The following is a 144,179-nucleotide window of genomic DNA, read 5'->3' on the forward strand; positions in this document are numbered from 1 at the left end:
CTAGGAATAGGATGGGGCTTTTGGGAGGATCGTTGTGTGGGAATTTGTTTGTTCTCTGAGGAGTTAAAGTGTTGGGAAGGTCACAATTTTAATTTTATTTAGAGGTCAACATTTGAGTATAGGGGTGCTTGGGTGGTTCAGTTGGTTAAGTGTTGGACTTCAGCTCAGGTCATGATCTTGCGGTTTGTGGGTTTGAGCCCCACGTCGGGCTCTGTGCCGACGGTTCAGAGCCTGGAGCCTGTTTCAGATTCTGTGTCTCCCTCTCTCTCTGCCCCTCCCCTCCTCGCACTCTGTCTCTAAAATAAACATTAAAAAAAATAAAAAAAAATTTTGAGTGTAAATTTGAAGAGGTAAGAGATGAAGCCACGTGAATATCAGAAAGAAGAGCATTCTAGGTACAGGGAATAACAGTGCAAAGGCCCTAAGGTAGGATTGTGTCTGGTGTATTGGAAGCACAACAAAGAAGCCATTGGGCTGGAGCTAAGTGAGTGGGGGTGGGAAGGGAGAGTAGAAGGACACAATATCAGAAGGGGAAGGAGGAAGGTGGAGTGAGAACTGCCTTGATAGCTTCTAAGGACTTTGTCTTTTATTCCAGATGAATTAGAGAGCCATTAGCAGTCTAAGAATCAAGTAGCAACAAGATCTGGTTGCATATAATAGGATAGTTTTGGCTGCTGCTTTAAGAACAGACTTAAAGGGGTAAAGGAGGAAGGGGAAAGAAAGCATGGAGGCCAGTGAGGCAGCAAGTACAACAGTCCAAAGGAGAGGTAGTAGAGCTGAGGTTTTCTTGACAGAATGGTCAGCATCACCTGGAGGGCCTGTGATGCTCTTTGGGGGACAGGGGCTCTAGAGCAAACAATGACATGTTTATACCACTTCTCTATGTGTTCCTTCCCTCCAAAGTTGATACTTATTAGTCTGGGGTAAGGCCAAAGAATTTACATTTCTACAAGTTGCTAGGTGAGATAGTACTGCTGGTCTGGGGAACCATACTTTGAGAACCACCAACTTTTTCTTCACAGCACTGATGAAAATGTGCAACGAACATGTGCTTATCATACGTCCTCAAGGAAGCACCTGCTTACCCCTGTGTCTCAAGGCCAAGCATGATGTCTGGCACAAGTGCACTGAACTCAGCTCTGGGCTAGGCATGGTGCTGCATTGAATGAAGTTTTTGAGGATCTCTGGTTTGAAGGGTTTGGAGGTAACTGGTGATTAAACTCTTCAGGAAATGGTCATTACAGGGAAGGGATTCATTATAACAAAAGTAATAATGGGTGTGACACTTACCCAGTCCAGTGTCGGTCTCAGTGTTTTACTCAACATCTCCAATTAAATCCTGTGAAAGCCCTGTGAATCTGGCATTATCACCCCTGTTTTATGAATGAGGAAACCAAAGCTTGGGGAGTTTAATGTTCCCGAGGTTACACCATTAACCAGAGCAGGGCCAGGCTTGACTGACAAGCCCTGCTCTGTTTACAGCACAGACTACTTCAAGAAGTCACTGATTAAGAGGAGAATGCCTTGAAGACAGGAGCTTCCTCACTTAGGGACTGTGAACTGTTTTTAAAAATGCAGGGCATATGCCATCTTTAAAAAAAAAAATGACTCCTTTCTGAATTGAGAGCCCTGTTCACACAGCACATCTCCAGCCTCAAGCTCTTCTTGACAGAGCCCTGATTCTCTAATAGGTAGCAGTGGCTGCTCCAACCTTAGGATTTTTGCTGACCTTTGTGTTTTTTATGCTTGTCTGGTGGAGCACGTTTCTTCAACTCTCACCCTCTTCTCTGCCTCGTCCTGTAGGATGACAGGCACAACTCAGGGGGCTGAAGCTTGACAAATCGAGGCTGGCTTATCTCTAAATGGAATCCACGGCTCTCCCTACAGAACGAGAGAAATGAAGTTCCAGGACTTCCCGCCTCATCAGACACCCCCCCCTCGCCCGCCCCCGCTTCCCTCAAGAGGATAAAAATAGCCGCCTCCCAGGGCCTCTCTGCAGGAGTAGCAACTGCGCTCAGAAACCCCGCCTGCCCCTCGAGCAGCTGGCGGGAGTCGGGGCTTGGACCTGCCCGCAGGGGCGAGGTGACCCGGCAGGGCTAGGACGCTTGGAACTCTCAGCCGAGAGAGGGGGCACTTGGAGCATGTTTGAGCACGATGGTAGGTGCTCACATAAATGCACCCCGAGACCTGGAGGTCCGAGCACGGGTTGCTTAGGCTGCCTTTCGAAAAGCAGAGGCGTATTCCCGATTCTTAACCTCTTTGGGCGACAGGGTCTCGCTAGAACAAACGATGAAACGTACAGAGCACTTCTCTGTGTGTGCTCAAGCACACGCAGAGAAAAACAGACACACACTACTGCGCACCACAGGTTAACAACCCCAGATAGGGTTGATAACGGGGGCGCACAACGATCATGAAAAATAAAACTTCGTAAGGTCTAAGAATAAGGTTACTAAAGTTTGCTGAGCAGGATCTTTTTGGAGAATAAAAGCATATAATATTTGTACATGGAAACTGACACAGAAATGTTGATGTTACCTCCGATGGTAGGATAAAAGGTGCTTTCCATTTTTCTCCATTTTCTCACTAAGAAAAAGCAGGTTTCTCTTAATGCAAACCTGAGCGACCGCATCAAGCGTTTCCCTGGATCTGGGACCCCACTCAGCCGCAGACGAGGCCGGGGCCTGCCTGCCTGCCTGTCTGGACTCTGTGTCGGGGCGGAGTGGGGAAGCGGGGGTGTTACAGACAACAGGCAAGGAAACCTCAGGCTGGTGACAACGTAAGGTGGGGATAGGCTCCTTTCAGAGGGTGCCCAGAATGCCCCGAGCCCGCGGCGGCACTTGAAAATCAAAGCGCTCCCAGCCCGGCCGCGGCCAGCACTGAGCGGAGTGTGCGTGCGTACGCGCTCTCGGGGGGCGGCGGCGGCGCGCACGGGCGCGCCTCCGCGGCCAGCCCTCCACAGTGGACGATGCTGCCGAGGAGGCGGCGGCGGCGGCGCGCTCCGGCGGTCTGAAGCGGCGTCCGGCTGCCACGGGCCGGCGGCGCGATGAGCTGGGCGACCGCCCCCGGCTCGGGGCTGTGAGGGGCTCGGAGCCGGGGGTGGGTGGTGGCGGCGCGGCGGGAAGCCAAAGCTCCTCCGCGGCGGCGGCGGCGGCGGCGGCCATGCGCGGGACGGCGCGATCGGGGCCGCGGGGCCGGGGCCGCCTCCCCGGGACCCGCGGCCTGAGGGCCCCGCCGCCGCCGCTGCTGCTCCTGTTCGCGCTGCTGCCGCTGCTACCCGCGCCCGGCGCCGCCGCCGCCCCGGCCCCGCGGCCTCCTGCGCTGTCGCCGGCGGCCGCGGGGCCCAGCGTGAGCCTCTACCTGAGCGAGGACGAGGTGCGCCGGCTCATTGGTGAGTAGGGGCCGCCTGCTCCGGGGTGGGCAGGTCGGGCCCGACCCCGGCTGCTTCCGGCTGCCTGCGGCCCAGTCCGCGGGCCGGGGACCGCGAGCAGGTCACGTCCCAGTACTCGGGGTCGTCCCCGGGCCTTGGCCTTTGCCTGCCTCGCTGGCCGGGAGGTGTGGTCCCTGCCCGGCCCCCGCCCCAGGTCAGCCTTCCGGCCTACCCTCTTCGCCCTCGCTGCCCTGCCGCGAAAGACCTGGGATCCACCCCGTTCCGTCCTCCTCACAGCCCCTTCAGCCTTTGGCCCTATTCCGCAGTCAAGCGCCCTAACTTTTCTTCCCTGCCGCACCAAGTTTCTTTGACCATTCCTGATGCGTGTCATTCTAGGGCCCTGGATTTTGGATACCTCGAGTCCACGTTTATTTAGACCAAACCTGCACATTCTTGCCTGTGGTTTTGACGACCACAATACTGTGCTCTTACTTTCTTGTTACCATACTTTTTTTTTTTTTTTTTTAAATGAGGCGGGAGGGGGGAAGGGAGAAAGGGCACTACACGTTAGTGGCAGTCTCCAAATCTTGTGACCGAAAAGCATAATTTTAAATGGTGAACGAATCTTCCGGTAGCAGACCTGCTAACTTATCCAGTATCTTTTTGGTTCTTGTCTTGGATGTGTTGGACTGTGGACTGTTTGTTCAGGGCCTCCTTTGAATACCTTGTAGGGAAAGGAGAACTTAGCTTTGGGTCAGTTGGTTGTTCTGTTGTACGTAATTAGCTTTGTCGTTTGGGGAATTGATTTGAAAAATAATGGTGTTCTTGTGCTGAGACTTTGTGGATTCTGGAAATGAGCCTTAGAGGAAGGTCTGAGAGAAATGGCCCCAAATGGGAAGTCTTTGGTAGTTGCAGATACCTAGACATTTCTTTGTGTGTTAGACTTTCTTTTGTGTGTTGCGGCACAGAATAACATTCCCCCCCTCTTCATTTAATCTCGAGTTTGTGGTGTGTCTGTGTGATGGGGGGGGGGGGAGAATTTTTTTTTTTTTATCATCCATTATCTGTCAGTTTTATTCTTTTTTTTTTAAGTTTATAAGACTTTCTTGAGGTCGACTCAAAGTTGAAATGGTATTGCTTGCAGCGGTCTGTTTACACGTTGTTACATATATGGGTTTGTAGTCTTTAATCAAAGAAGAATGCTGAGTTTCTGTAATGTCCTGCCCTTCTTAATCCTCTTTTTAGTCTAGTTGAACAAGCTAAATTTAGTTGAGATGAATTAAAACTGCAAATTAGGTTAGTACTTGGAACATAAAACTAAGATTTAGGAAAAATACTTATAAATCAACTCATATCACATAATTATTTTTAAAAATTAATGCATTATGCATGGGTTTTAAAGGTTTCTGTTTTTGTTTTTGGTAAAAGCATGTACTGCATATGATTTGTGGCTTTGTTTATATATAAGAATACGTGTTAGAAACCAGCCAGGTGGGGATGAGGGACAGGGAACAACCAGAGGCTAACATTGATTGAGTGCCTGCCATTTACCTGCCCCTTTATGTTTTATACACATCATTTCCTCTAATTTTCTTATGACCCAGTTAAGTAGACACCATTATTTCCATTTTAGAGTTGAGAAAAGTGAGGCTTTAAGTAACTTTCTCAAGGTCACACAATTTATAATCATTAAAAAAAATTAAACATAATGTTGACATAGGCCACAAAGTTTTATTAAGGGTAATGAAGATATTGTTTGTATAGAGGTTTTATTATGGCATGGTGGAAAAGAAATCATTGCTAATTAATACTTGAAATGATGTGTATGTATTTGTCACCCGACTGATGAGCATCCAGGTTCTGCCCAGGAATGGCCTGTGGGGAGGAGGGGAGGGAAGATTGCCTCACTGACCAACCTCTGGGGCAAGAGGGACCTCCAGTAGTATTTTCTTTAATGCAAATAGAGTGGACTTGTTACCGGGAGTCTGACTCTCCTTCTTGCCAGATCCCTGTCCATCTCCCTCATCCATTCTACCTTTAAAGTATTCCTTGGCTGCTCCTGGGGGGAGAAGAACAAGTGGGTAGGGTTCAGATCTGTACGAGGCATATTGAGTTCTCAGACTGCAGTTTCTCACAGAAACTCTTACAGTGTTTAAGACTACTTGAAATAATAGTTTGTACCATATTTTTGTATCATGATGGGTTAAATGCCTCTGAACGCTGACTTGGGAAACTAACCATCATTTTATAATATATCTAAGACAATGAGTTTGGAATTCCAAATAAAAAACTTGTAAGTGAAGTTGATAATGACAGCTTTATAAATTGAACTAATTGCCCTTGATATGAGAATAGGTTGTTGTTTTAATCCAATTAATATATGCACACAGTTAAAAAATCAAATAGTGCTAAAAGGCTTAACATAAAACAACAGCGTTCTACCCTTAGCCTCTTTATCCTCCACGTCCTATTTTACAGTGGAAGCCACCGTCTCGTACCAGTTATAGTTCTGTTCATTTATTTTCCTGGTTTTTACTTTCATATTTTGAAATTAATGTAGAATAGGGACTTGACTTTCTAGTATCATAATTGATCATTTGCCCTGTTCTCTCTCAGTCCCTCAATATAGCTACATAACAATTTTTAGTAAAACCAACCATCAGAAATTACATTATTGTATAAAAATTTATTGCTCACTTCTGAGTTAAATAGTGATGCCAGATTATGTGGGGGTTTTTCTCTGTTGTTTTTTTTTTTTTTTTTTTTCCCCTGGAGCAAATAATTGCCTTCAAGTTTTTGATTAGTTTTTCGTGTATCTATGGCTACATTCCTCAAACGCCAAGAAATATGTTCAGTGCCTTTTGATATTTTTTCCAGGTAGCACAAATCATCCCTCAGTCCCACTTGGTTTCCTCTTAGAGACTCCCTTGCTCAGGAGCCTTCCATTCTCTTGCTCCAGTCTGGACAGTAGTGTTATTTTTTTCTGTGATTTCTGTTCCCTTCTCTTCTGCCTTGGAGCCTGTTTCCTGGATCACTTGTTTTCTTTTTCTTGGTTTGCCTCATTTGCTAAAGGGTACCCTCAGTGGCTTCCATGGTAGGTAAATTATTTGAGGCCTTGCATGTCTGAAGGTGTCCACGCTAGATACTTTCTAGATGATTTATAGATGCTTTATAGATGATTAGGCTAAATTTAGAATAGTAGGCTGAAAATATTTTTTTCCATAATTTTGATGACATTTTCACAGTTTCTGGCTTTATAAAGGTTTTTTTTTTTTTAAGTTTATTATTTATTTTGAGGGAGCAAGAGCAAGAGCGAGCAGCAAAGGGGCAGAGAGAGAGGGAAAGAGAATCCCAAGCAGGCTGTCACTGTCAGTGTGGAGCCCGATGTGAGGCTTGAACTCATGACCTGAGCCGAAGTGGACCAGCTGAGCCACCCAGGTGCCCCTGGCTTTAACGGTTTCTGATGAAAAATCCAGAGCCATCTGATTCCTTTTATTTTTCTTTGTTTTCTTTTCTTTCCTTTTTTTTTTTTTTTTTTTAATTGAAGGTAAGCATCTTTTTCTCCAGCATTCTGAAATTTTGTAAGTTTTTGTGTGGGTCCTTCTTCTCACCTGTTGTCTATTTTATTTTATAGGCCCTTTGGCCTATAGACTCATATTTTTTCAGTTTTCGAGAATGTCTATTACTTTGATAATTTCCTACCCTTTATTTTTTGTTTTTTCTTTTTGAGACACGTGTTGGTTTGATTATTGAATATCCTGGAATTGATCTTCAGATACTCTTATGTTGTCTGTTACTTACATCTTTGTATTTGGATGTGGACAGTAGCAAGGGGATCTTCTCAATTTTATAGGCTTTTATTTAAAAAATTTTAATGGTGGTGTTTTTAAATTTCAGAAGGTTTTTGTTCTCTGGTTTCATTTCCATTTAATTTCATTTTCTGTTTCCATTTTATTCTTATTTTATGGATATTTTATCTTTGAGGTATGTGTCTATTTGATTTTCATTTTTTCTATATGTTTAATATGTTTTTAATATTTCTTCTGCTTCCTCCAGTGTGCTTATTCATTTCTTTTTATGTTTGTTTACATCACAAACATCTGGTGGTCCTTGGCTGTCTACAATTAAGAGTGAGATGCTGGAAAGTTGATCAGGAGAGAGAGTGTGTGTGCTGGTGGTCTCATGATTTCCCTTGGAGTACAGGTAGACTTTTTATGGGGCATCTACCTCACATAACAGTACCTTCACATCCTCCTTGGGACTAGTGTCTGCAGAGAAGGTATCTCCAATAGCCTGCCTCTGGTGTGTTTGGCAATACACTGATTGTCCGGGTTTGGGTTATCTGGTTAAGGAGGGATGGAAGGTACCACCATTCCCGGTATAGATTTGGACTTCTCTTTATTGTTCTTCTGCCTCTGTGGTTCAGTTTCTTCAGAAAAAACTTAAGGTCTCCTGCTAGATCTGGGAGCCCACCCCTTATAGAAGCTCCTCTTTGTCAAGCCTGAGCCTCAGGCTGGCCTTTGGTGCCTGAGGGGTCCTGAGGAGCAGTGACCACTTCTTCACCTGGCTCCCCTCCTGAAGAAGTTTGTTGAAATTTATGATGTGTTGTTGTCTTTTTCCCCTTTGTGTTTGTCTTTGTGGTTTAATGTCTTTGTGATTTCATTAGTTTCCTTTCAGGGAGTTGGGGAAGAAATGGGGATAAAGGTGAGTGGTCATTTCACAATATGTAAATGACAGGATTGGGCTTTTTTTTTTAATGTTTTTTTCTAACGTTTATTCATTTTTGAGACAGAGGGAGACAGAGCATGAATGGGGGAGGGTCAGAGAGAGAGGGAGACACAGAATCTGAAACAGGCTCCATGCTCTGAGCTGTCAGCACAGAGCCTGACGCGGGGCTTGAACTCATGGGCCGCGAGATCATGACCTGAGCCAAAGTCGACACTTAACCAACTGAGCTACCTAGGTGCCCCAGGATTGGGCTTTGACTATTTAAGAGCTGTTGATGTATAACAGGGTTTTGTTTTTTTTTTTCTTTCTTTCTTTTTCTTTTTTTTTTGGAATAATATTTAGAAGACTAGTAGTTGACACTTTTTAGATTGCTGCTGACATGTAGCAATCTTTTCCCTCTGTCAGGCACAAAGGTAATTCCTGTTTTAAATATAGTTATTTCCATTTTATAGATGAGGAAACAGGCTTGGCGGAAGTATGTAACTAACCCACTTCCTTGATTGTAAGGCATACAGTCCTGATGGAAGTCTACGTGTACAGAGACTCCAAAAGCCTCAGGAGGTTTTACTCTCCATGTGGTGGCATCCCTGTTTCCTCAGGCCTAGTTTCATCGCTCTCATTTACTCTTCTTAACAGGTTGCCATGTCCATTTCCCCATTTTTACTGTTGAGGACTTTGATTTGGGACCCTTTGGTAGAGGGTCAGGTCTTGACTTAGTCATGCCTGAATCCAGAATCCATCTTGCCTCCTTGTGAGCTCTGGAGGAGCAGTGATTAACCAAAAATACCCAAGAAGTAGAATCTGAAAGCCTGCTGCCACATGTTTGTGGTCTTGACTATTATCTGCATCCTCTCATGTTCTCTCTCTAATTGATAATTCTAATAGTACTCAATTCCCTGGAAATCCAGGACTTGTGAAACTGGCATGTGACTGGGGCAATGCTAAGGGTTTGGGAATAAAATGCTGAGGGGTAAGCAGTATGGTATAAACTGGTTATGGCAGCAGTCATGGTAGTGATAGGGATTTGTAAGGGTCAGGGGTCTTCTAAGAATAGATTCTGCCTTTCACCAATTAGAAATTCAGTTTGGGTAACTTGCTTTTCTTTTAAATAAATACCCTCTGAAAGAATTAAGCATTGTTCATATCTTATTTAAAATCAGTTTAATACAAGATGAGATCAGTGCTCTCCAAATCAGTCCAGTCAAAATTTTTGAAGCTCAACCAAGTACCATATATTGAGGGAGAAAATAGCAATTCAGAATTACTAAATTCCTTTTCTTGAAGAATTGGGAATTTTGTAGGGGAGACTTTTATATTGATAACTATAACACTGAGATAAGAGTTATACTACTGATTGGCATAAGTAAGAAGTGATTACTTTTATTGGAGGAGTGGGTACTTTTATATTGTAGGTGTGATTACTTTTGACTTTAGAAGGGGAAGAGGAGAGAGGCTTAGAGAGTTTAGGGAAAGTGTTCCAGGAACTGAGGCATTTGGAATTCATCTTCAGGATGGGTTTGATAGGCAGAAAAGAGGAGCAGTTCATGCCGGGTAGAGAAGATAGCTTGAAAAAGCTATAGATGTATAGAAGCAGATGGGTGTGAAATCAGGAAGTAGGAAAAATCTAATATGGCTAAAATGAGAAAAATTGGCAAAGCCAGGGAGAATATAAAGCTGGGAATTAGGTTAAGATTGGATTAGGAATTTGAATTTTATCTTGTAGGTAATGAGGAGCTGCTGAATTTAGGAAAGGAGAGTGTACAAACAGGACTGGGTTACAGAAAAGATGACTGGCTGCAGTGAAAAGGGGCTTGGAGACAGATAAGCTGGATCTGGGAAATGGGACAGAGTCAGCCTTGTGGTGATAAGAGGGATCAACTAGGGCAGTTGAAGGAGTGGGATAGATTGGTGAGGAATTTGCAGGGAGTTTGGAAAACCACGTAGTGGGGAGAGACCTGAGGGCTAAAGAAAAGAGAGGAGTCACAGAGGACGCTAAGGTTTCAGAATTGGGGTGCTGAACTGAGGGACTCTTCTCTTTTGGGAGGTGGTTGATGGAAAGAAAAATGAGATGAGCCATGTGTTCCACTCCTCCCAGCACCTCTCTTTCCTCTTAAACCTTAGGCCAAGTGCTTGGTCAGGGAGGGCAGTGAGGGTGTCCTCCCTACCGATGGGTCTGGCATGACCTGAGGAGGTGTGGGTGATTGTTATTGGAGTTGAGTTAGCACCCTGAAGCAAACTCTTAGACCTGGGTGTTTTGGGTGTGGTTGGTGGCATCGATGCAGCATTAATTTGAGTCCATGTGTTCTTCATTGGGAGAGTTAGGCTGAGACATTGTGCAATTGTGGGTTTTGAGTCCCCCCCCCCCCTTCTTCATGCTACACATGTGGGAGAACTCTATCCAATTATGGCTAAACCTGCCCCCTGTGAGTCACATCCTGAGTTGACTACTCAATTTTGGAGGTGCTGCCTAAAATACTGTTTGGATTTTAAGGGTCACTTTAGAAACAAATGAAACATGGGTATTTCTTTGAGCACCCTGAATTGAGAAATTCCATAGCATTACTTTTGTGGTTTTAATGCACTTATGCCAGTGTTGTGACAAAACTTGCCAGTTATACATACTAAAACAAAACAAAACAAAAACTTGGACATGAAATAGAGCCTTTGGCTACTCTGAAATTGAATTACACTTAAAAACGTATGCTTTTATTGTGTTACCCTTGTTGATGCAAATCAAGTACAATATTTTCTGATCAAAATGTTATTAAACAACTTTGATTTATTGTGGGACCCCTTAAAATCTGATGTGCCAAAACAAATGTGTGTGTATATTGCTGAGTTACATAATATATACTTAGTGAATGATTCTTTGTATTGTGCCCAGCAAGTGATACTGCTGAGTGGTAGAATATTTCTTCTTTTTTTTTTATTTTATTTTTTATTTTTTAAAATTTATATCCAAATTAGTTAGCATATAGTGAAACAATGATTTCAGGAGTAGGTTCCTTAATGCCCCTTACCATTTAGCCCATCCCCCCCCCCACAACCCCTCCAGTAACCCTCAGTTTGTTCTCCATATTTATGAGTCTCTTCTGTTTTGTCCCCTTCCCTGTTTTTATATTATTTTTGTTTCCCTTCCCTTATGTTCATCCCTTTTGTCGCTTAAAGTCCTCATATGAGTGAAGTCATATGATTTTTGTCTTTCTCCGACTGACTAATTTCACTTAGCTTAATACCCTCCAGTTCCATCCATGTAGTTGCAAATGGCAAGATTTCATTCTTTTTGATTGCCGAGTAATACTCCATGGTGTGTGTGTATATATATATATATATATATATATATATATATATATATATATGTGTGTGTGTGTGTGTGTATATATATATATATATATATATATATATATATATATACACACACACCACATTTTCTTTATCCATTCATCCATCAATGGATATTTAGGCTCTTTCCATACTTTGGCTATTGTTGATAGTGCTGCTATAAACATGGGGGTGCATGTGTCCCTTCGAAACAGCACACCTGTCTCTCATGGATGAATGCCTAGTAGTGCAATTGCTGGGTCATAGGGTAGTTCTATTTTTAGTTTTTTGAGGAACCTCCATACTGTTTTCCAGAGTGGCTGCACCAGCTTGCATTCCCAAGAATATTTCTTAAAAGTAGTTTCTAGGTCCCATGTTTGTTCATAAAATAAATGTTATGTCTTGTTTATAAATAAATATATTCTTCTATAAATATGTGTGTTTTAGTATACCTCTTGCTATACCTTTTGTTCACATGTGAACCAAGTACTTCACATGTGTTCTCCTTTAGTCAGTCATACAAAGTAGGTGGTGGCATTGACATTTTTTTTGAATAGATAAAGCTGAGGCTCTGGGAAATTACAGAATTTGCTGGAGGTCACAGAGATGTCTGGGGCTATGTGACTCCAGAGTGCATGCTTTCTTTCTGTGCTGCCTCTGAAGGCTAGCAGTTTACTTAGTGTTTATCTAACCAGAATCATCTGAGAAACTCAAACAAAATATGAATTCCTAGACCTATCCTGAGCAATTTGTTTAGGAGATCTGAGATGGGGCCCAACTCATGAACTTTTTGAATGCCATGTTTCATTCATTATATGATGTACAGTTTTCCCATGTTTGGACATCTCTGAAATTAGAATCATTTTATACTCAATGGTAAGTATTCAGTTAATTGACAGTTCTATTTCTTTCTTAGTGCCACAAAAAAATAATGGTACACTTTGCATGAAATGAAATATGGTATTGTAAAACGGTGACCACCTTTCCTTTTTTGGGGGGAGGAGGGATACCTGTCCCAACTTTCTTTCAGAGTTGTAAAATTTACTGGTGGTATTTATTATTTGCTTATGGTAATGGCTGCGTAGTAATCTCCTTGCAAGGAAAGCAAACGACAGTGAGATATTACCATTAAGTTTACAAGCAATAGTAATTCAGTTTTCACGTAGAAGTTGCTGGCAAAAGAAATATCAGGGATTCTCAGCCTTAATTTGTGAAAGTCTTCAGCCCTTTCCCTAGACAAAGGGATGGATACCCAACCATATTAAATTTTGCATACTCTGCTGACTTAGACCTTGGGGCTTTGTACTTTATAGATGAAAGCTTATGGATGCATTTGGGTCCCGCAAAAGCTGGTTCTGGAAAAGGTCATATTATATTCTGTATTTCACCCTGGTATTCCTTGACCTCCTACATGATTTTTTTTTTAATTTGCATGCGTTAAAGTTCACTTTATTGTAGTTATATGGGTTTTGACAAATGCATAGTATCATGTATCCACCAAAGTATTGTATATAATAGTTTTATCACCCTCAAAATTCCAATTTATTTTTAAATCAATTTGCTTTTAAAAATGTATTTATTATGGAAAAGTTCAGACATTCAGAAGTACACTAGTATAACAAACCTCTGTGTACTCATCATCCAGCTTCAACAGTTATCAACTCATGGCCAGTTTTTTTGGGTATATACCACTCCACTCCCCAGTCTACACCTTTGCTCTTATTTCCCTGATTCCCCACTTGGATTATTTGAAGGAAACTCAAACATTAATTTTTTTTAAGTTTATTTTTTTTATTTTGAGAGAGAGAGAGCAAGCAAGGGAGGAGTAGAGAGAGTGGGAGTGAGAGAGAATCCCAAGATATAAGGCTTGAACCCATGAACTGTGAGATCATGACCTGAGCTGAAACCAAGAGTCAGACACTTAACTGACCCAGGCACCCCTCAAACATAATTTTATAAAAAAAATTTTAATATGTATCTCTAAAAGATAGGGAATCTAAAAATTTATAATAACCATTATCACACCCAAGAAATTAACAATTCATAAATATCAAGCATCTAGGCTGTTCAGATCTTTCTGATTTATAGGTCAATGTTTATATTAAGACTCTTGCTTGCCACCTCTTTCCTCTCTTATCCCCCTCTCCCTCCATGTGTTTAGTTCTTAGTTCCTCTGGTGCTAAGTTCTTTCTCACCTTAGGGTCTGCCTTTTATGGTTGCTTTGCCTCACATACTTTCCCCAGATCTTCACAAGGCTGGAGACTTCCAGATCTCAACTTAAAATGTCACTGCCTATGGGGCACCTGGGTGGCTTATTCAGTTAAGCATCTGACTCTTGATTTAGGCTCAGGTCATGATCCCAGGGTTGTGGGATCATTGGGGCTCCACGCTAAGCTTCAGATTCTCTCTCTCCCTCTGTGCCTGTACCCTGCTTGTGAGCTGTGTCTCAAAAGAAAAAAAAAGTCACTGCCTCAGCCTTGCTTTCCTACGTTTGACCCCAAGTACCACTCTGTTCTTATCATCCTGTTCTGTTTTAAGCATCTAATACTCGTTTTTGTCTCCCTCTATAGAAAAGTTAATTCTGTTTGATTAAAGACCTTTTATATCATTCCACTCTATATCCCCAGCACCTAAAACAATAGCTGGCATGTAGTAGATGTTCAGTAAAAGTTCAATGAATGAATAAACCAGACTTCTTTTTAGAGGAGATTCACCATCTTATGCCTTATGGGGGTCATCATTCTCTTTATCATTTCCCATTGTCTGCTGAATTATTATCCAAAAAGGGAGTTGGACTGGACTTATGTTTATGGATGGGAGTTTAAATAAATTGGTTGCTAATACTTTTTCTTTGAGGTTGCCTAATTTTCTCAAGTTTCTGTTCCTTGTACCCTACTCTCTGGATTAAGTATATCCCATCTTGGCTTTCATAGCTCTACATTCTGTACAAACAAATCAGTATCATTGTACCCATCACATTCTGTCTTTCCCATATACTGCACTAAGGCCACCCCATGGCTTGACATGTGGCAGTCTCTCCGCAAACTGTTGGTCTCTACTACAGTTGAAGGATGTGAAGTATTTGAGAGAGATTCTGGCAGAAGCCTTTTCCAGTTGTTAAAAGCTGGGAAATACGATTTCTCATCTTTTCTTCTGAAATGCTTAAGCTTCTATTAATTCTGTCCAGTGTATTTTTTAATCACATGCATTGTAGTTTTTATTTCTAGAAATTTGATTTGGGTCTTTTTATGTCTTCCATATTTCTTAACTTTTGACCAATGAAGTACAGCTATAATAATTGTTTAAATGTTTTTTCTACTAATTCTAACATCTCTGCTGGTTCTGGGTTGGTTTCAGTTAGTTTGTCTAACATCTATCTATTTAATTATTTATTTTGCTTTTGTTTTGTTTTGTTTTTGCATGCCAAGTAGTTTTTGATTGGATGGGAGGCATTGGGAATTTTACTCTGGTGGGTGCTGAATATTTTTGTATTCCTATAAATATTCTTGGGTTTTGTTCTGGACTCAGTTAAGTACTTGGAAACAGTTTGATCCTCCAGATCTTGCTTTTAGGATTTGTTAGATAGGACAGGAGCAATGCTCAGTATAGGCTAATTATTCCCCACTACTGAGTTAAAGACTCTTTTGTGTACTTTCTCCAGTGACCTGTGTGAATCATGAGGTTTTCCAGTCTGGCTGGTGGGTGTAGGTGATATTCCAGTTACTATGTAAGTAAGATTGTACATTTTATCCTTTCTCTGTTCTCATGCAACTTCCTTATGCATCCTCTGATGAGTACTTAACTGAAGACTGGAGGGCAGCTCTCTGCAGATTTTGGAAGTTTCCTGTGTAACTTTCTCCTGTTATTTCATCCTGCATGCTCTAGCTGTCCTTGTCTTTGTGAACGCTCATATTTTGTATGGTTCTTGGCTATCTCAGACAAGAGAGTTAGTCTGGTCCTATTATTCTGTCTTGTCTAGAAGTGGAAATAGCCAAGGGTGATGATGATTATTTTTTAGTTTATTGGAGACAGAGCAGGGGAGAGGGAGAGAGAGAATCTCAAGCAGGCTCCACAGTCAGTGCAGAGTCTGACGCGGGGCTAGATCTCACAAACTGTGGAGATCGTGACCTGAGCCGAAATCAAGAATTGGTCGTTTAATCAACTGAGCCAACCAGGTGCCTCGCCAAGGATTATTATTTTTTGCATCTTTTCTAACTTAAACTATTTGTCAAAGGAGAGAATTTAGTCCAACTTAAAGGAAAATATTTTAAGGTTTGTATATGTGTGCATGTACATGTACACAAATTTGGGACTAAACAATATGGAGGTTCCTCAAAAAGTTAAAAACAGAACTACCCTACAGACCTAGCAATTGCACTACTAGGTATTTACCCAAAGGATGCAAAAATACAGATTTGAAGGGGTACATGGACCCTGATGTTTATAGCAGCATTATCAACAATAGCTAAACATTGGGAAGAGCTGAAGTGTCCATTGACTGATGAATGAATAAAGAAGATGTGGTATATATATACAATGGAATGTTACTCATCCATCGAAAAGAATGAAACCTTGCTATTTGCAACAACATGAATGGAACTAGAGTGTATTCTAAACGAAATAAGTCAGAGAAAGACAAATACCATATGATTTCACTCATATGGAATTTAATAAACAAAACAGGTGAACATATGGGAAGGAAAAAAAAGAGAGGGAAGTAAACCATGAGATTCTTAACAATAGAGAACAAACTGAGGGTTGATGGAGGGCTGGGGTGAGGGATGGGCTAAATGGGTGATGGGCATTAAGGAGGCCACTTGTTATGATGAGCACTGAGTGTTATATGTAAGTGATGAATCACTAAATTCTACTCTAGAAACCAATATTACACTATATGTTAACTAACTAGAATTTAAATAAAAATTTGAAAACAAAAACCCAAGCACATATGGGAATATAGTAGATAATGTGGTGTGGGACAATACTAAATTTGAAATCTTCATATTTAAGTTTAAATTCCATCTTAAGATACAGGTGTTTAATTCCTGTTTCTGAGTGTTGGTTTTCATATATAAGATGAGATACTTTTCAACTACAATAGGATGTCTGTTACCACAGTTACTATAATGTATATGAAAATGCTATGTAATCCTCAAAACTGTTTAGTTTAGTTGTTGGTGAGGGATTTGCATGTTTTGGAAGGAAAACCAAAATGATAGAATGTTTGGAAAAGAGGTCACTTAGATATCATCTGGTTGATTGATTGCCTTTAGTAGCAACACTTTCAACTCTCCAAACAGTTATTTATTCATTGTTTACTAGGCCTTATTTTAGGGGCTTAATATGTTTTGGTGAGTAAAACATAAATATCCCTGCCTTCATGGGACTTTTAGCAGAGAGCTGAATGACTTGGCTAAGAAGAGAATTCACATAGTTTTGGAACTGGATTTCAAGTTAGCACTTTGCAATGCAAGTTGCTGGCAGGGAAAGGGATATTTGTGAGTTCTCCATTGTGCTTTGAGCCACTGGACATAACAGCCAGCTCTAAGTTACTAATGGCCTCCATGGCTGACTGAGATCAGAGATCATACTCCTATTGGGAGTTGGCTATGAAAGAAGTTAAATGGTGACCAAATCAAACAGTAACTTACTCCATCTCTATTACAGAGATGTACCTGCAATCCATGTTTGAACTGGTCAGATTGTTTTCTTATTTAAATAGGGCAGGTACCAATGACAAGTTATTTTCCAGAGTATCTTTTGCCAGATACTGGAACATTCTAGCACAATGGCAGGGCATGCTTCATATGTTACGTTATAATGCTGGAGATTATGGGCTGTTTTTGTTACTTACTAATACTTGGATAGGATTTGTGAAGTACCTTTATTGTCTCTGCAGATGTGGCATAAGTCACATCTTTGGGAGAATTCTTTTATGGATTTTTTTTATTTTTCGCTTTTTAGTTTTTAAAAGTTTACTTATTTTGAGAGAGAGAGAGAGCATGTGTGAGTGTGAGCAGAGAAGGAGCAGAGAAGGAGAGAGAGAATCCCAAGCAGACTCCTCTCTGCTTGACTTGGGGCTTGAATTCTCAAACCATGAGATCTTGACCTGAGCCAAGAGCAAGAGTCAGACACTTAACTGACTGAACTACCAGGTGCCCCAAGTGGATTGTTTTTAAGTGAACTATTGATTTTGACCATATTATCCTGTTTTCTTCCTAAAGTGGCAAAGTGGGGAAAGGTGCTTTGTGATTGCAGATGCCTGGCTTTTCCTCGGGGGGGATCAGGAGATTCCCTTCCTTGAAGTTGACTCCCTAGCCACCTCTGAGGTGGGCCTGCTTGCCTTTCCTTGGAAGAGGCCAGTCTTGGGCAGGAGATGAGACGGCCTGGCCAGGAAGGGGGTGGAGGGAGAGGGGCATATTTATATTGTCTTCTGTTGTCCATTAGGCATATCGTTTTTCTCTTAAAAGCTCACTTTTATTCTTCTTATACTCTCTGTGCATACATTTATATGCTCTCAGCTAAGTTCTGTGGAGACGCTTAAAGTTATAGGAGAAAGATTGGAGGAAAATGGTGAATTGGTAGAGGATTATATGAAAAATCTTACTCTGTAAGATTATTGTTTGAACAGTTATAGGAATTGAAGATTTATGTGCTTTTTCTTTTTTAATCATGAGGAAAGAATGCCTCTTTCCTACAGTCTAATATTTGTAAATTCTTTGTCTTACAATGCAGTTAAACAGGTTAGTTAAACAGTTAAACAGGTTAAACAGCTAATTTTCTAGTTGTAATTTGACTACAGCTAGATTTATTAGATTCTGATGGACTTATTATTATTATTTTAATATTTTACTTTTAAACAATCTCTGTACGCATTGTGGGGCTCAAAGTCACAACCCTGAAATTAAGAGTTGCACACACTACCAACTAAGCCAGCCAGGACCCCTGCTGGACAAATTATTTTATTGTATCTATTTCAGCTTATTAGTTTCCATAAACTTGGATATTTGAAATAAGATCTTATTTATTTAATTTATTTATTTTCAGTGTGAATTAAAATATGGAGTATTTAGTGGTTTTATACATAATAAGTGATGTTGGCTTTTTTTTTCTCCTGGCTCATGTACTACACTGTACTAAGAAACTGGAAGATTATCTTGACTAAATAAATTTTTTACTTAAGTTTTGACTAGCATTTAGAAACTCTGGATGATATCATAGAATATAATAGAGGTTTGGCTGACATTTGGAAATCATAGATGATATCATAGAATAGTAGAAATTTGTGGCTGGGGAAGGACATTAACATCATCTGGTTTAACTCTCTTGTTTTATTAGTTGAGAAAATTGATGCCTTGAGAAAATAGTTAAAAAATTGATTGCCAAAGTTCACTCAGTTACTTATTAGCAAAAACTCTGCTTTAGTTCTGTTTCCACAACATCACTTTTGTTTTTCTGCCTTAACTGATTCCTGACAGTTTCTTTAAAATACCATTTCCCTTTAGATTCATCTTTGATGTAGTTGATTTTTCCAACAGGCTGCCATTCATGCATCTAACATTTGAATAGCTACAAATATTCTAAGACCCTAGCCCTGCTGTGAGGTGTACATTGTAGTGGGAAAGACAGACATGTGAACAGCTTCCTGGAATGTGTTTTAAGTGCTATAAAGGTGACTCTTTTTATAAAGGGAGATGGTTTGCTCATTGGCACTGTTCAACCATTGTTGTGGCCTTGGGAAACCAATAGTTAACTTTTAAAGTCATCTGGAAAAATTTTTGAACTATTGAATTATTTGAACTTGAGCTAAACAGGCCAAAACATGTAGGACATGGACCTTGAATTAAAGTTTGAACTTAAGATTGTATAGCGAAAAATGAAATTTTCTTGATGGGAGTTGAGAGTTTTGGGGGACAACTTTGGTTTTTCAGCTTTGAATTTGGGTTGTTTAAAAATAAAATTATGAGCAAATGTCATATTTTCTAATAAGAACAACATTCCTACTTTGCTGGAATTGGCAGTGAAGAATTTAAGTCTGGTTTTTGTAGTCGAACAACTGAAATGTTTTTCATCCTTTGTTAGAATAGGAAAATTATACTCATTTGAATAACAAAATACTGCCTTTTTTCACTCTGTGGTTGTCCACTCTTGGTCCTGTCCACCTTCCAGCAGAACCCCTCCACCCACTCTGCTTTGCCTGCTCTGTTCTCTTTTCTGCTGACCTTTTCACATTATCTTGCAGGATTCCAGTTCCAGTTCGGTCTTGAGGTCTCTTGATTGTTTTCATAATCTCTTTATCTCTTTAGCTTAATTGAGACTTGATTTCTCTTGTAAGTGATAATTTCCTCATAATTCTTTCTAGTCACTGAAAGCCAATTTTATTACAGTCCTTTCCCATTTACAGGGCAGAGGCCAGCTTTTTCTTTTTTTTTTTTTTTAATGTTTAATGTTTATGTTATTTTTGAGAGCGGGGGAGGGGGAGCACAGAGAGAGGGAGACACAGAATCTGAAGCAGGCTCCAGGCTCTGAGCTGTCCACACAGAGCCTGATGCACCATGAGATCATGACCTGAGCCAAGGTCTGCGCTTAACCAGCTGAGCCACCCAGGCACTCCTCTTTCTTAAAAATAATTTGTTGAGGTGAAATTCATGTAATATAAAACTATTTAAAGTGAGCAATTCAGCAACATTTAGTTGTGTATGATGTGCAGCCACCACTTCTTATTCCAAAAACATTTCTGTTACTCCAAAGTAAAACTCCTTACCCATTAAACACTCTTCTCCCCCTCCCTCAGTCTCTGGCAGCCACTAATTTGCATTCCATCTCTATGGGTTTATTTATTCTGGATATTTCATATAAATGGAATCATATAATATGAGACTTTTGTGTCTGGCTTCTTTTATTTAGCATAATGTTTTGGAGGTTCATCCACATTATAGCATGTATCAGTACTTCATTCCTTTCTATGGCTGAATAATATTCTATTCTATGTATATATCAGGTTTTTTAAATCCATTTATCTGTTGATGGACATCTGGACTGTTTTCACGTTTTTACTACTGTGAATAATGATGCTGTGAACACGGGTAAATGTGCTTGACTGAGTGTCTTCAATTTTGGATGTATACCTAGAAATGGTATTGTGGGTAATTTTGTAGTTAACTTTTTTTTTTTTTCAAGTAAGCTCTGTGCCTAATGTGGGGCTTGAACCCACAACTCTGAGATCAAGAGTTGCATACTTTACTGACTGAGCCAACCATGAGCTCCAATGTTTAACTTTTTGAGGAACCACCAAACTGTTTTTCACAGTGGCCGAACCATTTTGCATTTTGCACCAGTAATGTATAAAAATTCCATTTCTCCACATCTTTGCTAACATTTCCTATTTCTGTTTTTTTTTTTTTTTTTTGCTTAGAGCTATCCTAGTGAGTGTGAAGTGATACCTCATAGTGGTTTTGATTTGTATCTCATGACTAATGATGTTGAGTATCTTTTTATGTTTCTTGGCCATTTGTGTATCTTCTTTGAAGAAATGTCTACTCAACGCCCATTTTTTAACGGATTTGTCTTTTCGTTGTTGAGTTGTAAGAGTCCTTAATATATTATGGATACAAGACCTTTATCAGACACGTAATTTGTGATATTTTCCTCCATTCTGTAGGTTATCTTCAGCTTCTTGATAATGTCTTTTGATGCACAGAAGTTTTAAATTTTTATGAAGTTTGGTTTATCTACTTCCATTACTCATGCTTTTAGTTAAATATCTAAGAATCCATTGATAAATCCAGGGTCATAATGATTTATTCTTGTTTTTTTTTTTTAAGAGTTTTATAGTTTTGGGTCTTATATTTAGGTTGCTGATCTATTTTGAATTGTTTTTATATGGTATGAGCTAGGGGTCTAATTTCAATCTTTTGTTTGTGGTTATCTAGTTGTCCCAGCATAATTTGTTGAAGAGGCTGTTCTTACCTCATTAAATGGTCTTGGCATCCTTGTCAGAAATCAGTTGGCTAGAAATATATCGGTTTGTTTCTGGATTCTCAGTTCTAGTCCATGGGTTTACATGTCTGTTGTTATATTGGTACCACACTGTTTTGGTTCCTGTGGTGAGTTTTGTGGTGAGTTTTGAAATTAGGAATTGTGAATTCTTCAACTGTGTTCTTTTTCAAGATTGTTTTGGCTATTGGGGACTCTTTGTAATTCCATACTAATTTGAGAATCTGCTTTTCCATTTATCTAAAAAAAAAAAGTAGTTAGAATTTTGATAGAGTTTTTACTGGTAGATCCCTCTGGGTAGTAATGCCACCTCAACAATAGTAAGTCTTCCAATCCATGAAGATAGGATAACTTAACGCTTATTTAAGTCTAATTTACTTTCTTTCAGCAATGTTTTATAGTTTTCACTGTTAAGTCTTTAATCTCCTTGTTTAAATTTATTGTAAGGTACTTTATTCTTTTGGATGCTATCATAAATGGAATTGTTTTCTTAATTTCCTTTTAAAATTTTTTTTTTTTTAACGTTTATTTATTTTTGAGACAGAGAGAGACAGAGCATGAACGGGGGAGGGTCAGAGAGAGGGAGACACAGAATCTGAAACAGGCTCCAGGCTCTGAGCTGTCAGCATAGAGCCCGACACGGGGCTTGAACTCACGGACCGCGAGATCATGCCCTGAGCCGAAGTCGGTGGCTTAACTGACTGAGCCACCCAGGCGCCCCTTAATTTCCTTTTTGGATTGTTATTAAGGGACCAGTTTTTATCATGCATGACATCCTTCCTTTCCTATTTTGATTGTTTTTCCCCAAGACAGTGACTTAGCATCTTCTTCTCTTTTGACATCTGTGATACTTACTTACATTATCTTTGACTTATTGGGGTTGTTGTAATCACCTGACTTTTATAAGATGATCCTCCACAACTTCATACCCTGAGTTGCTTTTATTATTTCCCTCCCTTTATCCCTCCTTTGACCATGCTGGTATTCTAGTTCCCAGGTCTCTTTTCCAAATAAGGCACTTATTGAAATGGCCACTGAGACTTGGTCTTCTTCTTAGCCCTTGGAACTTCCTTTTTCTCCCCAGGGCACCCCAATCTTCTTTCTCAGTCACTGTCCTCTACCAAAACCAGTCTCTGTTTCCTGGTCTCCTAAAGAGTTACCTATTTCCTGGCTTGCTGCAGAGTGGCTCAGTAAAGCATTACTGAATAGATTGTCTCCCTTATTGCCTAACCATTCCTCATTGCCCACTTCACCTCTTTGGAGCCTACTTGATTTGGAGTGGTAACACTCCTTCCATCTACTACCCTTGGTTTGAGGCTGCATTTAATTGCTATGGTCATATTTGAAACACTAATAATTAGTAGCAATTAGAAAAGAATAAATTATTTAGATCCCATCTTCATTTGTCTTTTACTTTTTCTTTCAATCTTTGTTTTGTGAGCATATGTTGGGGAAGGGAAGAAAAAGATTATATTCAAAACTAAAGTATGATATTTCCACAGATTTCATCTTTTTCAAAATATCAGCTTGTTGAAAATTCTTTTTATTTTATTTTCTGATTATCAAGGTAAAAACATGCTTATTTTAGGCTATTTGGAAAGTGTATAAGATCATAAAGAAGAAAAAATACATTATTTAATCATGCATTTATAATTTTTGGCAAATATCTTTCCAATATTTTTTCCATGTTCTCACTTTTTTTTTTCATGTAGTTGCACTCTTATGAATAGGTAACTTTTTGAGGTAGATCATACTTCAAAATCTGTAGTGTTAAGTTTTCCCTCCCTCCCCACCTCCTTCCCACTGCCCTGTGGTGAAATTGTGGCCTGTACATTTTCTACTTTAAGAAACTGATTATGCTTTTCTAATGGCTGATCACTTTTTGATAAATCTCTTATAGATGCTTTCAAAGAGTTAACTTTCTTATAGAGTGCTATCTTGTTGTGTGATTATCTACCATATTAATTATGGCTATGTATATATATAAATTATATTCTCTACATGCTAGCCTTAATCATAGACTGATAGTTTTGTATCATGATTATATAACTTACATTGGGTTCTCTCCATATTTCTAATATTTGGGGAAAATTGTATTTCCATGGGGTTCTCTTTGTATTTCTAATATTTGGGGGTTTTTGGACTTTTTACATTTTGATTTAGAGCTGTCAGGATTGAAGATTATTATACTTCCATCATGAAGTATACTTCTTTTCAGTATAAAATGCTTTCTTCTGTTAAAAATAAAAGTGTTATTGATGTCGCAGAGTGTTTTGAAGTAACTTTTTGGGGGAAGAATGCATAATTGGTATATTTTCTGAGACCTGAGAATCTATTGTTTTTACATATGATGAGTTTGGGAATACAATTCCTGGCCTGCTTGCTATTCCCCTGAAAAATACCACTTTATTGCATTCCCTGTCATCTTCAGGGTTTCCTGTGTTATTGTCATTCAGATGGTGAGCATGGATAGTCCAAGAATTTTCTTCTCATTTAGCCCCAGTGTCAGTGTGGCATGTGGCATGTGGAAATTCTTTTATGTTGTCTTTTCAGTTCTTAGTGTTTTGCCAGATTTTACCTTTTTTGGTATACCTGGGTATTTTAAGGGAAGGTTAGAGGAAGGTGTTTTAGTCACTAATAAGTTATCATTACTGGTGGTAATATCGGTATATCAAAGATACTATCTTTACCAATGTGATTTTTATTGAATTTCATTACTTGAGGGCATTCTTTCTAGCTCTTACAGGCCTTCGTGGATTACTTTCGTCAGTAACTGGATTTTTATTTAGTGAATTGCTGAAGCTTTTATGCATATTTTTTTAAACATGTTTTTGAAAATGAATTTTTTCCAGTTAATTTTTGTAGGAAATTTAAGAGAAGAAAAAGAATAAAAGCATGCAATACAAAATAATCCAGGGGTGCCTGGGTGGCGCAGTCGGTTAAGCGTCCGACTTCAGCCAGGTCACGATCTCGCGGTCCGTGAGTTCGAGCCCCGCGTCAGGCTCTGTGCTGATGGCTCAGAGCCTGGAGCCTGTTTCCGATTCTGTGTCTCCCTCTCTCTCTGCCCCTCCCTCGTTCATGCTCTGTCTCTCTCTGTCCCCAAAATAAAATAAACGTTGAAAAAAAAATAATCCATAATCCACCATTTATAAACAGCCACTATTAATATTTAATATTTCCCTTCTTTTCTGAGAAATGGAGAACACATCATGCATATACATACACATTTAACTTTAGTCCACTGGACATTTATTGAACACCTGTTATATTCATGATGTATTCAGGTGTCAGACATTGTTAAAATTTACTGTATATGGTTTCTATCTTGTCTGCTTTTATGTTATAGTCTAAGCAAAACCCAATTTATTAAATTTATTTGTAATAGTCCTTCCTGTTCATGATTTCATAGTCTTTTTAAGTTCATTTTGATCATTAAAACCTGTCCTCAAAGGTGAACCTCAATCTATCACATAGATGAACAGGGAGAGATTTGATTGAAGGGGTATAATGGCTTGGGGTACCACCTCTGTCCTCTAAAGAAAGAGAAACTCTTGAAACCTATTGTTCTCTGTTATGAATGTACAGTATTATAGTTTATTGATTACTGCTTTGTTGCTGGCCATTTATCTTTTTTCTTGTCTTCAATTTTAAATAATTTTGATTAAAATCCCTATACACATAAATTTGAATCTATATTTGGTTTCCTTAGGGTGGATTTTTAGAAGTGGAATGAAGGGGGTCAAAGAGTATAAATATTTGTAAAACTTTGATATATATTCACAAGTTGTTTGCTTGCTATACTCTAACATTCAGTATTATATTTAAAGAATATAAACGTTTCTGTTACAACTTCAAATGCATTCCTAAAAAAAAAACATTCCAAGATTGCCTGTTCCCTAAAAATAATAGGACTTATGGGAAAAATAAGGTTAAGGGCAAACCACTCAAGACCTCTGCAATTTTCAAACCAAGTACTAACAAAAGCATAATTGGTACCTTATGAGATAACTTGGACAGCCCAGTCAAACCACTTAGCACAGCTGAGGCTGCCTCAGAGGATAGTTAAAGATATTAAAATGTAATAAGATGGAAATCGCTGGCCTGCATGATCTTGAGATAGCACAGACGTAAGTAGATTTCTAAGTCAGTGGAGCTGCCATAGAGGAGGGCATATGAGGAAGTACAGCTTGCTGTGTTCCAGGAACCGTGTGTAGGCTGGCGGTGCTCCTCTGAGCAGGAAGCCCTGGTTGCAGGTGCTCATTTTTAGTTTTCTTAAAATAGGGCAGAGAGGGGGGTGACTGGGTGGCTCAGTCAGTTAAGCATTGGACTCTTTATTTCAGCTCAGGTTACGATCTCACGGTTTGTGGGTTCCAGCCCCATGTTGGGCTCCATGCTGACTGACAGTGTGGAGCCTGCTTGGGATTTTCTCTCCCTCCCTGCCCCTCCCTCACTCATTCTTTCTGTCCTTCTCTCTTTCTCTCCCTCCCTCCCTCCCTCCTTCTCTCTCTCTCTCTCTCTTTCTGTATCTATCTCAAGAATAAATAAATTAATTAAAAAAAAACAGGGCAGAGAGAGGGTTCCTGCCTGACAGTAGCTGAGCCTGAGTGAGGGTCTTTCCTTTCCCACAGAAAGTTACAATTCTTTACCTCCTATTTCAGTTCCCCTTGGCTGGGAAAATTCAAATGTAAGTCATAATTTCTGTGTTATACTGGCATTGTTATTTTATTTACTAACCACTTATAAATTAATTGGTGTTATGGGAAACTGTCTTGTGACAAAACAGACTGTTTTTGCTTATCTGATAGGTGAAAATTTGAATCTCATTTTTTAAAAAGTGTATTTATTTTGAGAGAGAGAAAGCATGAGTGGAGGAGGGGCAGAGAGGGAGAAAGAGAAAATCCCAGACAGGTTCCTCACTGTTAGTGTAGAACCCCATGCAGGACTCGAACTCACGAACCATGAGATCATGAACTGAGCCGAAGTCAGATGCTTAACCAGCTGAGCCACCTAGGTGCCCCAATTTGAATCTCATTTTAATGGTTTCTTCAGAAAATTTGAAACCCTTTCAAACTAGGTATAATTACCTTAGTTCATAAAGAATGTCTATTTCAAAACAAATATTTTCAAAATCTGTAGTCAGAAAACATCAACTCTGTTTAATAATTGTATTAGAATTTAAACACCTTAATCTAGAGTAGTAAATTTCAAATTTCCAATTTATTTTGGTGGCCATTGTTTATAGATATGGATCACAGGGATCCAAACTATCAGCAGCTTATAAATATTAATTTATTTGTTGAGAATAGAAGTCATGGTTTTGTAGTGACTCTCATTTTGGGGAATGGCTTCATCCAAGAATATGCAGCATTAAGTTCTGATTGGTATAATAAAATGGAAGAAACAAGGATTTTGGACACTAGAGATTGAATGAGCCCGGAAAACAGCTATTGTAACAATAATGGGGACAGAGCTGGAGAGCTACTAGCTATTGAGATATTACAGTTCAAGATTTTGGAAGTAGAGCAATTTATATATTGCTGCTGCCTATAGAAATGGGTTGCTTTGGTATATGTGAAGGTTATTGTTGGAGTTGAGGAACAAAAGGAACATTGAAGGACAGATTGAGAGAACAGTGGTCTCAAGGACATTGGGAACCTGCCATAACAGTTACAGAATAAGGATGTATAGAAATTATATAAATTGGTTTCAGAGTCCTCAATGAATGAGGTAATTATGATACTGGGAAAATTATGATGTGATGGTATATATCTAAAAGGAAACAGGACTTTTGATAAGGATACTTCAAGTAATCATCTGAAGTGGTTATAGAGATTCAGGGCAGTGCCCACTGAGGGTGGGCGAATGGTTCCTTCAAGGTCTACAGGGCCAGCTATGTATGCTTCAAGGGGAGTGGGTTGGTGGAAGTCACAGTGGTATTAGGGTATAGAGAAGAGTCCTTGAAGAGAGGGGGTCATGGATGGATGAACAGGGTAATAAGCATGCTAGCATAAATTGAGGTCCAAATGGGTTTTAGAACCTTGATAAAGTTAGCAGAGGCCAATCTTGGCTCAACCTTTGTTGGAATGTTGTAGAGAAATTGCTCTCGTGTTTTCAAAGAGGGCGTTTTCTAGTTAGGAACCTTGGTTTCTGTCTAGAGTTTGAATTGGTAGAACTGGAGAGACCTTGAGCAATTTGGAGAGAGGACAGATGCCCCTAGGATATTAGAAAGGGAATTGGCTATATCCCTCAGTCTCATCTTATGAGAGGTAAGAACTCAGAGAATTTTTAGTAGGACTAAAACCACAAATTATTAAAAACTGCATGCATGGCTCAGATGTGTTTGCTTTTTTGTTCTTTCTTTTCTTCTTTTATAGCCCTTTTTCATCTGGTTTTATAGGGAGTTGAATTTACGGAACCCCTAGATGTTTTTGATACTTTGAACTATACCTAGAATACGTAAGCATTTATACATTATTGTTATTATTACCAGTAATAGCATTATAGCTGTTATTTATTAGGAACAGAGTTCTTTATTTCCCTATAAAGGATTTCTTTTTAAATTTTTAATGTTATTTATCTTATTAAATTTATTTTTTTAATTTACATCCAAGTCAGTTAGCATATAGTGTAACAATGATTTCAGGAATAGATTCCTTAATGCTCATTTAGCCCATACCCCCACCCACAACCCCTCCAATAACCCTGTTCTTTATATTTAAGAGTCTCTTATGTTTTGTCCCCCTCCCTGTTTTTATATTATTTTTGCTTCCCTTCCTTTATGTTTATCTGTTTTGTATCTTAAAGTCCTCGAATGAGTGAAGTCATATGATATTTGTCTTTCTCTAATTTCACTTAGCATAATACCCTCTAGTTCCAACCACGTAGTTGCAAGTTGCAAGATTTCATTCTTTTTGATTGCTAATATTCCATCACATATATATATATATATATATATATATATACATATATATATATACACACACACACACACATATATACCACATCTTTTTAAAATAATTTTTTTAATGTTTTATTTATTTTTGAGACCGAGAGACAGAGCATGAGCAGGGGAGGGGCAGAGTGAGAGTGAGACACAGAATCTGAAGCAGGCTCCAGGCTCCGTGCTGTCAGCACAGAGCCAGACTCAGGGCTCGAACTCACAAACTGTGAGATCATGACCTGAGCTGAAGTCGGACGCTTAACTGACTGAGCCACCCAGGCGCTTCTACCACATCTTTATCCATTCATCCATCGATGGACATTTGGACTCTTTACTTTGGCTATTGTTGATAGTGCTGCTATAAACATTGGGGTGCATGTGTCCCTTCGAAACAGCACACGTGTATCCCTTGGATAAATACCTAGTAGTGTAGTTGCTGGGTTGTAGGGTAGTTCTATTTTTAATTTTTTGAGGAACCTCCATACTGTTTTCCAGAGTGGCTGCACCAGTTTGCATTCCCACCAGGAGTGCAAAAGAGATCCTCTTTCTCTGCATCCTCGCCAACATCTCTTGTTGCCTGAGTTAATGTTAGCCATTCTGACAGATGTGAGGGTTTTCTCTTTGTGGTTTTGATTTGTATTTCCCTGATGATGAGTGATGTTGGCCATTTGGATAGTCTTTGGAGAAGTGTCTGTTTTGGAGAAGTGTCTACTCATGTCTTTTGCTCATTTCCTCACTGGATTTTTTGTTTTTTGGGTGTTGAGTTTGATAAGTAAGTTCTTTATAGATTTTGGATACTAACCCTTTATCTGATATGTTGTTTGCAGATATCTTCTCCCATTCCCTTGGTTGCCTTTTAGTTTTGCTGTTTCCTTCACTGTGCAGAAGCTTTTTATTTTGATGAGGTCCCAATAGTTCATTTTTGCTTTTGTTTTCCTTGCCTCTAGGGATGTGTTGAGTAAGATGCTGCTGTGGCCAAGGTTAAAGAGGTTTTTGCCTGCTTTCTCCACGAGGATTTTGATGGCTTCCTGTCTTACATTTAGGTCTTTCATCCATTTTGAGTTTATTTTTGTGTATGGTATAAGAAAGTGGTTCAGGTTTTTCTGCATGTCGCTGTCCAGTTTTCCCAGTGCCACTTGCTAAAGAGACTATCTTTATGCCATCGGATATTCTTTCCTGCTCTGTCAAAGATTAGTTGGCCATATGTTTGTGGGTCCATTTCTGGATTCTCTGTTCTGTTCCACTGATCTGAGTGTCTGTTTTTGTGCCAAATGTTTATTTATCTTTGAGAGAGAGAGTGTGAGAACCTGCTCACGCACATGAGCAGGGGAGGCTCAGAGGATCCAAAGCCGGCTGTACGCAGCAGAGAGCCTGACACGGGGCTTGAACCCAAAACCACCAGACCATGACTTGAGCTGAAGTCGGTTGCTCGACCAACTGAGCCACCCAGATGCCCCTCCCTATGAAAGATGTTTTAAGTTTAAATTCGGAAGTTGTTGATCACTTAAGATTCATTATTTTTTTCTACAACTCGTATGTTAGTGCTAGTGACATTCTATGGTATGCAAGCTTTCTGAGATTAGAAAAGAGAGGTAAATAAAACCTATTGACTTTTTTCTTCCTCTTTTGAAAATTTTAGGGAAATGTTTCATATAATGAATGTGCAAATTTTAAATGTACAGTTGATTGAGTTTTGAAAAATGCATATAGCTGTATAAACACTACTCCAATTAGATATAGAATATTTTTATTACCCTAGGAAGTTCCCTGGTGCCCCATTGCAATCAGTTCACCAATTTCTCTCCCACCCCCTTTCCCAGGCAACCACACTGATCTGATTTCTATCACCATAAATGAGTTCTGCCTGTTCTAGAATTTTCTATAAATGAAATTATATAGTATGTAGTCTGTGTAGCTTCTTCTGTGTAGTTTGTGAGATTCATCCCTTTTGTTACAAAGTCTCAACAGTTTATTTTCATTGCTGAGTAGTATTCTATCCTATGAATATACCACAGTTGGTTATTCATCATGTTGGTGTACATTTGTGTTATTTCCAGTTTGGGTTCTTCTGAATAAAAGTGCTATCCACATTCACGTACAAATTTTTTTGTGGACATATGTTTTCATTTCTTTCGGGTAATTACCTAGGAGTAGAATTACTGGGTCATAGAGGATGTATATTAACTTTATACAAAACTGCCAGTTTTCTGAAGTAATTTAACATTTTTATACTCCCAGCGATGTAGGAGAGATGCAGTTGCTCCAACATGCTTGCCAACATTTCATAATTCTTATAGCTAGAAATGGCATCTCATTGTTTTAATTTGTAGTTCTCTGATGACTGATGATGTGTAGCACCTTTTCATGTACTTATTGTCCATTTTCATATATTTTCTTAAAAGATATATGTTCACATCTTTTATCCAATTTATTTAATGGGACTATATTTTTGGTTTGTAGGAGATCTTTGTATATCCTAGAAGCAAGTCTTTTACTTATTTACTTATTTAAAATGTTTTTATTTATTTTCTGAGAGAGAGAACATGAGCAGGGGAGGGGCAGAGAAAGAGAGGGACAGAGGATCTGATGTGGGCTCCACGCTAACAGGCTGACAACAGCAAGCCCAACATGGGGGCTCGAACTAATGAACCACGAACGAGATCATGACCTGAGCTGAATTCCGACATTCAACCATCTGAGTCACTCAGGTGCCCCAAGTTTTTGTTTGTTTTTTTTTTTTTTTTTAGAAAGATGTGTTGTGAATATTTTCTCCCAGTTTGTGACTTGAATTTCATTTTCTTAACAATGTTTTTCGAGGAGAAGTTTTTAATTTTGATGATGACCAGTTCATATGTTTTTTTCTCTTTTGATTCGTGTTTTGGGTGACCATTCCAAGAAATCTTTATTTACCCTAGGTTGTGAAGATACTCACCTATATTTTCTTTGAGAAGCTTTATAGTTTTAGCTTTTACATTTAGGTCTATAATTGATCCCAAATCAGTTTTTGTCTGATATGTAAGATAGGGGTCAAGACTTTTCTCCCTATACTTTTATCCAGTTGCATTAGCATCACCTTAACTCAGTTGCCTTGGTGCCTTTGTTGAAATTCCATTGGCCCTGTATTTGAAAGTTTATTTTTGGATTCTGTTCTGTTCCATTAGTATGCCTGTCTTTATGTCAATACCACACTGTCTTGATTACTATAATTCTTAATCATGTTGTAAAATCAGATGAAGTCTTGCAGCATTATTTCTTTTTCAAGATTGTTTTGGCATTTAACTTTCATTTTAGAATTAATTTGTTTCTTAAAAAAGTCTGTTGGGATTTTGACTAGGATTACTTTATATCTGTAGATCAGTTTGAGAAACTTGACATCTGGGGCACCTGGGTGGCTCATTTGGTTAAGCATCTTACTTTGGCTCAGGTCATGATCTCACAGTTGGTGAGTTGAGCCCCATGTCGGGTTCCGTGCTGACATTGAGGAGCCTGCTTCGGATTCTGTGTCTCCCTCTTTCTCTACCGCTACCCTGCTTGTGCACATGCTCTCTCTCTCTCTCTCTCACTCTCTCTCTCTCTCTCTGTCTCTCTCAAAAATAAATAAATATTTAAAAAAAGAAACTTGGCATCTTAAGAATATTGAGGCTTATCTAAGAGAATGGTGTCTCTCCATTTATTTAGGTCATCTTTAATTTTTCTTAAAAACAACTTTTTTTTAATGTTTATTTTTGAGACATAGGGAGACACAGCGTGAGTGGGGGAGGGGCAGAGAGAGAGGGAGACAGAATCTGAAGCAGGCTCCAGGCTCTGAGCTGTCAGCACAGAGCCTGATGCGGGGCTTGAACCCATGAACCATGAGATCATGACCTGAGCCGAAGTTGGACGCTCAACCAACTGAGCCACCCAGGCACCCCAAGTCATCTTTAATTTTTCTTAGTTGTATTTTTCTTAGTTAATATTTTCAATAATTCACTATTGAGAATGATGTTAGTGTAGAGGTCTTGCATATCTTTACTTAGATTTATTTCTACTTATTGGTATTTTTTTAATGTTACAGTATTGATTTTTAAATTTTGTTTTACAGTTGTTGCAAATATATAGAAATACAAATGATTAAAATTTTTTTTTCCTTTTTTTAATATTTATTTATTTAAAAAAATTTTTTTTTCTCTTAACCTTTATTTATTTTTGAGACAGAGAGAGACAGAACATGAACTGGGGAGGGTCAGAGAGAGAGGGAGACACAGAATCTGAAACAGGCTCCAGGCTCTGAGCTGTCAGCACAGAGCCCGACGCGGGGCTCGAACTCACAGACCGTGAGATCATGACCTGAGCTGAAGTCGGACGCTCAACCGACTGAGCCACCCAGGCGCCCCTTTAATGTTTATTTTTGAGAGAGTGTGCGTGCACGAGTGGGGAAGGGGCAGAGAGAAAGGGAGACACAGAATCCTGAGAGAGAGAGAGAGAGAGAGAGAGAGAGAGAGAGAGAGAGAGAGAGAGAGAGAGAGAAGGACCAGAGGGAAGGGGAGACACAAAATCCCAAGCAGGTTCCAGGCTCTGAGCTGTCAGCACAGAGTCTGACATGGGGCTTGAATTCACAAACCATGAGATCCTGACATGAGCCAAAGTTGGATGTTAAACTGATTGAACCTCCCAGGCGTCCCTACAATTGATTATTTTATATTGGAGTTTTATGTTCTGAGACTTTGCTAAATTCATGAATTGGTTTGAGTAGTATTTTAGTAGATCTCATAGTCCTTTTTACACACATAATCCTATCATCTGGGAATTTTAGTTCATCCTCTCCAACCTTTTTTTCTTGTCTTCACATATTGGTTCGGACCTCCAGTTCAAGGTTGAAAAGAAGTGGTGGGAGTAGACCATGTGTTGTGGTCTTGTCCTTGCCTTTTTTCTGATCTTAGAAATAAGAATTTAATAATTCACTATTGAGAATGATGTTAGCCCTAGGGTTTTTAATAGATGCTCTTTACCAGACTGAGAAAGTTTATGTCTATTCCTACTTTGTAGACAGTTTTTATCATTAAAAATAGGCTTTGAATTTTGCTAAGTGCTTCTTCTGCATCTATTGAGATGATCTGTGTTATTATCTTCTATTTCATTAATGTAGTGAGTTAGTAATTTTTAAAACATGTTTGGTAATTTTGAGAGAGAGAGAGCACATGAGCAGGGGAGGGGCAGAGAGAGAAAGGAGAGAGAGAATCCCAAGCAGGTTCCATGCTGGTGACACAGGGCTCAGTCTCACAAACCATGAGATCATGACCTGAGCTGAAATCAAGAGTTAGACATTTAACTGACTGAGCCACCCAGGCACCTCATGAATTAGTAATTTTTAAAGGTTAGCTTCTCATATACACTTAATCATGATGTAATTATTCTTTTTGTATATTGCTGAATTCCATTTGCTAATGTTTTAGGGAGAACTTTATGTCTCTATTCAAGAGGTACATCAGTCTGTATTTTTCCTCTCATATTTTTGTCAGGTTTTAATATCAGTGTGATGCTGGCTTTATACAGTGAGTTACGAACCTTTTTTTTTTTTTAACTATTTCCTGAAAGTTTATGCAAGATTGATATTATATCATCCTTATGTATTTGATAGAATTCATCTGGATCCAGAGCTTTGGGGGAAATTTTTATTATTTGGATTTTTAACTTACTCTTGTCAGTTTTGGTAAATTGTGTTTTTCAAGGGTTTTTCTATTTTATCTGTTATTGAATTTATTGTCATAAAGTTGTTCATACTAACATTCTTTTTAATATTTGTAGGATTTGTAGCAATGTTCCCTCTTCATTCTTTTTTTTTTTTTTAATGTTTATTTATTTTGCAAGAGAGCTTGAACAAATGGGCGAGCGGGGGGGGGGGGGGGGGGGGGCGGAGAGAGAATCCCAAGCAGGCTCCCTGCTGTCAGCACAGAGCCTGTCACGGAGCTTGATCTCTAGAACCTTGAGATCATGTCCCGAGCTGAAACCGAGAGTCAGATACTCAACCAACTGAGCCACTCAGTCACCCCCCCCTTCATTCTTAATATTCATAATTAGTGTTTTCTCTTTTTTTTCTTAATCTTGCAAAGAGTTTAACTTTCATTAATCTGGTCAAATAATCATCTTTTGACTTTATCTTTATCTTATAGTTAATTTCTTTTTTTTTTTAATGTTTATTTATTTTTGAGACAGAGAGAGACACAGCATGAGCAGGGAAGGGGCAGAGAGAGAGGGAGACACAGAATGTGAAGCAGGCTCCAGGCTCTGAGCTGCCAGCACAGAGCCCGACGCAGGGCTCGAACTCACGAACTGTGAGATCATGACCTGAGCCGAAGTCGGACGCTTAACCCACTGAGCCACCCAGGCGCCCCTCTTTTTTTTTTTTTTTTTTTTTTTAATATGTTTATTTTTGAGAGAGAGCGAGAGAGAGGGAGAGGGAGAGAGAGAGAGACAGCATGAGTGGGGGAAGGGGCAAAGAGAGAGGGAGACACCAAATCCGAAGCAGTCTTTGGGCTCTGAGCTGTCGGCACAAAGCCTGACGCAGGACTCACACAGTGTGAGATCGTGACTGGAGCCGAAGTTGGATGCTCAACTGACTGAGCCACTCAGGCACCCCCGTTAATTTCTTTATTACGGCATTTGATCGAGAAGGTAGCCTGTATTATTTCTAGTTAGAATCCATTTTTAAAAATGTGTATGGTCTAACTCATGATTAACACCCCTTTGGGGTACTCCAGTTGAATGGGGGAACTACCAACTGTGGGGGGTCCCACTTGGATGGAGGCTGGCAGCACAGGCAGTGAAAGAATTCATTCAAGGCAGAACAGAAGAGATATGATTTATTGGATCTACTGTAATAGAATGGTGGGCAGGACAGCAAAAGAGACACTGTCTGCAACAAGGCAGTCGGTGGTGAGGGGCCACAGTTACAGGGCAGAGTGAGGGAGTATGGGACATATGGAATTTTATCTTTTTTGGCAATCGTAGGAACTGTGCCTATTTGTAATTGATCAGTTAGAACCTATGGCTGTTTTGAAGTGGGTTGCTTAATGAGTCTGGTTGCATTCAGCCCTGTGGTCCCTATGGGCCCTTTTGCCTTACTCAAGTTTCCATTGCTCAAGCCTGTTGCCTAAAAGCAGCATCTACAACTCCCTTGTTTCTTGTCCCATAAATACATTGTTTAAATAATGAACATGGAGTTCGCACCTTGGTGAATTACAGGTAGAGACTACTCCAGATGGAGTTGTCACACAAAGGAAACTATTTGCAGCAAATAAGGTCATGCAAGGGTGAATGGGTTGCTATTATTTAGGGTTAGGATGAATATTCAGAAAGGGGGCTTTGTCATTGTATGTAGTGGTAGGCATAACGTTATGCATGCACCTTGAGGAAACATGTCTGTACATACATTGTATGTTAATGAGGCTTATGCTCTTCCTGGGGCAAAGATTTTAGTGTTATAATCAAGTAAAAGTAACTGTCACTCCATGGGGCATCTATGCAGTTGTGAGTTGGGATTTGAGCTCAAATTGGGTGGTCTGGAGCCACCAGAGGTTTGTGTGGGCAGTGATTTTTGTTTGAGGGGTAGTTTTGGTTTCCATTATGGGATGCTGTCTGTGCCCATGGGGTTCTTTGCCTGAGTTGAAAGGTAAGCTGGGAAGAAGAGCTTAAAAAGGGTGGAACAAAGGTTGGTGGGTACATGCAGGTGGGCAGTAAAAGGTTAGTTGTTGAAGTCCAGCTGGTTAACAGAATATTCACATTAAATTTTTATGTTTTGATCTTTTGTTTTCTGAAATAATATTAGTCTCCAACTGTGATTGTAGATTTGTCTTTTTATTATTAATGTTTTTCTATCTGTTTTTGCTTTACAGAAAGCTCTTTGAAGCTTTTATTAGTTACACTATCATAGCTCCTATGTCTTTTATTAGTATGAAATTTTTCTTACTAATATAAAATCTTTTTACCTTGTTCTAGTTTATCTCATGTCAATATTGCTCATCTACTTTGTTTTTCTTTCAATTTTTTAAAATATTTTTGAGAGAGAGAGCGTGCGTGTGGGCAGAGCGGGGCAGGGGCAGAGAGAGAGAGAGGGAGATACAGAATCCAAAGCAGACTCCAGGCTTTGGGCTGGCAGCACAGAGCCCAACGCAGGACTCGAACCCATGAACTGCGAGATCATGACTTGAGCCAAAGACAGTTAACTGACTGAGCCACCCAGGCATCCCTACATTTTTTTTAATGCTTATTTATTTTTGAGAGAGAGGGAGAGACAGAGTGTGAGTGGGGAAGGGGCAGAGAGAGAGGGAGACACAGATTCCAAAGCAGGCTCCATCCAGGCTCTGAGCTGTCAGCACAGAGCCAGACGTGGGTCTCAAACTCACAGACCCTGAGATCATGACCTGAGCTGAAGTTGGATGGTTAACCGACTGAGCCACCCAGGTGCCCTGTTTTTCTAATTTTTAAAAGTTTTGTTCCAGGTGTGCCTCTTGTAAACAGCATCAGTCTAGACTAGAATAAGACATAGACTTTAAAAAAAAAATTTTTTTTTAATCTTTATTTATTTTTGAGAGAGAGACAGAGTGTGAACAGGGGAGGAGCAGAGAGGGAGTGAGACACAGAATCCGAAGCAGGCTCCAGGCCCTGAGCTGTTAGCACAGAAACCGACACGGGGCTCGAACTCACGAACTGTGAGATCATGACCTGAGCCGAAGTCGGACGCTCAACTGACTGAGCCACCCAGGCACCCCCCCCCTTTTAAAACAAACAAACAAACAACAACAACAAGCACATTTAAGCTGTTTACAATTATTGTGATTGCTGATGTTTTCTTTGTACCCAGCTTTCTTGTTGCATTTTCCCCTTACCTTTCTCTCACCTTCTTACCTTCCTTTTTCCCCTTCTCTAATACCACCAGTTCCTCCTCCCAGTGTTTGCTGGCAGTTCCTGCCCTGCTAGCAGTGAGGGTCTTTTGCAGAAAACCTCTAATTTTGTCCCATTGCATTTGGTATCTCTACAGAATAACTGAATAAAGCAGTGTTACCCAGACAGTGCTCCTTTCCCCTATGTAAGCTTCAAATCTCATTTCTGGATTAATGATTGTTTTAGATTCAGTTCAGAAATGAGAAAACTAATTTTACAGGAGACATACCTGTAGCAGAGTTATTGGTTTCTGTATCTATATCATAGAAGGTGTGGAGATCTCCATATTGACCTCTGCATCAAGGTTTTAGGCCCACAGTATAGACTTAGTAAAAATGAGATTTACATTTTGATTGGTCTCTCCTGTACCCTTTCCCTCTAGCATATGGAATATATATGTCATGCAGTACTAGAGAGACACCTTGATGCAATTTAAATAACAATAAATCAATTGAGTTATCCTGCTTTTATTCATTCAGTTCTTTTGGGTTATCATGAGAGAAAGCATCTGTTTGATTCTTTACTTTTGTCAAACACTTGCTGATAACCTCCCTCCTTACTTTTTTGTAAATAGTGAACTGGGCTTAAGCTCACTCACTGCCTCGTTAGGCACCAGTATTTAGCTAGAATTTAGTAATACCGTTTTGTTTTCCTTTTAAGTGATTTCTTTTTGTTACCTTGTATTTTTTCACAATAATTACTAATTTCCCATTCAAGATAGTAATTAAATTTTCCTTTAAAATTTTTGTTTTAAAAAATTGAATCAATTTCAAAGAAAAATGCTAATTTGAGAATGTGGTATATGTTGGGAGGTTAGATGTGGCCCTGATGGAAAAGGTAATATGGGAGTGAGTGAGATTTGGGAGTTGCTTCTCCAGCATTTCTCAGGCATCTTGGTTATTTCTGCTTTATCTGCAGAACTAACTTGTTTAACAATTATTTACTGAGCATCTGCTTTGTTCAGAGAACTGTTCTGAGAATAGGAGGAGAAATACGGTGTTCACCTTGTAGTCTAGGTATGGGAGAGGACATGTGTTGATGAGGCAGCTAATGTGAGTGTATGATGGTAAATGCTGTCAGAGCGGCCAGGACGTTGTGCGGATGAGGAAGTGGAGGCCATCTCTGGCTGGGGTCTTGAGGCTTTGGCTTAAACTAATGTTTTCACCTATGTACCTTTCTCTTTTCCATTTTGAATCTCTCTTCCTAAATCCACATCAGTTTTGCGGAGAGAAGAGGCTCTTGTGTGTAGGCATTACTCTGAGAAGGATCGGGTCCAAAAGGAGGAGTGTCACATTGGTCCTCGGGAGACAGAATGGCTTCCAGAGTTCTGGATCTAACACACCTGTGTTTAGCTGGATAGCTACCTAATTGTTTTTAGTCCCATCTTCTTCATCTTTATTGATGATGATGAAACTCATTGTCCTACCTGCTTCATTAGACAGCATATGTGAGAGACATTCATGATATACACTTGTATATCCATATTATTTTCATTCTTATTAGTATTTGAAATCCTAATGGTTAATGAGTTTGACTGTAATTTTAGGTGTTTAATTCTTTTCTCTCTATTTTTTTTTCTAGGTCTTGATGCAGAACTTTATTATGTGAGAAATGACCTTATTAGTCACTACGCCTTATCCTTTAACCTGTTAGTACCCAGTGAGACAAATTTCCTGCACTTCACTTGGCATGCAAAGTCCAAGGTAAGAGAGTAGTCAACCAAAGATGTCAAGACAGGACCACTCAGGCCCAGATGCCAATGCAAGGCCTATATCTGAGGGATGGACTGCCATCTATACAAAAGGGCTAGTAGGTGGTGGGCTGTAGCAGTACTGAGTCTTTTCAGATTTATATTTTAAGTCTTTAGCCTATTCCTTTAGACTTTCTCAAGTCCTATAAAATGAAGGTAGCCACCATTTATGTCAGGTTTATGACAGAACATTTATATCCTTTCAGGCTTTTCAAGCAGGGATGCAGATCTAATGTGAAGAGGGAACAGTTGAACTTGCTGATGTTCTGTTATTTTTTAATTTTTTTAAATGTTTATTTGTTTTTGAGAGACAGAGACAGAGAACAAGCAGGGGAGGAACAGAGAGAGAGGGAGACACAGAATCTGAAGCAGGCTCAGGCCCTGAGCTGTCAGCACAGAGACTGATGTGGGGCTCAAACCCACGAACTGTGAGATCATGACCTGAGCCAAAGTCAGTTGCTTAACCGACTGAGCCACTCAGGTTCCCCTTGACTGCTGTTATTGTGAAGCAATAGGAATGGAGGATGGGGAAGTTGTTTTAGGCATGTTTGATGTAATGGATATAGTTCTGCCATTTATGGAGAAATGGTAAAAGTAGGGTACAGCAGATGCAGGCACCCACGTGTGCTGTGGCCAAGCTCCTTTAACTGTAATGAACCTCTTGCCTGGCTTACTTGTAGCTGAATTCTTCACATTTTCTCTGACTGAGCTCCACGAACATGAAAAGTTTTTTCATACGTCAAAAGTGGGAAGCTGAGGGAAGAGTCCACCTCCTCCAATCAACTTTAATTTCTTTTATTAGCATTATATACGAACTGAGTAGGATTTTATTTGGGAAATAAAAATAGTTTTGCTACTAAAATCTCTAGCAGAGTTTTTTTTTTTTTAAGTATTACAAAGTGATATTTGTCCTGATATTTGTTGCAAGTCATTTAAAATTGGTGACTTTAATATAGATCTTTTTATCTACTTAGAAACAATAATGAGTACTAGGAAAACCAAGTATTAATAGAATTATTTAAAAAACTACCAAGACTTTGTAGATCTATACCCAGAAATTATTGTTGTTTATAGTTTAGTATACTTCAAACTCATTTTTAAAAAATGTTTATTTATTTTTGAGAGAGAGAATGAGAAAGAGAGAGAGAAAGAGAACGTGAGCAGGTGAAGGGCAGAGAGAGAGGGAGACAAAGAATCCTAAGCAGGCTCATGCTGTCAGTGCAGAACCCAATGTAGTGTTCGAATCCATGAACCGTGAGATCATGACCTGAGCCCAATCAAGAGTCAGATGCTTAACCCACTGAGCCACCCCCACACTGCCAAACTCACTTTTTTTTTTACCTTTTTAACCAAAAAGGGGATTTATGACACCTGTGTTGTACAGTATTTTCCCCCTTACCTAATACTGTCTTTTGGCATCTTTCCATTTCACTACTTTCAGATTTAACTCATTCTGTATAATGGCTTATTATAGTATGATATTGTATGGATGCATGATTATTTCTTTTTAGTTTATTTTTATTTTTGAGTGAGAATATTTTTAAATTTAAAAAATTTTTCATCTCCTTTTCCTTATTTATTTCTGGTGACAATGCTGTTAACACTAAAATGGAAAACAACGTACAAAAAAGGAAAAGGTAAAAGACAACTTTGACAATTATCTATACACTGGATATAGTGGCAGAGAATATAATGTGGTCAGATTCTAGTTACTTTTAACAGCTTTACTGAGGTGTGATTTACATACAATAAAATTCACTCATTTTGAGTACATAGTCCGATGATTTTTTTGAGTTTGTGCAGAGTTTTCCAGAGTTGTGCAGCCATCACCACAATCCAATTTTTGAACATTTCCGTCACTCCAATAGGGTCCCTTGTGCCTGTTAGCAGTCACTCTTCAGTCCTACCCCCAACCACAGGCAACTACTCATCTACCTCTGTCCTTATGCATTTGCCTGTTCTGGACATTTCATATAACTGGAGTCATAGAAAGTATGGTCTTTTGTGACTGTTTTCTTTCACTTAGCAAATGTTTCTAAAATTTGTCCACGTTGTAGCATGATATCAATACTTCATTCCTTTTTATTACTGAGTAGTATTTCTTTAAAAAAAATTTTTTTTAATGCTTATTTTTGACAGAGACAGAGCATGAGCGGGGGAGGGGCAGAGAGAGAGAGGGAGACACAGAATCCAAAGCAGGCTCCAGGCCCTGAGCTGTCAGCACAGAGCCTGATGTGGGGCTCGAACCCACAGATCACGAGATCATTCCCTGAGCCGAAGTCAGACGCTCAACTGACTGAGCCACCCAGGTGCCCCGAGTAGTATTTCTTTTTAGTGGATAGACCATAATTTGTTTATCCATTCACCAGTTGAGGAACATCTGGGTTGTTCTACTGTTTTTTTTTGGGGGGGGGGGGTTCTACTTTTTGACTAGTTATGAATGATGCTGCTGTGATCATTTGTATACAAGTCTTTGTGTAGGCTTATGTTTTCATTTCTCTTGGGTATTTACCAAGGTTGGAAGTTGCTGGGTTGTGTAGTAAAATTGTGTTTAATTTCTTAAGAAACTGCCATTTCTTCCAAAATGGCCGCACTATTTTGCATTCCCATCATCAAAGTAGAAGGGTTCCAATTTCTCTACATCTTCACCAACACTTGTTATTTTCTGGGTTTTTGATTATATCTACCATAGTGGGCATGAAGTAGTATCTCATGGTGGTCCTGAGACAGTGAGAATCTTAAGCAGGCTCCACACTCAGCACAGAGCCTGATGTGGGACAAAATGACTGTGAGATCATGACCTGAGCTGAAATCAAAAGTCAGACGTTTAACCAACTGAGCCACCCAGGCACCCGAATGTATGATTATTTCTTAAGTGCCTCATTGATACATGTATTTTTAATAGCATTTCACTATTTCAAACAATACTTCCTTTCTGTGTTAGAGATAGTTTCCTTCCCTTCATCTGTCAGGCAAAATCCATAGTACAGAGATAGTGAAAACAATTGGTAGTTCATCTTTTGTTACTGTTTCTACCTTTGTTATTGTTGAATATAGAAACACAGAAAAAATATGTGTGTGAATGTGTACTTGGGTGTATATATATATATGTGTGTGTGTGTGCATGCATACATTGAGAACATCTTTGTTCAAAAAATTTTGTGCACTTGTGGCATAATTTTTGAATAGTAAATTATCACCAAGTAGTGAAATGGCAGGGTCAGAGTGTTTAAAGTTTTGATTAACATTGCCAAATTATTTCTCCTTCCCTCTCCCAAGATGGTACCAATGAACCAATGTTCCTTACCAAATGAATAGGGGTGTTTATTTATTTCTTCAATTCACTCCTTAACACTAAATATTTTAAGTATAGTTGTTTGCTAATCAGTGAGTAAAAATGATTATATAACTATCCATATATTCCTATTATTATTACAGTTGACCCTTGAATAATGTGGGGGTTACAGGGTACTGATGTGCTTCCCCTGCAGTTGAAAATCCACATAGAACTTTTGATTGCTTCAAAACTTAACTACTAATGGTCACATATTTTGTATGTTATAGATATTTAAAAATTTTTTTTTAAATGTTAATTTTTGAGAGAGACAGAGCATGAGTGGGGGAGGGGCAGAGAGAGAGAGAGAGAGAGAGAGAGAGAGAATATGAAACAGGCTCCAGGCTCTGAGCTGCCAGCATAGAGCCTGATGTGGGGCTTGAACCCACAGACCACAAGATTATGACCTGAGCCGAAATTGGTTGCTTAACTGACTGAGCCATCCCAGGTGCCCCATATGTTATAGATATTATATACTGTAATTCTTACAAAAAGTAAGCTAGAGAAAGAAAATGTTAAAAATAATCATAAGGAAGAGAAAATCCATTTATAGTACTGTACTATAAAAAAAAAAATCTGTGTGGGACGCCTGGGTGGCTCATTCAGTTGAATATCCCACTCTTGATTTTGTCTCAGGTCATGATCCCCGAGTCATGGGATTAAGCCCTACATTGGGCTCCATGCTGAGTGTGGAGCCTGCTTGAGGATTCTGTCTCTCTCTGCCCCTCTCCCCTACTTGTGCTCTCCTAAAAAAAAAAAAATCCACATAAGTGGGCTTATGCAGTTCAAACACATATTGTTCAAGGATCAGCTGTATATATACTCAAGCATATGTTACAGAAACATTATATACACATATACATACAGGCATTAAAATATAAACTGCAGTAATGTGATTAAAGTTGACTTAGCTTGGATTCTGGGTAAAACATATGTGCCTTGTTGGAGCACCTCAACTGTCCAACACTGTTGCCTTGGGGTATCCAAACATGGGCTGCTTTTTTAGCAGTAGATGGGTCTCTTTAGGGTGAAAACTGCAAAAACAGAGGTCAAGAGAGAGAAGTCATGCGAAACAATTAAGAACATGTAGTAAATGGTAACCTGGATATGCTGAACTGCCAAAATAAATGGTACAGATAATTCAGAAAAGGTTCACCCGAGACATTAAAATTTTTTTAATGTTTATTTATTTTTGAAAGAGAGAGAGAGAGAGAGAGACAGAGCACAAGTGGGGAAGGGGCAGAGAAAGAGGGAGACACGGAATCCAAAGCAGGGAGACACAGAATCCAAAGCAGGCTTCTGTCAGCACAGAACCCGACACAGGGCTCAAACTCATGGACTGTGGGATCATGACCTGAGCTGAAGTTGGACACCTAACCAGCTGAGCCACCCAGGTGCCCCAACCTGAGATATTTTAATATGAGCTGTGTCATTTTCAATGAATAAGCATCTGGACTCTTCAAGGAAACTGGACTAACACATTTTCTAGTATTCTTACATAACATTATGTGACCTTATTATTTAGAGGTGGGGGTAACTTTTAATTATGATATGATTTCAAACATAAAGGAAAATTATAAGAACAGTACAAATAATTCTCATATATCCTTTACCCACATTCACTGATTATTACTGGTTTGTTTCATTTGCTTACTTTATCATTCATTGTTTCTTTCCCTCCCCTCTCATGCACACGCCCTTTCTTCTTGAACTATATGAAAGTGAATTGCAAGCATCCTGCCCATTTAGCCTTGAATACATCAATGTGTATTTTCTTTTTTTTTTTTTTCAACATTTTTATTTTTATTTTTGGGACAGAGAGAGACAGAGCATGAACGGGGGAGGGGCAGAGAGAGAGGGAGACACAGAATCGGAAACAGGCTCCAGGCTCTGAGCCATCAGCCCAGAGCCCGACGCGGGGCTCGAACTCACGGACCACGAGATCGTGACCTGGCTGAAGTCGGACGCTTAACCGACTGCGCCACCCAGGCGCCCCTTCAATGTATATTTTCTAAGAATAAGGGCATTCTTTTTTTTTTTTTAAAGAGTGGGTAAGGTGCAGAGAGAGAGAGAGGGGGACAGAGGAACTGAAGCAGGTTCTGCACTGACAGCAGAGAGACTGATGCGGGGCTTGAACTCATAATCCGTGAGAGCACGACCTGAGCTGAAGTTGGACACTCAACCAACTTAGCCACCCAAGAGCCTGAGAATAAAGGCATTCTTTATAAAGCCTAAGTACAATGATCAAAATCAGGAAACTAAACGTGGATATAATACTGTTATCTAGTATCTAATCTGTAGTACTCACATTTCACCAATTAACATGATGATGTTCTTTATAGCTCTTTTTTTCACCTGATTCAGGATCATGCATGCAGTTGATTAAGGTACCTTTAATCCTCTATTAACCTGGAACATTTCTTTGGCCTTTCTTTGTGTGCTTTGACCTTGATGATTTTGAAATAAATAGGCCAAGTATTTTGTAGAATGTCCTTCAATTTGAGTTGTCTGAGGTTTCCTCATGATTAGATTCAGGAACATGTCTTTGCTAGTAACACCACAAAAATGCTGTCCTTCACAGGACACATGATGTCATCTTGTCCTATTACTGGTGATCTCTGATCACTCAGTTCACTAGGTTTCTCTACCAAAGTGTTCTCCTTTAGGATGAGTAAGTAATTGTGGGGAGATTTTGTGAAATTATATTTAAAAAATTCCATTCCTCATCACCCTTTAAACTACTAGTATTTGCATCTGTGTTTAGAACTAGGTTTCACTTTTTAGCCAGTGCTATTGTTGAGTAGTAAGTTTCTTCTCGCTGGAAGAGGTTAGATCTATACTGGGTAACTATTTCGTGGGAGTGTTGTAGAGGGAATTCAAGGATTTGTGGAGCAGTGGGTGTTGAATTTTAAGTTCCCTTGCAACTCTGAGATCCAGTGTTTCTGTGAACATCTTTTAGGCAGAGAATCTTTTTATATTCTCCAAAAAATTGATAATAAATCCTTTGTTACTTTTCCTACCTTTAATGTTGGTAAATATAAAAGCAAATAATACATATATTTTAAAGTAGTGAAAAATCGAATGAAATAGTAGAGAATCTGTTCTAGTACTCCACTGCCGTTGAATAGGGTGTGATTATTCCTGGGCCTACTTAGGAAAAAATTATGATCTAACCTGGGCAAGTATATGGTTAGTGACTTGTGAATAAAAATTGGCAGTGTGCCATGTGGCAGTTAGAAGTGAAGAGAATTAAACTCTCTTAATCATTCTTTTTAAAAAATACACATACATAAGATGTTTTTTATGTGGAGCGAGTTTCAGGGATCTGACATTGCTAATAGTGGATGTCTGAGGACTTTTAAAGCCTGTCGCAGAAGGAAGTTGGAGTGGAAAAGAGTAGATAGAGGTAAGGGTTCAGATGAATATATATATTTGAAACAATACTTGGCCTGGACACATGTTGGGTCAGGAGGAGCCTTGGCATAGCTCTTATGGTACTTCCATATTCTTCACTCATAAATTCTAAACTACTTCTGTGGCAGGTTTTAAATACCATCATTAGTGCACATTTGGGCTACTGTTGCTGATATGATATTCCTGGGAGGGCAGAAGTTCCCTGACTTGTTGGAGGGCATTGCCACCTATTTACACATCTAGGACAGAAGCCTAGAAGGGGTCCAGTACTTCTTCTCCTGCACCTGCCAGGTCCAGTTGATTGTCTTTCATAATTATACCTTGAATTCATCTCCTACCTCTCTCTGGACTTAATGCCTCATCTGTAGTTTGGGCCTTTTTTGTTTCTTAACTAGATGGGAAATAGTTTTCTAACTAGTTTCCTTGCCTCTGGACTGACTTGTTGCTGCACTCCTGCCCCACCCTCACCCCCTACTCCCACCCTCAGAAGCAACTCTAGGGCTCCCAGTTGCCACCAGAATAAAGTTCTGATTTTTTAGGAAGCCTTTATGATCTTGTCCCTGCCTTTCTTTTCTCCTTCCTCTCCAGCTAGTTATTCAGTGCCATTTTGTTTGGCAATTTTTTGAATGGCCTGGACTCTGTTACATTGCTGCTGTTTATATTGCAAGAAATTCCCTTTCTCCATTCTTTATTTACCTCACTAACTCCTGTTCGTCTCATAAATCTCAGAACTGGTGTCACCTTTCCTTCAACTGTGTCAGGTGCTTTCTGTACCCACGGCACCTTTCTCTTTCCTCCCTCATAACCCTTAGCATAATCTAACAGTATTGTGGTGGTTGATTTTCTTTTCTGTCTCCCTCCTAGATGCAAAACACTTCAAAGTGAGGAACTCCTTTTCGTCTTTCTCTGTGTTCCCTGTATAGCACTTGGTACTTACGCTTGGTTACAGGTGCTCTTTTACTGACTACAGAAGAGATGCATAGATAGAAGCCACAGGGCACAGCTCAACAAATAGGGATCTTCTGAGCACTTAGAGCTTTTTAAAGTTGGAATGTACTGCTTTCGGAGTGGTGAATTTCCTGTTTCTAGAAGTGTGAAACATAGCTGGGTATACTTGACACTAGTTGTCCATCTGGGACTTTTCACGTATTTCACTGTGAATAAAGTTGTAAATTTGGAGGAATAGATGAAATTCATAGATTGAATATATAGCAAAACTAATTTCACAAGTTCATGTGTAACAGGGTTTAGAATTTAGGGGAAAGTAATCATCTTCTATCTTATAACATTTTATAGTAAAAAACTAAGGAATATGTTTGTATTCAGTTTCAGGCTTTGGCCACCAGTGCAACTCCTAATTCCAGTTTTAGGTTATAATCTCTTTGGTAATTAATTTAACTTTGCTTATTTTAAAATTTAGTCTTTTGAGTATTCAATTTATGTATATGGTACAGAATTCAAAAGGCATAAGGGAAGGGGTAAACAGTGAAAATTAAGTCCTCTACACCTTCCTAGTACCATCCCCAAATAATCCAGCCACCGAGTTTCCCTTCCATTGGCAACCACTGTTACCTGATTCCTGTCTTCTATTCTAAGGATAGTCTGTGCATGGATAAGCACATGTGTGTATATGTATGTGTGTGTGTGTGAATATATATATATATATATATATATATTTTTTTTTTAACAAGTTATATACTGCGTACTTTCTGCAGTTTGCAGAGCACTGAACAACATATTCTGATAAAGGTTCTCTGTCCCTGCATATAGACTTGAACTTTTTTTCCTTCAAATCACTAAAAAATACATTAAATGGTTGCACTTTGGTTTATTGATCACTTACTATGAAAAAAAAATAAGACCTAGATTTGGAAGGAGACTTGCTTAAGGTAGTATTGGAAGCAGAAGACACAGGAAGTAGAGATGACTTCAAGTGGGAAAGTCATACAAGGGAGCAAGAGAGACATGACTTCTTCACCTGGGGAGATACAGAGGGTTCTTCACCTAATCTTGTTGGCTCTGAGATGCGATCGTGAACTTTCTGGAGGAAGGCTGTGGCTCCTACACTCCAACCCTTTATCAGAATTTCTCAGTTCTTGCTTTTTAAGATGAGCCAGGAGGTAAAATATTCACTTCCAAAAATCTCAAGGTTCTCCTTGATATGTCCGTTCACACCATAGATACTTTAACGTTAGTTTTCACACATCAGAGCTTTTGCTAATAGTGTTGTTCTTCAGTGTTTACTTGGCTTTTGTCTTGCGAAACAGACTATGGTCTTCTCAGAGGCTGAAGCTGTATCTTATTCTTGACATCTGTGTCAGATTGCTTTAGTGAGTGGTTGTTAAATACCATTGGTTAATTGCATTTCCAGGTGGGATAAAAACACTGGTAATTTCTTCTCTTTCACAAGGCCACGTGGTCATCAAAAAAAAAGCAAAGATTACTAGGTGGTTTTAACAAATAATTAGGTTCTTCTGTATTCTGGAACATTCTCTGATATCTAGGGGAAAAAAGCATTCCATTGCATCTATTAAGTGTCTGTAGGTATTTTAGAGAGTTGGAAGGCAAAAATATACCAAAATGTAGCAGAATATTCCTCCAACTCACATCCACTCTGTATCTCTTCTCAGGTTTCAGGAATTCTTCATCATTGTCAGGAGGTTTTGTAGGGAACTTGTCCAGAGTTCCTGCAGCAGCCCAAGGGAGAGCCAGCAGTATCCCCTGCAGAGTGGGATTTCTATGAAAAAGGAGCACTTCTGGTCAATTCAGAGAAATTAAAAGGCTATCCAGCTGTAGGCAAATGCATTCGCTTTAAATCTGTACTGTGTTCCAGAAGGAAATGGCTTTACTCATCAGCTGCCTATTGGCAATTGCCGTTTGTTTCCAAGTAAGGGAAGATTACCAAAAATGTTTATTTTTTAGCTTATTCAAATATTTATATTTTCTCTAGCTTCTTTTCTGAAATATTTTGGCTCCCTCTTTTTTCTGATAAACAACTGCTGTTCACATTTTCTTTGTTCCACTAGTTTATGAATGTTAGCTTTAGAATGGATCTGTTTCTTCAAGGATCACTGGAAAGTGAGATTCCACGTAGATTGATACATGGCAAAGTAGAGAAAATTTACAGTTCTCTGACCCCAGAAACTGCAGTTTAAAAATTAATATCCTAAGGATTTCAGAGGGAGAAGAGAACCGCCCTGTGAATGCCTCACATGTGTAGATAGTCCCTCAGAAAGGGAGCCAGCAAACAGCAGGCTTCTGTGCTCTCATACTCCTTGTTCCTCCAGGCTGCTGTTCTGGCCAGAGGTCAGCCTTCTCAAACTTGCTACCCAGTCCCTTTGCCACCTCTCCCTAGCTCCACTCACAAGCTCATTTCCCTTCCCCCTTACTTCCTTGAGATACGTAGGTGTTAGTCTTGCCCCCTGCCCTCCACATTGCCATTAGGGCCTGTGACCCCATTTGCTGCTCTCTGCTTTCTTAGAAGTTCTGGTTTCTGGTTAGCTGTGCCTCTGCTTACGATAACTGAGACCTAGAATAAAAGAGGTAGCAAATGTGGGGAAACATACATTTCGCTTTGAATCTGTTAGATTTGAGAGCTATAAGATTATTAGACATATATGTCTAGTAGGTAATTGCACCTATGGGAGAGATTGAAGTTATAGGAGAGTGAGAGACCAGTGGATGATACAAGATCCCATCGGTGATGAAACGGGTTAGAACCTAATATACTAGGAGAGGAGTGTTTATTATTTGGAGAGGAGAATATGTCTTTCCTTGGGGCTGGAGGGCAGAGGTTGAGTACTCTAACAGATCTCTCTGGTGCTGAAAAGAAATGAAGAAGGGGGGGGTCCTTGTGTGCTAGCTAAAGGAGATAAGAACATTGAGAGTGAGGAAGTGGGGAGGGCAGCAGGTAGTGAAGTGGTGAGGTCCTGTGACATTTGGAGTGAGTAGACTAGGGAGAGAGAGGAGGCTGTGAGGAAGGGCTTGCTGATAGGATTATGGGTCTGTCTTGAACTTAGGGGTCATTCTTGTGTAGCAGCATCCTTTTCTCCAGGAATGGATTTCCTCCATCCGTGCTGGGCAACATGAGAGTGAGAGGTGGTCAGGGTGCTGGTGCGGCCCTCTAAGAGTATGGAGGGGAATGAACCAGTTATCATGTCAGTAACCTTGTAGTCTTCGGGGCATAGTCTGTAGGAAAGTGAAACCAGGCCACTGGCTGGATCAGAGAGAAGGGAAATAGCTGAATTGTCCACTGTAGCCCAGTTCTGTACACCGCCATTGGCTTACACATGTGTTTCATAAATGTTGGCTGAATCAGTGATGGAGACAAAGAACTGGTTTTATAGGAATCAGAGGTAGTGATGGGGTCTTTGATAGGGTGGGATTTTTGTGTTTGTTTTGGTTCTGGAGTAATTCTTTGTCATGTAGGTTTACTGAATACTGTAATATTGAAGCCCACCCGGGAAGGTGACAGGAGACAAAGTGAGCCAAGGTCCAAGGCCTCTGCAAAGTTTTTGTCTGTTGTTGATGTTTACGGCATGAGAAATAGCCATCTTGAGTAGAATTTGTGAGCTTCAGGGTATAGGGGATTTCTCATGAGGGAAGGATGTCTAGAAAGGACCTAATGACCCTAAAAGAATGCAGACCCTATTGTCTAGACCCTAAGGGTTAGGTGTTGTAAGAACTAATGATAGGCAGGGAGAAGAGATCTGAGGAAAGCCAGGTTGTAGGAGAAGGTGGAGAAGACATTTGTGAAAAGGCTGAGAGTGTAGGGACTGTTTAGAATAGTGAGGGGTCCCAAGATGGAGGACAAAACAGAAGGACTGCAGCAAGTTCTTGGCAGAGCACTGGAAGGCTTACTTGTGTCAGTCTCTGGGGTTAGTAGTAGGCTGGTGCTTATAGGGGAAGCACAATGGGGCAGTAGGGTAGCTACTCTGGAATGACAGCTGATGCCACTGCGGTCTGCATTTGTCAGGGGACCTGTGCCAAGCTGACAGGTGTGTTGTCTTAATTATCCTCTTTGATCCTCATAGTGTGTTACCTTATTTTACAAAAACTGAAACTCAGGAAAGTTAATATACCTAAAGGTCACACAGTCTCATGGTTCCTATCCAATTCTTACTGATTATGCTTAATTTCTTTTGTGCACTTGCACTTCATGTATTGTCCTATTCAAAGACAGCATAGATACAGGAATATAGTCAATGCATTCTGTAGTGTTATAGTTAGTGAGTGTTGCTGGAAAGTCTGCTCCTTCTTGGCCCAAACACAACAACGGTGTAGCTAGCTCTCTAGCACCCCCTGGTGGCAGTGACAAGTGTGGTGTGCTAGGGTAAGAGTGAACACTGACTAGCCTGAGGTACCACAAAGTCAGTGATAGGCAGCAGCAAGACCATTTTCTTTGTTGTGAACATGGCACTTCCCAAATACAGCCTTTAACAGTTGTTTGTCTATGTATCTTAACTGTAAGGTAATAATATGATTTATACCCCTACAGTGTTTAGGGACATTCAAGTATGAACGTGTGAAAAGACACCCACAGTGAGAGTTAAATCCTTTGGCTTGAACCCTTCTTATCCGTTGATAAACACCCTTTGCCCCAGCCAATGTCCAGGTCCATCCCTTTCCTTCTAAGCTAGGATGGTACTCTCTTCCTATTTCCTTTCATCTTTATTATGTCCCATTTCGTTGGCTTTTTTCATTAGCATATGAACACATTTTAATACTGCCCATTGAAAAAAGAAAGAAAAGCTTTAGAATCTGTCACCTCTTTCTCACACCACTCCCAACCTGGTTCCATTTTTCCTAGTTAAATTTCTTAAAGAATGGTTTCATAAACCTCTTTCCTATCACTCTTTTCTCAGTCCACTGCCCCTTGCCTTCTGCCAATTCTATCTCTCCACCAAAACCACCCATGTGACCAGTTAATGGGAGAGGAGTACCTGTTCTTATCAAGACCCCAGTGGGCTGTTCAAAGAGTAATGTGAAATATAAGGCCTCATTGAAGGCCTTGAAGGTGGCAGCTATTCTGAATTTCAGCTATTGTTTTGCAGTTTGAGTTGTTTTCTTTCATGACTATCAATCTACCAGTAGGGCTGTATTATTGGGGCTGGCTGGTTATGTTAAGCCCCCAAGTAGGCCAGGTATCGATAGTTAATATTGGTGTTCCAGTGATGCCTTCATAGTCACATCTTTTCCTTTCTGGATACCGACTCACTTGAAAAATAGATTCAGAGATTAGATGGGTATCCAAACATAAACTTTCTTCATGGTGAAAGCTGGACTAGAGATATTCTGTGAGAAATCTGTGCTTTGTAATCTTGTGTAGTGAGTGGGTCTATAGAGTAGACCTTCATCCACCAGCTACATGGAAAGCCTTAGAGCCTGGCACTTATTAATTAGAGAAGACATTGGTGACTAGTCAGTGGTCTGTAAATTACACATCTCAACAACTTGGCTTTTCGTATCTGTCTCTCCAGGGCTCTTCGGTCAGTGGTAGTGTAGTCTTCAGCAAGATTTCTGAATCCTAGTTGGCAGATTTTATAGGAGAGTGGTGGTACTGTTCTGGACATGAAATAGAGGGGTGGCTTCACTAGGTTGAGTTTTTATCCAGTTGAAAACTCCTAGGACTGTTTCTGACAATTTGGATTTTGTTAGAGCTAGATTTGTACATAATAGTAAATGCTCATGCATTTATTAGTTAATGAGTTAATCAGTAAAGCCAAATTGTTAGTGTCCTTTCTGTTACCACAGATTCAGTTTGTTTATTTCTACATTTTACAGGTTGAATATAAGCTGGGATTCCAAGTAGACAATTTTGTGGCTATGGACATGCCCCAGGTCAACATTTCTGCTCAGGGGGAAGTTCCACGCACTTTATCAGGTGAGTCTGAAAGAGTAAACATACTGTTTTCAATTGTGTCCCCCATATCCCAAAAAGAACAGCTTAACAATTGACATATAGTGTATTCTACTTGATAGGCATAGGTGTATAAGTACTTTGAAAAGTAATTTTTGAAAATACTGATTATTTGCACTGTGTTTTAAACCATTCCCTCTTTTCCATCCTTTTCAGAACTGTCTATACTCAGCACTTCCTTATCTCCTTTTTCTGCATTGCTGGCCCTGGCCTCCACATGGATCTCTGTGTCTGGTCTTGTTCGTTTTTGACAAATTCCCACACCATGGCCTGGATGACCACTGAACACTCCTATCTGACCAAATGACATCAAGCCCATCAGGGCCCCTTACTCCCATCAACTGAGTCCACTGCAGACTCTCCAGCCAGTGTGCTGTATGTTTATCCTGTCCCCTTACCTGCCTGTCTAGCTGTGTTGCTGCATTTGCCCCAGCATTCCAGTGGTGCCGTACTACATGCGGTTTTGACATCCTTGCCTTTGCATGTGCTCGTCAGTATATTTGGAACTGCCTTTTCCTCTTTTCTGCTTATAAACTCCTACTCGTACTACCCTGCAGGATCTTGTTCTTCCTACCCTGCAGGATCTTGTAATTTAAATGTTTTTGAACTGATCACATTATCTTGTAATTCTTTGTGCTTGTCTCTCCCTGCTGGCCTGTGGTTAACCTGAGGACAGGAGCTCTCTTTTTCAGGCATCTAGCATTGGTGCCTGGCACAGCATCTGCACAGGATAGTCACATAATACATCTGACTAAATGATTTAAGTGTCATATATATACCAGTTTAACTACTATTGAGCCAGCCTTTTGAGAAAAGCTCCTAAAGATGTGAGATTTTAAGAACAGTGAACTTCTTAAAATTTGAAAGCGTAAGCCATGTACTTTCCACAATACTGTGGAACTTTTTCTGGCAGTCACTCATCATTATTGGTGACATACATTAAACTTTAGGAAAGCATAGGGAGGCTTACTCATTTTTACGGGTCAGTAAAGAAGTTCAGAAATGCCCATATTTTTCATATGCTCATACAGATAGAATGATATTGTAGGGGCACCTAGGTGGCTCAGTCAGTTGAGCATTCAACTCTTGATTTCAGCTCATGTCATGATCCCAGGGTCATGGGATTGAGCTCCGCATTGGGCTCCATGCTAAATGCGGAGCCTGCTTGAGATTCTCCCTTTCTCTCTCTTCCTCTTCTTCTACCCTGCTTAGTGTGTGCTTTCTCCCTCTCTCTCTCTGAAAAGAAGAAAAGAATGATACTCTAAATTTATAGGAAAAGAATCTTAAACTGAAAGATTGGAAAAAAATGGTGTGCACCAAAGTCTGTTACCTCATTGCTACAATAATTGATTAAAGTCAGTTTCTGTTTAGAAAGGGTTTTTTGGGGGTGCTTGGGTGGCTCAGACGGTTAAGCATCAGACTTCGGCTTGGGTCATGATCTCGTGGTCTGTGAGTTCGAGCCCCGTGTGGGACTCTGTGCTGACAGCTCAGAGGTTGGAGCCTGTTTCAGATTCTGTGTCTCCCTCTCTCTCTCTGCCCCTTCCCTGCTCATGCTCTGTCTCTCTTACTCTCAGAAATAAATTAAAAAAAAAGAACACAACACATTAAAAAAAGAAAGGTTTTGTTTTGAAAGCTTTGTATTTTTTAAATTCACAGTTGACTGATTTATCAGGTTATCAGTTTATGGGTTTATATTTAATCTTCGTTAAGACCAATACATAATTGCATTTTGGTGATAAATTGTCTTTCCTTTTTATCAAGTAATTTTTGTTATCGTTGCTGATGTGACTGGTAAGGTAGCATGGTTTGCCTTATTCAGTAGCTTTACTATATTATAATGAGAGGACTTATGAGACAAAGTAATCTATTAAAAATCATGAGAAAAAGTTGAAGATAATAATCTCTTCTTTTATGTCTTGGCTTGTTCTTTAATGTTTAACTTTTATATCTATAATAAATGAAGTCTAAAGGTATGTAGTCTGAAGATAAGTTCTCTGAAAATTTTAGTATTATGTAAATATTCTTTTAGTTTTATGCAACAAAAATAAAGAACTGTAAAATACTAGGTATTAATGTTGATTTTTTAGGAAATTAAAATATTTTTTCTTTTTTGTTTTTTAAACAGTGTTTCGGGTCGAGCTTTCCTGTACTGGCAAAGTAGATTCTGAGGTTATGATACTAATGCAGCTCAACTTGACAGTAAATTCTTCAAAAAACTTTACAGTCTTAAATTTTAAACGAAGGAAAATGTGCTACAAAAGTAAGGAATTTATTCACCAAAGTATGTTTTATATAGATGTCAAAAATACATTTTGTCATCTTTTTCTAGATTTGTGACCAAATCTTGATTATAGTAGCAAATGAGAAAAGAAAAAGCACTAACAAATGAAATTCTGAGAAAATTGCCTGATAGCTACCTTGTTGCCAGGAATCTCACTCAGGCCCTGCTTTCTCAAAATCTTTTATCAGAAATGCTAATTCCATTAAGAATGTGAAATAGTATTAAAGAGGTAAAGAAGTCAAGTAATTCTGATAGGGGCCCCTGAGTAACTCAGTGTTAACTGTGTTTGTCTTATAACAATACTATGGCTCAGTTGTCCTGGGGCTGGATATACTTGGCAGGATATTTGGACAAGTTGTTTAACCTAGGTCTCAGTTTTTTCAGTTGTAAAATGGGCATGATAACCTGTTTCAGAAGTTGTTCTTATTTATTTTCTTTTTGGTTAATTGAATCAAACCTAAATCTTAGAATACTGTGTATGGGTACTTAATAAATGTTAATAGCTTTGGGTTTGAATAATCTGGTACTCAAGAAATGACAGTGGCTATGAGAATTCCCATGGGCAATAGATGAAAGAATTTGAGAGTTTTCCTGAAAGATTGTCCAATCCATTCACTTTAAGTTGCACAGAGGTAAAGTGACCTGAATTTGCGCTTTCTTTCACTTAATGTACAGATGGTTACTAAGATGTGGGGTGGGGGGAGGGAACTAAAATAAAGCCCTCTAAAATTGAGTGCCTCGTACTGTGCATTTGTACTATGTTAAAAGTGCTTTTACATGCACTGAACCTATTTAGTCCTTGTGACAATTCTAAGCAGCAGTTTCTGTCATTATCTCCATTTTCTGAAGAGGAAACTGAGGCTTAGAGAATCTGACTAACTTGCCAAGGTCAGACAGCTAAGAGGTGCAGCTGCATGCAAACTCGTGCTCTTAGCTCTGTTGTTAAATTCTGTCTTAACACATTTCCTAATTGAAGTTAGTGCTAAGGGTTAGGAAAATACTTGGGCCAGCAAGTGAGTTATCATGGCTAATGTCCAGATAGATGCCAATAAAAGAGCTGTACTGCCTTAGAGTGGACATTTTTTAAATGGAAAGTTAGCAGGCACCTTTTATTTTCACTGTTTTGATATATTTTATAGTTCTAGTATATTCGGTTATGTATGTACTTTCACACAATTTTAAAGCCAAAGAGGACTTTAGAGACTAGTTCAGCCTAGTCATTATATAATTGATGTGAGGAGACTTGTCCCTGGAGAGGCCACCTAAGTTTGCACAGCTAGTCAGGAGTGTAGAAGCCTTGTTCCTGATGCTTAGGGAGGGTGTTCTGACTGTACCATGGTGCCTCGTCTCTTAATATCTAAAGGCAAAATGATGGCCAAATATGATGTGATCAATGGAGCCCACCACTGTTAGTATCCACTGAGGTTAATGGTTAGATGACATTCAGAATGATCTCATACTTTCTCCATTTTCTTTAATGTGTACATGAAAATTAACATTAACAGCATAATTTTCTATTCTGTTTTAACTTAAGTTTAATATAGTGCCACCCTTTTCATTTTGTTGTCATACTTCTGGCTACCCCAGTTATCCAATTTATGACTCTTACTTTAATATGTGATCCTAATGTGTTTGTGTGGTTTTCCACCTACTACATTTAAAAAACTGCAACAGAAAACATATCTGTACTATATCAAATGCTAACGGGTGTTACTGGCAAGAAAATGTTCCTTTTTTATGTGAGAGTGGGGACCGCTGGCTCAGATAAGTTTCATTACTTAAGCATTCCTTAGAGCCTTTATACTCTGCTAATGTGAATTGTGAATCTCCACAGATGATATAATACTTGGCTTTCCCCAAACTTCTTGACCACAGAAATCCTTTTTCATTGAGCATCTATAAACAACACCCATAGACTAATGATTGGTGATTAGAGTGATGATGATCAGAATAGTAATGTAGGATTTATTATCTTGCAACAAATACCTTGTTAATTAGTTCAGGCAATGTTCTAATAGAACTAAAACTATGTTAGAGAAAAATTCAGAAAGTGTATTTTAAGTATTTAAGGATTTTCATGGAAAAGAAGGAATTTCTAAAAGCATCTTTTATCTTTTTTAAATTCAGAACTTGAAGAAGTAAAAACTTCAGCCCTGGACAAAAACACTAGCAGAACTATTTGTAAGTGTTAATGTATTACCTTTCTCCATCATGAGGAATAAAAACTGCCTGATTGTAAATGTACATGATTGTATGAGGCTTGGAGGCCTAGTAGTGTCCAGTTTGCCAAAAGATACATGAGGACTTACTATTTATTTCACTGATTGGTATATAGTCAGATGAAACTGTTAGAATATTGAAATATTTGTAAAGCAAAATTCATACATATTTTATAACAAATGATCTAAAAATTTTTTATAGGCAAGAATTTATATCACATCATTTCAAACGGTAATAATTAAAGTATGAACATGAAAACGTATGTAAGATCCTCATCTCAATAGCAGAAGGTTAGAAAATCTGATTTGTGGCCTGGACCGGTTAACCCTCAGCTAATTTCATCCAGGTGAAAATGCAGCTTAAGGATACTTAAAGATACTTACTTAAACCTGCAGAGCAGAAACTCAAAGTAGATTTTTATTTTGGTAATGGTTGTGTTTAAATGGTATAACTTAGACTTCTTTTTTAGTTTTCTGATGTGGACACATTGAGTCCTATTCTTCCTGAGAGAGTTTTAATAGCACTATCTTAAAAGGATACTAGATTCTCTTCATAAAAGTAAACTTTAAAAAAAAATTGTGGAAGGGAAGAGTTTCAAATATGCAAAAGCTGAGAGAATGCACTGATGAACCTTTGTTCATTTGTGTGACCATTACCCTCCTTCAGTAATGATCAATGTTTTGCCAGTATTGTTCCATTGATTTTCTCCTCCTTTTCTGGATGAGTCAGTGGGTGGGGAGGGTTGGGGTATTTTAAAGCACGATCCAGGCATCATTTCATGTGTAAATATTCCAGTATGGATTTCTTTTTAAAAAGGCAATTAAAAAAACAACCCACAAACACCCAGCACCTATTCACTTATATTTGATTTATCACAAAATTAACAAAATTGACAGTAGTTCCTTAATAAATTATTTGGCTAGTTCATGTTCACATTAACCTGATTGTCTCAAAAATATCTTATACTTTTCTCCTCCACAGTGGGATCAAATGAAGCCCACACAGTTTTGTTGACAAATATTTTATATTAATCAGAGATCACCCCTCTCCCCCGTATCACTTTTTTGTTGACAAAATGGAATCACTTATCACATAGAATTTCTCACTTCTTCATCCTTGTGGCATTATTTAACATATTTTTCTTTCTCCTATAAACTGGTATTAGATTTTGTACTTGATTAGATTTAGGGCCAACTCTTGGCAAGAATAGTTCATAGATAGTAGTATGTGCTTCCTGTTTTATCTTTTTCTCACCTCAGGAGGCAAAGAATATCTGGATATCCCAACATGCGCCTTTTTTGAAGATAAAATAATATGAAATGTTGTCTACTTTTTTAGAATATTTCATTGGATTTATCTCTGAGAAGAAAGAAAACCATTTTTTAAAATATCACTGCTTCTCAAATTTACTTTGAAAATTCTGGTGACTTTACCCATTTCTTTTATGTTAATAGGATGTTATTTCTAACAAAGAGAATAGAATATTGCATATTCTTGGTCTCTGGCTCTTTTTCTTGATACCTCTCTCTTTCCCTCCCTTTCTATCCATCTATCCAGCATTTTTTGAGGATGTGTGGTACGCCAGGTGGTATGATTGGAGGCAGAGGATCAAACTGTGAGCAAAACAGTCCGTGCCCTCAAGGGCTTATGATGTAGAGGATGAGATGGACAAGGCAATAAGGCAGTGATAATAACAAGAGTGTGGCAAGCTGTGGTGCTTTGGGAACCCTGAGGAGGGCATGTAATCTCTGACGGAGTGAGGGACAGCTTCCTGAGAAAGTGGCATCTCATCTGAGACTTGAAGGGTGACCAGGTGGTGGCAAGTGAAATGTCAAAGTGAAGGAATAGGAGCAGTGCATACACAAGCCTGGAATTTGGGGGGTGAACAAGTAGGATACATTCAGGGGACCTGCCCGGCAGAGCAGTGTCTTTCCTCTTCTCTGCCCTGGTGTGTGCTTGGATAGGTGCTGCCAACACCAGCCTTGGCGACCTTCCTTTTCTGCCCCTCCCAGGATTGACTAGCCTGTGGCATTCTTCAGGAAAGTCAGGCCTTCGTTCAGGCTGTAGTAAAGTGTAGCTGCTCTGGAAGCCATTTGGTTTCTTTGCTTTAATCTGTTCTGATTTATTGTTTGTTGATTCAAAGCAAAGTTTAAATTTTAGAAAGCAACCTGATTCCCAAGTTTTTCAAAGCTATAGCTTTTATCTTTTGTCCTTACCTATCCCCAGAACTCCACTTGTATTTCTTGTCAGCTTGACATGTCCATGTAGATGTATACTGGGTACTCTTAGTCACAACAAAACTATTGATTTTTTTCTCTCTTCCCTCAACTTGCCTTTTTTTTTTTTAATCTTTGTAAAGTTACCATTATCCACCTAATTCTTTAAGCCAAAGTTTTGATTCTTCTCTTTCTTTTCACCCCAGTATCATTCATAAGCAAGGTCTGTTAACTATACGCCGGTCCATTAATTTATCTTCCATAACACTCTTGCCCACACCACTGCTGTCTCTTTTTTAGACTACTGCAGTAACCTTCTAACTTCTTCCCTTTCCCTGTTGTTGCTCAACACTCATAGCATTCTTTGCACAGCATGCAGTTGGCTTTGTTTTTTTTTCAGCTGTCATAGTGTATATCATTCCTTTGCTTAGTAATGATTTCGTGTCTTATTTAGGATAACACCCAAATTTCTCAGGTTTTATTCAGTAGAATTATAATGTGAGTGCTCATCATCAAAACTTACTTGATGCTTCAGTTATACCAGTTCTGCTTCTATTTCTCTGTCTTCACCTGTCCTCGCTTAGAACGTATGTATCTCTGTCTCCGTGCATCTCTTCCTCAGTTTGCCTGTGTGTAGGTGTGTGTGTGTGTGTCGGTCTGTCTGCCTGTCTTTGAGTTACTTCCTCCAGCGCCAAGGCTTGCTTTCTCTTTCCCTCTGTTTTGAATAATAGAAAATTGAATACTGTTTACTGAGTGGGGTCTTGTTATCCTGCTCTTATTTTTAAAAATAAGCATGGCACAAGAACAGACACTCAGATCAATGGAACAGAATACAGAACCCAGAAATGGACCCACAAACGTATGGCCAACTAACCTTTGGCAAAGCAGGAAAGAATATCCAATGGAATAAAGATAGTCTCTTCAGTAAGTGGTGCTGGGAAAACTGGACAGCGACATGCAGAAGAATGAACCTGGACCACTTTGTTACACCATACACAAAAATAAACTCAAAATGGATGAAAGACCTAAATGTTAAGACAGGAAGCCATCAAAATCCTTGAGGAGAAAGCAGGCAGAAACCTCTTTGATCTTGGCCACAGCAACTTCTTACTTAACACGTCTCCAGAGGCAAGGGAAACAATAAAAAATGAACTATTGGGACCTCATCAAAATAAAAAGCTTGTGCACAGCGAAGGAAACAATCAGCAAAACTAAAAAGCAACTGACAGAATGGGAGAAGATATTTGTGAACGACATATGAGATAAAGGGTTAGTATCCAAAATCTATAAAGGACTTATCAAACTCAACAGCCAAAAACCAAATAATCCAGTGAAGAAATGGGCAAAAGACATGAATAGACACTTCTCCAGAGAAGACATCCAGATGGCCAACTGACACATGAAAAAATGCTCCACATCACTCATCATCAGGGAACTACATCAAAACCACAATGAGATACCACCTCACACCTGTCAGAATGGTTAACATTAACAACTCAGGCAACAACAGATGTTGGCGAGGATGTGGAGAAAGAGGATCTCTTTTGCATTGTTGGTGGGAATGCAAGCTGGTGCAGCCACTCTGGAAAACAGTATGGAGGTTCCTCAAAAAACTAAAAATAGAACTATCCTATGACCCAGCAGTTGCACTACTAGGCATTTATCCATGGGATACAAGTGTGCTGTTTTGAAGGGACACATGCACCCCCATGTTTATAGCAGCACTGTCAACAATAGCCAAAGTATGGAAAGAGCCCAAATGTCCACCCATGGATGAATGGATAAAGAAGATGTGGTATATATATACAATGGAGTAGTACTCGGCAATCAAAAAGAATGAAATCTTGCCATTTGCAACTACGTGGATGGAACTGGAGGGTATTATGCTAAGTGAAATTAGTCAGAGAAAGACAAAAGTCTTATGACTTCACTCATATGAGGACTTTAAGAGACAAAACAGATGAATATAAGGGAAGGGAAACAAAAATAATATAAAAACAGGTGGGGGGGGCAAAACAGAAGAGACTCATAAATATGGAGAACAAACTGAGGGTTACAGGAAGGGTTGTGGGAGGGGGATGGGCTAAATGGGTAAGGTGCATTGAGGAATCCACTTCTGAAATCATTGTTTCACTATATGCTTACTAATTTGGATGTAAATTTAAAAAAAAATAAAATAAAAAATAAGCAAAATAATCTGTTACTCTCATAAGAGAAGACTAAAAGTTTGTTTTTTTAAAATGTGTGGGGTCACTGTGTTGTATATTCCTTCTGTGAATCAGTGGTTGGTAACAAAGATGTCTGATCTTTTCCACTCTAGATATCACTGTTGAACAAATATGAATGATCTGTACATCTGTGTTGTCCACTATGGTAACCACTAGCCACATGTGGCTATTTAACTTGAAATTAATTGGGAAAAAAATGTTTTAGTGTTTGTTTATTTTTGAGAGATAGGGTGTCAGTGGGAGATGGGCAGAGAGAGAGGGAGACACAGAATCCGAAGCAGGCTTGAACTCATGATGCACGAGATCATGACCTGAGCCAAAGTAGGACGCTTAACCGACTGAGTGCTTAACCGACTGGTGCTTAACCCAGGCACCCCAAACTTGAAATTAATTTAAATGAAATAAAATTAAAACTTCAGTTCCTCAGTAGTACTAGCTACATTTCAACGGCTTAATAGCCACAGGCAGCCAGTGGCTACCGTATTGGATAACACACTAGAGAACATTTCCATCACTGCAGAAAGTTCTGTTGGGCAGCACTGCTACAGATGGTTTATCATATGTCTAGCACTTGTGACTTTTATATTCATTCATGAAAAGTTTTGTTTAAAACCATTTTTAAAAATTCCTTCAATAACATTAAAAAAATTGGAGAATTTCTATCAACACACCATTGGTGACTGATCTTATCAAAGAATGGACACATGAAATGAAAATCTTTCTCACAAAGAACAGGATACTCATTGTGTCACAAAGCAATTGATAATATTTGTTTAGGAAGCTTAATGTGCTTTTTCATTTTTATTTCAGATGATCCTGTACATGCAGCTCCAACCACTTCTACACGTGTGTTTTATATCAGCGTGGGGGTTTGCTGTGCAGTAATATTTCTTGTAGCAATAATATTAGCTGTTTTGCACCTTCATAGTATGAAAAGAATTGAACTGGATGACAGGTATTATACCTATTTTGGGAAAGGAAAAAAATTAAAGCGGTTATCTGCATTTTCATGGGAGCCCACACAGCATGCACAGTGGTGCACAGGGAAAGGAGGGAGGGTGATCAGGTCTTGCCAAAAGAACAACTGTTGTTTTTGTGATTATGTTTCTCTGATTTTATTTAAAAGATATTTTGAAGACAAATTATAGTTTATTAGTTTATGGGTAAGAAGTGGTGAGCACACTTTTATTCCCTTCCCCTTTGACATGACTCTATTCCACTCCTAGTACCTTTTTAAAATAGCCCTGTTTCTTCCTCCTAGTTCATCCCTCCATCATTGTCGTTATATCCATTCATCTATCCATCCTTCCATCCATCCATCCATCCAGTAAATTTATTGAGAACCTGCTGTGCTTTAAACCGTTGGTTCTCAACCTGGTTGCACATTATAGTCATGGGTAAGCTTATAAAACATGGGTCCTACTTTCCAGAAATTCTGATGTAATTGGTCTGGGGTGGTGTTAGGGCATCAGTATTTTTCTTAAAGCTTCCTGGATGATTCTAAAGTGTAGCCTTGGAGATACACAGGGTTAGATATGCTGGGAATATTAAAAAAAATAATGATATACCTTGTAGCTTCAAGTATTTATTTATCTTTGACAACCTATAATTATAGAAGTTTATAAATCTGGTGATTATGATATGTGTAGTATAGTGTGAGAATAGAAAAGGTACTTGTCCCAGCCTAGGTGGATCAGAGATGACAGGGACGACTTTATAGGTAGGATAGGGTAAGAGGTAAAGATGGAATGATAGGTTTATTTTCCCAGTACACAATTCTTGTTTTTCTCCTCAGTGATTCCCACTTGCTGACTGAAAGACTTCCAACTTCATGACTTGCCTTTCAAAGCCTTTCTTTCGGTGGAGAGGTATTTTCCAAACTTGTTGAACCTTTCTCTTTTTCCCTTACTGTACCCTTACTTATGCTGTAGTCAGATGACTACTTGTTCCACAGTTTTGCCCTATAATTGCCCTTTAGGACTTTAATTCATGCTTTCCTTTTGCCCACAGGGTTCCTAAACCTTGTTCTTTCTTCGGATTTCAATTCCATTGCCATCTCTTACATGAAGTCTTTTCTAAGCTTCCCAACTGCCCATTTCTCCCTCCTCTGTCTCTCTCTCCTGCTTTCTGCTTCTCCCTCTCTGTCTGTCTGTCTTTGGTGGCAGTTATTCTACTTTTTTCTCCAGTAATCATGTTTGTGTACTTGTCTCTGCTGCTAGACTATAAGCTTTTTCCAACTAGGGAGCAATATGTCTTCTTGATTACTGAATCCTCAGGCCTGCACAGTGTTATACACACAGTGGGTAAGCATATGTGTGGCATAAACAACCAACACAACTTGGTTGGATTCAGTATCTGCCCCTAAGTACTCTTTGTCCCCTCTGTTTTACTTGCTTTATCTGAGTAGAGAAGGAAGAGGAAGAAGGTAAGAATAGGAAGGGAAATACTTGGGAGATGTGTTTCAGAATAGGTTTTGTGTATATGGTGGTGTTAAAGTTAGCATTGGGGTTTATAGAGGAAGAAATGACATTTGGAAGCCTCTGAGTGGGAAGTAAGGTAACAGGGACATTTAGATAGGACTTTGAGAGGACATACGCATAGTTAAAGGAGTCACTGAGGAACCTGGCATCAAGAAGTCTTGATACACACATTTTCCTTGAATGCTTAACGTGCGTGCTAGGGCTGTGAACACACATAAGCCAGAATTGTGCAAAAACTTACAGATTCAATGGAGCATATACCTCAGCTTGCTAAAACATATATTAAATCAGTTACACTCATGTGTTAGGTGTTCTGGTTCTTTCCATTTTTGGGCAAAGGTTTCCAGACATTGCCTGAATAAAAGCAACTTACATTATCACTTATTTTCAGAGCATAACCTAGTGGTTACGAGCCAAACAAAGCATCTCTGAATTCTCGCTGTTCTACTTACTAGCTTGATGGCTAGTAATGTACTCTTTGTAGGCTTTTCAAGAATTCTGAAGTGGTACAAGAGTGCCACCTACTGTTCAGTTACTGGAGAGAAACAAATGACCAGTAAATAATTTGGAGTTTGGCCACTTATTTAACTATGTTGGTTGCAGGTAATAGTTAGGTAATAGTTTCACATATGTTATACAACTGGGGCCTCAAAAAACTCCTGGGAGATAGGTTTTCTTAATCCTATTTTATGGGTAAGTAAATTGAAGTCCTTTATTTTCCACTCTTTGGGGATGGTAACATTTCTCTTCCCTCCCCTGGACTTTCAACAACACTGATTTTTAGTCTGATCTTTGAGTAGTACCCAGAACTCCAAAAACAGGTGTCCTGTGGTTCCTTATCATTCTAATATTACTAATAATATTAGTAATAATAATAATTTCTAATAATTTGTAAGTGTATGTTTGAGGACAAGGCACTCTCCCAAAAGCTTTCTTTCTTTATTTTTCATATCCTTTTAGCAACCTTGTCAGGAGGTAGAATCAAACTCATTCTAAACATGAGGAATTCGAGGCTACAGAACCATTTGTTTGCCTGAGATCATACAGCTCATAAATGGTGCTGGCAGTTTTGATTTTAAGGTTTATATTCACTGTACTGCCCCCATACCCAAGGTTTATGGTCTTCATCTCTTCACTGTACTGCCCCATACCCACTACATGTGTAGACTCACAGAGATCAGTTCTTGAGTAGCAACTTTTTAAAAACATTTTTTTAATGTTTTTATTTATTTTTGAGACAGAGAGCATAAGCAGGGGAGGGGCAGAGAGAGAGGGAGACACAGAATCCGAAGCAGGCTCCAGGCTCTGAGCTGTCAACACAGAGCCCGACGCAGGGTTTGAACTCACAGACCGTGAGATCATGACCTGAGCTGAAGTCGAACGCTTAACCGACTGAGCCGCCCAGGCACCCTGATTGAGTAGCAACTTTTTGTCATTATTTTTTTCAATCACCAGGTTTTGAAAATACAGAGCTATTGTGTGGGGCCTGGTCAGTTCAAAGATATTGCATATTTAGGAAAGTTGGGAGCCTTTGGACCCTGCTGATCCTACAGCTAAGGAAGGCATGAAAAGCCTATCCTGACAGTTTGATATGACTTCCTGCCATCTGAGTTCACTTTTTATGTTAAATTTCTATCCCTCACCCGTCTACTACAGAATTCAAGGGCTGAGGTAGTGAAAGTGTAATGTGCCCAAGGGTAACCTGGGGTAAGGTTTTTACCCACAGAAAAGACAAAAGCACATACTTAACGAGGTATTAATTTATAAAATCTTGAGTATAGGGTTAACAGTTACTTGAGCCTGTCCTTTTCTGGATCTCTTATATTATTTAAAGGATATGGTATAATGGAATGCTTCAAATACTAGAAAATTGTAATAAGTTCCAGAAATTCTAAAATGGTGGGATTGATTTGAACCAGAGATGATACCCCTTAAAAAGCCTTGGGCATATTGGCATATTTGATTTGCTTTTATATCCTTTACTAGACTATTTGATTTTGGACCACTAGTAAAAGAGGCCTGTCATTCTACTCCTCTTTTTCTTTTTTTTTTTTTTAAAGCAATTTAATTGGATGACATGGGCTCTTTTCCTAAGAGATGACCCATAGATCCCTAACATATCATATCTCTGTGTGAAGTTAAGGACTGCTGTCTATGGTGTCTAAGGACTAATACCTGCATTTCTGAATGATTGATAAGATGAACCTGCTTAATGACTGTGAGGATAGAAAGGAAAGAAGAAGTGACTCTATATTATGAGATTAAAATTTCAATATGGCATGTTTGTGATGGAGATCCATGCATTATTGTGATTGCCATCAGGATTTTAAGCTGGTTATACGGGTTGGATGCGTTTTTGCATACATAGAAAAAGGAGGGTTTTCACTGAAGCTGACTTACCAAATATTTCTCTTTTAAAACTTGTTTGCAGCATCAGTGCCAGCAGTAGTTCCCAAGGGCTGTCTCAGCCATCTACCCAGACGACTCAATATCTGAGAGCTGACACACCCAACAATGCAACTCCTATCACCAGTAAGAGTTAATTTAATTCTAAAGATGATTTACTATTGCTGTCTGTGGTCTGTCTGCCAGTGGTTCCTGTGTGCTTGGTTATTTGTGGGGCATGTGTACCATCCCATGTACATAGTATCTAACATGCGCAGAATTAGGCTTGATCTTCAACTTCTGCTTTCTAGAGCATTGAGTGAAACATTCTAAAATTGGAATACTAAAAATATAATTTAAGTTCAGTTGCTAGAATTAATTTTGGGGAGATTTCCATAGGTTAATTACATTAAAAGGGATACTGAATCACTTCTGTAGAAATTCAGAAGAAATATTTTCAGGTAGTTAGATAGAATAAGCCATTGAGCTGTATGAAGATGAGTCTTAGATTTTAATGAATTGTGTGATAATCTGAAGGGCAGTGGTAGGGATTTTACATTGTTTTTTAATCATGATAGAATAACTTCCTATCCTGTAGGATAGCTGCCATTAGAATTGAGAACATGAAATCTGATTTCCCCCCTTTTTTTAAGCAGGATTTTGATAAAAGTTTTTACACTGTAACATGTTGATGTTGGGGGAAAATAATCATTCTTAGAATATAATTTAGACGCAATGAGGAATGAGTCTCCACACAAATAGAAAACAACATAATCCTCAGGATACTAACAGTGGACCATAAATCAGGGCTCAACTCAGTAGTGCTGTTGATTAATTAGGTCTTACAGGCAGTTAGCTGGTATCTTCCTTGGACTGGCATTTACTATCTGTTCTTCATCCAGTGCCCTGTTGTGGTCTTCCAGTACTGTTTCCCATTAAAAAGAACCAGGATTCTTTGGGGAAATGGAGAATTTCAGGACTAGGTCAGGAATGGGCAAGATAAACCTGGGGCAGTTTGAAATGGGACATTTGAGCATCAAAAAGAATGACTGCAGTGGATGGAAACAATGTGTAAAAATCCTTGAGTTTGTGATGATAGTTATTGAAGAAGTTAATCATTATGAGAAGTAACTAAGGCACCAAAAATCCCTCTTTCTGATGACTGGCTCTATGAACTGTATTTCAGAGTAAGCAGATAGTGCTGGTTGATGAGGGAAAATGCTTCTTTACAGAAGAATCCTAGCTAATAAATGTGGAAGGAATGATAGAATTAGAAAATCATAATTACAACCTCTGTTAAAATAATTGATTCAGGGGGCGCCTGGGTGGCGCAGTCGGTTAAGCGTCCGACTTCAGCCAGGTCACGATCTCGCGGTCCGTGAGTTCGAGCCCCGCGTCAGGCTCTGGGCTGATGGCTCGGAGCCTGGAGCCTGTTTCCGATTCTGTGTCTCCCTCTCTCTCTGCCCCTTGCCCGTTCATGTTCTGTCTCTTTCTGTCCCAAAAATAAATAAAAACATTGAAAAAAAAATTTTTTTTTTAAAATAATTGATTCAGAAAAAGACCATCAGTGTTAAAACCCTGTGAACAAAGGGAAATGGGATCATTTGAGGGAGCAGACTGTCATGGTGTGACTCCTCTAATGAAACTTTGCATCACGGAAAGTAGGACAGCTAGATATTTTGTACTCCCACATGTGATATACCACCCATGGAGTATTTTTTGTCTCCCTTCCCCACTCCTAAGAGGTAACCTGCACCTAATTATGGCTGTGGAACTGATTGGCAGTTTACAAGAAATACAGGGATCGAAGAACAAGTTAAATGATACTTGAAGAAGCAGATGCTGAACATTCTTCAGGATAACAGAACTGGTTTCTTTAATAAGAGTGGCAAGAAAAAGAAAAGGGGGACAGAGGGAATGCTCAAGATTAAATGAAATTTTAAAGAAATCATCAGTAGTTACCATCACCGCCAATGAAAGAAAGAATTATATGCTCTTCAGAAAACACAATGATAGATATGAAAGTAGTCCAGACTATTCAGAAGAAACACATCATTGATTTTAATGTTTAAATGTCAAGATTTGCTCAGTAGAGTCAATTCTTGATTGTGGCTATAACCTTAAAGAGATAGAGATTCAATTATTATATGCTAAAAGCAAAATGCTTTTTAAAAGTCACTTGAGGGGCGCCTGGGTGACTCAGTTGGTTAAGTGTCCGACTTCAGCTCAGGTCATGATCTCACAGTCTGTGAGTTCGAGCCCCACATCAGGCTCTGTGCTGACAGCTCAGAGCCTGGAGCCTGCTTCAGATTCTGTGTCTCCCTCTCTCTCTGACCCTTCCCCGCTCATGCTCTGTCTCTCTCTGTCTCAAAAATAAATAAAAACGTTAAAAAAAAAAGTCACTTGAAATTACTTATTAAAAATATTTTTAGTTACTATTGGTAAGAAATGTACTTATTTTTGTGGACATTATCTTGGGATAGATGATTCATTTATTATGTAGGGCAAAAACAAACATTTTTTTTAAAAATCCAGTGGAAATCCACTTGTATATAAATAAAAGAAAGACAAAGAGAGGAGTAAAAAAAATATTTGGAGGCACAATGGCCAAGAATTTTCCAAAATAACAAAACAACAGACCATAGATCTAAGAAACTCTGAGAACTCCAGGTACGATTAAACATATACAAATACAGATACTCACACATCTGTGTGTATCCTGTTCAAACTGCTGATCAGTAGAATCAGGTGTATCAGTAGAATCAACCTAATCCTTTGGTTACAGAACTGTCCAAGCCTTTCGTCTAGATCTTGTAGCAACAATTGATGACCATTGTCTAGGTCCTTTATCTCTCCAGGGAGTTTTCTTACCATGTGTTTACCAAAGCGCATAAATCTTAGAGAAGCCATTCCGGTTTCTACTTGCTAACACTGAATCTTCCTTCTGTTCTAACATTTTTTTCTTGGAATGAAAATTTTAAGTTATAGCTAGAAATTTTATTTTTGCTGTCAGTAAGAATGAGTGGGAAAATAGCAGAGCTGAAAAACAGATGTATCTCACAATGATACAACTAGGCTGTATAAGCATGAGATTGATTAAATCAACCAGATGTTTTGTTCGAAAAGATAGTCTTTTCATTTGAAAAGTTGTTTTGTTAGGAGATTATATTAGAAAATCTTTTGGGGAAAAAAACAGTCCATAAACGGGAATAAGTTCAATTCTGTGAGTCAAGGGTGCCTGGGTGGATCAGTCAGTTGAGCATCCAACTCTTATTTTGGCTCAGGTCATGATCCTAGGGTTGTGAGATCGAGCCCCATGTCAAGCCCCACATTCGTGCCGAGCATAGATTCTGCTTAAGATTTTCTCTCTCTCCTTCTGCCCCTCTCTACCACTTGTGCTCGCTCTCCCTCTCTCTCTCTCTCTCTCTCAAATGAAATAAAATAAATAAAAAAGGGGTGCCTAGGGTGCCTCTGTTAAATGTCCAACTCTTAATCTTGGTTCAGGTCATGATCTCAGGGTTTGTGAGATCGAGCCCCACAATGGGCTGTGCACTGACAGCACAAGCCCGCTTGGGATTCTCTCTCCTTTCTGTGCCTCTCCCCCTCCCCTGCACACTATAAACAAACAAATAAATATTCTGTGAGTCAAAGCTTATTTCATTTGGGTGAAAGGCAGTTGAAGTGGTGGTAATGGTAATACTCATTTTAGTGTTTCTTGTCTTAATTATGCATTTTAAGGATTTGGGATAGGTAGAAAGTGTTTCTTTAAAATTCTGTGTGGCCTTGCAGCACCTGGGTGGCTCAGTTGGTTGAGTGTCTCACTGTGATTTCACAGTTCATGGGTTCAAGCCCCACGTCGGGCCCTGTGCTGACAACTCAGAGCCTGGAGCCTGCTTCAGATTCTGTGTCTCCTTGTCTCTCTGCCTCTCCCCCTTTTGTGTGCGTGCACGCACACTTTCTTTCTCAAAAATATATAAACATTGAAGAATAATTTTGTGTGACCTTCATAAGTAATTCTCCCTGTTCATGTGTGTGCCTTTCTCTTTTTTTTTTAACGTTTATTTATTTTTTGAGACAGAGCATGAATGGGGGAGGGTCAGAGAGAGAGAGGAAGACACAGGATCTCAAACAGGCTCCAGGCTCTGAGCTGTCAGCACAGAGCCTGATGCAGGGCTCGAACTCACGGACCGTGAGATTGTGACCTGAGCCGAAGTTGGACGCTTAACTGACTGAGCCAGCCAGGCGACCCCCATTTTGTGATTCGTACATTTATTCATTCCTGTGACTTGAGTCCTGAGGTTTGAACTGTATTAGTTGACCCTGATGGCACAATAAGGGTATTTATATTTCTTGGTCTGGCTTTGTTGGCTCCTCAGGTTATCCTACCTTGCGGATAGAGAAGAACGACCTGAGAAGTGTCACTCTTTTGGAGGCCAAAGCTAAGGTGAAGGATATAGCAATATCCAGGGAGAGGATAACTTTAAAAGATGTACTCCAAGAAGGTATTTATTTTCTTAAAATTGTTTCTCAAGCAAGATTTAATGTTAACACTATAATTTTTTTTTTTTTTCAGATTGTAAGAATTTCATGTCTTTGTGTTTAAGGATAGAAGTATACAATTTATTTCCTTTCTAAAACTGATTTTTATTTTCTCTTTCTTTAGATCTTTAATTTGCCGTAATACAGCTTTGGTGTAATTCTTGATTTTTCAGTACATTAAAGCATTAATGTACTTACCAATGTACTTATGTATTAAATGTATTATGAATTAAGACATAATGTACTTATGTATTAAATATGTATAGAAATATACGTATTTGTATATATTAGCATTTAAATACTACCTTTAAATATATTTTCTGTTCTTGTTTAAAGATGATCACTACCTAGCAAGCCTGTTTCAAATATTCTAAGTAATTTTCTCTGTGACAGATAGTATGGGGATGGAGCAGATGGAACAAGCATGGGCTTTGGAGTCACACCCAACTTCCATCCCTGTCCCATGATTTGTCACCTGTGTGACCTTGGAGAACTCATTTAATGTCTTCCACGTCCAGTTTCCTTTTCTGTAAATTTGCACTGCATTGTCTGCACTTGGACTAGTAGTGAAGATTAGATGAAATGATGTACATTAAATGAACTTACGCATAATAGATGTTTGGTAGATTTTAGTACCCTTCCCTTTCCCACCTGTTGGTCCTTGTTTTCTTTCTTGAATTTTAGGGTATTGATTCAGGAGATGCTGAATGAGGACCAAAATTAATAATAAAGTACTTCATTGAGTTGAGTCCCTCAAGTTATTAAAGAGAGAATTACCTTTTCCCCCTTCCACAATCCAGTTTGTAGTGTTTTGAATGCATATGAGTCATTCTGAATTCATCTCTTGGTTGAGATGCTTATAGGTCAATCACAGCTGAGAGGTTTGAACTGTCCCCAGTGACAAGTAGTAATTAAAAGAAGCAAAAATTTTTGGTCTGTTTTTGAATGTATGAGGGAAGTCCATTGTTCTCTTTTGTTATTGTTCTGAAGCTAAGCTTAGAAACTCATAAATGCCTCTAATGGATACCCCATTACTGAGTTCCAGTGTTCCTGGCTATATCATTAGTTTATTTAGGATGGTTCAGAAAGGATTCTCATATACTTAGTTTAAATATGGTATTTCTAAAAGGAAGTTAAAGGGTGCCTGGGTGACTCGGTTAAGTGTCTGACTTTTGGTTTCTGCTCAGGTCATAATCTCATGGTTTGTGAGATAGAGCCCTGTGCTCTCAGCGCGGAGCCTGCTTGGGATTTTCTCTCTCTCTGTCTCTCTGTCCCTCCCTGCTTGTGTGTGTGTGTGTGTGTGTGTGTGTGTGTGTGTGTGTGTGTGTGTCTGTGTGCGCACGTGCGCGCGCCCACTCTTTCTCAAAAAATAAATAAACTTAAAAAAAACAAAAGCAAGTTAAAATATTTCATAGTTACAAAGAATTTCTAATAGTCATTAAAAAACCAAAGATTTAGGTGAGAATAATGCTGCTGATCACATATGTCCTTGTTATGTTTAAGTTATATTGTGCCAGGAAGTTTTGTACTTATAGTTTTATGAAGGTTATCATATGATGATCTCATTAATTATTATTTTTCCTTCTAGGTACTTTTGGGCGTATTTTCCATGGGATTTTAGTAGATGAAAAAGATCCAAATAAAGAAAAACAAGCATTTGTAAAAACAGTTAAAGGTAGGGTTTTTTTCCATACTGTTACCAAAATGTTTCCCTAAGGTAGATCATGCCAGTGAGATTCTGTCTCAGATTCTGAGTCTGCACCAGACCTTTAAGTCAGTTCATGTGAGTTTAGCTCATATGAGGCTAACTTTTGAGGATATTTGGCTTGTTTTCATAAGGTATAGAAAAAAAGGTCTAATAATTTAAGATGTTAAACACTTACTATTACTTGAGCTTGTAGTTAAATTACATCGATTTGACTTCATTGTTGCTATATGTACTATTGTGTTTTTCTTAGGTAAAAGTTGTTTCTTTCCTCTTAAAAACAGTTACTTATTTTTCCTCTTCCCCACTCCCAATACTGCTGTCTACAAAGAATAAAAAACACCCTGTCCCCCCTCCTCCACCCCAGACTCATAGTACCTTACATGAATAGGCTTGTTTATCTTCCTCCCACTTCCCTGCCTTTTTTTTTTTTTTTTTTTTTTTTTTTTTTTGCTATTATATGTAATGCTGCAGAAAATATCCATGTGTGTATGTATCCTTCTTGGCTTAGTTTTATAGGTATAGCCATAGTTGACATTGTTGCCCCAAGAGGTATTTGCATTTAAAATTTAGATAGATATTGTCAGATTGTTTTCTAAAGGGTATATCACACTAGTTAATGTTATCATGAACAGAATATCTATTTTCACATATTCTTTTGGAGCAATATGATGCCTAATTTTTCACTTTATAATTGATATTTGTAAAAGCTTAAATTTTAGTTAAATTTGGTCATTTTAAGAAAAAGAAAAATGTAATTTATAGGGTGTTTAATGTCTGACAGTGTCTGATATGGACTGAGATGACAAGATGTTAATTTTGAAAAAACAAATAATAGCATTTTGATGCAGAAATTGAGGAAAAAATTAAATTCCGTTTTATATGTAAGAGGTGACGTTTTATGAAGTTTTCAAAGTTAATTTATAAAAACTTATGTTTCTAAATCTACTTAAATGAATTGATGGAAAAGTATGAAGGATTTATGTTGTTTCTAAAAAGTTGTACTAACCTTAAAAATAAGGGTAATTTGATTTCTTTTAATTTAGCAAAATTGCTTGCTTAACACACACTTGCCATTCACGCATTGTTTTCTAAACGGTTTAACTTATTATACTGTTCAGTATATATTTTATCTACCTACTTCTCCTAGCCCCAAAGCATTTTTAAAGGTTAATATTTAAGTTTGGTCCGTTAGGTTTTCTGACTAGGTTTGAAAGATATTTTACATATTACCGTTTATAAATATAGAATTTGAACCCTTAGTTTAATACTGTTGACTTTTGTTACATTTTCCCCCATTTTTAAGGAAACATTCCTCTGTGATTTTAATATTTCTTCTGGAGTTTATAAATCTGTGGTTAGTTTACAACTAGGCTGTCACTAATTTGTTCTGAATGAATCTTGAATTAGCAAAAGAACTTTCTATGTATAATTGGGTTGACTTAGGGTTGGAAAGGAGAAAAAAAGGAAATAATAGTGATAAGAAAACACAATGCAGATTCTGGGACTGTTTCACAAGATAAGATTTCTCCTTCCGGATACACTTGAAATTGTAGTCAATTGGTTGTTTCTACGCCTTAACCACTGTGATTGTAATGTTCCTTCTGAGCTAGATGGAAACAAGAGAAAGCACAGTGAGTCCTTAGCCAAGATATAGTTACGGTTTGCATGAGAAACAAAGAGGAAGTGCATTGACCACAGTCGTTGGCGCAGAATTGTTAGATAGCTCCATATGATTGGGTATCTTGAGATTTATTTTTTTGGAATTTTTTTTTTGATTGAAGCTATGAAAATCTGGCAAATTTCTTTCACAAATCTGTATGCTTTATTACTTGCCACACAATTAGAAATGTAGTTTAAAATGTAAAAAATAATTTTTTAAAAGATTATTGACCTTTACCTTTAGACATAAGCAAGAAATTAGAATTTGCCTTCATAAAAAATTTGTAAATTTGCACAGAGACTTAATAGACATTCCAGTCTATTATTTATGTTGTTTCTAAAAAGTTGTACTAACCTTAAAAATAACAATAATGTTATTATATATGTATATTATATATAAAACACAAGTTGTGTGTGTGTGTGTGTGTATAATGTATAAGAAAGAAATTTCCAGAGATTGAAATTAAGAATCTGAATCTCATACAGTGAATATTGTGAAATTGAATTCCATGAAGTAAATTAATTAATTTGAGGTTATTGGTGTTGGGTTCTTATTTTGTTTTATAGTTGCTACTACTTTGCAATTTGGAAATAAGTTTTTTTTAATCATTTGTTCTTCTTGTAACTTGGAATGTAAATATTTTATAGTATTCTTTTCAAATGTGCACATCTTAAAATAGATCTTTCAGTATTTAAAATTAAAAGACTTGGACTAGACTGGGAAGGGAATCCAGGAAAATGGTTTTTTCTACTAAATGGATAAAATTATTTTTTCTCCAACTCCAACTGTTCTTAGATTATCATCTAGTTCAAGTGTCCCTTGCTTAATAGAGTATGCTTATTAAAGTTAATAATTTGAAGAAAATTAGGCATAAAATAACATGTCCTGAAATTGACTTTTATTTGGATCTTCATGCCAGTTGACAGGAAGGTCACCACTTATTAACTGGGTGCAGATTTCCAAATATTACTAGATTTCAATCTGAAAAAGACCCTAACAGTCCCCAAATCGTCCTGGTCATAATTTGATTAAAATTTATTTAGATTACAGAAAAAGAAATAAAGGCACATTCTGCCATTCCTAGATGATCCTAAATTTTGAGCAGTTTTTAGACAACTAGAGTTTATTCTGGCAGACATCAGTGTGATGCACGTTTTCCAAAGAAGTACCAAGTGTTTCAAGCTCTTGGCTTTTCGTCCGCCCATTTTACATTCCTACAAAGGTTTAAACTAAGTGAAGCTGTCTGGAAAAGTGGACACTACTAGCAAGTTGTGGAAGAGGGAGTGATTCCACTAGTTAGTCTTGGAAGAAAATGAAGTTTGTGATTGCCTAGCTTTGACAGTTGCACTTTTAAGGAGTAAATGTGACACATACTCATAGTACTTGACTTCAGTGATCTGGATTTTACTCTTGGTTTGGCATTTTACTATGTAGGGCTGGGATGTGAATCTTGGCTTTGCCAGTCTTTGTATCTTTTTCTCCCTCTTGTTGTGTTGATCAGAAGCTTTGCAAGTTACTACTATTTTTACTGTTGACATACAAATTAGTTATTGGTTTCTTTGAAAGTGTTGTCGTTGTTATTATTTTTAGGGAGTGCTAGCAGGGGAGGGGGCAGATGCAGAAAGAGAGAGGGAATCCTAAGCAGGCTCCATGGTCAGCATGGAGCCTGACGCAGGGCTCGATCCTATGACCCTGGGATCACGACCGGAGCTGAAATCAAGAGTTGGACACTCAACCGATTAAGCCACCCAGGTGCCCTTGAAAGTGTTTTTAAAGATACACTATACTCAGGGTGCCTGGGTGGCTCAGTCGGTTGAGTGTCCGACTTTGGCTCAGGTCATGATCTCATGGCTCTTGAGTTCAAGTCCCGTATTGGACTCTGACAGCTCAGAGCCTGGAGCCTGCTTCGGATTCTGTGTCTCCTTCTCTGTCTCTGCCCCTCTTCCACTCGCTCTGTCTCTCTCTCAAAAATAAAAACATTAAAAATAAATAAGTAAATAAAAGGTACACTATACTCATAATTTTGTTTTTGATATCTACAGGCCAGTTTTTTTTAATTTTATTTTTTATTTTTTAAAATTTACATCCAAATTAGCATATAGTGCAACAATGATTTCAGGAGTAGATTCCTTAGTGCCCCTTACCCATTTAACCCATCCCCTCTCCCACAACCCCTCCTGTAACCCTCAGTTTGTTCTCCATATTTATGAGTCTCTTCTGTTTTGTCCCCTCCCTGTTTTTATATTATTTTTATTTCCCTTCCCTTATGTTTATCTGTTTTGTCTCTTAAAGTCCTCATATGGGTGAAGTCGTATGATTTTTGTCCTTCTCTGACTAATTTCACTTAACATAATACCCTCCAGTTCCATCCATGTAGTTGCAAATGGCAAGATTTCATTCTTTTTGATTGCTGAGTAATATTCCATTGTAGATATACAACACATCTTTATCCATTCATCCATGGGTGGACATTTGGGCTCTTTCCATACTTTGGCTATTGTCGCTAGTGCTGCTATAAACATGGGGGTGCATGTGTACCTTTGAAGCGGCATACCTGTATCCCTTGGATAAATACCTAGTAGTGCAATTGCTGGGTTGTAGGGTAGTTCTGTTTTTAGTTTTTTGAGGAACCTCCATACTGTTTTCCAGAGTGGCTGCACCAGCTTGCATTCCCATCTTCAGGCTGGTTTTTAAAAAACTGAAACTCATTTCCAATTTTATAATGAAAATATGCCATTCACTTAATGGAAATGTTCTTTTTAAATAGTGGAGAAAATCCTCATTATTAAAGTAGTGGCCCCCGTAAGATGAAGAATGCTTATAGATTTGTGCAGATATTTGCTGACTTAAAATTCCTTTGGAGGCGCAAACTAAAGATACTAGTAAATTGCATTATTGTGTTTTGTGTTTCAAAAACATTGAACTAAAAGCCAATTATAGTTCTGTTACTTTGGACCAAAAACCATAAGTTCAGATGCTAAAAATAAAATGGAATAATCATACTAGTTTTGGGTATTATATGATAATTACATTTTTTTCTATTAATTTAGTATCAGTTCTTTTTGTTTGCTAGCTTTTAACTCAGATAGGTAAGAAGAAAATAAAAGGGCCACAATCTCCCTTCAGAACCCCTGTGGTCATTTTTTTTTTTATAGTTTTATGTTTCTAAGGCTTGAACATGTAAATTGAAGAGAAAGGTGCAAAATTTAAATTCTCCCATCTCTAAACCTAACCATCGTTAACAATTTATTATGATTCTCTTCATGAGTAAGAAAAAAAATTTGTCCAGATGTATCTAATTTTTCAAATAATTTAAAACATAACTGGTCACTCAAACAATTTGGTCACTCAAACAATTTGTCACCTTGGTTTTAAAATTTAATATATCTTGGAGATCTTCTGTCATACATAGAGACTTAAATCTTATTTTTTAAAAGTAATTGCATAGTATCCCAGTGTGCTAATTTAACTGATTCTCTTTTGATGGGCACTTTGGGTTGTTTTGAATTTTTTGCTATTACAAGTGAATAATGTTCTTGTTACATTATATGTAGATGAACTTTTGTGACTATATCTGTAGATTATGCTCTTAATAGTGGGCTGATGATGTAGAGTATATGTATTTTTACACTTTGTTGGGTATTGCTTCCCTCACTTTCCCAAGATGCTATTGATGAACCTGTTTCATCACACTCCTGCCCAAACTGGCAGGTAGCTGATTGTTTTTGTCCCACTCTGACCAAGAAAATGATACCTCTTAATTTAGTTTGTTTGTTTTTACAGAAGGGTGAGGCTAAAAGTCATTTTGTAATTTTTTTTGTCATTTGTGTTGCTTTTTTTCAGTAAAGTTTATGCTTTTATCTTTTGACTCTTTAAATTTTTTTCTTATTGGTTTGTAGGAGTTCTTTAAAGAAGGGAAAAAATGAAATTAGCCCTTTATGTATATTTTTCCAGCCTGCTACTACTTTCTTTACTTTTTTTATGGAACCTTACTTAATTTCTAATTTTTACATACTCAAATTTATTCTTCATGGCTTCTGTTAATGTTCATCTATTAAATGAAACACTGCCTGTTGCAATAGAATTTTGTAATATTTTGTAATTTGATAATAGAAATAGGCTAGACCTATGTAGATTTACCTGTATCTTATCATGAAAATTCATCCTATAGTTTGAGATAAATTTTTGCTAATAGCAGAATAGGTCTTGTCACATATATAGTGTTAACATCCATGACAATGTCCTTTTCTTTATATAGATCAAGCTTCTGAAATTCAGGTGACAATGATGCTCACTGAAAGTTGTAAGCTACGAGGTCTTCATCACAGGTGAGAAGAAAACTACCCAGCATTTAAGCGTTAAGCATGGTAACATTGTATACTACATTTTTATTTAAGAAAGTTGTGATATGTTCTGAATTGAAAGCTTTTTGGAATGCCCTTATTTTTTAAATAGAATATCAGTGAAAAAAATTAAAAAATGCAATAGATTCTAAGGAAGAAAAGAAAACATAGCTGGATAAAACATAGCTAAACTTTTTTTTTTTTAATTTTTTTTTTCAACTTTTTAAATTTATTTTTGGGACAGAGAGAGACAGAGCATGAACGGGGGAGGGGCAGAGAGAGAGGGAGACACAGAATCGGAAACAGGCTCCAGGCTCCGAGCCATCAGCCCAGAGCCTGACACAGGGCTCGAACTCACGGACCACGAGATTGTGACCTGGCTGAAGTCAGACGCTTAACCGACTGCGCCACCCAGGCGCCCCACATAGCTAAACTTTTGAGAAAGGGAGTTTTTACATATTTGTGTGCATATTGTTCTTTAAAAATTAGGATAGTGATATATATCTGCTAAACTCTCTGTCAAAAATAAATAAACATTAAAAAAAATTAAAAAACAAAAAAGGCGCCAGGGTGGCTCAGTCGGTTAAGCATATGACTTTGGCTCAGGTCATGATCTCGTTGTCTGTGAGTTCAAGCCCTGTTTCTAGCTCTGTGATGACAGCTCGAAGCCTGGAGCCTCCTTCAGATTCTGTGTCTCCCTCTCTCTCTTCTCCTCCTCCATTCATGCTCTGTCTCTTTCTCTGTCAAAAATAAATAAACATTAAAAAAAATTTTTTTTTTTTTAAATATCTGCTATGGGGGGTGCCTAGGTGGCTCAGTCAGTCAAGCATCCAACTATTGGTTTTGTCTCATGGGTTCTCACAGTTTGTGAGTTCAAGCCCCTACATTGGGCTTCAAGCTGACAGTACGGAGCCTGCTTGGGATTCTCTCCCTCTCTTGCTCATTCTCTGTCTCTCAAAATAAATAAATAAAAACTTGAAAAAAAATATTAAAAAAAATATTTAAAAAATACCTGCTATGAAATTCTTTAACATAGAATACCAGAGATAAGAATAATAAACACCAGTAATCCCATCTCCTAAATTTAGTGAAAGTTAACATTTTACCACTTTTGTTTGGTGTATATAAATGTCTATTATCTACCTAGATGATACATAGATATTTAGGAGTGTAGAAATATTTTAAAGTAAACTAGACATCTCAGCACTTAAATTCATTTCCAGCCTGCAATTCCCCTCCCCCCATGAAGATTTTTTTTAAAAATATTTACTTATTGAGAGAGAGGGAACAAGTGGGGGAGGGGCAGAGAGAGAGGGAGGGAGAATCCAAGCAGGCTCCGCGCTGTCAGCGCAGAACCCAATGTGGGGCTGAACCTCACGAACCGTGAGATGACCCAAGCTGAAAATCAAGAGTCAAATGCTTAATGACTGAACCACCCAGGTGCTCCGAAGATGTTTTAATATAATCATAATACCATTATTATCTTCAGCAAGGTTAACAGGCTTCTTAATATAACAGAGCAATGTATCTAACTTTTTATGTAAGTAACTGAATTCATATCTACATTTAAAAAAGATTTGGAGCAGTTCATTGAATGGTTGACCACGATCTTATCATTAGGTCATAGTATGGTTTTTAAGAAATACTTGTAGTTCTGTATGAAGAACTTTAAAAAAAAAAACTCATATCAGTCCTCTTACAGAGCTATAACAAAAGCTCTATCTTCTGAAACAAAAAGGACTTAAATATTGTATCTCAACATGCTGCAGTATCAGTATTGGGGCAAGGTTTTTAAAAAGAAAAAAAACTACATAGAGTCAGCTTAATTTGTATGCCTATTGCAGATTTGGTTGCATATGTTTAAAAAAATGGGTCAGTGACCATCCCTGTTGGAAGATATTTATGGACTTCTGGGGAAACACACACACACACACGCACACACACACACACACACAAGTGATGCATGCAAAAGGCATCATGCATTTTAATTTCTTTGTACTTTGAGCAGTTACTTGAGTTCTGCCAAAAAATAAGATGACTATGCAGAGTTTTATTTTTGAGTTTCATTTATACTTTGGTTCCTATTTGAAAGAATTTGAGAACCTAAAAAGAAGGCAGCAGTAGTGAGAGCAATAAAATGGTAGTGAAAGTTGAGTTTTATGGCTTTGTGATGGTGGGGGAGAAAACAAATGAGCCAACAATAAGGATACAAATATTTTTGCCGTGATTGAACATAAAACATCTTTTAGTTTCTGGGGAAACATTAAAAGTTGATAAATCTCAGTATTAGAAGGGAAAGAAACAAATGTTCTTTGGGGGAGGAAAAAAGTTTTCCTAGTTTCAAATTCTCAAGTAGATGTCACATTAGGCTTATCATACTTGGGGCATTGATTAATATAATGAACAGATACACTTTTTAGTTTCATTGAGCATAAAAAAGCCCAGGGTGTTTGAAAAAATTGGACATACAGTAATGGTCGGACTGAAGATGTCCCATTGAAGGGTTAAAGTCAAGTGATGGAAGAATGTTACCTTCCATTGGTCTGATTCAGTCCAAGTATAGAACGTATTTACAGAGGAATGCATGGATAACATTCCTGAGATTATATTTTATAAAAAATACATTTTGTTTCCTTTGAGTAACAAAACAAGAACTGGATAATGGTCATTTAGAAATGTCCTTCTTGACCAGATTGGAAGTGCTTGATGTTCTATTCTGCTGACTCTGAGAGGAAGAGCCAAAAGTGTTTAATACTAGTATGTAATGTCGACCTAGTATTTAGGTACCTACCTAGTATTCTTACCCAGATAAAAGGTCTGTACACTTCACAGAAGTGGGAAACAGGGATAAATGTAGACAAAGCCAAAATTTTCCCAAGAAGCAGTTTTATATCCACTGTAGCCTAGGTGCTTTGGCTGAATAATGTTCAGAGCAAGTATTTGCAGCATTTCTCATGTGGCTTTAGCCTGTACGGTTTTCCAGCATCCTATCAGGATGAATTAACAGCCCAGGACACCTTAGGTGATGGAATGCCACATGCTGAATAGGGCTCATACTGGACATTCAGCGATTGGGGAAAGTCTTCTAAAGGCAGATTGTCTAGTTTGGTCATGGCTAATTGTTCTTCCTGGCTGTAGAGTAATACCAGGACTCCTAGTTTTTAATGAGTATCAAGGGTGCGTCTGTGCATTTATTTGTTCATTCTCTTATTCTAATTCATTTAGCACCAGTTTTGTACTTGGAACTCTGCTAGGCCTGAGGGACAAAAATGAACTAATGATCTTCAGTGTTCATATTGTACAACTTATCAAGCCAACAAAATACACTTAGTAAGAAATGACACCTCATTTCAGAATTTAACTTTTTAAAACTGGTTGTGGTACGCAATTCCACATGCAAAGCATGTTTACTTCATGTTTTAACATTCCAAGAATAAGAATTGTAAAGTGTTGATATATTTTAAGTATTTTGAAATTCTTTTTATTCCTTTTTCTACTGGAATTTATGAGAATAATATTTACTGTAAATTGAAATAGCTGTATAAATAAAAAGATACCAATTTATTTTAATTACATCCGAAGTGCTTCATATTAAAGTACTCTTGAGTTATTTCTGTGTGCAGTTTGGCTCTCCATTGGCCTGAAGTTGCCTGGTGGTGACCTCACACTGAGTGCCTCCCGGCCTTCACTCTGCAGGCACGCTTGGCAAGACTGAGAACTGCGTGCAGTTCTTGTCTCATGTCCCCACAGAACCTTCCCTGTTTCTACCTTGTTCTTGCCTACAGCACCAGTTTCTACTCTCATCCGCTCTTCATCTAGGTCCCAGATCTTCCTTTTTATCCTCCTTTTCTTTATAAAATGGATAGAATGAAGGCCAGCCATTTGTACTTTAAAACCCTGTTCATGCAGGGGTGCCCAGGTGGTTCAGTTGGTTAAGTGTCTGACTTTGGCTCAGATTATGGCCTCACAGTTTGTGGGTTCGCGCTCCACGTGGGGCTCTGTGCTGACAGCTCAGAGCCTGGAGCCTGCTTCAGATTCTGTGTCTCCCTCTGTCTCTGCCCCTCCCCTGCTTGCGCTCTGTCTCTGTCTTTCAAAAATAAATAAAATATTTAAAAAATTAAAAAAAAAAAACATGTTCGTGCAACTTGTTACCTCTCCTAGAGGGCTTTTAATCCCCTGGTGATAGAGCAAATGATTTGATCTCAAACAGCAAACTTACTGTGCCTGGATAAAATGCCTTTAACTCTGCTCAGTGAATTTCAGACCTGAGGAGAGGAGCAGAGAAATAATTTTGGGGATGTTAGATCAGGTAACTCTTCACATTACACCTCAAATCATTGTGTGCTCAGTTAAACCTGAATGCAAACCTGTTGTACTCATTTTAGTGTGCATGGGACTTGGTAAGAAAAGAGGCACTGTCACTTCCCGTGCATTCCTTCTTGCTCTCCCGGGAGGGAATATCCAGTGAGCCAGGGAAAAGCAAAAGGTTTTGGAACTGGATGAAGTTTTGAATTTTCTTCTCCATGCACTTGTTGTTTGTGCTTGGCAGATAACCTAACCTCTCTTTGCATGGGTTTCTTCACTCAACTGAGTGGGACTAATCATCACTGCCACTCTTAGGCTGTAATGGCAAGCAGAAGCTGTACTAGGAGCTTGTTTTGTGCAGGTCTACTAATCTCTTGAGTCCTCATTTTCTGCTGCTTAGGGGTCAGTGCTTTCCCTATTAGTAAGTCCTACATAGCAGTAGAGGAGTCCGCAGCTTTCACTTGTGCACCGTTGGGTCAGAGTTGTGTGACTGTGGTTTTAAGAGAGACACATGCTCAATTGAAACAATTTAGAAAAGAACAAAACAGAAAAAGCAAGATAGAAATGATCGAAAGCCCCACAACTCAAAGACAACAACTTTTAATTCTTGTCATATTTCTGTGCAGTTTTATTAGTTTTTCTCCCATCTTTGAAATTACCCTGCAAACATATGTAAATTTTGTATCTTGCTTTCATATAAGATAAACTTTTACTCTTCTTTTCTTAACATCTCTTTGTGACCATTTAATCGTTATGTACTATCCTGCTATTTGGGTGTGCTGTTAGTTGTTTGTAACTTTTTGCTATTAATATTTCATTAACTATCCTTGTTCATGTAGCTTTTTAATGTTTGATATTATTTCTTTGTTAAATATCCTTAGAGGCAGAATTTACTAAGTTAAGGAGTAGGATTGTTTTTAAGGCTGTGATACTTGTGTTATTTATCAAATATTTATTAAATGCTTATTTTCTATGGCACAGAATACAAAACATTGGGCATAAAAATAAGAATTCATGTTTTTGCCTTTTTTGGCATAGTTGGGAAAATGAGATAATTATGTAAAAAGTTACAAACCTTGAAGAAAATTAAATTATTTCCAGGTATCAATGGAAAGAGGTGTCATCAGGAAATAGGATGAAAGTATTTATGTGTGCCATGGAAATTTAAAGAGAAACAATACTGCTTACTACATGGTTGGCTTTATCTTGTATATCATAACAACATTTTATGGTTGGTATGATGCCATGTTAGAGGTATGGAAACTAAGGCCAGGAGAGATGGTTGCACAAACAGTACATGGTAAATTTAGGATTTGGAAATCAGATTCTAAGTCCCATGGGACCAGCTAAGGGCATCTTGGCTTTTGTGGCAGTTGCAGCCTCTCTGAGGCCTTCTTGATAGCATATTCTGGTCCATAGTCTGCATGGGGTCTGCTTTTCTTTAATGTGTTGATGGACTAAAGAGGATGTTATGTAAACGCATCAAGTCATTTTTTAGATGTCTCTGATTACCCCATAAGAGTAAAGTTTTAGTGTGACTAGAGAGTGTTTTCAGAGAATCCAGTCCATGGGAAACAACTTTGAGTTTACAGCTTTTCCCTATCTATCCACCAAGTGTATATGTGGGCAACACTGATGTCTAGTTTTAAGGGGCATTTATAACATTATTACATTTTTAATGGTTATCATGTTTTTAAGTATGTTTGAGATTTTCTGGTTTTGTTTTAGGTTACCTTTATTGCTTTTTATTAAAAATAAGCCCTTGAGGTTTTAGATTTCACTTGTCTTTCTCCTGATTTCATTGTTTTGTAGAAATCTTCTTCCTATTACGCATGTGTGTATAGAAGAAGGAGAAAAGCCCATGGTGATACTGCCTTACATGAATTGGGGGAATCTTAAGTTGTTTTTACGGCAGTGCAAATTAGTAGAGGCCAATAATCCGCAGGTGAGAAAAATTTGCCCCAATACTAATTATTTGCCGGGAACTTCTGATATTATCTTTGAAAATAGATGTTAACCTTCCTATATATAAACTGTTTAAAAACCTGTAAAAAGAAACTCAAAATGAACTAGAAGATATTTATGCCCTGTTAATTTAGAGTAAGATGGTTTATGATTCCTGTCTTAAAGGTTGCACTTCACTGATGGCTGAACTTTCTCCTTTTATCCATTGTGTGTTTATTTATAATCACCTCAGACCCTCTCTAACACCATCTCAGCCATTTTCCCGATAACTCTTTGAAGGCACTGGTACTACATCTCCCTTGTAGGAATGGAAACACACTTGACAGAGTCATTTGGTCCATATTATACCAAAAGCTGGTCGTGACTGGAGGTCTAGATTATGGGGATAATGGATCTGTTTTTAATATGCTTGGCTATAAGATATCGATCACTTAGGAGTTTCCTTCTCTTTGCTGCTTGTGCACATGGCTGTGAAGCATTTGGTTATATTCCAGACACATTATGATGGTAGTGGTAGTAAAGCCTAGCTGGTGTTTTGTTGCCTACTATAACTTGTAGCTGTATTGTTTGTTTTAGAGTTTATAATGATGTACTTACTACAGTTGCCCAGAGAAAGTGGATTCAAATGCTGCATCGAGTGACCTATAAGTCAATATGCTTTGTAAATTGACAGGATTAAAGCCAGGGTTCCCCAAAAATTGTTGGAGGCTGCAGCCCATCAACATTACCTGAGGGAGAATTTCACTTCTTAGCCCACAGTACTAGCATACTGGCTCTAGAGGAGCATATCAGTAGTGAGAGCTATAGACTTAAATTAGTTTGAAAATGGTCTCCAGAGATAATCTCCTAGTAAAAACTTTTGATTTTAAAGAACAGGTTATCAAATAATAAACATTTGAAATATTATCTTGAGAATTTGGCATTCATGGAACAGATATTTATTGGGCACCTATTGTAAGTCCTAGTTGTTGGGGAGATCTACCTAACAGATGAGAGAGACAGTGTGAAGTAAATGGTAAGTTACATTACAGAATGATAAGTACTAGTAGATACAAATATTAGGGAGCCATGGGAACATATTCTTGGTCAAGAAGTAGCTTTTTAAAAGCCAAGTGTAGGTGTAAAGAAGTATTTTGGGATGGAGTAGGATTGTGGAATAAAATAAGTAGCTGACATCATAATTTTTGTGCTAACTACAAGCAATGTCATTTTTTTTTTTTTTTTAACCACAGGCAATTTCTCAACAAGACCTGGTACACATGGCCATTCAGATTGCCTGTGGAATGAGCTATCTGGCCAGAAGGGAAGTCATCCACAAAGACCTGGCTGCTAGGAACTGTGTGTAGGTGCCATGAGCTTGTCACTGTCCTTTGATGTTTAGTTTTCCCTGGATTTGGGCTCTCTCCAGGAGTCACTGTGGGAATTGTAAGAGTAACCCTGATTCATATGTTTTAAACAGTCTGATTGCATTTGATGCTCATGTCTTTACTTTTCAGGATTGATGACACACTTCAAGTTAAGATCACAGACAATGCCCTCTCCAGAGACTTGTTCCCCATGGACTATCACTGTCTGGGGGACAATGAAAACAGGCCAGTTCGGTGGATGGCTCTGGAAAGTCTGGTTAATAATGAGTTCTCCAGTGCTAGTGATGTGGTAAGTGCTGGGAATCTTGGATATCAATAGAATGGTGAAGAGGCTTTATGTTTTAATTTTTTTTTCTATATATTTTTTTTAATTTAGTAACTGTTCCTGAAATGTTTCATTGAGAAAGCAAGTGTAGTTAGCTCCAGTCAGCCAGTTCATGGAAAGATGCTGTGACTCAGACCATGGGCCATCAATGTGTGTAATCACATTTCATCCTCAGAGTAACCCTGTGAGGGGGCTGTTAACACTATGAAGTAGCTAGACACGAATATCCCAGTTTTAAAGGTAGATACTAAGGCTTAGAGAGATTTCAGTATTTGGGTTTTTTTTTTCTTATGTAAGTCTCAGAAGAACCAAGTGATTGCCAGATCATAAAGATTTATTGTTCCTTTCAAACATCCTCTTCCAACATTATGAGCTGTGTTATTTGTAATTCCCCAGATGCCACTCTCTTCCCTTTTGTCTGTTTCTGAGTAGTTCTGCCCACCAGAGAAGATCATATAGTGGGATCCTTTATACTTAGTGATGAATCGTTTCAGTAGCCATGTTTACTTGTGGGTATTTTGTAGACATTTTAAATTGCTTTTAATTTCTCACTTTTTAGTCTCATTTGAAAGATGGATTTATTTTTCTATTTCAGTACAGTTTGTTACTGTAGCTGAATAGAGATTAGGTAAAACTTTTGCTTATAGGGTCGCCCTCTGTGACCACTCAATGATATGTTAGTATTAAATATAAAACCATAAGAGACTTGAATGCAGAGAGCAAACTGAGGGTTGATGGGGGGTTGGGGAAGGGGAGAAATGGGTGATGGGCATTGAGGAGGGAACTTGTTGGGATGAGCACTGGGTATTGTATGTAAATGATGAATCACAGGAATCTACCTCCAAAGCCAAGAGCACACTGTATACACTATATATTAGCTAACTTGACATAAATTTTAAAAAATAAATAAATATAAAATCTTATAGAATTGTTTGCTTTGAAGTTTCAACTGTAAAAATTGGGCTTACTATATCCTTGTATCTTGTGGTTTACATCAATAGATTTTATTTATAATATAGGGTTACCCTTTTACTTCTAAGTTTGTGTGCTTTAAGGATTGCTCTTTTAATGCCCTCATTTCCTTAATTGTATTAGTGTCCTCTGGATGCTGTAACAAATTATGCAACCTTGGTGGTAAAACAAGAGAGGTTTATTCTCACAATTGAATTCTGGAGGTCAGATGTCTGATATGAAGGTGTAGGCAGGGCCATGCTCCCTCCAGAGCCCCTAAGGGGGAAACTTTCCTTGTTTTTTCCAGCTGCTGATGGCTGTTGGCATTTCTTGGCTCATGGCTGCATCTCTCTGCTGCATGTTCCTATCACCTTCTCTTCTGTGTGTGTCTGTCTCTTAAAACTCCTTCTCCCTCTCTCTTATAAAGATATTTATGATTGCATTTAGGACCCACCTGTATAATCCAGGATAAGCTTTTTTGGGGGTGGGAGGGAAAGGTTGCATTTTCAGTTTTGATACCGATTTTTCTCAAATAATATAAAATGGGAAAGCAGAGTTTGATTTTAGTCTAGCACACAGCTCCTGTATGAATATCAGTAAGGACAAATTATGCTCTTATTGATAGTTTTTGAGGTTGCCAGATCTTTATTTAGAAGTTCCGAATTGTAGCTGGAATTCTTTGCCAGCTTCTACATTAAGCAAAGCTGTTTTCATGGGAGTACAAATGAGTTTAACGTTTTTAGCACATAGCTTAAAACATAATATCAGTTAAACTAGAACTATATGGTTTTCAGATCTACCCCTTTAATAGAAAGGGGTAGAAATCTGAACATTTTTGAGTGAAGAAAAGTAACTTTGTTCAATATAGTTTTTTTAAATTCTTACTCCATTGTTGATTTAAAAGATTAAGTCACTCATCTCTGGGATATTACTATTTTTTTCCATGGTTGATTTTTAAAATTTGTGATTTTGTTACTCATTGAAATATAGCATAATTGCCTTAGCAGAAATGAAGGGGCAGTTGGGGTGAACCCACAACTAGTCTAGTGGGCAGGAAATGGAAGATGTTTCTTAAATAACAAGTATGCCATGTAACTTCAAGAGATTGGGAATTGTTTGATTAATCTCTCAGTAAAAGGAGTAGTGATAGTTTCTATTTCAAGGGAATATACAAGATGGCCAATAGTGCTGTTTGCTCTTACAGTGGAAGCCCCTAGAAAATGCACTGCTTAATTTAATGTATTTAGCTGTGTAGGTTATTCCACTCTAAGTTTGAGAAGTAATGGAATTATTTTTTATAACATTTATGATTAAATATTTCACAGGAACTCCTGAGTGAAAGTTAAATTAGATAATAGACTTTCAACCAATGAAACTATAGTTAATAATACATCCCTAGGTGGGGTGCCTGGGTGGCTCAGTCGGTTAAGCATCCGACTTTGGCTCAGGTCATGATCTCATGGTTCATGGGTTCAAGCCCCGTGTCGGGCTCTGTGTGGACCACTCAGAGTCTGCAGCCCGCTTTGATTCTGTGTCTCCCTCTTTCTTTGCCCCTCTTCTGCTCCCGCTCTGTGTCTCTTACCTTCAAAAATAAACATTAAAAAAAAAAAATAATACATCCCTGAGCAATGTGATCTACATCTCTTCAGCTGAGTACACTGTCCTGTATTAGCTGGTCAAGTCCCAAGTTGAGGATACATGGTTTACTTGAGCAAACATTTCAAAATTATATTTAGAATTAGTTACTTTTATGGTTATGGTATTTTATAAATTTTGCAAGAGTTCATATATTTTATGTAAGAATCTGTCTTCTCTCAGAATGTAGTTGTACTAGATACCTTATTGCTTGCTGCTTGATCACTTGACAGCTTTATTTTTTTTTTTTTTTTCAACGTTTATTTATTTTTGGGACAGAGAGAGCATGAACGGGGGAGGGGCAGAGAGAGAGGGAGACACAGAATCGGAAACAGGCTCCAGGCTCTGAGCCATCAGCCCAGAGCCTGACGCGGGGCTCGAACTCACGGACCGCGAGATCGTGACCTGGCTGAAGTCGGACGCTTAACCGACTGCGCCACCCAGGGGCCCCTTGACAGCTTTATTTTTAAAAAATGTCCACGAACTTAATGGTGAGCAACTTAACAGCAGACTTACTTTAAAATCATAATTACTTTTAGTGTATCTTGGCATAAACTTATTTGAAATCTCTGTGTGACCCAAATTCTTCTGGCTGTACTTAGAATGTGATAGTGAGAAAACCCATGGATTTACATTTAATATGGTTAGCTCCTAAAATGTTCAGATTTTTCTTCTTTAGATTCTTAGAAATTAATTTCTTTTAAAATATATGTGTGTGTATATATTTTCCCTTTAAATATCTTTTGTCTTGGATAGTTAAGATTAAAAGGAATAGGAACACTTTTCTGTGTCCTATGACTGTGATGTCACACTCACTATTAGTGTATTCAGTTTTGTGGGATTAAATACTTTTTGAATTCTTACATTAAAACACAAATGTTAAAGATTGCTTGTTAACACTTGTATTGAAAATCTTTATGCATAATCATTGTTCTCTGTTCCCACTTTTCCATTATGGATGGAGTTGGGGGTTCAAAAGCTCCATTTGAAATACTGGTTTGTGGCTGAAAAGCTTTGTGTGTAGTCATATGCAAGATAAGTAATGTAACTCCACTCCCAACAGAGTCCTACACATGTAAAATACACATTTCAGGTGTAAATGTAGCACCTAACAAATGATATAACTGCCTTGGAGGGGCCATTTTCTTTGTCCTTTAAAAGAGCCTTAACATTTTTGCTTTTTTTTTTTTATAGTTGAAAATTCTATGTGATTTATTTGGAAATACATCAATGTTTTCTATCTTAAAAATAATACATTGCATCTCTTGATTGTGTTTCCATAATTTTTACTGAAAAGATTCAATATTTCAGTATGTCAATATTCTTATAATGTTAATATCAGCTTTTAACTGTTGAACTTAGGAAATATGCACAACTAGATTTGACTGGTTATAAATCTGTTTTATTATTCCAAGATATGACATCATCTTAGGCATTCTTAAGAATTTCTGGATATTGTTTTTATTCTGTTTTCATCAGATATAGATACCACCATGGATTTTTTTGTGTGACTTTCTTTTCCTTTATTTGAAAATAGATTTCTTGATTTATATCTTCTTTCAATTATTTAGGTAATTATAGTAGCTAACATAATTCTGCTATTAAGAGACTACCTCCTGTTAAGAGACTAAATGCAATCAGGAATGCACAATTAAGAGTTTCTTTCTTAGTACTTTTTTGTCTTTATAGTATTACATTGTTTTTAAAAAACATTTTCTTGGCAAAAACAAGTCAAGGAAATGATTTCCATGCTAATCTTATCAGTGTGACTTACTGTAATGAGACTCTTTAAGGTATTTGAACAGTTTTAGGGTACAGAGTAAATTAAAATGTGTTTCTTGTGCCTTTACAATATTTATTTTGTGAACATTAAAGATGACCTAGAAGAAGGAGGGAAATTTAGTTATCTAGATCTAGGTATCTAGATAACTATATCTATAGCAGAGTGCTTCTTACTGCTCATTTGTCCAGTGTCATGGAAAGTCATTGCCCATGCCTTGAGCAGAAGAAATTCACATTGGTAATACACTCATGAAGAGTGGTCTTCTGAACTACTGTGGTATCAAAGAGAAAGGTACGGTTTTCAGAGAATATGTAGCATTTGGGGGAGGAGGGGTTTGAGAACTATAGCTTCTACGTTTTTTGTTTTTGTTTTATTTATTTGAAAGTTTTATAATTTATTTTTTAAATTTATATCCAGGTTAGCATATAGTGCAACAATGATTTCAGGAGTAGTTTCCTTAATGCCCCTTTCCCGTTTAGCCCATCCCCCCTCCCACAACCCCTCCAGCAACCCTCTGATGGTTCTCTATATTTAAGAGTCTCTTATGTTTTGTCCCCCTCCCTGTTTTTTTTTTTTTTTTGCTTCTCTTCCTTTATGTTCATCTGTTTTGTCTCTTAAATTCCTCATATGAATGGAGTCATATGATATTTGTCTTTTTCTGATTAATTTCGCTTAGCATTATATCCTCTAGTTCCATGCACGTAGTTGCAAATGGCAAGATTTCATTCTTTTTGATTGCTGAGTAATACTCCATTGTATATATATACCACATCTTCTTTATCCATTCATTCATCAATGGACATTTGGGCTCTTTCCATACTTTGGCTAATGTTGATAGTGCTGCTATAAACATGGGGGTGCATGTGTCCCTTCGAAACAGCACACCTGTATCCCTTGGATAAATACCTAGTAATGCAATTGCTGGGTCATAGGGCAGTTCTATTTTTAATTTTTTGAGGAACCTCCATACTGCTTTCCAGAGTGGCTGCACCAGTTTGCATTCCCACCAGCAGTGAAAAAGAGATCCTCTTTCTCTGCATCCTCGCCAACATCTGTTGTTTCCTGAGTGGTTAAGGTTAGCCATTCTGACAGGTGTGAGGTAGTATCTCATTGTGGTTTTGATTTGTATTTCCCTGATGATGAGTGATGTGGAGCATTTTTTCATGTGTTGGTTGGCCATCTGGATGTCTTCTTTGGAGAAGTGTCTATTCATGTCTTTTGCCTATTTCTTCACTGGGAGAATACCTAATGTTTTTAAAAGTATGGAAAACTTCCTATTTTATATTGTTTCTTACTAATTTTAGAATAATGTGTAGATTCCCAGTATTTATTCATTTCTATTATAGTTGCAGATTTTACACATCAACAATCTTAGACTCATAATTTAAACATAAAATTCACATTTTAAGAGGAATAGAGTTGCATTGTATGGTGACAGATTGTAGCTAACACTTGAGCGTAGCATAACGTATAGACTTGTCAAATCACTATGTTGTACACCTGAAACTAATTTGATATTTTGTGTCAACTATACTTCAATAAATATAACTAAATAAAAATTAGCATTAAGAGGAATTGATATAAAGATATTAAGAAAAAACTGGAGAGGTGAAAGGATCATTCAGACATTAGGAAATAAAGATTTAAAACTTAATATTATTAATATTAAAATATTGCCTAGTTGTATTTAATAGTATTATTTTAATAGTCCTAGTAGTATTTCCTGGGAAAGAGGAATAAATGGATTTACTTTAGGAACAGTTATTATTTTCAGAGGTGACTGGTTGCTGTCTTGTGATCAAGTATTGCCCTTGATACATTTTCTGTATTAGGCTTTCCCTAAGAATAGCTATTTTTTTCAGGAGGTTTCATGAACATCCCTTTCCCTTTCCTTTCCCTTCCTTGTCTTATTGTATTTAACATTCCCTTCAAATAGCCTGTGTTTCGATGGGGCAATGTCTAAGCAGCTGGTACTGTAAAGTGTCATAAATAGCAGATATGTGTAATGGCCTGATAGGCATCCAATATTGGCTCTGCTGTCTTTCTTAATCACAGATCCTAGGGCAGTTTCATAGTAGAAGTCATGTCTTTTCAATCATGTATGACACTCTGTGCCTAAAGATTGCCAGTTTTTGAAGTTGAGTTAGCAGCATGTACTAAATTTGATATCTGATGCAGTCAGTGCATTTTGTATACAGTCATTGTGTATCTGGGTTTGTTTAGCTGGGATAAAAAAAATACTTGCCACAATGATAAATCTGGAAGAGTGTCAAGATTTTTAGCTAGACTGTTAACCTTGAAGAATTGTTGAAAGTTCCATTTTAAGGGTGACTTGTATAAATTTGTTAGTTATATCTTAAATTTTAAATATTTAAGTTTTTTTAAAGTAATTTACTCCTGTACATATATATCAGTTATTGAAAAAGACCTAGAAACCATGTGTCTGAAAACTAAAATTCATAGAATAATAAAAGCTTTAAAAATTGGATATTTAGGAAGGAGTATATAATAATAACACCTGTACCTTGTGCACAGTGGATATCAGTTTTGAAAACTTGTGAAAATCAATTAATGTTAGTAAGTTAAGTGAACACTAGCTTTCTTTCACTGCTAGGAATATTCCTCCATGATATTTTGATCTTCAAAGTGAACTCTTGATCACAGGGAGTTGGTAAAGAAAAATCCATGATCCTTCCCCTGGTTTTCAGAGCCTTCTGTTTCTTACCTCATCTTCCGTTTTTAGCTTTGTATTTTCCGTTGTACATTTCCTTATAGTCCGCATTTCATCCAATCTTGAATTCCTGCTGAGTCCAAATACACAAGGTACTTTTATGCTCTTTAATTTGGTCTTCTTTGGATATCCAGAAAGTCTTGTACCTGTCTAACGGCACCTACCACATGCTGCATTATATTTTTATGCATAAGTCATTCTTTCCAGAATGGGTAGTAGAAACTCTGCTTTACTTACTTTCCTTTAGCAGATGTTCCATAGTTACAGAATTGAAGTTGATGTATATAGATATGCCTTTTTGGGTCATTTATTTTAAGAACATTCACAGCCAACTGTGTTAATCTTATCCTTAAGAGAGCTGTGTACTTGAATGTGTAAAAGAATCCTGAATGGCTCACACTGACCTCTTATCCTCTCTATTTCCATGCTGAATCTCACATTTCTTCTTGTCTCACTCCCACAGGCCTTACTTCAGAGATTCCATCTGTTTTGACTACAGTTGTTATTTATGAGTAAATTTATTAATTGACTTTTGTCACTGAGGTTTCCTTCTTAACCATTAGATCTATTGCATAGATGTTTATTCTGCCTTTCTACTTGGGGCCCATATTTCCAAAAACTTCAGTGAAATCTTTGCTCTGTACTATTCTTTAGTTCTGCTGTTGAGGTAAATCTTAAGTCAGTGTGAAGATATAACACAGTTGAAGACAACAGGTAGAATATCTAGTTTGGGGGAAAACATGATTGATTTGATATGTGGGGCATGTTGAGTTCAAGATACTAATGGATCAAATGTGGGTCTGGAGTTCTGGAACAACAAAGAAGCAAGATACTAGAAATTGGATATAAGCTTCATTAAAGTGAGGATTGAATGAACAGGAGCATTTGATCCCAGAGGTAGTGAATAGAGAGAAAAGAAAACCAAGGGAAGAATATAGGGAATATGTAGTATCAGTTAGTGAAAAAAGAAAGATGAATAAAGAATTAAATTGAATGTTGCATCACAGAAGCCAAGGAAGGAAATAGTTTCAAGGAGACTTTAGTCTATAAACATACCTGCAGTGGTCAGAGAGGATTAGGAAATCATTGAGGACATTTGAACGAGTGGGTTTAGTAAATCATTAAAGATATATGTGATTGTTGTGGCGTCTGTGGGAGATGAGAAGGGGGGGCAATAAGTAGATTACACTTGGAAGAAGTACAGCTGTTAAGAGGAATGAAGTGATCTTAGCTTGATGGGGTGGCAGAATTAACAGAGGCTTTGTTACTTCTTTGTTTTGCTTTTTATTGGGTTTGTTTGGTTTGGTTTTTAGGCCAGGGAAACATGGAAATAAAGAGATTGATGTGTGGTTTTTGGAGGGGCAGTCCAAGAGATGATAGGTGAAATGGGCTCAGGAGGCCAGGTGAAGGTGTAGTCTTGGCATGGGAGGAGGAATACCTTTCTTCTGAGATGGGAGTAAAGTGAGAAGTAGAAGGAGAGAGAAGATACAGGAAGTTCTTGAAGAAAGATCTCTCATTGAGCTGTGGGACAGCTTCAGGTTGCTGAATATATGTGTAATTGGTGTCCACAGAGTGAAGGAGAGGGACAGAAAGAATGAGAAATAAAGACAAATGTTTCCAAATTTGGTGAAAACTGTAAACCCACAGATCTAAGAACTGAGCAAACCCCAAACCCAAGAAACAAGAAGAAATGAAACCACAGTACATTATAATCAAATTTCTCAGAACTAGTAGCAAAGAGAAAGTCTTAAAAGCAGCCAGAAGAAAAACATTAATATACAAAGGAAATAGGTAAAGGATGGCAACAAATTTCTTACTGAAAGCAATGCAAGGGAGAAGACAGTTAAACAATGTTTTTAAAGTACTGTAAGAAAAAAATCCTATGAATATAGAATTCTATACCCAGTGAACATATCTTTCAAAAATGAAGGGGAAATAAAGACTTTTTAGAAATACCAAAGCTGAAATAATTGTCATGAGCAAACCCACACTACAAAAAATATTAAAAGAAGCCCTTTAGGAACCAGTGATACCAGATGGAAATATGGATTTATACAAAGGAATCAGAGACAGAGGGGCGCCTGGGTGGCTCAGTCAGTTAAGCATCTGACTTTGGCTCAGGTCATGATCTCGTGGTTTGTGAGTTCGAGCCCTGTGTCTGGCTCTGTGCCGACAGCTCAGATCCTGGAGCCTGCTTCAGATTCTGTGTCTCCCTCTCTGTCTGCCCCTCCCCTGCTCACTCTCTCTCTCTCTGTCTCTCAAGAATAAATAAACGTTAAAAAAAAAATTTATAAAGGAACCAGAGAGCACCAGAAATGGTAACTATATGGATAAATATTTAAATTTTTTCTTATTATTTGACTCTCTTTAAAACATAATTGAACATATTTCAGTGTTCCTCTCTCATTGATAAAATAGAAAATTGGTAAGGATATAGATTTGAATGACAGTGTCCAACCTGGATCTCATTGACAACTACAAAACACTCCACCCAACAACAGCCGAATCCATATTCTTTTCAAGTGTACATCGAATATTTGCTGAGATAGACCATATTCCAGTCCATAAAAGAAATCAATAAATATAAAAAGATTCAGTTCATGCAAAGTAGAGTTTTGTGAACACAGTGCAATTGAATTAGAAATCAAAAATAGGAATCTAGAAAATTCCCAAACATATAGAAACTAAATAATACATTCCAAATAACCCATGTGTCAGAGAAGAAATCAAAAGAGAAATTTTGGGGCACTTAGGTGACTCAGTCAGTTAAGTGTCAGACTCTTGATTTTGGCTAAGTTTCTGAGATTAAGCCCCATGTCGGGCTCTGCACTGACAGCCCAGAGCCTGATTGGGATTTTGTCTCTCCCTCTCTACCCCTTCCTGACTCGCATATGTGTGTGTGTTCTCTCTCAAATAAACTATTAAAAGAAGGGAATTATGAAATATTTAGAATTGAATGAAAAAATATATTTCAGAGTTTGAGGGATGCTACTCAAGGAGGAATATATACACTACTAAATATCAATATTAGATAAGAAAAGTCTCAAATTAGTGATCTTAGTTTTCACCTTAACAAACTAGAAATAGAGCAACTTAAACCCCAAGTAGGTAGATGAAAAAAGATAATATTATAGACAGAAGTCAGTGAAATATGAAATAGAAAAATAATACAGAAAATTAGTGAAATTGATTTTCACTGTGAAATTGTGAGAATACCGTTTATAATAAATCTCTCACCAGACTAATCAAGAAAAAAGAAATAAGTTGCCCATTAACAATATAATGAATGAGGAAGGTGACAGCATTACAGGTTCTTTGCAAGTATTAAGTAGTAAGAATATTATGAACAACTTTTTCCCAGTAAATTCACACACTTAGGTGAAGTGGACAAATACTTTGGAAAATAACTTTCAGAGCTCACTCAAAAAGTAGATGATCTGAGTAGCCCTATAAAGAAATTGTTTAGTTAAAAACCTGCCTAAAAGAGAAGACTCTGGGTCCAGAGTGAACTCTAGGGCACTGGTATTCCAGACATTTAAGAAAGAAATAATACAAATTCTATACATTCTCTTCAAGAAAATTGAGGAGAGAATACTTTGTAATTCATTCTACAGGGTCAGCACTACTTTGAAACATCACCAAAGATCAGAAGAAAAGATACTAGATTATTATTTCTCATGATCATAGATGTTAAAATTCTAAACAAAAGTTTATTTAGCAAGTAGAATCCAAAATATATTTAAAAAATCACTTTATGACCACATTGGCTTTAGCCTGAGTATACAAGTTTGTTTACTGTTTGAAAATCAAGCAGTGCAATTTACTGCATTAATATACTAAAAAAGAAAAACTATATGATCATCTCAATAGATGCAGAAGAAGTATTAGGGGAAAAAATCCTCAATTCATTCCTAATAAAAATTCTCGACAGTCTAGGAATAGAAGAGAACTTCCTCAATCTGATAAAGGACATCTACCAAAACAAAAACACCTATAACTAACATAATACTTAATGCTGAAAGACTGAATTGTTTTTAGCTAATAACAGGAACAAGACAAGGATGCCTACTACTCTCCACTTCTCTTCAGTGTTGTACTTGAGGTTCTAGCCAGTGCACTAAGGCAATAAAAGGAAATAAAACACAAGGAAAGATTGGATAGGAAAAAGTGATTATTTGTGGACAACATGATCATCTATGAAGAAAATCCAGTGTGATATACGAAATAGTTACTAGAACTAATAATCAAGTTTAAAAAATGTTAGGATACAAGATCAATGTGTAAAAATCAGTTGTATTTCTATATACAAATAATGAAAAATCAGAATTAAAAGTTGTTTTGGTCATTCTTATTTTATTGCATACATTTGACATAACATTGTAAATGTAAGGTTATAACATGTTACTTTGATACATTTATATATTGTAATATTGCTGTTACAGTGATATTTATCATATAATTACAGTATTATAGTCTATACTTGTTATACTATGCATTAGATCACTATGGCTTATTTACCACTCATTGCAAGTTTGTATCCTTAAACAACATCAGTTTTATCCTCTCACCCGTCATCCCCTGGTAACCACCATTTTACTCTCTATTTTTTATGAGTGTGCCTTTTTTGGATTCCACGTATAACTGATAGTGGATATTACTTACCTTTCTCTGACTTATCTCACTTAGCATAATATATTCAAAGTCCATCCATACTGTTATAAATGGCGGGGTATCCTTTCTTATGGCTAATATTCCATTGTATATATACCACCTCTTTGTTATGCATTCATCTGTTGATGGGCATTTAGGTTGTTTCCATATCTTGGCTATTGTGAATAATGCTACAGTAAACATGGGGGTGCATTTATCTGTTGAAAATACTGTTTTCCTTTCCTTTGGCTGTACCTAGAAGTGGAGTTACTGGATTGTATCCAGATCTATTTTTAATTTTTTGAGGAACCTCCATATTGTTTTCTCTACCTAGGTTTTTAGTAAACATATAAACATTAAAAAACATGAAATTCTTAGGAATACATGTAACTAAAATATGAAATACCTACACAATGAAGACTATAAAACGTTGTTAATAGAAATTAAAGACCTATATAAACAGAGAGTTATACCTTGTTTATTGATCAGAAGACTCAATATTAAGATGTTTTCTCCAAGTTATCTATAGATTCAACATAGTCCCAAACAAAAATTTTGCAGGCTTTTAATTTTTTTGGTAGAAATTGACAGATTGATTCTAAAATTGATATGGGAATGTGGAGGACCTAGAGTAGCCAAAAGAGCTTTGGAAAAAAAAAAAGTTAGAAGTCTGATTTCAAATTACAGTAATCAAGACCAGGTAATGCTGGCACTAAGTATTAGGAGAATGAAAAGGCAAGTCACACTCAGAAAATATTTGCAAATCATATGTCTGATACAGGAAATACATGCAGGATATATAAAGAACTCTTAAAACTCAGTAACGGGCACCTGGGTGGCTCAGTCAGGCATCTGACTTCAGCTCAAGTCATGATTTCGTGGTTCGTGAGTTCGAGCCCCATGTCAGGCCATGTGCTGACAGCTCAGAGCCTGGAACCTGCTTAGGATTCTGTGTCTCCCTCTCTCTCTGCCCCTCCCCTGCTCACGTTCTGTCTCTCTCTCAAAAATAAACGTAAAAAAAAAACCCCTCAGTAACAAAAACAGGCAAAATAATTGAAGAGACACTTTACCAATGAAGATATATGGCAAATAAGCACATGAAAATATCAAGTTAATTAGTTATTAGGAGAATGCAAGTTAAAATCACAGCAAGATAGCATCACACACCCATTTGTATGACTAAAATTGAAAAGACAAGTGTTTACAAGAACATGGAAGAACTGTAGTGTTCTTACGCTACTGGTGGGAATCTAATACATAATGGTACGTTTGCTTTGGAGAACAGTTTGCAGTTTCTTAAAAAGTTAAACGTATCTACCATATGCAGTCATTTTGCCCCTAGATAGATGAAAGCATGTATCCTTGCCAGTACTTGTACACAGATGTTTATAACAGCTTTCAGTAACTAAACCAGAAAATAATCCAAATGTCCATCAACAGGTAAATGGATGAACAAGCTGCTGTATTCATATAATGGACTACTATTCAACAATGAAAGGGATGAACTGTCAGTACATGCTGTGTCCTAGATGAGTGCCAGAATCATTACTCTAAGTGAAAGAAGCTAGGCAAAAAAGTGTACTCTTTGAATGATTCCATTTATAGAAAATTCTAGAAAATGCAAACCAGTGACAGAAAGCAGATTAATGATTACTTGGGGATGGTAGGGGTAGTGGTGGGGAGGGGCAGGGGGAAAGGATTAGAATAGAAAGAATCTTTTGGAGGTGATGGATATGTTCATTATCTTGATTGTGGCAATGGTTGCAGGAATATATACATGTATCAGCTTACCAAATCGAGCACTTCGTGTGCAGTTTATTCAGTGTCAGCCAAACTACAATAAAAATAAAAATAAAAACTATCTTTGTTACCTGACCACCATTTGCTAACACATTTAAAATTAATTCCTAAATTTGCTGGATCTTAAGACTGAACAAGGACTCTTGTTTATAATACTGAGTTCCAGGGTGCCTGGGTGGCTCGGTCATTGAGTGTCTGACTCTTGGTTTTGGCTTAAGTAATGACTGTGGGATTGAGCCCCATGTGGGGCTCTGCACTGAGCATGGATCTTGCTTAAGATCTTGCTTAAGCATGGATCTCTCTTTCTGCCCCCTCTGCCCTTCTCCCCTGTTCTTGTTCTCTCTCTCTTTCTCTCTCTAAAATGAATAAATGAATGGATGGAGAGAAAGAGTGAGTTCCGGGCTTCAAAATGATTAGGATAGGACTGGGGAATGTGTACTTGTCACAGACACCCTAGATGATTCTTCTCATTAGTCAAGCTTGGAAAACACTTGACCCAGATTAAATTAATTGCACTTTGGTCATCTGAATCCATTTTCATACGTGAGAAGGGGTTGTTAGGTTTCTAGTACTAACAGAAAGGCCAGCCATAAAATACCTGATTGTCCTGCTTTTATTGAGACCCTTTAAAAATGGACAAAATTCTTTTCTCAGAAGTATATAGTATACTGAGGTCAGCCTTGCCTTATAAATTCCTGAAGTAACAGAATGGAAATCTCTGAATAGACCCAGCATTAGTTAATATTACATTTATTTATTTTTTTTTCAACATTTATTTATTTTTGGGACAGAGAGAGACAGAGCATGAACAGGGGAGGGGCAGAGAGAGAGGGAGACACAGAATCGGAAACAGGCTCCAGGCTCTGAGCCATCAGCCCAGAGCCTGACGCGGGGCTCGAACTCACGGACCGCGAGATTGTGACCTGGCTGAAGTCGGACGCTTAACCGACTGCGCCACCCAGGCGCCCCTACATTGAAAAAGCAAAAAAAAAAAAAAAAAAGAATCTTATTTGTATACCTTAGCTCACATCAGTATATGTTGTTAGTGAAAAAAAAGTTTCATGTCCTATATATTAAGCTATAAAATAACACAAGTTGGGGGAAGAGAATATGACGAATAAAAGAACACTTGTTATTCTCTAAATGTTCTTTAAACGGATATAGCAACAGCCTTTCATAAAACTCTGGAAAAAACAGCTTGACCTTCTTATTGCCCCCTTTCCAACGACGTCAAACAAAAGGAAATTATAGAATAAGTCTGTCTAAATTTTAAATGGCTTAGTTATCGGAAGACTTTAGAGAGCAATTTTTCCACAAATCATCCTTGTGCTGTTTGGTCTTGATTTTTTTTTTTTTTTAAAGGTTGGTGAGCCAACATGTAATTAATCACTTTTGTTGGCTTTTAAGGAAATGAAACTGCAGTGTACCCTTTGGCTTTATTGTTCTTTTTTTTTTTTTTTTTGGTGTTTATTAGTGTTGCAATATGTAATATGAGAACCTTAGGTGGAAGCTTAGTGAAAATAATGTGAACAGAACAATGCGAAAGAAGTAATTTTTTTAAAGTCAGCTTATGCACATTATACTATTTTCATACCCGTGTATGTCCACATCTCAGATACTAGCAGCATTACTGTGAAAGTCCCTTACAGTCAGAAATTGATAGAATGTACCTCCATTGTCAGTGGGTGGGGTTATTCCTTGTGTACAAAATGGCAGTATCCACTTGTTACTAATTCCCATTGTTTATTCCTCCAAAATCTAGTTTGGATTATTCCTTTTCCACAGCTGCTGCCACAATTCAGTGAGTAAGAACAGGCCCATCTCATCTCATGAAGAAAGGGTGAGAACACCCAACCAGTCTTACTTCTTTGGGCTCTATTGCATCAGGGTGGTGAACTGCCTTCCATATGGAAGTTGGACATGATTTTTAAAATTATGTACTACTAATTATTATCATTATTAAAAGTTCACCTAGAGTGAGCCTTTAAGATAGATAAATACCTAGATGTATGCAGGCACCTTCCTTTAAATTTTATTAATTTGAAATCATTTTTCCATTTTTAAACCAGCAGTTTTAAGGAAAATTCCAGTAGGTTGTCTCTATGGAGATTTTAAAATTATACGTCCCTCTCCACCTGTCCTCCCTTTCTCTCCACTCTCCCCTGCATTCTATCCACCTGTTGTCCCTTTCTCTCCACTCTCCCCTGCACTCCATCCCCCTTCAAAAACCTAGACCTCAGGGATGGGCATTGCTCCACCCTCATGATCTGTTAATGAAAAGGATACTGAGTTCCAAAGGCTTATTAACTCTTTGGTTTTGGTATTTAAGGGTATGCTAGCCTCAAAATGAGTTGGGAAATATTCCCTTCCTCCATTTTCTGAGAAGAATTTGTATGGGATTGTGTTATAGGTTGAATTGTGCCCCCCTAAAAATTAGGTTGAGGTCCTAAACCACAGTACCTTAGAATGTGACATTAATTGGAAATAGGGTCATTGCAGACATAGTGTTAAGATGAGGTCATACTCAATTAGGGTGTACTTTAATCCAGTATGACTAGTGTCTTTATAAGAAGAGACACAGACATGGGAAGGGAGAATGTCAGTGAAAACAGGCAGAGTGAGTTGCCACGGCTATAAGCCTAGGAACACCAAGGATTTCTGACTGCCACCAGAAGCTGAGAATAAGCTTCTAGACTCTAGAACTGTGAGATAATACATACTGTTGTGTAAGCCACCCAGTTTGTGGTACTTCATTATGGCAGGCCTAGGAAACTAATAAAGGTTTGTCTTTTTCTCTTTCAAATTTGGTAGAATTCACCCAGTGAAACTGGATGCAGTTTTCTTTGTGGAAACATTTTTAACTATGCATTCAATTTCTGTAATAGATATAAGCTACATACATTTTCTGTTTATTCTTAGGTCTACTTTGATAATTGACATCTTTTGAGGAATTTGCTCATTTCATCTAAGTTAATTGAATTTATTGTCATAAAGTTGAGTTCATATTTTTTGATGTAATGATGCTCTTTCATTCCTGGTATCAGTAGTGTGTGTCCTTTCTTTTCTTTGATTAGTCTAGCTTAGTGGTTTTCACCTCCAGCTGGGGGCATTTTTACCCTCCCCACCAGGGGATATTGAGTAAGATCTGGAGGTAATTTCAGTTACCACACTTGGGGCATCTAGTGGGTGAGGCCAAGGATATTGCTAAGGATCCCACAAGATACAGGATAGTCTCTCACAGCAAAGAATTATGCAGCCCACAATATACATAGTGCTGAGGTTGAGAACCCTCTCCTGGAGTTTACAGTGTACACCTTCGACTTTCAAATAATATTCTACCACTCATGTTTAATAGAAGCATTTATAATATTTCCACTTAGTATCTCCTTCCATCCTTTATGCTACTGTGGACATACATTTTACTACTATATACATTATAAGCCCCACAATACACTGTTACTGTTTTTGCTTTAAACAATCTATTGAAGAAACTTTAAAATAAAAAAAATCTAGTTGTTACTCATGTTTTTAGTATTCATTTTTTTGTGTAGATCCTAATTTTCATATCAGCTTCTGTTTGTCTAAAAAATTCTGTATTTTTGCCTTCATTTTTGAAGTATATTTTGGCTTGGTATAGAATTCTCCATTGATAGTTTTTTAAATATCCTAAAAGATATCTTTCCACTGTTTTTTTTTTTTTGCATAGATTATAATAAGAAATAAAGCTGTTGTTCACTAATATAAGGTTTTTTTTTAATCTGTATACTTTAGGGAGTATTTCTCGATTTTGTTATTGAAAAATAATTACTTAAAATTTAATGCACTATGCTCAGATTTTGTACACAGACTCATTTTTGACTCGTGTGTTTTTCTTTTTCTTAATTTTTTTTCTCCTTCACTCAAAAAAATTTGGTTTTTGGGGCCAGTTATTTCTCTGGCCTCAGTTTTTCTTACCTGTAAAATCGGGCTACCAGTGCTTCTCATAGGTTTTTTGTGAGAATTAGATAAGGTAAAGGATTCAAAATGTCTAGAACAGAAGGGACTCATAAACACGATACCATGGTACACAGATACCTTCCTCTTCATCCAGCTTCAGCTGTTCTGACCTCAGGGTTCACAAGTGGCAGTGGATCAGCGGGAGTCCCTGCTCTGAGCCCTTTCTGATCACATGGCAGTAACTCTATGTAGATGTGTTGCCTGCCTGCTGCACAATCCCTGTGAGCCAGGATAGCAATCCCTGTGAGCCAGGGCCAAAATGGGGAGTCCTGCTTGGACCATGAATAAACACTGTTGCCACTGCTTATGATTTCTGTTCTTACTGACAGTTCACGTGTTGATTTTAAATAAATCTGATCTTTTACTCAAGCGAGGTCCAAAGATGTTTTTTCAAGATACTTTCATTTATTAATTTAAATTATTTGAATATAGTAAAAATCCATGACATCTTATATTTAAATAGTTTACATATTTCGCATATTCAGAATGCCCTTCCTGCAGTTAGGCTTAAGTTTTATTCATTTTCCACTTTTCAATTATGGACACTAGCTATAGTTATATAATGTAACAGATTTTTTCATTTTAGGAAAATCTTAGATATAATTAATGGTGGTGGGTGGTGGGTCTTTTTTTTTTTTTATGTTTATTTATTTTGAGAGAGAGAGAGAAAGTGTGAACAGGGGAGGGGTAGAGGGAGAGGAAGATACAGAATCCAGAGCAGGCTCCAGGTTCTGAGTGGTCAGCACAGAGCCTGATGCGGGGCTTGAACTCACAAACTGAAAGATCATGACCTGAGCTGAAGTCAGATGCTTAATTGACTGAGCCACCCAGACGCCCCTAGGGTGGTGAGTCTTGTAATCAACAGTAAAAACAGTTCATTCCAAGGGATCTAATTACCTTAGAATATATAATAATGATATTCACATTAAAGGGTGCATTCATTAAAATGCTCTTTTCTTTCTTTCTTTTTTAATGTTTATTTTTGAGAGAGAAAAAGAGACAGAGTGTAAGCAGGCTAGGGGCAGAGAGAGAGGGAGACACAGAATCCGAAGCAGGCTCCAGGCTCCGAGCTGTCAGCACAGAACCCGACACGGAGCTCAAATTCACTAACTGTGAGATCATGACCTGAGCTGAAGTTGGACGCTCAACCAACTGAGCCACCCAGGCACCCCAAAATGCTCTTTTTTGTCTCACAGAAACTAAGTAGCTATCATAGACTTCTTTTGGTAGATGTTTTGCTTCCTTTAAGATTGGGTGCTATTTTCAGTTCATCCCTGGTCATGGGCAGCAGCAGTCTGCCCATGTTGTAAATGGTGCCTCATCGTGTTTCTCCTCCTCTCCTTAGTGGGCCTTTGGAGTGACGCTGTGGGAGCTCATGACTCTGGGACAGACACCATATGTGGACATTGATCCCTTTGAGATGGCTGCGTACTTGAAAGATGGCTACCGAATAGCCCAGCCAATCAACTGTCCTGATGAGCTGTAAGTGTTTCTGAATTTGAAGACATGGGTTTCACTCCATTTATGATACTGGGGTAAAAGAAGAGCCAGTGTCCGTATTCATACAGAGACTTTCCTTTAGAGAAGAATGACTCTTTGGATTTGAATTAGACTCATAGAAAATCGCAAAGTAAACCAGACTCATTCACTCTTTAATACATTTGTCATTAGAACATTTTATTGTTCTTCTATTTGTAAGTCTAATCTGAGAGACTAATAATGTACATAGTAAGACAGTACTGAATACTGTGTCAGTTATTCTATGTAGAGTGAGTATCTGACTTTTATTCATACAGCCTTAGTTATAAAAAGCCTTTCTCACTGTCATCTTACCTTGTCAATTGGCGTCAACTGATATGTAAGGAAACTGCTCCAGGCTAGTGACTGAGATAGTTCCTGTTTCCTGCTTTCATCATGTAACTTCCCATATAAATTATGGGATTGAGGGGGGCAGGAGGCTATTCAGGGGTGATTGGGTGCACACGTGACCCTGGTCTCAGTTCTTGAATCCCCCGAAGCCTTATACACCAAGGTGAGGTGGCAGCTTTTGCACTGATTTCACTGTAGATGTAGGGTGCTTAGAGCTTAGATAAACTTTCTACTTCCTTCAAGTTCTTTCTCTCAGAAAACATGGGTTTTAGGTATTTATATGAAATCTCTGTATTTGCTGATGTATTTTGATATGACATCATGAAGAATGGAAATCCACACATAAAATCCAGGTAACTTGTTTTAGTTTCTTTTCATTTTAGAACTGCCAACATATAGTAATATTCATTGGTTTTTAATATCATTTTTTCCATGCCCACCTTTAGACAAAAAACATAACTGGCATCAAATTGATTAGGAGTACTGTATTATCATTAACCCAATTTTCCATTTGTGTCACTCTGCAGGTTTGCTGTGATGGCCTGTTGCTGGGCCTTAGACCCAGAGGAGAGGCCCAAGTTCCAGCAGCTGGTACAGTGTCTCACGGAGTTCCATGCAGCCCTGGGGGCTTATGTCTGACTCGCTTCTCACAGTCCCACAGCATCAGGAGCACTGTGCCTGTCGGGGCTCACTTGGAACCAGTCATAGATGCTTCGTACATCATACAACACCAGCAGAAGCACATGTCTTCCGGAACACCGTGCCTTAGGAATGCTTTAGAATCTGAACTTTTAAAGACAGACGTAATAATGTGGAATATTTTCTAGATATCATTTTTATTAGGTTGAACTGAAAAGCCTTTTGTAAATTTTTTGGCCCCAAATTTTTTAAAACATAGTTACTTTGGACTAGGGGTACATTCTTACAAAATAAATAAACAGTTTTAAAAATTGTTTAAACACAGATATTTGAAATAGCTATCTTAGTGCCAACTGCTTTTTATTTTTTTACTTCGTCAAGGTAATATAGGTGATTCACCTTTAAAGTTTGTTTTTTTTTTTTTTTTTTTTAATATTTATCACTAGTCTTGGGAATGGTTTGTCTTCAAGATACATTACTTTTTCCTTAGGAAAAGAAAAACAGCATAAAAAGATGTCTGGTTTGCCTTGTACAGGAAAAGGCAATATTAGAGGAAGAAAACTGTGGGAAAGCTACGGGGAAAAAAATGAAAAAAAATTTAGAAATAGAAGTTGTCCTTTTGTGGGAAACTGTTCTTTTTTTAATTTTTTAATGGAAATTATTTCTGCTTTCTTATTTTGGGGAAAGTATAAGCTGAGTTCATTGAAACATCTTCAGTTTGGCAGGAATTAGTGTTTCTGTGAGCTGGAAGTAGATTTGGGGCAGGTCAGAAGTAATGATGGCGATTTTATTTATTTTACTCTCTGAGAAAGGAGATAATACAGTTCCAGAAAGTGAAATCATGTTTCTAAGATTAAGAATCCCTTTTATTGCACCTAGGGTAGTGCTATGCACAGAGTGGGTGCTTGAGTTGTTCTGGGTAGTGAAGAAAAAAGAAAGTAAACTGGTAAATTTTGTGCTAATCTTCAAGACTGGCTTAAGTATAAAGTTATTTCTTAAAACACTTGAAAAATTAAAGGATTTGTTTTATATTACAACAGTATTGAACATATTATTCATAATGAACAATTGGTTGTGTTTGATAAGTCTTTGAACATGTAGCAACCAGCTAGACATCCATGTAATCAGGCTCTGAAGCCCTAACACAGTTACAGCTGACTCTACTCAACCTCCAAAGTCTAATAAGATGTTGGGGTTATTATTACAAGGAAGTATTACAACATTGAAACTTTTATCCAGAGCCATTAAATGAGGGGTATGTATGTATTTATGCTTGGTTGTAGTTGGCCTAAGGCAGAGTTGAATGGGCTGCCTAAATAGCTAGGCCTGCAGGTGCCTGCCTCTATTCCCATCCTTACAGGTTATTAGGGAGAATGTGTAGCAGTTGGAGGAGGCTTGTGCCATTCTTAAAGAAGTTTTATGAGTCAGCACATCTGGAAAAGTAGCTCACCCAGCACATGCTCTTCCAAAAGCAGACCAAGAGTATGATTTTTCTGAGTACCATTTATTTAATAACAGTGGTTCTTTGGTTTTATGAAATACTTAGCCCCCTGAATGCCTAGTTTTTTAAAAGCTCTTTGAACTGTGTGTAAGTTACAAATGATTTTGTTCACAACCTGTAATCTTGGCATTCAATCAACAAATATTTATTTAGTTCTTTATATGCATTATATACATAGAATGGTTCAACTCTAGCATCCCTTCCAACATTCACTTTATTCTGTTTTGTGTTCAGGTTATTGTTTAGAAATATATTGTTTAGAAATCACAGTTCTATTATGTACAAGATCAGTTTAAAAGAAAAAGTGCTGACATGTGACTTACTATCCCAAGTTTGCAGTTGCTCTTGGAGGTGCTCTCAGTTTGCTGGGATGTGTGATGCCTTTAACCTTATCTTTTTGTGTTTGTAAGCTGTTTTATGTTATATATGTGTTTTTGTTTTAGTAGGTGGTTTAAGAGTTTAAATAGATTTTTCTTGCTGAGCTACTTGGAGTCATTGACTTCAATGAAAAGAGCAGTTATAAGATTTCCATGGCTGGTCTTCTTCTAATTGTTTTGTTGTAGGGTGTGAATATTACTGAAGAGATTTTGCAGAAAAGGTACTTTTTATAGGGAAGAAGCAAATTAACAAAGCACTGATACGGTTTTATAAGTTGGCTCCAAAGACCTAGCGCTCTATTACAGTCTGTCCTTTCTTATAACACCCTCATTGTAAGAAAATTTTATTTGTAGAAGCAAGGAGGATTAGGTTATTCATTCAATACATGTATATTTATTGAGTGTCCATTGTATGTCTGGCTCTCAAGATAGGCAGGGAATAGGACAGATGGGGCTCCTCTCTTTCTAAGTCTTACATTCTGGTTGGGAAAAGCAGATAATGGACATAAGTAAGATTTTGGTAAGTGCTGTGGAAAAAAAATAGGTGTATCATAGAGAAAAACTTTAGGTGTAATATTTAGCCAGGCTTCTGTGAGCAGGTGGCATTTGAGCTGACATCTGAATGACAGGCCAGCTATGAGAAGATCCAGGCTGAAGGGACATAATTGCAGAGGCCTCAAAACAGAACAAACTGTCCTCTGGACGTGGCCTTTTCTGCTTATCTTCCAGCTGCTGCTGCTGGAAGATGAGGACACAGGCCAGCATGGCTGTAATATAGCTAGGGATAAGAGGGTACCAGATGAGGTCTGAAAGACACAGGAACAGATAACAGCAAGGCCTTGTAAGCCATGGGGCACATATTTTCTAAATAAAATGGAATTTTTCATTCAAGCATTTTTTTTTTTTTTTAATAAGGCAGTGACATGATCTGATTTGCCATTTAAAAAATACTATGCCAGGTCTTTTGTAAAGATTGAATTGTAGGGAGGCAAGGGGGAAAGTAATAAGACTCATTAAGAAATGTTGCATAGTTTAGGAAATAAAGGACAGTGGTTTGGGACCAATTTGGGTAGTATGAGAGATTGGAAGGGGCAGATTAGAGACAAGTTTTGAAGGTAACAGACAGCATCTAGATCTTTTGGATGTTGGAAGGTTGGGTGGAGAATGAAAGAGTAATCAAGGATGACTAGTTGGTTTGGGGCTTGAGCATCTTGTTGTATGGCCAAACTATATATTGAGATGGAAAAAAAAAACTTGAAAAGGAATAGAATTTTGCTTTGGCGAAGGGAATCTGTAATTTGTTGTAGGCCGTGTTTGAGATGCCAGTTGGTTATCTTTGTAGATAGATGAGAGTCTGCAACTCAGGGAAGAGGTCTCATCGAACATGTTAATGTAGGAGTATAACATATAGACTATATTTAGAGTCATGGTATTGGATAAACTTACCTCTGGAGAGAGTTTAGATGGAAAGAGGTTTTAGGACTGAGTCCTATGCTCTCTCAACATTTAACACTTTAGTGAAGGAAGAAGAGATGGCAAAAGAGGACTGAAAAGAAGCCACTCTCATGGGAAAAAGCAACAACAGAAACAAGAAAATGAGTTGTCATGGGAGCCCAGTAAAGTAAGTATTTCAACATGGAGAAAGAAGCCTCTGTGGAATTTGGCATTATGGAGGTTATTGACAAAAGCAGGAGGGATTGGAGCAAGCTGAAGTATGACTGAAGTGGGTAGGTGGAGACGCTGTTGTAGTCAGCACTGTTGAAGAGTTCTTCTTATGAAGGGGAATGGAGCATTTAACTAAAGGAGATCAAAGAGGTATTTGGGGGTGCAGGCAGGGGGACTGGGAGGAGAGCATGTTTGTTTTCCAGATGAAGATACAGTACCACAAAATGTTCCAGAGGCTAATGGGAATGATCCAGTAAAGGGAAGAAGTCCCTTTAGGGAATGGGACACCTTTTTTCATGTCATTTGGTCTATAAGCATGAAAGACTCTCGACTCCTGCCCCCAGTGTCTTTGGTTGTGGTAAAGGTGATGTTTTAATTGGGGAAAAAATGTGAAGGGGAGGGGAGGTGGTCCACAGAACTTTAAATGTTTCTGTTATATGAAAATCAGGCTCTGTTGAGTTCACTTCCTTAGGACTTCAGACCCAACATGGTTGTCTTGCTCACCACCATCATCTTTTGCTCCATTGCCTCCATAACTTCCTACTGGCCTTGACCCTTAACCCACCCACCCAGACTCTGGCAGAGTAATGCTTCCTAAAACAGAGCTGCTGTCCCTGCTTAAGCCCTTCACCACTTTCCCAAAGCCTTCAGGATAGGGTTATGGACTCCCAAGTGCGCAGTCTCCACTGAACCCTGCAGTTTTACCTACTGCTTCTCCAGCTCACTACTCTTGCCCGCATGTATTGTGTCATTTCATGTGTCCTTTCCTTTGCATGTGCTGCTCCTCTTAGAGTGCCACACTCCACTCCAGATCACCCAGGTGTGCAGGAGACTGCTCTGACACCTTACCCTGCTCCTCCAGGCTTTGTAGTTGCTTTTCAGCCTTGTTCCTGGGTTTGCACTGTGACAAAGGTAAGATGTGGGCTTATTTTTACCACTTGGCTGTGCATCCCTTGAGGATAGGAATTTGTATGTCACTCACGTCTGAATCTCATTTGCTTAATTAGTGCTTGACACATGGTAGGATTGAATATTTAACAAATTGAGTAAAAATACCTATTTGCACGAGAGCAATTAGGCTTAAAAAAAAGTCTGCTGATTCTTTAAAATCATTATCTCATATTTAAAATACTGTGTTCTATTATCAGTGTGATATTTATATTCAAATTTGAAGAGTTTAAGATTTATGTAATATAAACCAATATGGCATGAAATAAGAAGAGACAGATTGGTAGGGAAGACTGTATCCCACCCCAGTGGTGGCTTAAACCACCCCCTCCCCCAAATCCCTTGGCCACTTTTTCACTTCATTATTCCCTGGTCACAGGAATAATTAGCCCAATGGCAGATTGTTTCACATTTCTACAAAGTCAACTTTGTCATTACACATGAAAATAATTACCCCAAATGAAGTAATTCATTGACATCAGTGATAGATTGTTTTCCTGGTCTACCCCTCATCCCCACCTCATATAATAAAAAGGAGGTGATACAATTTATGGGTCTAGAAAGGAAAAATACAGTTGCTTATTAAGTTAATTTTATTTCTACTTTTATTTTTGTGCTTAATATTTTAGAATAACATTGAACTTCATTCTTTGGGACACATGAACATCCTACATAAGTGTATTGAGTGCACTTATAAGTGTTTTATATACATAACTTTTATATATAAGTAGACTGAATCTGCAGGCCTCTGTTTGCTGAGTGCTGCTCTCTAAGAGGTTAGAAACTTATTTAAAAAAAAAAGAAATGGGAATTGATATTTGTTTGAGCAAATCATAATATGGCATTTGTTCATACTTGGTTTATCCCATATTTCAAAACTAAAGCATTTCTTAGTGATTTATTTTTAGAGAGGGATAAGCATTCCTGTGGGGATATATCAAGATTGGAGAAAACATGTATAGTTTGAAAATAAAATAACTATTTACCCTTAAAAAAAAGAGAAATCAAAGCTGACTTCATGATGCCTGAATGTTACATTTGGAATCAACTTTTTTGTATCTTTCTGAGTCTACTTTCTTGCCTTTTGTCTTCTTGGCTTCAAGAATAAGCACAGGCTGATGTTAGATAGGCATGCATCATGAGAGATAGCATTTAACTACAAGTGATAGAAATCTAACTGTAGGGACACATGGGCGGCTCAGTCGATTGAGCGTCTGACTTTGGCTTAGGTCATGATCTCACAGTTCGTGAGTTTGAGCTTCTCATCAGGCTCTCTGCTAAGAGCAAGGAGCCCGCTTCAGATCCTCTGTCCCCCTCTCCCTCTACGCCCCCTTGCTCTCTTTCTCAAAAATAAAAGAAAAAGAAACCTATGTATAATCACTTAACTAAATACAGGTTTATTTCTCTCCCATAACAAATCCAGAGAGAGGTAAACTAGGGCTGGTGTAGTGATTCCAGGATATCATCTATTACCTGGTATCCTCCATTTTTGCTGCTCTGCCATCTTTAGCATGCTTTTGCTCTTAGGGACCCCCAAGGGCCTAGACCTGGGAAGATGGGGAAAGGATGAAAGGCTAAAGGCATGCGTTAGCAGAGTCCTTTTTATGAGGAGACTGTTAACTTTCCCATAGTATATTTCCACCAGCCTCTTAGAGTGGCCAGAACTGTAGCATATGGGCACCCCTAGCTCTTAGGCATTATGGGAAATTAGAATTGATGGGGCTTTTTTTCAGTAGCTTTATTGAGATATAATTCACATATCACTCATTTAAAGTGTACAAGTTAATGATTTTCACTATATTCAAATAGTTGTGTAACCATCACCACAATCAAATTCATTTTTACCATTCTGAAAAGAAGTCCCATACCCACCAGCATTTCCCACTCCCAGCCCTAGGCAACTACTAATCTACTTTGTCTCTATATTTGCCTATTCTGAACCTCTTATATAAATGGAATCATAAAATATATGGCCTTTTGCATGTAGCTCCTTTTTTTTTTTTTTTTTTTTTTTTTTTTAAAGTAGGCTCCATGCCCAGCCTGGAGCCCAACGCAGGGCTTAAGTTCACCACCTTCAAATCAAGACCTGAGCTGAGATCAAGAGTCAAATGCTTAATCACCTGAGCCACTCAGGCACCCCATGTGCTTCTTTTACTTAGAATAATGTTTTTGAGGTTCATGTTGAAGCATGTATCAGTAATTCATTTCTTTTTTATTGCCAAATAATATTCCATTGTATGAATACATATGGGTGTATGTGTGTGTGCACATACACTCATACACACACTTCATCATTATACGGATATATACTATTCACTCATCAGTTTATACCTGTTTGAGGAAATTGTGTTTTTAGTTGAGCACATTCTTACCCTGAACAAAACTGGGTTTGTATTAGTAAGGAAGTACCATGTAGCTGTTGGTGGGAAGCTAGCAATGCCTGTCTCTGTGCAGAAATGGAGTAATGGACTAGAATCTGGTCTCCTGTAGCAATATATTTAATGCTTCAGAAGTTCTGTCAGGTATGAGAGGAAGTACAGTGATTGTGAAGTTTCAATGAATGGAGGGAATGCCCAGTTGGCTTGTTTTAAGGTTCGTGAATACTGCCATATTTGAGGAGAAAGCCAGACAGGGATTACTATTACCTAAACTTTCAGCCTCTAAGTCTGTGTCCCAAAAATCTGCTGTTCCCTTGTGATTGCTGTTACTTTGGTCTCTAGCCCTATTTTCCACTGGGCCATGATTCTGCCACCACTTTATAGACTTGAGCTTGCAAGGATATTTATTTCTCCTCAGTATTTGCCCTGAAGTATCTCCTACTGAGTGCCTTTCCCCTAGCTTCATGGTCTAATTACCTAGTGCCTTTGGAAGTAAGTCAAAGATTGGCTATATGTCTCCATAAAAATTCTTATTAAAAGAGCTTAAACAGGGTCACCTGGGTGGCTCAGTTGGTTGAGCGTCCAACTCTGGCTCAGGTCATGATCTTGCAGTTTGTGAGTTCGAGCCCTGCGTCGGGCTCTGTGCTGACAGCTCAGAGACTGGAGCCTGCTTTGGATTCTGTGTCTCCCTCTGTCTCTGCCCCTTCCCTGCTCATGGCCTGTCTCTCTGTCTCTCAAAAATGAATAAACGTTAAAGAAAAATGTTTTAAAGAGCTTAAACATTTATTTAATGCTATATGACATGAATTTATTGAACTATATTTTATATGCCTTTATTTAGACTACTTGCATCCATATAAGGTTTGTTAATTTTTGAAGTTAAACTGTTTGCCCACTCCGTTACTTAGTATACATCTAAAGAATGCCCTAGAAGTTGTCTGTATAACACAGGGAACAGGATATTCTGGATACTTTGGGGGACTTGAGGAGGAATTGGACATAGGTCCTGGCTCCAGAAAAGCACCAGAGTTAGCATTTTTTTTTAATTTTTATTTTTAACATTTATTTTTTTTTTTTTGAGGGACAGAGCACAAGTCGGGGAGGGACAGGGTCGGGGTGGGGGTACACAGAATCCAAAGCAGGCTCCAGGCTCTGAGCTATCAGCACAGAGCCCAACGCGGAACTCGAACTCATGGACCATGAGATCATGACCTGAGCCGAAGTCGGACACTCAACCGACTGAGCCCCCCAGAAGCCCCACCAGAGTTAGTATTTTGAATAAAGTTCCTTTAACTCTGACTTTGCTGAGAATGGGTTTGACTTGACCATAATCTCTTCACCAGGAAATGCAATGTCTTGACAAACCTGTGTTTTAAGTTTTGTGTTGGAATCTCTAGGCAGTGTCCCTCTGGCCTTTGCTCTTTTTGTTCCCCCAGAAATACCCACAGATGACTTAGCCGAAAGAAGGGCAGCTTTATTTGACCTGACAGGCATTCTTGTCAGCTAAGCAGACTCTTGTCTTGTGATAAGGGCTCCCTAGGGTTCTTCTTGCCTCTTCTGGGAAGGCAGGAAAAGGAAGAGACAGGAGGCTGCAGCCTGGTGCTGCCAGGACCTGGGACTGGCTCCTCCCTGAGGACCTTCCTCTGTCTCCACTCTTCTTTCTGGCTACATTGGACCTCTTCCCACTTTCAGCATCCCTTTGTTACCAGCCTCACCATCTGGCTCATGTTTCATCTGTCCCTCTTAAAAGAGCCTCATTCCCTTTCCACAGGATGCAACATTTCAAGTGCATTTAAACAATATAATAAGGTTTAAAAATAGATATAAAGATTGCTTTTTTCCCACAGCCATTTTAGGATAGCATCACATTTAAGAGCTAAAAAGAGGGTAACCTAACTATATTATTTTTACAAGGAAGGAAACAAATTGAATTCAGTATCATTTCCCAGACTCAAGATGAAAATAGACTCTTTCTCATGTTGGTGATTTTTAGGGAGGTAGGTGTTCTTTTCCAGAAAGGGGAATTCATTTATTAGGGTAATTGTTAATACTGCATAGGTGGGCATTTTAATGTGTATACGTCAAATGAGTAAACATTGAATTGATTTGAGTTTTTAGACCTGTAGTTAGTTTGGTATTATTGGAGCATACTGTTCAAGACAGAGAGGGGAAGAGAGAAGATTCAAGGAGTAGATGGCTGATGTTGCATGAAGAGCCTAACACTGAGAGGTTTGGATTTTGCCATATAGGTAATGGAGATTCCATGAAGGGCTTCCATGAGGTAGTGACGTGGTCACCTTTGTTTTAGCAATATTAGTAGCAGCTGGCCATTGCTTACTGTATACTAGGCATTGTGCTAGTTCCTTTACATGCATTATTTCATTTACTTCTCACAATCCTGTCAAGTAGTATTGTCATCATCTCCATTTTACTGCTGAGGAAAGGGAGACTGAGCTAGCTTGCACATATAGTTAGTTGAGCTGTAATTGTAATTACAGTCCTGTAATTGTAATCCAGGGAGTCTGACCAGAGCACAGAGGGAAGGACATCTGTACCATTGGGATAAGAGGAGAGGATTGTAGGGGTGGCTGGGACATAGTGGGAGACCTTGTTTGGTGCTTTCAGCATTTGTAGTGTCATAAGAGACAGCATTCTTGATTGAAAGTAAGAGGTTGGACAGAGACCTGATAAGTATCTTGAGACTTTGTAGCCTTTACTAGGTGGTTGAATTTGCAAGGGAGCTGACCAACATCAAGTGAAAGTGGAACTCAGCTGAGGTTGGAGACAAGGTATTTATGGTGGTACTGCCTTGATTGGTGGTGGCATTTTTCTCCACATATTTGACTATAGTAGAACCTGCTGTAACAAGGAGTGGATTAAATAAATATTTATTTCTATCTCACATTACAATCCAAAGAGAGGAAAGTGGCCCAGGCTGGTGGACTGGCTCATTTCCTAGAACCACTCAGGGTTCTAGATCCCCTCTGTGTTATTCCTTTATTCTGTAGACTGTGCTAATATGGCTGCATGGCCAAAGCTGGGTCTCTGCCACTTCCAGCTCCTGAAAAGGGCTAAGAGCAGAAGTGGAAAGCAATAATTTCTTTTTAGGTAAGAGAGAGGGAAGTTGGGCACATTGCTTGTGCTCAGCGTTCTATGGGTGAGAACTTAGGCACTCACTGTAAGGAAGTCTGGGAAATAGATCTGTCTAGCTAGGCAGCCAAGTGCCCAACTAAAACTCTGTTATTGTTGAAGAAGAGAACATATTTAGGGGGCCAGATAGCAGTCTGAAGCAGAAGAGAAGGCTGACTGTGAGGTTGATAGGGGAACTGGAGTTTTTCTGAACAGGAAGGGGAACAGCAGTGAGGGAAGCTTTAGGATGTTGATAAGATGTGGGTCAGGGGGTCATTTGAGTTCTAGCTGGGCAAGGTAGGTAAGCCAGGATATTGGGGGCCTGGAATCCTTGAGTCTAGGAGGTAGTAGAATAGATGGCGAGACTAAAGGAGAGAGTGCTTGGAAAAGGAGTTCATGGTCTGATTAGAATGGGATCTGGGTTTGGATCTAGAGGTGGCTTCGTTCTGGAAGATGACAGGACCTGTGGTAGAGCCTGGGGTGAGATGGAGGTTTCTAGAACTGAGGTGATCACAGAGTATATTTGGTGTCCTCTGCACAGTGGTCAGACTCCCCATCTTAGCACACAGTACCCTTCATCATCTGGCCCCTGGCTGTCCTTCCCCTACACACCTTCTTTCTACCCAAGAATCTGTTTCTTGGAAAACAAATACTCCATTTCCCAGAGGTAAAAACTAAAAATGTCCATCTTGTGGAAAGCTACATCATTTTATTTTTTATGTTATGTTATTTTTATTTTATGTTATATTGTTATATAGATATATATGTATGTATGTGTATATATATATGTGTGTGTGTGTGTATATATATATATATATGTATATATATATGTATGTGTGTGTGTGTGTGTGTGTGTGTGTGTATATATATATATAATTAAGTTAGTTAACATACATCGTTTTACATAAAGGGTGATTCCTGTTCTCAGGATTGTGAGAGGAGTCTGACCAGACCTCTGGGCCTAGATTGCCATGACTGTATCCAGGCTAGGACCCACCTAGAGAGGTTGGGGGGTCAGATCTGAGGTGGTCCTACCAGGCTGGACTTCCCACTGCCTCCCCAGAGCTCGCTCAGAGACTTTGGCCCTGCATCTTTGAGGGAAGTCCCTGCAGATGCCAGCCATGAGAAGTGCTCTTACCATGCTCCCATCCAGAGGCCCTGCCCACCCTCCACCCACTCTCAGGAAAATGGTATAATTGGAAGTCTGCAGTTCAGATGACAACATTCAGTGCTGCTCGGTATGAGGCCAGTTTTGGTTCCTCTGTTCCTCTCACCCCCACACTCAACCCACTACTTCTAAATGTGTCTCTGCACTCCCCACTGCTCTTTCCTCTATCACCACCCCTCTGGTCTAGGCTTCCATCACTCCTCCTGGACTGTCATGACCTCTTCCTAATGGAGCTGCCCTCTAGCTTCCCCAGTCCATTCTCACAGTTGTCTGAACCATCCTGTGACAGGGAATCCTCCCAGCCCTTTGATTGCCTCTGATTTTCCCATCTTTAGTGGCTTCCTCCTCTGTCTGTGTACTGAACCATGACTTCCCTCCTCTCTCCATTCAATCTCTCACCTGCCTGGTGCTATCACACTGCCTGGAAAAGCTGATGACTCAACCACCCCTGGTCCATCTCTTGGCTTACCTGGGGTGTCAGTACCTCCCAGCCTCGGACTAGTGTTCTTTCTGTACTTTGTGTATTTACTTTCTGGGGCTGCTCCCTCTGCAGGTCCTAAGAGTCCCAGACCTGCCAGATTCAGTGGTCTTTCCTGAGTCCTCATTCTCCTGACCCTCCCAACCCTATCACCCTCCTTGAAAGCCTCTTCTATCAACACTTCTCTCTTGGGCCTTTTCTTCCTCTTACCTTCTACACAGGCTTCCACCTCTCTCCCATTCTTGAGGTTCCTATCCCAGTCTTCTTTCTCCATCTTGCCCTTCAGTGATTCCATCTATGCTGAGGTAACTGCTCTATGCCCAGCATCCACACACATAGGTCTCTGGTCTAGACCTTTTTGAATATCTCTTTCTGGATATCCCCACCAGCATGTCACATAGCCATCTCATCTCCAACACAACCGACACAAAACTCATCCTCACCCTTCTCAGCTTCTACCAGGGCCTCCCCAGGGAGCCACCTTCACTCCTCCTGTTGTGATCCTTATGGGATTATCTAGGGGAAGGCTTCTGACAAGGCTTCTCTAGTTGCCCCCCACTACCCCATCCTCTTGTGAGTGTCTTCAGGGTAGGTGGGCCAGCCTCTCCTGTCCCCTCTACCCACTCCCTCAGACTTTGGCAGTAACATCCTGTTTGGGCTTCCTGCCCCCATTTTCTTCCCAGTGATACCCTGGCTGCCAGAGATGCCTTCTTTTTTCTTTTTTGAAAATCACTCAAGCATTTATTGCAAACATCAAAAAATTGTTAAGAGGAATGTTTTCTTTCATGTGAATATGAAAGATGTATATTTTTTGATCTGTTACATTGTAAGCCCTCCAAGCAAAGAAGGGCCAATCCACTCCCTCTTCTGCAACTTCTTCTAGCATTTAGGGTTTATTAAATATAATGATATCTTGGCACAAAGAGTAATTTTACCAACCACATAAAGGTAAGGCTTCCATCACACTGAGAAATATACACATAGGGAAATCATTATTCCAAGAGTTCCTATTGGCAGAAAAAACCTAAATGTATTCAAAAGGCTTGATAAAGGTACGCCTTTATCTGGTCTAAAGGTCAAAAAGGTCTAGACCAGAGACCAAAGACAAGGTTACTTTCTAAGACGCACATTCCTGAAAGAAACACAGAGAGACTGACTTAATTGTTAATGTTGATCTTAGAGGAAGATAGATGGCTATGTGTAGGGAGTTTCTACATGAACCTCACTGATGGGGTACTTTTCCCACAGCTATGTCCCCTTGGTGTTGCTTCCTGTCTAGCTCATATGTTCATATATTCACCCAACCTACATTTATGCATGTGCATGATCCAGCTAAAGTCCTTGGAGTTGCTTTTAGCACTGGTAACAACTTTGGCCCAATGGACCTGACCTCTAGACCCAGACATGAGACCATAGGGCGCCTACTGGGGTTGGGCTGCAGCCTGTGCTATGAGCCACTAAGGAAATGACCCGTGACCTAGACATCACCAACTCCTTGCTCTAATTCACCAGCACAAACATCACCTAGAATCTCATTCTGAAGAGTTGACACTGTTGGCTGACCTACCATGAAAGGGAGGCACTGGCAACTGCCATGGTGACTTCATGACAAATGGCCTTCCCTTACTCCTTCCTGCCCCAGGAATTCAGTTCCTTTGTATATTTTGTTTTTTAATTTTTATGCAGTAGAATTAGAAAGCGCACAGTAATTTGTTACAAGTATACTTTCTCATCTAGGCACAGGATACTAGTAGGTGGCCTTGAAATTGTTTTTGCATATCTAAGGAAAATATATTTTTATAACAAGTGTACTTGCTATATAGTAAGCATTTGATTAGCTTCCTGTTTTCAGAGAGAAAACGCCCAGTGATGGACATAGGACTAGAGTTTGTTGTATTGATTAAACCCTAAAATAAGAGGGAGAAAAAAAGTCTTTTTTGAGGGCTAATGTTGCCTCTCCTTGTTCCATCTTCCATGTCTCTTAATCTCACTTTGCTTTTTTTCCTTATTTTAACTTTCTATACTCTATATTCTGGGTACTTTTTGTAACCTCCTTTCTGATTCACTAATTCTGTTTTTTTAGTTGTGGTGCTACTGCTTAATAGATTTGGGTTTTAAATTTCAATGGATGTATTTTTTTTCTAAAATCTTTCCTTTTTCTTATAAAAATATATCTCTTTTTACGTAAGTAGTACCTTATATTTATTATTGTATCTTTTGTTTCTTTAACCATTGTGCACATGCCTTTTTAAAAGTCTGGACCATTAGTTCCAGTTTTTGTTTTTTTTTTTTAAGGTAACTGTTTTTCTTCTAAGTTTTTATTTAAATTCAAGTTAATTAACATACAGTGTAGTATTGGTTTCAAGAGTAGAACCCAGTGATTCATCACTTATATGTGACACCCAGTGCTTGCTCATCTCAACAAGTGCCCTCATTAATACCCATCACCCATTTAGCCCGTCTCCCCCCACCCAACTCCCCTCCAGCAACCCTCAGTTCTCTGTATTTAAGAGTGTCTTATGGTTTGCCTCCCTCTGTTTTTATCTTATTTTTCCTTCCCTTTCCCTATGTTCATCTGTTTTGTTTCTTAAATTCCACCTATGAGTGAAATCATATATTTGTCTTTCTCTGACTGATTTATTTCTCTTAGCATAATACACTCTAGTTCCATCCACATTTTGCAAATGGCAAGATTTCATTCTTTTTGATCACTGAGTATATTCCATTGTGTGTGTGTGTGTGTGTGTGTGTGTGTGTGTGTGTGTGTGTGTATATATATATGTATATATATATATATACACCGTATCTTAATCCATTTATCAGTCAATGGTAGCTCCATTTCTTGAAGTTCTTGGTTGTCTAAAGCTGGTAGTGCTTTTTCTGGCCCTCATTTATTGTTTCTTCTCTTCTCATGTGGTCCATAAGTTTGGGTTGTGACCTCATGTTCTGCCTGGGCTTCTTTGTCAAAATCCCATGGGATAGTAAGACATGAACAAGAAATAATATTGGAGGAGCAAGATTATAATTATTTACAGATGATTTCATAATGTACCTAGAAAGTACAAGAGATTCAGTGACAATCAGAATTAATAAAACTTGTAGACAACCTTAGAATTAATAAAAAAGCAAAAATAGGCAAAAAACAAAGGAAAGAGGCCTACTACAGAATACCTTACTAAAATCACCAGCCTTCCAATAAGCTAATAATAACCAAAATGCCCATGGATATGAAGAGAGAAAACTTATAGAAGAGAACATATAAATGGTCAATAAACACAGAGGCCGAAGTCAGAGAGATACAGTGAAATGCAGCTAAAATGATCTTTTATTTTTTACTAACGTTTATCAAGAATTAAAGTCATAATATCAAGTGTTGATGAGGGAAATTGGTACCTTTACACACTTGGTAGGACTGAAATTTAGTACAGCATTATTTATAATTATAAAAAAAAAAAAAACAAACCCATCAACAAAAGACAGGTAAAGTATGGATACTGTGTAGTAATTAAAGTAAATTTGGAAGAAATGATGGTGGGAGGGGGACCTTCCTCTTAAATACAAAAACTAAGTTGCAAAACACTATGTACAGTAAGATGAACTTGATAAAAAAAACAAAAAACAAAAAACGACAAGACTGTATTTATACAGGTGTAGAGAAAGGTCCAGAAGGATACATGCCAAACACACAGACGAGGGTAATAACAGTTACTGAGTGCTTGCTTTGTGCTGTGAGAGGTTACAGATTATTTACATCCATTAGGTCTAATCTTCCCAGCAATTCTGAGGGCATAAAACTCAGACTCTTAAATCTAATGATTTGTGTCTTAAGTTGAAGGACATTTTCTGAAATTATGTATTTGGTAGTTTACTCCCCATAAGTCTCTGTCTTCCCTTTCCATAACTCTTCCTCGGCTGATTCTCTAGGTCTTTACAGTTTTCTCTCAGGTTTCTCACCTCTTTGTCTTTTTGTTTTATGTTTTAGGTCAGTGATTCTCATTCTTGAGGTGCATCCCAGTCTTCTTAAAGGCTTGTGAAAACACAGATTGCTGCCCCTTCACCCCAGTTTAAGGTTTAGTAAGTTCAGGCTGGAACCCACAAATTTTCATTTTAAAAAGTTCCCAGGTGGGGCACCTGGTTGGCTCAGTCAGTTAAGTGTCTCTTGATTTCAGCTCAGGTCATGATCTGGTTCGTGAGTTCGACCCCTACATCAGGCTCCATACTGCCTGCTTGGGATTCTCTCTCCCTCTCTCTCTCTGTCTCTCTCTCTCTCCGCCCCTTCCCCATTCATGCTCTTACTCTCTCAATAATAAATAAGTAAACTTAAAAAAAAGTTCCCAGGTGATACTAATGCTGCTAGTGGGGATCATATTTTGAGAGTCACAGTTCTCAGGTATTTCTTTCATATATTTGCATTTTTTAGTTTGAGTTACATGTTTTAATTTCCAAGAAAATTTTCTATTTTCTTTTTTCCAGTTACTTTTTTTCTTCTTTGTCTATGGAAGAAAAATCTCCTAGAATCTCATGGAGAATACTAAGTAGATTTTTTTTTTAAGTTATTTCCTACTCTCCAAACTATCTCCATTTCTCCTGAATTTATTGTTCTGCTTACCTTGGTTCCTTTGTGAGCTGTTTTACTCAAAGATCTCAGAATCATGGCTATCCATTAATATCTGTGGATGAAAGATTTGTAGTATAACATAGGTGGTTGGTGCTGGTCTTCTGTACCATCTTGTGGATCTGTTTCTTCAACAACCCTCTCCTCTAAGTGGGAGCCTTAGGTATGTCAACAAGCAGGATGCCTTTTAAGGGCCATGGTTGGGACACCATTCACCCGTCCCCTCCCCTCCCCGCCCCCCCGCCCCAGTAAATGAGAAAGCCTTTTCTTGTGATTCCAGCATAGGACCTAGGAGCCCCAGCCTTCCCAGAGATCCTGTCTAATGTCTTTTAGAGGGTACCCTCTGGTTCAGCCTGGGGTAGATACCATCTTGGCCTATTGTTCTGTCTACACAAGACATATGGTGGATGTACTCTTGGACACAACTCTTTCTACACCTAGGGCTCACCTTGATTTCTTCTCCCTACCATCTCTTGCCCTCTCTACCTGTACTTTCTGACCACAGTCTTCCCAGGTCCCCCGAGAGCAGTGGTTCTCACCTCCTAGGCACCTGACTTCATGGCCACCTCCTCTGCTCTGCTTTGGCAGTCAGGATAGATCCATCTGATTTTCTTCAAGCTCCACTGGTGGCCCCCCTCTTCCATGCTTAATGCTGTAATTTTTATTTCCTTTTGCCATTTTTTTAACTAGTGTAATCAGACACTTGTCTCATTCTTGAGTGAATCTGAGAAATCACAGATTCCTAGCAAGTCTAAGACAGACTACCACATGCGGAGTTTATAAAGAAAATGTCCAAGGAGTGTTCCATTTCAAGAATATGAGGGAAGAGCAAGCAAGCAAGTATTTGAGAGAGTTTCTTTGGAGATAGTCTTATTCTCACTTGTCTACAGGCCAGCCCCAAAAGGGCTGGGGCCACAGTACCCAAGAGGGAGAGTGAGGAGCAGAGAAAAAGAGGAGCTGACCAGCCCTCCAACCCTATTCCCTCTTCTTTCCTCCTGTTGGTCAGTAGGAGGCCCGGAAGCAGCTGACCCCCAGCCACTTTGCACCCTCTTATGGGAAGGTTGTGGATCTGGGGAACTTGCCCTTCACCTTCTGTCCTCCATAAAACCATTCTGTTTCTGGATCTCCACTGTCCCTTTCTCTCCCACCCTGCCTCTTCCATTTTACGCTTACATTCCTTGCCTCTCCCCTTTCTCACTTACTGCAGATAATGCCAACCTCACATTGCTAATTCTCATTGGCCATTTATAAAGACCATTACATTCCTCCCTTTCTCTTTCTTTTTTTCCAACTAACAGCACTGCAGAATGTGATGGTGGATCTCAGGAGATGATAAGAACACACAAGTACGGTGTGGTCAAGCTCCAAGAGAGGGCAGCAGGAAGGATGGGCCCCAAATTCAGCATGAAGGTGCCAGGAGGGCTTCCCAGAAGCTAAGTTTTGAGGAAGAATAGAGTTGGTCAGGGGAAGGGGATTTGAGAGGAGTTGTCAGGCCAGAGAGATCATTGTATGCAGAGTTTAGAGGTACACTACAGGACCATACATTCAGGAAATGACAAACTGTGAGCCTCTGTCCTCATTTTACACCTCAACTGCTGTGAGACAAGCAGTACAGCATGAAATACCTCTGTTTTAGGGTCAGAGAATCCATTCCATGAGCACTGTTTGCCTGGCCATGCAGGAGAAGCTGACAGTAAAGAGAATTTGATTACTTCAGTAGATTGGTCATATTAATTACAAGATTCTTGAGACTAAAAGCTTTCTGTTTTTCAAGAGTGGTCAGAAAGTCATGGGTCCTGTTGGAGGCTTCGTGGAGGGGCAGGAATAAGGTGAATCCTGCTTAAACTCTCTGTAGTCTCACTTGTTAAAAGTAAAGGAGAAATTAATTACAGTGGGTAATATATTCCACTGAAAAGGGTGCAATGCTCTGAGGACAAAAAAAAGAAATGACCCCACCCATGTCAGTGCCAGAATGTCTAGGGGCAGCGTTCTGGGTAGAGGGAACTGGGACACTTGTCATGAAGCTAGGTTCATATAGCAGGTGCTCGTTTCTTCCTGTGATCTCAGAGGTCCACAAAATAGCCAAGTTTTCTAAAGGCCTTTGGATTCATACCTTACAAAATCCTGAGAAAACCTCCAATTTCATGTGATTATCTCTGTTGCAGTGGATTGGGGTGGTTTGTGGAGGTGAGGAACTTGAGGCCTTCTGCATACCCTTGGCACTGCCATGGCCCATCCGTGGCCTGGAGAGGAGGTGCCAGAAGAGCGGATGTGCCAGCTCATGAGCTAGATGTGGGACCTGACCATGGGTAGCCCTGGGGTCTGCTCTGCTGGAAAGACACTGTGCTGGGAGCCACACAGTCATGTTTTCTGATAGCTCTGGGACCTTGGGCAAATCCCATGACCACCCCAAGTGTCTGCCCCAGGAGAGTGGGTATAGTGGGGCTAATAGTCGAGGTTCAATGTGATGACGTCTAACAATACTCTCACACTCTTCCATGGGGAGCACCTAGGCACCCAGTGGAGTGAACCCTGGGTGTCTGGAAGCATGCTCCTAAGGGTCTCTAGCAAGCATGAGAATTCTCAGTCTCTGCTCTAAATTCGAGGAAGCTTGCTTTTGCTTTATGTTTCATCTGTGCTTAACATTTTTAAAAAGTTTTATTACTTAACTTAGCCCCATCTCAAATCTTTGAACAGAAATTCATGTCAGAATTTCCTAAGCACAGATGGGGAAGGGGCACGGGATCCTGGGATGTGGGCAGCTCAGTCTAGGAGACAGAGTGATGGGAGAGCCTTGGTAAGCCATGAAACCCCAGATGCCTGTTGCTGACTGGTTTATTGGTACAACCCAGAAGAGAGAACATGTGACAGTGAGACACTTACCGGGTCTTCTTTGAGAAAGTGGAACAGGTGCCCAGATGGATGAATCAGGCTTCCTGGAGAGGTATGGCCAGACCTTAGGGATGGGGCAGATCTTTTCTGCCCACCCAGGATTCCCAGCCCTCCCAGAGCTGACATGACCTCCGTGTGCTGGGCCTGCAGAACAACCTGGCAGTCCCACTTGCTGGTGATGCGAATGTTGTCACATCTGCCGGTCATCAAGCCCTGGGACCAAACCCAGGCTGCTCCTTTCAGCTACAGTGGTGTGCTCATGTGAGAGGTGCAGGCTGGCTCTGTGGCCTAGGAGGTCTGAGCTAGATTCCTGGGAACTGTGCATGGAGGCTGATTTGAGTTAGCACAAGGTATCCTTGCCCAGAGGGGTAATGGCCTTGTGGGGCAGGGCCCAGTCAGACCCTAGAATCTCTACCTGGCTCCTCCCAGACCCTTTGGGCTATGAGGTCTGTGACTCATGGTGGGACATTGAGGAGGTATGAGGTATTCGTGTTTCTTCTCTCCAGGCAAGTGCCTTATGACGTCAGTGCAAAAACTTCCTTTCCCTCTCTAGATCTTTCTCTAAGCCTCCTGGCTGAGAGAGTTGGGTTTCCAGCTGTGGAAAACTGCAAATTGGAAGGCACTGGACCATGAGATGCCACAGGGAGCCAGATGCCAATGTGAGCAGAGATGGAGCCTGAAGTGAGACAGGGAAGGCCTGAGGAGGGAGCATCTGCAGGATGTGGGGTGGATTGGATGAGGGAGGAAAGAGGGTGAGTGTTGGGAAACCTCTCTTGCCCATCCACTCTTGCCTAGAGGGTTTTCATAGTAATCATGAGGACCCTGCACATTATTCCCACTTTCATGTTCTTTTAAGACCTGATCAGAATAATTAACTTTGCAGCGTACAACTTGTGCCTTTACTTGGAACCAAACTTTCCATCCTGCGCTCAGCTCCCTGGCTCTGGCAGGGTGGTGTAGGTCTTTCTGGGCTTTTTTGTGCTAGCTGTCATAGCCTTGATGGACCCAGCTGCATTCCTTCCCCGGAGGATCAAGGACTTTTCATCACCATCAGTGCTGCTACCACCACCATCACCAACCATCTACCCTCACTGGCCTCCACTCTCCTAACCTGCTCCACTCTTCATCTTTGTCATCAACATTGTCTCTTCCACCAGCACTGGTAAGCACCACCATCATCAGTTCTCCTACCACTAGCCACCACACCACCCCCATCCTCAGGGCCGTTGGCACCATCACAACCACCACCCTCACCACCCTCACCACCGTCATTATCACTACCATCCACTCAGTGCTCATTACATCCTATGCTGTGGGAAGCCCTTTCTAACCAATGCCTCAGTTGGCATTTCTCTGTCCTCTTACCTATTCTAGACTTCTGTGTCTTCTAATGGTCTAAATCCCTGACAGGAAGCCCATATTTGTCCCTTGCTTTCAAAAGTAGGAAACCTCTCTCAGAGTATCTGGTTCCCCCAACTTGTAGGAAGAGATAAGAATGTTCCAAATGTAAGACAAGTCGCTTATTTGATTGGATTAAAAGGCAAAACAAGTGGTTCCATTGGTTTCTTTACAAATTGCCTTGGTGTAACTAAAGGAACCATAACCAGACTTTCTCTTATATTTCATTTAGCAAGAATCATTAATTCATCACACATACCAAGCAGGAGTCTTTCCCAGAAAATAAACTGGTTTTCACAGCTAATAAAAGGCTACCTTGTCCTGTCTACCTTCCCCTGTGAAAGGCCCATCTCACTGCCTGGGGCAAAGGAAGAAAACTCTGGTGCCCATGTCAGGGGAACTTTCTACAGTCTTCATGGGGCTGAATCAATGGGAGGGAATTTCAGGCTCTCCACCTTAGCCTTCAGATGTTGTTTCCAAGAACTAGGCCAGTTCCTTGAAGTGCTGTTTACATCTGAATTTGCATTCACGTGGGATAACTGGCTCTCTACAGTTGTTAGGCAGACTGGCTGTAAGCCAATGAGTTATTCCGGCATGGCCTTCATATTTCCCATCATCGGTTACCACTGTTTATTTGTTTAGTATGTATTCCATTCTGCAGCTTTTCATAATCTGTTGTGCACTGGTGATCTTTCTATCTCACTGATCTTGTGAAACTTGCACATTTCAACCAGTCAGATGGGAGAGTATAGTGATGTCTCTATCACATATATAGCCCTTTGTCAGTTATATATTTTACAAATAGTTTCTCATACTCTGTGCTTGCCTCTTCACTGCTTGATGGCATCTTTTGATGAACAAATTCTTTTCTGTAATGTCAGATTTATCAATCTTTGCCTTTGTGATAGTGGTTTGTATGCCTTACTTAAAAAAAAAAATCTTTATCCTGCAGTTAAAAGATACTCTCCTATATAATCTAAAATCTTCATTGTTTCAGGTTCAACATTTAGGTTCATAATCCACCTGAAAGTGATTTTTGTGCGTGGTTTGATAGAGGAGTTCAGTTTCTTTTGTATTTCATATGGGCATTTTATAGTTCCAGAATAATTAATCAAAAGGACATTCATTCTTCATTGTTCTGTAGGACTACCATTGTCTTATATGTGTTAATGGACTCTGTATATACACTGTCTGTGCTAAAATTGCTTTGCAGTGTCTTAAATTCTGATAGGACAAAGGGTGCCTGGGTGGTTCAGTCAGTTAAGCCTCCGATTTTGGCTCAGGTCATGATCTCACAGCTCTTGAGTTGGAGCCCCACAGGCGGCTCTGTGCTGCCAGCTCGAAGCCTGGATCCTGCTTCAGATTCTGTGTCTTCCTCTCTCTCTCTGCTCCTCCCCCACTCACGCTTTGTCTCTCTCTCCTTCAAAAATAAGTAAACATTAAAAAAAAATTTTTTTAAATTATGATAGGGTAAGCTTTTCTACTTTAAGAGATCTTGGCTCTTACAACTTTGTATTTCTCTGTATATTTTAGAATTCGTTTGTCAAGTTCTACCAAGAAATTTGTGATTGTCCCAAAATTCTTGGATATTGTAGACTGCTTTTTTTCATTCTTTTTACTTTTTGATTTTCAGTTTAGAAACTTTCTATTAATTATTTTCATGCTCACTGATTCTTTGCTTGGTCATATCCAGTCTACTGATGAACCCATCAAAGGCATTCTTCATTTCGGTTAGTGTGTATTTGATTTCTCATTTCCTTTTGATTCTATCTTAGAGTTTCCATCTCTCTGTTTACATTACCCATCTGTTCCTACATGTCCTTTTTTTCCATTAGAGCCCTCAGCATATTAATCATTATTTTAAATGTCTAGTCTGATAATATCAAAATCTCTGCCATATCTGAGGCTGCTTCTCATGTTTTCTTTCTTTTCAGACTGTTTTTTGCCTTTTAGCATGACTTGGAATCTTTTGTTGAAAGCCAGACATGATGCATTGTGTAAAAGGAACTGATAGGGCATTAGTATGAGGTGTTTCATTTATCTGGCCAGGAGTTTGGCTGTATTTACTGCTTGCTGTAGCTGTGGTGTCAGAGGCTAAAATTTCCTCTAGTGTTCTTGTCTCCCCTGTTGATTTTAGATTTCCCCAGAGACTCCTTCAAGAGGATTTGAGGCTTGCAGTCTTTTAGCTGTAATCCCCTTATTGTATAGGAGTTCTATTGATGTGGTGGTAAGGTGTGGGGAAGGGGGAAACACTTTGTAGTCTCGTGGTTAGGTCTCAGTCTTTTAGTGGGTCTGTGATCCTGGGCTTCACCAGTATATCCTAGCTCCCTAACACCTTAAGTGAGACAGGAAAGGTAGCGGGACTGGTGTTGGGTACTTCCCTTTCCCCAAGTCTGTTAGGCTTTGGCAAAACTCAAGTCAGTAGGCTCTTGTAAAATAGTTTCCCTTGATGGCAGGCCATGTTAAGGAGAACAGAGGACTCTGGGCATATTCCAGAATGGTTACTTTTCCCCCTCCCCACTGCCGGAAGCACAAAGGGGACCCTTCTCCAGTCTTCATAGTGAGAACCTGATGGGCTTCTGGAGGTAAAACTCCTAAAAGTTTGGTGATCTCAAGACTGCCCCCTCAAGAGTTCTTAGCTCTCCAGCTTGTCTGTTCAGGGCTTACAGAAATTTGTCAATTTTATTTTAAGTGTTCCTACCAGTGCTGGCTCCTGCTGTAGACTTTTGCTCCTAGGATTCTTCTGGTAAGCTCTGATTCTGTATTCACTTCGTTTTTCAGGGCAGCAGTTTACTGTATAACCTCAGTTCTCTGTGGATCTAAGAACAGTTGTTGATTTTCAGCTTGTTCAACATTTTTCTTGTGTGAAATAGGGATGATGACTTCTAGACTCTCTGCACACCAAACCAGAAACTGGAAGTCCATCCTTCCAATAGAAGTTTTTAGCCAGTGATCATGACATTTCTTTTTAGGTCTTTTGATACTCTCTTAACAAAGTTTGATCATTTTCTATAGAGAGGTCTTGCAAATACTCTGTTAGATTTACTCCTAGGTTCTTGATATGTATTCATATTATTGTAAATGTATCTTCTCTTAAGATTTAACTTTGTAACTATTGCAGGTATATGGAGATACTGATTTTTAACAACTTTACTGAGAAATTGTATGACATAATGTTCATCTGTTTAATGAACATTCTAACAGTTCAGTGATTTTTGTGTATTTACAGGGTTCTGCAGCCATTATCATAATCTAATTTTAGATCATGTTCATAGTCCCAAAAAGAAACCTTGAACCCTTAAGAGTCATTTCCTATTCTCCCTTTCCCCCACAGAAGCAACCACTGATTAACTTTTGTCTCTACAGATTTATCTAAATGAGATTACACAACATGTCGTCTTTTGTGACTGGCTTCCATAACAACATGTTTTCAAGGTTCATACATGATGTATCATGTATTATGTATCAGTATTTCCTTCCTTTTTATAGCTGAATAACATTTCATTGTATGGATATACCACATTTTATTTATACAGTCATCATTTGGTGGACATTGGGTTATTTACACTTTTAGATATTATAAATTATGTTACTACAAGCATTTGTATACAAGTTTTTGTGTGGACATTTTATTTCTCTTGGGTATATACCCAGTAAGTAGGCTTGCTGAGTCATGTAGTAACTCTTTGCTCAGCATTTTGGAAAACCTTCAAACGATTTTTGAAGTGGCTCCATGATGTTACATTTCCACTAGCAATATGTGAGGGTTCCAGTTTCTTCACATCCTTGTTATTGTCTTTTTTTTTGCCATTACTTTTTTTTAAATTTTTATTTATTTTTAAAAATTTTAATTCTAATATAGTTAACATACAGTATTAATATTAGTTTCAGGTGTACAATATAGTGATTCATCAATTCTATACATTACTCAGTGCTCATCATGATAAGTGTACTCTTAATCTCCTTCAACTATTTCACCCATCCCCCCACCAACCTCCCCTTTGGTAACCGTCAGTTTGTTCTCTATAGTTAAGAGTCTGTTGGGTTTTGGGGTTTTTTTTTTGGTTTGTGTCTTTTTTTAATTTGTTTTGCTTCTCAAATTCCACATGTGAGTGAAATCATATGGTATTTTTCTTTCTCTGGCTTATTTTGCTTAGCATTATACTCTCTAGATCTGTCCATGCTGTTGCAAATGACAAGATTTTGTACTTTTTATGGCTGAATACTATTCCATTGTGTGTGTGTGTGTGTGTGTGTGTGTGTGTGTGTGTGTGTGTGTATCTTCTTTATTCCTCTATCACTGGACACTTGGGCTGTTTCCATAATTTGGCTACTATAAATAATGTTGCAATAAACACAGGGTACATACTCTTTTTTGAATTAGTGTTCTCATATTCTTTGGGTAAATACCCAGTATTTACCAGATCATATGGTAATTCTCTTTTTAATTTTTTGAGGAACTTTCATACTGTTTTCCATAGTGGCTGTACCAGTTTGCATTTCTAACTGTTCATGAGGGTTCCTTTTTTTCCACATCCTTGCCAACACTTACATTTTTTATTTTAGCTATTTTGACAGGTGTGAGGTGATATCTCTGTGGTTTTGATATGCATTACCCTGTTGATGAGTGATGTTGAGCATCTTTTCATGTGACTGTTGGCCATCTGTATGTCTTACTCGGAGAAATGTCTACTCATGCCTTCTGCCTAATTTTTAATTGGATTATTTGTTTTTGGGGTGTTGGGTTGTAGGGGTTCTTTATCCCACATCCTCACCAATAACTTGTTATTTTCTGGGTTCTTTTTTATTTTTTTGATAATCATCATTTTAATGACTGTGAGGTGATATCTCACTATGGTTTTGAAATGCATTTCTCTGATAATTCATGATGTTGAACATTTGTTCATATGCTTATTGGCCATTGTGCTTCATCTTTTGAGAAATATCTGTTTTAGTGCTTTGCCCATTTTTTAATTGGGTTATTTGATTTAAAAAATTTTTTTTTAAGTTTATTTATTTATTTTTGAGAGAGAGCATGCAAGCAGTGAAGGGACAGAGAGGGAGAGAGAGAGAATCCCAAGCAGGCCCTGCATTGCCAACACACAGCCCAACATGGGGCTGGAACCCACAAACCATGAGATCATGACCTGGGCCACAGTCAAAGTCAGACACTCAACTGACTGAGCCACTCAGGCACCCCTTGATTCTTTTCATGTTGAATTATAGGAGTTCTTTATGTATTCTGGAAACTAGACCCTTATCAGATAATGTGACTTGCAAGTATTTTCTTCTATTTTTTAGGTTGTCTCTTCACTCTGTTGATTATGTCCTTTGATGCACAGAAGTTTTGAACTTGGAGATAATCCCATCTGTCTATTTTTCCTTTTGTTGCCTATTCTTTTGATGCCATGTTTAAGAAATCATTGCCGGGGTGCCAGGGTGGTTCAGTTGGTTGAGCGACCAACTTCGGCTCGGGTCATGGTCTCACAGTTTGTGGGTTCAAGCCCTGTGTCGGGCTCTGTGCTAACAGCTCAGAGCCTGAAGCCTGCTTCTCTGCCCCTCCCCCACTCATGCTCTGTCTCTGTCTGTCTCAGAAATAAATAAACATTAAAAAAAAAAATTAAAAAAAAAAAAGAAATCATTGCCAAATCCAATGTCATGAAAGTTTCCCTAATGTTTCCTTCTAGGATTTTAATAGTTTTAGGTCTTACATTGAGGTCTTTAATCCATTTTTAGTTAATTTTTGTAGCTCTAAATTAAAGGTTCAACTTTATTTTTTTGCATGTGGATACTCAATTTTTCCACCACCATTTGTTGAACAGACCATCCTTTCCCCACGTGAGTGGTCTTGGCACCCTGTCTAAGATCATTTGACCATATATATGAGCATTAATTTCTGGGATCTCTATTAATTGATTTATGGGTCTGCCTTTATGCTCGCTAGCATCACACTGTTTTGATTACTGTAGCTTTGTAATATATTTTGAAACCAGGAAGTGTGAGATCTCCAACTTTGTTTTTATTTTTCAGAATTGTTAGGCTATTCATGGTCTGTTGAGACTGCATATGAATTTTAGGGTGTATTTTTCTATTTCTCCAAAAATTCTGCTGGTATTTTGGTAGGGATTACACTGAATTTGTAGATTACTTTGAGTAATATGAACATCTTAACAATATTAAGTTTTCTAATTCATGAACATGAGATGTGTTTTCATTTTTTTATGCCATCTTTAATTTTTTCAGCAGTGTTTTGTAGTTTACAGTGTACAAGTCTTTCACCTTCTTGGTTAAGTTTATTGCTAGGTGTTTTGTTCTTTTTGGTGCTACTGTAAAAGGAATTTTTTTTTAAATATCTTTTGGGATTGCTCATTGTTAGTATATAGAAATGCAACTGATTTTTGTGTGTTGGTTTATATTCTGCAGCTTTGCTGAATTTGTTTATTCTAACTTTTGGAGGTGTATGGAATGTTTAGAGTTTCTACATATAAAAGCATATATATTTCCTGGGGACAGAGATAATTTTACTTCTTTCTTTCCAATTTGGATGCCTTTTATTTCTTTTTCTTGACTAATCGCTCTGGCTAAGACTTCCAATACTTTGTTGAACAGATGTGGTGAGAATGGGCATGCTTGCTTTGTTCCTGATCTTAGAGGAAAAGCTTTCAGTTTTTCACTGCTGAGTATGGTGTTTGCTGTAGGCTTATAATAAGTGGCCTTTGTTATGTTGCAGTACGTTCTTTCTATTCCTAGTTTGTTGTATATATATTTTTTTATCATGGAAAGGTATTGAAGCTTGTCAAATGTGTTTTTCTGCATCAGTTGAGATATCACATTGTTTTTGTCCTTCACTTTGTCAATGTATTGCATTGATTGATTTTTGTATGTTGAACCATCCTTGCATTTAAGGCATAAGTCCTATTTGGTTGTGGTATATAATGCTCTTAATGTGCTGTTGAATTCAGTTTGCTAGTATTTTGTTGAGCAGGGATATTGGTGTGTACTTTTCTTATAAGTGTTTGTCTGGCTTTGGTTTCAGGGTAATGCTGGCTTCATAGAATGAACTTGGAAGCGTTCCCTCCTATTCAGTTGTTTGGAAGAGTTTCAGGGGAATTGGTGTTAAGTTTTCCATAAATATTTGGCAGAATTCTCCAGTGAGCTATTTGGTGCTTGGCTTTTCTTTTGGGAAAGGTTTTTGATTAGTGATTTAACCTTAGTTGTTACTGGTCTGCTCAGATTTTCTGTTTCTTCATGATTCAGATGGTATGCTGTATATTTCTAGGAATTAATCTATTTCTTCTAAATTATCCAATTCTTTGATATATGATTGTTCATAGAATTTTTTATAATCCTTTTTATGTGGCATCATTTGTAATACCGTTTTTCATTTCTTGTTTTTGTTATATAGTCTTCTCTCTTTTTTTCTTAGTTAATCCAGCTAAGACTTTGCCAATTTTGTTGATCTTTCAAAAACCAACTCTTAATTTCACTGATTTTTTTCTATTATTTTTCTGTTCTCTATTTCATTTATCTCTTCTCTAATCTGTATTATTTCCTTGCTTCTGCCAGCTTTGGGTTTAGATGTGGGAAGTTTTGTTTTTTGACTTTCTTCATGTGTAAATTTATGTTGTTGAATTGAGATCTTTTTTAATGTACACATTTAACATTTACAACTATAAACTTCCCCCTTAGCACTGCCTTCACTGCCCCCTCTACATTTTGTTATGTTGTGTTTGCATTTTTATTTATTTCAGGGTATTTTCTAATTTCTCTTATGGCTTACTCCTTGGAAGTTTAAAAACTGTGTTAATTTCCACATATTTTTGAAGTTTTCTGTTTCCCTTGTGCTCTTGATTTTTAGTTTCATTCTGTTTGTGATTGGAAAAGATATTTGTATAATTTCAATCTTAAATTTTTTAAGACTTGTTTTGTGGCCTAATATGTGGTCTGTTGTGGAGCATGTTCCGTGTGCATTTGAGAAGAGTGTATGTTTTCTGTTATTGGGTGGAGTGTTCTGTGTATGTCTGTTAGGTCTAATTGGTCTGTAGAGTGGTTCTAGTTCTCTGTTTTCTTTCTGATCTATGTCATTGCTTTTTATTTTAAACCACATGATCTGCCAATTTGAGAGAAACCAATATTTCTGGGCCTTTTATATCAACCAGTTTTATTTCATATTTTGCAAAACATGTTGTTTAGTGCTTACAGTTTAGTTCATGACTGCCATGTTTTCTTTTTTTTTTTTTTTTTTTTTTTTGATGTTTATTTATTTTTGAGAGAGAGCAAGCGAGCAGCAGAGGGACAGGTGGGGGGTGGACAGAGGATCTGAAGCAGGCTCTGCGCTGACAATAGAGAGCCCAGTGCAGGGCTTGAACTCACCAACCATGAGATCATACCTTGAGCCAAAGTTGGATGCTTAACTGATTGAGCCACGCAGACACCCCCCGCCATGGTTTTTCATTAATAAGATATATAATCCTCATATCATACCTCTTATCAAATATCCTTCTCTGTCCCAGTTTGTGATTTTTACTTTGAATTCTGTTTTGACTAATACTAATACTGTATATGTACTTTTTTTTTTTTTATTAGCATTTACATGATACATTTTTTCCCTTGATTCTACTTCCTGCGTTGTTTTGGTATGCTATATTTTTTAAAAGAGTGTTATTTTCTTTTTTTTTTAAATATAACCTGAGAGGCTTTTTAAAGTAGGTGAATTTATCCCTGTTACATTTATCATGATTATTGATAACTTATCACAGTTATTGATTCCTACCAGCCAAATGGCAACAAAAACACTTCTGTGATCAAAGTTGTGTTTTTTGGTACTTGTTGCAGTAAGGCCAGTGCTTCCAAATCCCCTATCATGTGTGGTCTTCTTGTTGCAAGAGACCAGTAACTTTGTTCAACTAGCAATATGTTCCTGGTGGTGTTTGACATCAACCTAGTAAAGTGCTGTGTGTGTGTGTGTATCTTTCTGTGTGATCTCTGTCCCTATTTCTTTCTCTGTCCCAAATCATGCTGTCTCGCTATTCTCCAAGTATGTCTTGCTACCTGAGTACCTTGGATCTCTGTTTCAGTTTCTTTGTCTCTACCTGCATAACTCTGTTTCTGTCTCTGTGTCTCTCAGTCTCTCAGTCTCTGGTACACACACACACACACACAGTTGACTTGACTTGACTCTACCATGTTTAGTTCAGCCAGATTTACTGGCCAGAACAATGACTGCTCTCTGAGCCTGGGGCCGGGGGTTGAGCAAAGCTATTTCAAGAGTTTTGCTAATGCAAAAATAAAGAATGGTCATAAGTGCCGTCTCCTATTGTGATTGTTTTTGCTAGTTGATGATCCTGTAACAAGATGGGTTTCATCATACTTTTATGCTTGGATTGATTAATCTGTGTAATTAGGATCAAAACAGTACCATTTGTACTTTCTTTCCTATCTTCTTTTACTTCTACAGCTGTAGATCTCATGTGTTACAGAGCCAGCACTTTGACTTGTGATCTTTGGAACATCCTTTATTAAGTAATCAAGAGTCAGGATGAAAAAAAGAGTTTGGGGCCTTGGGGGAGATGAGACTGGGCCTTGGACTGGAAACCAATGTGGAGTGGCTTTACTGAGCTCTCCCACCCATATCCGGTCATCGTTAGAAGTGCCTTCCTTCTACACTGTGTACTCACAAATACTGTCTCTTGCTTTTTGAAACAACACTGTGAAGTAGGGAAATATCAGTGTATCAGTTTTTTTATTAGAGAATTGTTGTGACTGGATGCATGCCTTGTCCATTCACTATGCATGCCTACTGTGTGCCTGGTTATGTCCCAAGCCTTAGTATTCAGAGATAAATTGAGCAAACTGGCTGTCTGGAGGAGCCAGGAGGCAGACTGTCAAAGGTCTACAGCAACAATCAGGGCTAACACAGAGGGCAGGTGATGCCAAGAGTTAGGTGATGGTGTTGGAGGGTAAGAGTGTGGGCAGGCTGACTGAGCCCAAGTCCCTCTGTCAGTGATTTAGGCAGACTATGAGTGGTACCTTAAAGGGTGATATAATGTCACAGGAGAAAAGGGGGATGGGCAGGAATGTTTTTAGGCAGAGGGGGATGGAACAGAGGTGGATCCAGGTGCTTACAGGCAATGGTGGGAGGCAAGGCAAAGAGAGACTGAGGTCACCAAGCTGGTGAGCTACAACTGGTGCTGGAGGCCTGGGTGTCTTGTCAGTTTTCCCTTGGCCTGTGTGCCTTCCACACCCTGTGCACTCTGGTGGTCTCTGTCATTAGGCATGTTGAGAGAGATTCCAAGTGTACTCTTCACCCAATCTACATCCTCCTTTCCATGCTCCCTCCCCCTGTCTTAGTGCTCTGCCCTAGTTCTAGAGCCAGTCCTGCCCCTTGACATTTTGGGTGGTTTTATAATAAAGTCCTTTGGATTATTTAAGCCCCATGAGTCAGTTTTTTCCCCTTTGTTTTTGTCCCTTACTACTAAAGAGTCCTGAGGAACCTCTGGACAAATACCTGATACCCTCTAGTACAAGGCATTTTGAAAATAACTGTATGGAGAAGGAGGCTTAGGCCTTAAGGTGAATCTAAGGTGAATCTAAGATGTCTGGGCATGCAAAGCAGACCCGGGTAACTCCCTAGCCTACTGTAGGAGTAGAAGAGGTGAAACAGAAAGCAAGTTGTTGCCAGACCCACCTGAGGAGGAAGAAGTGCCCAGGTTTGCATGAGGGAATGGAGTGGGTTAAGTTCAGCCAAAGCTGACCTTGAAGGCCAATGAATAGTCTGGGTTCTAACCAATCAGGATGATAAGTCTTTCTCTCTTTTTGAGGAGCTAATAATTACAAAGGGGAAGCAGAGGATTAAAATAAAAACAGAAAAGTTCCCCAACCAGAATTTGTTTTAAGGGAAGGGAGATTGAGGGGATGACACCTGGCTGGCTCAGTAGGTGGCATGTGTGACTCTTGATCTTGGGGTCATGAGTTCAAGCCTCACGTTGAATGCGGAACCTACTTAAAATAAAAAAAATAAAATATGTTAAGAGAAGGGAAGTTGGACCAGAGAGGCTTAGGGGTGGGTATCAGTAGAGATCTGGGTTCTGTAAGCACCAGGGCCAACCCTCCCAGAGAACACCTCTAGCAATGGGAACCCTTGGCCTCTTTGTCCTGGCTGTGGCCCTGTTGGCCACCGGTGGCATTTGGCTAAACTCAGGGAAGGCCCTGTGCAGTCCTGTCTTTGGAGGGAGGCCATGCTGTGCTCCCAGCTGCCTGCTTTGCTATCTCTTAGGCTTGTTACTCAAAGTGTGATTTGTAGTTTGGCAGCATTATCATGACCTGAGAGTTCCTGAATCAGAATCTGAATTTAAAAAAAAATTTTGTGTTTATTTATATTTGAGAGAGAGAGAGAGAGAGAGAGAGAACGAGCGTGAGCTTGAGAGCGCATAAGTGGGGGAGGGGCAGAGAGAGGAGACAGAATCTGAAGCAGGCTCCAGGCTCTGAGTTGTCAGCATAGAGCCGGACACAGGGCTCCAACTCACCAGCCATGAGCTCATGACCTGAGCTGAAGTCAGACGAAGCTGACTGAGCCACTCAGGCTCAGAATCTGAGTTTTAACAAGAGCCTCAGGTGATTTGTCTGTACATTAAAATGCAGAATGCACTACCTTGGAAGACCTTTGGGTTTTGCTGCATGCTGACCTGTTTTTGTTTGGGTTTGTTTTGCCTTTTTTTTTTTTTAAGCTCAGGTTGCCCATGGGGATCTTTTCTCAGCAGGCTAAGACAGTCAATCATTTCCTCTTTGTGTGCAGGAAGAGGTGTGTTTTCAGGGGCATCAGACTTTGAAGCAGGCCTTCGAGGGCAGCAACTGATTCTTGCACCAGAATGAAATAGGCTGAGAGGCCAGAGGTGGGTAGGGGAGCACTGGTTGTGGGGAGAGGGCCATAGTCCCAGGGGTGAGAGGGATGGGCAGCCTCCCTGCTGCCACCTGCTTCTCCAGAAGTAACCCTGGGCCATAGTCTGAGGACAGTCCCACCAAACCCCAGGGTGGGGGTGGGGAGAGCTTTTTCAAAGACAACTCTTTTCTCTTGTTCAAGACCTTGGTCAGGGCTTGGGTGCCATGTGAGGGACAGAAGCCAGAAGCCAGGCCATCTCATGAAACTTGGAGATTTTGACTTGTGTCCACCATATCAGGGTAGTAAAGCTGTAATAAAGTTCTCCTCTCAGGGGAGACCCCAAAGTTCACAGGTTTATTTATATTACAAAAGCCCCTTCTCCCTCTGAATCGTGTTGAAATCAGTTTCACCTCCACCATCACCATCCACACCACATGGGTATTACTGGGGAAATCTGTTAGGTCAAGCACGCCAGAGCCATAGCTCCAAGTCCAGAGGAAAGATGGGAGCACTAGCTATCCCTGTGATGGTGGCCCCTAAGTTGAAGAAGTTTGCCCTCAGGTGGTTCTTGTGAGCTCTTGGCATCTTGTACATATCCCAAGCAGTGAAAAGTTTCCAGATCGATCTAATTGTGGTACTGAGGGACTTACAGGTCAAACACTAGAGAATTATTCTGATGACTCCTTGGCTGTACCCTTAACATTGGAAAACTTAGAGAAGAATGCATTTCTGTGGGGCATCTGTACAGGATGATAAGTACACACTTGGAGTCTAGAGTATGATGCCACACAATTTTCATCTTTCCTGAGTTGCCTGTTAGCCTACACCAGGCTCATCATGGATGGGTGTAAGATGCATTTCTGATACCCTCTGTGTTCTCACCATTCCCATAGTCCCCTCTGTGCTTCCCTCAGGCCCAGCTATTCTCATTGCCTATTTGCTCCAGTCATCAGGCCACCAGATCCTTCAGGTCCTCCCCCTGATGGAGCTCATGAAGGGATGGACTGGGGAGGGGTATAGTCTTGCACATGGAAGGGGGAGATGAAGGACCCATCCCTTCCTAGGCCAGTTTCATAGAGATGCATCCGTAAGACAACAAGGTTTCATCTTCACACTGCACCCCCCAGGTGCATTCCTCCTCCTGAACTGGTCCCCACTCTGTCCCCGGCTGAAGGGAACACCCTCATGGTGCAGCTCTGGCAATGAACCACATGACACGAGAGATGACAAGCAAGACTGATTAATAGCAGGTATGTTTTGTTGTTCCCTTTATCCTACCTTAAGAATACCTCCTATCATCACATTAGCCTAGTTTATATTGGACAGAGTCCCAGTAGGTTTGACCCCTGCCCAAGGAAGGGAATGAAAAGGAAACTGGAAAGCCTTGCCCTGCCTGTCATTAAAAATTCTGCATCATCACTCAAGATAAAGGTGAAGATGAAGCATTCTTGGGACAGAGGGCTGTGCAGGTTACCACACATAGACAGTTAATTACTTGTTGGCTAATTAGTTGGAAGTTCCATTGAGGGTAGGGCCTGTGCAGATTGTGTTGAATCCTCTGCGCCCAGCAAAGTGCCTGGCATGCAGTAGGTGCTCGATAAATTTGACAGCGGTTTAGTAGTTAAGGAATTGCTGGTTAAGAGAAAGCTATATGCCAGAGCACAAAGGAAAAAAGTATTAATTAGAGGCAGTTCTGCCTCCAGATCTTTCTGCTTGGACAGGGCCCATGAGGCTTTTCTCAATGGCAGCTGAAACCCCCCACTTCATACAGGGCCTCACATCACCTGGCCTTAGGGGGCCGCCTTCCTTTTCCACATTGTCTCCTATCACTCAGACATGTCTGCTCTCTCCAAACTTTTAAGTGTTGGAGACAGGCAACTTCCACAGATAAGGAATTGAGCCCCTGTCTGTGTGGGTGTCCTCATTCATTGTTTGAGTCACCCGTTTTTTCAATCAACATTCATTTATTGAGCACGCACCCTGTGCCAGACCCTCTGCTAGGTGCTGGAGGTAAAGAGACAATAAGGCCTGCCCCTGCCCCCAAGGGTCTCAGAGTCTGGAGAGAGAGATGGACACAGAAGTTGTCAGCCACAGGACTGTGCCACAGTGCTGACATTGCCCTGGCAGGATGGAGAAGCACCATGAGGCTGACTGTAGCAGCCTCCAAGATGCTGTGCTGGTGGAGGGCTTGGCATGTTGTTGACTGGTACTGGATGAAGTGAGGAAGCAGAAGGCCTGGAATAGGGCAGTCAGTTCTCAGAATAGTGTGAATGTGACTAGAGAAGTCCAAGAGTGTTCTAGTCAGGGCTGCCCTGGATGCAGTGGGCAGAGGCCTGCTTGCGTGGAAAAGCCTGGCTATGGACTTCTACACAGAGGAGGGGAAGCTCAGTTTCAGACTAGAGTGGGTACCTGGGAGGCCAAAGTCAAAGGCTCTTCCCTCTTTGCCCTCAGGGTCTAAACAACTTCCCTCTTCTGTGCTTTCCTCTGTGCTCTGGCCTGGCAACAGACCAAGTCTAGCCCTGAGAGACAGAACTGGGGTTGAAAGGCTTGGTCCTGCTTCAGCTAAACACCTCCTCACTTGTGACAGAAGCCACACCTTCTGTGAGCCTCATTTTTCTTTTGTAAAGTGGGGGAAAAGCACATACATAGGAACGAGGAACACAGGGCAGGAATGTGTGGTACAAGTGGTAGGAGAGAGGGGACCATAAAGAGCCAGAGCCTTGGAGAGGAAAGCTCCCTTTCCCAAGGTGGACAGCCACCCTTGTCAGAGCCCTGGGGCACACCTGGCCACCACCCTATCCCATCCTTTGACGTGGTCACTACCCAGTGGGTGAATAGATAGTTGTAGGGAAGGGGAAAGCAGGTAGATAGTGGGTATAAAGGCACTTGGAATGTTGAGAAGGCAGCAAGACATTTAGTTTTCCTCATAAGCACACAGGAAGACTGCATTTTCCTGTGCTCCCTGCTTTTGGATGGGGCTGTGTGTTAGTTCTGGCCAATGGAATGTCGCTTCCTTGGCCCAGCTCCTAGGATCTCTCGTGAACTCCTCACCTGCTCTCCTTATCGATGAAGCAGATCTGTCTGCCTCATCTGAATGCAGAAGACCCAGCAGAGACCTGCACAGGGAGGAGGGAGCCACAAGATGGAAGGACCAGCAACCAGGAACATTCACTTTTTTTTATGTTTGTGTGGGGAGGGGAAGGCTTTGTTTTATTAAGCCACCAAGATTAGGTTTGTTGAAGCTATTGGTCCATCCTGACAGATATGGAAATTGGGAAAGGAAGTGGAGTATTGCTGAAATAAAATCCTACAGTTTGTGGCATTGTCTTAGAGTAGGTGGTAAGCAGTGAGGAAGCTATACTGAGGACTGGAGAAATAGAGATCCATACTGTTAGAGAAAAACCACTTGATAAAATGATGGCTTTTGAAATGTGAGAGGAAGACCATATACCTAATGACTCCTCAGTACCAGAGCAAAGGATGGGGAGCAGAGTCTTGGTTTGTGTGGATGTTACTGGCTGTGATGACATAGTATTGCAAAACCGATGTGTGTGCAGGAAAGGGTCAGCTGGTATAAAAGTAGAAATGAAAGGAAACTTGAGAAGTTCCAGAAATGTGGCATCTTAAAGGAAGGGAAAGCCCAGTATTTTGAAGCTCCAAATAGGACGAAATAAGATTTTCAAAAGATTTGACCAATAAAAACACAGTGAAACTTAGTAGAATAAAGCACTCAGGGCAAATATTTTAATTTTGGCCTTTTTGTCCAAGCCTGTAGGCTGGTAGCTGCCTTTACATTGAGAGAGGCAAGGGAGGGAGTGAGAAAGCACTTTGAGATTTGAGTGCTAGGACCAGTAAAGAACCGAGGTTATGATTAATACGTGGAATTGAAAGCAAATAGATTAGCAACCTGGTAAGTGTTTAGAGAAATTAAATTTTGTAAACTATAGCAGGCCTGGACCAAAACCAGTTTTGACTGTTCAAGACTTAAACAATTGTCAGAGTAGCAGTGGTGGTCCAGTGGGAGGCATGCCTGGACCCCATGTTCCTCCTCCAGGCACCAAACATCCTGGGATCTTCTCATATCTGTCAGCAGCCAAAGCCATTTGCAGGTTCCAAAGAAATGGACACAACAGACTGAACAAGTTAGATGACTAATAGACATTTCAGATTTACAATATCAAAAGGCAAATATTTGCAACTTCTGATTCTGACCAAAGTGGATTACTGGACCAGATTTACTTCCACCCAAAACAACTAAATAATTAGACAAGTATATAAAACAATGTCATTAAGTGATTGGATATCAGGCAATGAAGACTCGTGATCTCTGGGAGATAAAAAGCAAATGAGATGTACCCTATGATGGCCCCAGCCTAATGCCTGGAGGGGCAGACCCAGGGAGAGTTTAGCAGTCTCAGGTTAAGATGAGGGAGCTGGGAGGCCAAAGTGGCTTGACTTTACAGGGCAGATCATCAGAAAGGAGCGTTGCACAGAGAACTCTAGAAACCTGCAGAAGGTCCCTGGAGTGTTCAGCTGAGTATTGGCCATGTACGTGTATGAGGACATTTCAGAAGGTAGGGAAAGTATCGCCCAAAAAGGGTCAGAAGGAAAACCCCTGTAGCTCACATAGGAACAGACATAATGCCTGTTCCTACCACCCAGAGAGGAATATTTCATAATTCACAAGGCATCAGACGGAATATACTGAAGAGTTTGCCTCAGTAGTAGGAATAGGTAGCCCTGGACTAAACTACTCTGGTCCCATCTAACAAAGCCTGAAAGCAAGACCTAAAAGAATTAAACTGGTTCCAAGTAACTTAATTATGCCGTAACAAGAATCAAACATACTTATAAGAATATAAAAACACCTAGCACCCAACAGGGTAAAATTCAAAATGTTTGGCATACACTCAAAGATTACTCGGTCTGCAAAGCAGCAGAAAGATATGCATAATGAAGAGAAAAATCAATCAACAGAAACTAAC

At 39.0% G+C, this 144,179-nt stretch overlaps 1 protein-coding gene and 1 long non-coding RNA gene across 4 annotated transcripts in view; both read left to right on the plus strand.

The window, feature by feature from the left end:
• The first annotated feature begins 2,126 nt into the window (after positions 1 to 2,126).
• RYK (receptor like tyrosine kinase) lies at positions 2,127 to 108,749 on the plus strand. 3 transcript variants are annotated; one of them, XM_045037575.1, is made up of 15 exons: positions 2,127 to 2,157; positions 38,856 to 38,977; positions 52,556 to 52,655; positions 54,817 to 54,951; positions 57,100 to 57,153; positions 62,447 to 62,591; positions 66,548 to 66,648; positions 70,869 to 71,003; positions 72,629 to 72,715; positions 78,667 to 78,736; positions 84,869 to 85,001; positions 86,254 to 86,363; positions 86,518 to 86,677; positions 105,605 to 105,741; positions 106,656 to 108,749. In XM_045037575.1, the coding sequence occupies exons 1-15, from the start codon at positions 2,142 to 2,144 to the stop codon at positions 106,765 to 106,767; spliced, it is 1,617 nt and encodes a 538-aa protein (XP_044893510.1). In that variant the 5' UTR covers positions 2,127 to 2,141; the 3' UTR covers positions 106,768 to 108,749. The 3 variants fall into 3 exon arrangements, with proteins under 3 accessions (XP_044893510.1, XP_023116313.1, XP_023116312.1); XM_023260545.2 differs by lacking the exon at positions 2,127 to 2,157 and adding an exon at positions 2,968 to 3,391 and having other exon boundaries at positions 70,878 to 71,003; XM_023260544.2 differs by lacking the exon at positions 2,127 to 2,157 and adding an exon at positions 2,969 to 3,391.
• A 30,051-nt stretch (positions 108,750 to 138,800) lies between these two features.
• The window catches only part of LOC123380127, a 9,907-nt gene continuing 4,528 nt past the window's right edge, over positions 138,801 to 144,179 (plus strand). The window contains exons 1-2 of the long non-coding RNA XR_006585486.1: positions 138,801 to 139,207; positions 140,322 to 140,444. This is a non-coding gene — a long non-coding RNA (uncharacterized LOC123380127). The remainder of the gene's footprint in view (positions 139,208 to 140,321; positions 140,445 to 144,179) is intronic.

This window comes from Felis catus, chromosome C2, assembly GCF_018350175.1.
Source record: "Felis catus isolate Fca126 chromosome C2, F.catus_Fca126_mat1.0, whole genome shotgun sequence".
NCBI classification, from domain to species: domain Eukaryota; kingdom Metazoa; phylum Chordata; class Mammalia; order Carnivora; family Felidae; genus Felis; species Felis catus.

Bases quoted from the DNA above. Each gene is read 5' to 3' on its own strand.
- RYK (XM_023260544.2), top strand. From the start codon at position 3,163: ATGCGCGGGACGGCGCGATCGGGGCCGCGGGGCCGGGGCCGCCTCCCC. The intron at 52,656-54,816 runs GTGAGTCTGAAA...TTTTTTAAACAG, and splicing joins AGTTCCACGCACTTTATCAG to TGTTTCGGGTCGAGCTTTCC. The intron at 66,649-70,868 runs GTAAGAGTTAAT...CTGGCTTTGTTG, and splicing joins CAATGCAACTCCTATCACCA to GCTCCTCAGGTTATCCTACC.